This window comes from Taudactylus pleione, unplaced genomic scaffold, assembly GCF_031769625.1.
Source record: "Taudactylus pleione unplaced genomic scaffold, aTauple2 ptg000038l, whole genome shotgun sequence".
In the NCBI taxonomy this organism is placed as follows: domain Eukaryota; kingdom Metazoa; phylum Chordata; class Amphibia; order Anura; family Myobatrachidae; genus Taudactylus; species Taudactylus pleione.
Genome location: NW_028284440.1, coordinates 3,393,420 through 3,537,598, shown reverse-complemented (window position 1 = coordinate 3,537,598; position 144,179 = coordinate 3,393,420). Strand labels below are relative to the sequence as shown.

Sequence of the window (144,179 nt, the reverse complement as noted above, 5' to 3'; positions counted from 1 at the left end):
TTTTTAAATAGTTTAGAAACGTAAACTTGCCAGTATGCTATCTATGACACGGAGTTGCAAGGAATGGCAAAGGCCCTGGCCTATGTTCTTGACTAGCAGTTCAGCAACACATGACGATGAAAGCCCTCCTCCCGCTAGAAAAATGGAGAGAGAGTTAAGCTGGCAAAAGCACAGCAAATAACTGTGCATTCTAAGAAGATATCACAAATCCCCAAGGAGAGTCCAAGTGTGTCGGCAGTTGTGATGCCTGACCTTCCCAACACTGGATGGGAAGAGGTGGCTCCTTCCACCATTTGCATACCCTCTGCAAGTGCTGAAAGTAGCACCCACAGCCCAGTTGCTGATATTCAAATTGAAGATGTCACTGTTGAAATACAACAGGATGAGGATATTGGTGTAGCTGGCGCTGAGGAGGAAGTTGACGAGGAGGATTCTGATGGTGATGTGGTTTGTTTAAATCAGGCTCCGGGGGAGACAGTTCTTGTCCGTGGGATGAAAAAGCCCATCGTCATGCCTGGACAGAAGACCAAAAAAATCCACCTCTTCGGTCTGGAAGTATTTCTATCCAAATCCGGACAACAACTGTCTTGCCATATGTAGCTTATGTAAAAGTGTAATAAGTAGGGGTAAGGCCTTTAACCACCTAGGAACATCCTCCCTTATACGTCACCTGCAGCGCGTTCATAAAAAGTCACTGTCAAGGTCAGAAACTGTGGCTAAGACAGTAAGCAGTCCAGGGACACCTAAATCCCTTTGTCCTGTTGTGTCCAAGCATCTGCAAACCACACCAACAACTCCCTCCTCATCAATTTCCTCTTCAATCAGAATCAGAAGTAGTCTTGCAGGCCATGTCACTGGCATGACTGACTCCTCTCCTATGCGGGATTCTTACAGAGGATCCTGCATTGCTACACCTACTGCTGCCGCTGCTGCTGTTGCTGGGAGTCGTTCATCATCCCAGAGAGGAAGTTGGAACACCACTACTTCTTTTACTAAGCAATTGACCGTAAAACAGTCCTTTGCAAGGAGGATGAAGTACGACAGCAGTCATCCTGTTGCAAAGCGGATAACTGAGGCCTTGACAGCTATGTTGGCGTTACACGTGCATCCGGTATCCGCCATTAGTGCAGTGGGATTTAGACAATTGATGGAGGTAGTGTATCCCCGGTACCAAATCCCATCTAGATTCCACTTCACTAGGCAGGCAAAACCAAGAATGTACAGAGACATCAGAAAAACTGTCCTCAGTGTCCTAAAAAATGCGGTTGGACCCAATGTCCACTTAACCATGGACAAGTGGAACAGGGCAGACTAAGGACTATATGACTGTGACAGCCAACTGGGTAGATGTATAACCTTATGCCGCAACAACAGCAGCGTCACCAGTAGCAGCATCTCAGAAACGCCAGCTCGTTCCAAGGCAGGCTACACTGTGTATCACCGGTTTCAGTAAGAGGCACATCGCCAACAACCTCTTAGAGAAACTGAGGGAATCATCGCCCAGTGGCTTACCCCATTTAGACTTTCCTGGGGATTTGTGATATCTGACAACGCCACCAATATTGTGGGCATTACATCTGGGCAAATTCCAGCACGTCCCATTTTTTGCTCACACAATAAATTTGGTGGTGCAGAATTTTTTAAAAAATGACAGGGCACACTTTCACCATTCAGTAACTGCGTGCCGAAGACTGGAGCACCAGCAAACACTCTTGAACCTGCCCTGCCATCACCTGAAGCAAAGGGTTGTAACGCGGTGGAACTCAACCCTATATATGCTTCAGAGGATGGAGGAACAGCAAATGGCCATTCAAGCCTATACATCCACCTATGACATAGGCAAAGGATGGAGTGTGTACCTGACTCAAGTGCAGCGGAGAATGATTTCCATGTTGTGCAAGGTTCTCGAGCCCTTCGAACTTGCCACACGTGAAGTCAGTTCAGACACTGCCAGCTTGAGTCAGGTTATTCCCCTCATCAGGCTTTTGCAGAAGCAGCTGGAAAAAATGAAGGAGGAGCTAAGATGGAGCGATTCCGCTTGGTATGTGGGATTTGTGGATGAAGCCCTTCATTCGCTTTTCCAGGATTCAAGGGTGGTCAATCTGTTGAAATCAGACCACTACATTTTGGGCACCGTGCTCGATCATAGGTATAAAGCCTACATGGTGTCTCTCTTTCCGGCGGACACAAGCCTGCAGAGGGGCAAAGACCTGCTGGTGAAATCCCTGTCAGCTGAAGTGGAACGTGACACGGCAACAGCTCCTTCATTTTCTCCCGCAACTGGGGCTGCCAGGAAACAACTTAGATATCCTAACTAACCCGCTGGCGGTGATGCAGGGCGGGCAGGACCAAGTTTGGACATCTGGTCCAGACTGAAGGACCTGCCAACAATTTCTGACATGTCTACTGTCACTGCACATGATGCTGTCACCATTGAAAGAATGGTGGAGGATTACATCGGTGACAGCATGCAAGGAGGCATGTCAGACTGTCCCGTACCTGTACTGGCAGGAAAAAGGCAATTTGGAGGCCCCTGTACAAACTGGCTCTATTTTAAGTTGCCCCTCCTCCAGTGTGTACTCCAAAAGAGTGTTAGTGCAGCCTGGAACCTTGTCAGCGAAAGGCGTAAGGAGGTTGCTTCCACAAAATGTGGAGAAGGTGATGTTCATCAAAATGAATGATCAATTCTTCCGAGAAGACCAGCCTCCAGAAAGTACAGAGGGACATGTGGTGGTGGACTCCAGCAGGGACGAATTAATACTCTGTGAGGATGTACACAACACTGAAGAGGGTGAGGAATTGGTGGATGAGGACGACATCTTGCCTCTGGTACAGCCAGTTTGTGCAGGGACAGATTAATTGCCAGGTTGTTTTGTGGGGGCCCAAAAGAAATAAATAATTTCAGCCACAGTCGTGTGGCAGATCATGGCGCTGAAATGATTGGTGGGAGGGCCCAAGGACAATTCCATCTTGCACCTCTTTTTTTTTCTTTGAATTATGTACTCTTTGGGACCTAGTTTTTCAAACTGCCATCCTGTCTGCCACTTTCAGTGCCACGAGTTTGTGCCGCCCACTTGTGTCGCTTAGCATAGTCATCCAGCTACCTCGGTGCAACCTTTTGGTCTAAAAACAATATTGTGAGGTGTGAGGTGTTCAGAATAGACTGGAAATGAGTGGAAATTAATGTTATTGCGTAGGAACACAAAAAAAATTCTGTGATTTCAGCTGTTTTTATCCCAAAAAATACAGATCCAAAACCAAAACCCGGAAGGGTGGTTTTGACAAAACCAATCCAGATCCAAAACACGAAGAATGATCCAGATCCAAAACACGAAAAGTGGCCGGTGCACACTCTTAGTTTTCAATCTAGCAGGTGAATCCTTGTGATAGTTGGAGAAATTGATGCGTGTTCACATATGTTACTGCTATTTGGAATTCAAATGCCAAAGTTGAAGTTAAAACCTCTTAAGAATACGTTCACAAAAGCAATGCCTCAAATATCTGGAAACTCTTCACATGCTCATTGACTACTGTGAAGTCCATAGTGGGCCAACTTTTTGAAGCCTGAGAAATGTTGGAGTGAATTGATATCACACAAATCATCCTGCACTACTGTCAAAATACCCAGTTACCTATCTTCTTCCTCTTGCTCTGAACAGGGCTTGGACAACACAGTGTCAGTCTCTAAATCCCGGTGCCTAAAACACACAAGATCAACACTATGGATGTTCTCTTTAGGTTAACACACAAATAATTGTCTGTGATCTGATTCAGGCCTAGGACAGCTCTGGTCTCAGCTGCTTGAGGTCTGAGGGGTAAATTTACTAAGGATCGTTCCCGTAAGAGTTTCCCTTGATTTTCAATCACGGAGCTTTACTAACGGCAAACACGGAAGTAAAAACATAAATATATCTGCAAAACACGGCTGGACGCCAAATAGAAGTCAATACACCATCGGCCAAACTTGCAAGTACTTTCCATAGGCTAGAATACAAGTCGGGGATTTACCAAGCATCGTGTTTGTTAAAACTGTCGTAAATGGAGCAAACTCGGGCTAAAATAGAAGTTTGAAATAAACTACTGTACCTCAGCAGCAGTTTGTTTAGCAGAAGCACTGGACAGATCAGTGTGATATGTGCAGGCTTCTGTCTGTGCTTACTGGACAAGAGGCCGGTCGGTCCTTTTGTCCAGTAGGCATCCAACCTTCAGAAAATAAAAAAGCGACTTACCCGGATCAGAACAAGCGTCATATATACAGTATCACGCTAGCTGAGTGACAGGGAACCCACGAGGTTTCCTGTACCTTAGCTGATCTTAGCCAATCAGCAGTCGGTTACTTTAACAATAGCCATTGATTGGCTTAGAGCAGACAGACTCTTAGCCAATCATGGCTAAGGTACAGGAAACCTAAAAGGATGCCTACAGGAATAGAGGACTGTCCAGTGCCCAGGGAGTAGGTAAATATGTAGTGTGAGTGCTGGTGAGTGAATGTATAATAAAGTATTCCAACATTCGGTGTGTGTGTTTTTTATTTTTCACAGTGGGGGTACTGGTGCCAGCAGCCCGCTGGCACATGTAGCACTATAAGTGCCGCAGGGCAGGCTGTCTGGAACTTGTGAAAAACAATATTAACACTTAATATCTACCATTACCTCTGCACCCAATATCCAGGAGTGTAGGAAAGAGCCGAGGGATGGGTTAACACTTTTTGGGGGTCCCCACTTTCCGAGCATTGCCAGCCCTGGGCTGATCATGCTGTGTGTCCCCCTGCTGTGCCATTACCACCCCAGATGGTTCAGCCTGGCACTGGTTAGAGGAAAATAGGGGAAACCCTATGTCGTTCTTTTCCCTGATTTTCCTCTACAAGAGAGGAGGAGGGGGGCACGCTATTTTTCCATAAAATTAACTCTTATTACCTTATTACTGTAGAACACATTGAAGCCTACAGAGATTACACTGATCTGTGCAGCGCTTCTGCTAAACACAAAGCTCACAGGCAGGTCTATTTTCACTCCAAATGCGACTGAACACGCACACTGATACGACTGCATACACCCAGAGCCATAACTAGACTTTTTGGTGCCCCCCTCATTTTTCAAAGGGACATGATGCACCCAAAAAAAGGGGCAGGCCTCATGGGGAATGGCCAGGGAAGAGATAGGAGAGGTCAGGAAATGCTGGGGATGAAATAAGAGGAAGCTACAAGTGAGAATGATAATAAACAGAAATTTGACAGGCCCAAACAGTGCCCCCTGCCCAGTGGTGCACGGCCGCACAACCCTAGCTACGGCCCTGCATACACCATCAACAAACAATGCAGTGGACCATGATTCTTAATAAATTTGAGTGTTGCTTGCAACAAACCCACTTGTGTCCATGTGATGCCCAGCATGTTTAATACTGGGACAGACATGATTCTTAGTACATTTACCCCTAAGAGCTTCTGCTCAGTGATCAGGGTGTCACTCCAGAGCTTAGGATGGCCCACTCCCAGTCAGTGGAGTTACTGTACTTTCAGCCAGTTGTTCACTACACCTTTTGCTTTCTTCCGCAAATGCCTGTAAGATAGTGGCTGTCACATCCACTGGTGTAGTAACTATGGAGAGAAGCCATCCCCTGCTTCACTTAGTTTAAGTTTAACATGTTTATGACTGTACACCATCTGCTACAATATTTTTGGCCCATTTACGGTCGTATGCTTAATGTTAGCATTGTGACCTTACTATTTTATTGACACCTACTCTGCACTAGGTGCAGTAGGATTTGTGATTGATAGTTCTATATTATATTGATGTTCTGTTTGTTACACCTTTGCCAACTTGGTGTATTTAGCAGCCATTATTTAGGGAGTCTACCTACAATAGCCTATTGTTTGCATCAGCAGCTTTTAGTAAACCTATACTACCATGCACATAAGACCTGGAGGCAACTGAGTAACAGTGAGCCGACACCACTATACGGGAAAAAGGACAGCTATAGAAGACTGTACACAAGTTCTATGGGTTTACAAGGGGGTCTTTAACAACAAAAAAATGTATTTCAATGTATGAAAATATTTTCTTATCAATAGAACTTAGCTAATATGTAGTTACTTATTCTATAGTTGCTTTTGGTTATATAATTTGTTCACTCATAATAAATAAGCATTCATCAATCTTTGACTAAATTCAATTACAACCACTCACACACATTACAATTAAATATCTAAATAGACTTTCATAGCAATGTCCATGCTGTGTACTTACTAGTTTTTGCTCTTTTAAAGGAACTCCAATCGGATAACCAATAGAAACTTTTCAAGCAGACACTATTCTGAACTAGCTAGTCTAAATTCCAAAGTTTGACACCCAATGCAACAATTTTGAAAACAACAAAATGAAAAAAAGTAATGCATGTGATCATACATGCTACGTTATAGTTGTTTTGGCCCCCAAACCATTGAAATGCTCAATAGTGACTCAATAAAATTCAATGGAATCATTTTTAAGTTTCTTTGTTGAATATACAGTAATTGGAAGATAACCACTATCATTTGTGTGCTCAGGACCTGATTATTTGACGAATGCAATGACTATTTTTACACAGATCGATCAATTGTCTGCTAATGCGTAGGCACGCCATGAACGCTGCACTGCACGCGTGCAGCGACTACATTGCATTTCAAAACGCAGACAATACCCACCCGCAAAGTGACAGCTAGTCAGCGTTTGGGGTGGCAATGGAGGGTGGTTAGAAAAAGGCAGGCGCATCTGACCGTATAAATGCGGTTTTGTGGGTGTGCTTAAATTAGTCAGTGCAATCTCCTGTGCAGCATGAGAGCTCTCTGCATGTCAGGAGAGCAGCAGTTTTTGCGGCTGGTCAGACCTGACTTACATGTTACATGACTGCCTGCTGTACATCTGTGTCACTGATGTTTACACTGTTGCACGTGGTCATACAGATATGAGAAGGCAGCAGTGGGCGTCCCTATGCTTGGCTATGCTTTGGAAGGCATTAGCATATTTTAGCAACTGCGATCTGTGAGAATATGCAGTTGCATTACGTTACTGTCCGCCTCTGAATCAGGCCCTCAGTCTTATTCAGAAAGCACTAACAGGCTATCAGTGATGCATAACGTAATCCATTTGGTTATCCATTTAGCACATGGGCGTGTGTTGCCGAATTGGACAACAATACAATTGCTTGTTCCTGAATTGACTAATCTATAAAGTGCTTGTTTTCTATTCTATTTTTTTTTATTCAAATAGTAAAAGTAAAGATCTTAAAACTGCAATATAAACAGATAACCAGGAAATGCTGAAGAGTTTGTTGTAAATATATCTGCAAAACAGTACTTGAGTGAAAAGAAAAATAATATTATATATGGAAGTGTCATATGTACATTTACTTTCTATACACTATGTTTTAGGGTCTGTAAATAATTAGAGTTATGGTAGAATTACCTTGATAACTCTTTTTCTTCGAGGTCCATAGGGTCCACAGGGATACCATGGGTAATGTGGTTGGAAAGATCCAGGCACCAAACAGTTAAAACTTTCAGCTCCCAGGATGCACTGGGTCCTCCACCATATATACTCCACCCCTAGCCACAGGCATTCAGTTGTGTAACCAAGCCTTAAGGCAGGAGAAGGAAAGAGGAGAAGGAAGAACAATCGTACACCAGAAATACTCTCAAGACAAGATGAGGGAATCTGTGACCGAAATAAAAAATAACCCAATGAAGCCAGGTGCTTCAGGGTGGGTGCACTGTGTACCCTATGTACCTTGAAGAAAAAGAGTTATCAAGGTAAGTCTGCCATAACTCTTTTCTTCTTCAGGGTCCATAGCGATCCAGAGGGATACCATGGGGATGTCCTAAAGCAGTTCCCCTAGGATGGGGGACGCTCCTGAGCAGAAAGAAGATCTCGTCACCCAAAGGAAGCACCCAGAGAGGCAAAAGTATCAAAGCCATAAAACCTAAGAAAAGTGTGGACAGAATACCACGCGGCTGCCTTGCACCACGACTAAATGCCCACGATGGCCTTACAGACCGAGTAGAAAGTGTGGTCATAGCCTGTGTGTACACCTGAGATATAGTCATATGTAACCATTGAGCCAGGATCTGCTTGTTAGCTGGCCATCCTCGTTTGTGAAAATCATACAATACAAAAAGAGCATCTGACTTTCTAACAGAGTTTGTGCGCTCCACATAGATACGAAGAGCACGAACTACATCCAGGGAGGCTTTACATACAGAAAGGTCTGGAGCCTGAAAAGCTGGAACTACAATTTCTTAATTCACATGAAAATGGGACACTACCTTAGGAAGGTAACCCTCCATTGTATGAAGAACAGCTCTATCCTGTTGAAAAATAAGAAATGGGGAGCAACAAGAGAGCGCTGACAAATCAGAGACTCTGCGTGCAGAAGAGATAGCGAGGAGAAAAAATGTCTTCGATGTCAACCATTTCAAGTCTACAGAGTCTAGAGGTTCAAATGGAGGAGCTTGTAGCCCCTTAAAAACCAAAAGACAGATCCCACGGTGCAACCGGTCGGACAAAGGAACGCTGAACTCGCAGATCTCAATGAAAAAAAAAAATTCTAATATTTGGCAAAAAAGCAATATTTCTTTGGAACCAGACAGAGTGCAGAAACCTATACTCTTAATCCAGCCTGCACAAAAGCCAGAACTCGGGAAACCCTAAACACTTTAGGGTCATACTTCTCACGGGAACACCACTGACCAAAGGAATTCCAAACTCTGTAATAGATGCGAGCAGAGGAAGGCTTTCGTGCTCTAAGCATCGTCTGAATCACAGAGCTGGAAAAACTCTTGGCTCTTAAGATGGAAGATTCAAGAGCCACGCCATCAAAGTCAGACGAGGCAAGTCCGGATGTCAGCAGGGACCTTGCATTAGCAGATCCTGCCGCAGAGGTAGAGGATACGGACTGTAAATGGACAGATTCTATATGTCAGAGAACCAATGATGTCTGGGCCAAGCCAGAGCCACCGGTACTACTGTTCTGCCTTCATGCCTGAATTTCCTGAGAAGTCTTGGGAGGAGGGAAATCGGGGGAAAGAGATACACCAGCTTGGTCCCATCTTACTGCCAGTGCATCCACAACTGCTGCTAATGGGTCTCTGGACCTGGACCCGTACCTGGGGACCTTGTGGTTGTGACATGATGCCATGAGATCTATTTCTCGTAGACCCCACTTGTTTACCAGGAGCTGAAACACTCCCAGATGGAGAGCCCACTCTCTGGCGTGTATGTCCCGATGACTTAGGAAGTCTACTTCCCAATTCAGAACTCCCGGTATGAATAATGCAGAGATAGCCGGAATATGATGTTCTGCCTAAATCAGAATTCTTGTCACTTCCTTCATTGCTGCAAGACTTCACGTGCCTCCTTGATGATTGAGATAGGCTACTGTAGTCGCGTTGTCGGACTGGATCTGTACCGGTCTGTCCTGGAGCAGGACCTGTGCCATGAACAGTGATCTGTATACTGCTCGCAGTTCCAGAATTTTTATTGGCAGATGACTTTCCTGATTTGTCCATCTTCCCTGAAAGGTCGATGACCTGTCACTGCCCCTCATCCTCAAAGGCTGGCTTCTGTGGTGAGAAGCACCCAATTTGGAATCCAGAATGGACACCCTTTTTTCAGATGGTCCTTTTTCAGCCACCACAGGAGGGCGAGGCGAACCTCCGGAGTAAGAAGGATCCTCTGGGATCTTAATTGATGATGCCTTCTGTTCCACCTGGAGATAATCAATCTTTGCAGAGGCCTGGAATGGAGCATAACCCACCATGTCAAAGGTGGATACCATTGCTCTCAGGACCTACATTGCTGATAGAATGGATACCCTTTGCTTGCGTAACAGCTTGTGTATCCGCAATTATAGGGCTGTAATCTTGTCCTCTGGCTGAAACACCCTTTGTGCCTGAGAATCCAGAAATGCTCCCAGATGTACCATTTGCTGTGGTGGAAGAAGAGATGATTTTTTTCCAATTGATGATCCAGCCGTGCCTTTGTAGACAGGCTATTGTCAATTGAATTTGGTGTTGCAAAACAACTGTGCCAATATCAGAAGGTCGTCCAGATATGGAAGTATTCTGATACCCTGACAGGTTAGGTAAGCCATCATGACTGCCATAATTTTGGTAAAGACCCGAGGGGCTGTCGACAGACCAAAAGGCAGTGCCTGAAATTGGTAGTGTTGCTGCAGGACAACAAACCATAGAAATCTTTGGTGGGTTGACATAATGGGAACATGTAGATACGTATCCTGAATGTCCAGGGAAACCATAAAATCCACAGGCTCTATTGCCAAAATAATTGACCGGAAAATTTCCATACAGAACTTGGGAATATGGATAAACCTGTTGAGGATTTTGAGGTTCAGGATAGGGCAAAAAGCCCCATTTGTTTTCTGAACCAAAAACAGATTGGCATAATAACCCCTTCCCTGTTGTGACACAGGGACCGGGATTATTATCCCTGCCTGCAGTAAAAATTGAATAGCCTCCTGAAGGGCCAAGGCCTTGACCGCATCTGATGGGGGATCTGTGCAACAAAAAATTATGAGGAGGATGCCTCCTGAATGTGAGGGCGTACGCCTGAGACCCCCCTTTTCAGACTTATGCATCTGTTTGACGCCAATAATCCGCAAATTGAAGAAGTTGGCCTCCCACCCTGGAATCCACCAGGAGGAGGCGCGCCCCATCAGGCCGAAGTCTTGTCGCCCTGTTTAGAAACTGGACATTTAGTTGGCCCAGACATCCTAGTTTTAGCCTTGTTGTCTTGCAAAAAACTAGCTGATTTGGAGAGAGTATTCCTTTGCTCTTCCCTGAAGTCGCACAAGGCCGAAAGAAAAACTGCTTAGGTTTTACTGTAGGCGTAGATGGCAATCCTGCTGATTTTGAAGCTGCCAAAGTAGAAATTATCTGGTCTAACTCTGCTCCAAAAAGTGTCCCCTGTTACAAAAGGGTGCATCTTGATCCTGCCACACCAAACGAACAACTGAAGGCCTATGGCTAGGGGTGGGGTATATATGGAGGAGGACCCAGTGCATCCTGGGAGCTGAAAGCTTTAACTGTTTGGTGCCTGGATCTCTCCAACTACATTACTCATGGTTTCCCTGTGGTTCCCTATGGACCCTGAAGAGGAAATTCTAAAATAACACTGATACCTGTCTTTCAATCGAAAGTACAAACTAGGTAAGTAAAGTCACAACAATGTTATATTCAAAACTAATAATGCATTTCACTATTCAACTTTCCATTTACCATGAGACCTTCATTTGTTCATTCTTGTGTTGTAAAAGATGGCCAGGATGTAAAAAATAATTTGTAGGGTTAGATTGGGGGTAAGCAAAGTTCACCAGTAAATCCAGCTGTAACAAAAATATGCAAATAGGGCGAATCGTTCAGTGAATGAACGGTTAAGGGAATTCTCATATTTAAGGGGATGGTGTATTTAAAAAATACAACAAAAACTATTTTGAGACATGTGCCATCATTATTACTATGTATACTTTTAAAATACATTTTTGGTTTAAAGATTAAAGGTTTGGTTAGAATTTTACAACCAAACTGGAAAGGTGTAGAAATTAACAGTGAATGAAAGCACAGTGCTAGCAAATGAACAGTCAAGTCCAGTAAATTAATGTCATCAATTAAACATACTCAATAGATCTAATCTAAGATTATATGCATTACATTAGGATTAGTGTATTAAATCTGAAAATGTTCATTCACTGACTGATTTACCCTAATATGCTGCAAAAAGTAAGCATAATTTATACACAACAGAAAAGATACACATTTTTGTTAATGTTTTGAAAAACAGAGTGATGCACTATTAATTATGCCAAACATGCTATCACTGCCTATCATTTGACCCCTATGTAATATTAGTGATCAGTTTTACCATTTTGCCTGTAAGTAGAGACTACAAACTGGGATACTGTTTTAATATGGCACTCATATGAACATGCTACATGGGAGCTATTCAGCACTATTGAATTGATACACATATATTTTCTCTTCTTTGTCATCAGTTTTATGATGTTATGGGAAAGATATAGAAAAATGCTCACTATGCTCATTTAATATCATTCTTTTCCATAATTGTATCCATCATATCCAACTGATTCACAACAGCTTTAAATGTCACACGTCAAGAGATCTAAAAATGTCATTAAGTCAAACTCCTTGTAGTCTATTCTTCACAACACAAAGAAGCAGCCACAGTGATTGCATTCAGAGAGCCCTATTCCATGGAATAATCAGAAACACACCCACAATCAGCTCTATTAATTGTGAGCATGTGACAAGGTTGAGAACAAAAGTAGAGATTAACCTGGAACATCTTGTACCATAATTTCCTGACAATAAAGTGATTGCATAAATCAATTTATTTACATGTAATAATACATTGGTACACTAACACTCTGTCAATGTATGGAAAGCATTTTAGCATGTTTTTGTAGATACCGTGGCCTTTGTCAATGTTAGCTATATCTATACTGTTCTCTACTGCTAGGTTTGGCCAGTGTCAAACCACCATTTGCACATTTTTTTTCATCCAAAAAACACACAACCATCTGAAATCCACCTCAGAGACATAACTTTCCCCTAGAAATGGGGTTTAACTAAGGGCCTTATTCAAAGATGTACAGAATGACAATATTTACGCAGTTGAGCAATTATGTGCTGATTGCGTCACAGTCGCACTGCGCACATGCCAAGGTACCTTGGTGATGTTACACGCAGTGAGTTCTTCGTAAAGTGATTGATGGTCAGGAACCCTTTGGGGCGATTATGGGGAGTGGCAGCAAAATCGCAGGCGTGTTGCAACTGTTTTTGGGGCGTGTCTCAGCCTACAACTGCGATACCGTACACGGGAACAGAGATACTGACATGATGTTTTCTAAGTCCATTCTGCGCGACCATAGAGTTACTTAGTTGGTCGATCAAAGGATCTGCAACCACCACTGCCAGGGGCGTTTCAAGAGAGGAAGGGGCCCATGTGCTGTCCCTCTCCGGCGGCAGGCTGCACACTGAGCACAGCACTGGTAGACTCTGGGGACTACCGTGTGTTTAAAGTCTACAGTGCATGCACAGCCATTTTCCAGGCAATTTTGACAGCACAGATACCGGCGCCGATGTGGGACTCTGGTGGCGGAGTGGTAAGTATTAAAAAAATATGGGTGCAGGGAGTGCGGTGTGGACCCCCTGAACCCGCACACCCTGCATCCATTATAGAAACGCCCCTGACCGCTGCATGTTTGTACGTACTTGCTTGGATCTGCAAAGTCGACAGTGGCCGTGTCAATACGTTTCCAGGCGGCTGCTGCATTAGCAGACTTTCGCACAGCAACTGTGTTCAGTATCGCAGCTGTGAATGCTTTAAGTTGGGTACACACGTAAAGATTTTCTGTCCAACCATCAAACTAGTTGATTGGTTGGAATGAAAATCTGGTAATATATGAGAGTAACTGATGATCAGCGATTTGCCCCTAAATGCCAGAAAACAGATGAAAATGGTCGTCAGACAAGTCTGTTAAATGTTTGATCTAAACAATTTGTTCAAACAACAGTTTTTGTCCATTTTCCGGCGTTTGGGAGCAAATTGCTTATTGTCATTTGCTTTCATACCTTATCAGATTTTCATTCCAACCAATCAACTAGTGCTTGCAATGGAAGCATACAGTTATAAGGGGCAGATTCAATAAAGTGAGGTCCTGTTGTGGCCTTGTGCTATGTGCTTCTGAGCACAATTATGGTATAAAGAGCATTGATATTTTTGCTTACACCTCTATAAAAGGTGAGAACAAAGAAAAAACAACTAGTACTAGCAACATCATACAGAAACCTCTCGCTTAATTGAATCAGCCACTAAAAAGTCAATAAAGCCCATACTTGCCTACCCTCCTGAAATGGCTGAGAGGCTCCCGAAAATCAGGTGGCAATCCCTGCTACCCGGAAAAGTGTGCAAATTGCATTAATTCAGGCCATCCTGGCTCCACCCCGTTTTAGAATGCTGATGATCACGACATTGTATAGAGGGGCGGAGCTATGATTATTGCATCATCACACCCCCAGGCCAGCCCATCTCCGCCGTACCCCTACACTGCCGACCTGGCTGCCCCCTCCTGGAGGGGCAGCCAAAACATCAGCAAGTATGTTAAAGACCGTTTGCTATTATAGCTACTGTATGTCTCAGCACACTCTGGGCCTGATTCAGAGATGGACGTACATTCGCAAGTACAATTTCAGAAGCAGCAGACTTTACAAAATATGCTAATGACTCAGCTGATGTATTCTGCACAGAGACATCCTCCTCCATCGGCTCACAACTGCCGCGTACTTACAAGAGAAGAAACCTCAGTCACACATCAAACATCTGCACAATGTGGGTAACTAGCATAACAAATTTAGGCCCTCATTCAGACCCACTCGCGAGCGGCTGTCCACTCGCAAGTGGGTCGATGGTCTGCACTGCGCATGCGCACGACGGAGGGAGCTCCTTCGTGCGCATGCGCGAGACGCGACGAGCGAAGGACTTTCCTTCGCTCAGAGTGTCTCATCAAAGGGGGCGTGCTGTCGATGTTGACTGACAGCACGCCCCCTTTGGTGGGCGTGCCAGGGGCATGCCTGCCAGATGGAGGCGTTCCCAAAGGAACACCTACTGTCTGAAGCCGGCCCCACTGACATCACTAGTGATGTCAGAGGGAGTGATTTTGGCTCTGATAGAGCCAAAATCACTCCTGGCCTTGCGGTTGAAAAACTCAACCGCAGGCTTTTGCTCGCAGTTTCAATGGTCAAGACCATCGCGACCATCATCCTGCACGCTCGTATATGCTGTGGGTGGTGACCCACAGCTATACGAGCGTCCAGGAGGACGCTCCATATTAATGGAGGTGGGCCCTGATTCAGAGCGAGCGCTCTGGTCAGAGCGTCCGGCTCTGAATCAGGGCCCTATTGCCACACATACCACTCCCCAGCACACAATCTCTCGGGTGAGAAACTTTGGGAACAGACCAATTGTAGCAAAGTACTTTTTTTTTGTTTTTTTTCAGGGACCTCCAACACCTTCAAAGACCATCCTGGTTCTTCTCCCTTCATGTTCCTTGGTACTTTATACTTTATCTGTCTTATTTAAACGTAAACTTTATCCACTTAGTGTAACAGTTATCACTATAGTAACATTCTTTCACTCAAGTTTCAAACAGTTTAGAGTATTTTCCCATCTTGGCAAATGTTGTGTGCAACTAATTCAGGCACGAATGTTGGTCTCTGCTCCATTCCTTCTAGAAAACTAAGGACCGTATTAAATTAACGGTGAAAACTGACATTTTTCTCCAAAACACAGGCGAAAAAAAAACGGTGAAAAGTTTTCTCCATCCCAGGCCACGAAAATTCCCTATTTTTGGCTAACCCCCCCCCATGATGAATTACTGAAAGTTACATGCTTTGGCGTCGGATTTTTCGGGGGCGGTATGGATGCGTCAAGTGTTTTAGACATCGTACACGGTCGCAGCAGGAGGTTTTTTACAACATGAAAATATACTTGCACCCATTTTAACGCACCACCAATTTAAGTGGAACAGTAATTTCCTGGAAAAAAAAAATTGCTTTCTATCTTTTTTCAACTATTTTTTTTGCCCAAAACTTGCGCGGTCGTTTTTCGCCAAAGTACGCAACTTACAAATTATTTTTCCGGTAATTTATCATTAGGGGGGTTGAAAGAAATCCACACATATATAGCCAAAAATAGGGATTTTGCATTTTGGGATGGAGAAAACTTTTCTCCAGTTTTTTTTTTTTTTTTTGCCTGTTGCGGTTTGTGCCTGTTTTCAGTTTTTGCTGAAAAAGCAGTTTTCGCCACTAATTGAATACGGCCCTAGGTTTTTAAACAGAATAATTGCATACACAACTTTAACTAGGGTGGATCAGATCATAGAGTGATTGAACAGTTAATAGATTTATCCTGTTTAAAGGTGCATACACACGTAACGATTTTTTGAACGATTTAACTACAACGACGTCGTTATCGTTCAATCGTTGAAAAAATAGTTACGTTTCTGAGTTATAACAAAGAACGATTATCGTTCATGCGCATTCCCGTTGGTAGTTTGTAGTTCATTGTGACTGACCAACTGAACGATTTTCATTAAGGGAAGTTACAAAAATTGTAGTTCAAAAAATTGTTCATTACATTTTCAAAAATCTGACAGATAATCTGACAGAAAATAGTTCATAAAATCGTTGGTAACAAAATTGTTATGTGTGTATGCAGCTTAAAAAGGATGGTGTATGTAGAAGATACAACAAAAAAATATTGAGACATGTACCATCATCACTACAATGTCTACTTTTAAAATAAACGTTTGCTTTAAAGATTAAATAGTTAGAATTTTACAACTAAAAAACAGATGTGCAGAAATTACTACAGCCATGGCCAAAAGTTTTGAGAATGACACAAGTATTGGTTTTCATAAAGATTGCTTCTTCAGTGTTTTTAGACCTTTTTGTCAGATGTTAGTATGGTATACTGAAGTAATATTACAAGCATTTCATAAGTGTCAAAGGCTTTTATTGACAATTACATTAAGTGTATGCAAAGAGTCAATATTTGCAGTGTTGACCTTTCTTTTTCAAGACCTCTGCAATTCGTCCTGGCATATTGTCAATCAACTTCTGGGTCACATACTGACTGATGGCCGCCCATTCTTGCCTAATCAATGCTTGGCGTTTGTCAGAATTTATGGGGTTTTGTTTGTCCACCCACCTCTTGAGGATTGACCACAAGTTCTCAATGGGATTAAGGTCTGGGGAGTTTCCTGGCCATGGACCCAAAATTTCGATGTTTTGTTCCCCGAGCCACTTAGTTATCACTTTTGCCTTATGGCAAGGTGCTCCATCATGCTGGAAAAGGCATTGTTTGTCACCAAACTGTACTTGGATGATTGGGAGAAGAAGCTCTTGGAGGATGTTTTGGTACCATTCTTTATTCATGGCTGTGTTCTTAGGCAAAATTGTGAGTGAGCCCAATCCCGTGGCTGAGAAGCAACCCCACACATGAATGGTCTCGGGACGCTTTACTGTTGGCATAAACTTAATGAAATGGTCTATAAAAGCCTTTGACACTTATGAAATGCTTGTAATTTTATGTACTTCTCAAAACTTTTGACTATAACTGTAGTGAATGAGCACGCAAAGCCAGCAAATTTATACAAGTCTGTGAATGAACAATATGACTTACATTAATTAAACAGTCAACAGATCTAATATTAAGATTATATGAATTAAATGTAAACTTTAATGCATTAAATCTGAAAATGTTAATTCACTGGCTGATTCACTCTATGGGCTCGATTCAATTGAACACAAATTAAATGGCGCCGGGAGGAAGCCCCCAGAGCTATTCAATTCAGTGCTCTAAGGATTTCTTCTCACACCCCTCCAGGAGTGCGAGCAGAAATCCGACAAAAGTACAGACGCAATGCTGTTTTCTGCCCTTAGCCCCGCAGAAACAGCATTGGGCCGTGAATGCCTGTTCTCGCGACTAAACACTGTTTAAGGTGCGAGGGACGGGAGAATGGGCATTCTCCGATTTGACAGTGCGCCAAATTGAATAGCTCCGGGAGCTCCCTCCCGACGCTATTTAACCACTTTGACAATTTGTTTTTTTCCAAAAACCGCTCCGAAATTGTCGTTTTTTTTTTTATGATTGAATTAGGTCAAGAACATCTTTTTAAATCTTTTCCAGCAGGATTTTATAAAAAAAATAAAAAGTTTACACACCGTATACCATAAAAATAGCAATTTTTATGGTAAACTGTAGTGATGGCCATTGACAGCTGTACCATCGGTGGCCAGTGGGTTCAACCATCGATATAAACTATCGATAGTTTGAGAGCGCAGAGACTGATGTTTCCTTAACATCAATTGGGGTTGCCATAGTTGGTGCAGCAACGGTGTCCGTCAGCGATGGAAAAATAACACTTGTCAGACTATCATGGTTTGCAAACCATCGATGGTCATCTGTAGTGTGTGTGTGTGTGTGTGTGTGTGTATATGTATTTTATTATATATATATATTATATACACACATACATATATACGGACAAGTGTGTAGGTGTATGTATATATATATATATATATAAATATATATATACACACAATTATGTGTGTGTGTATATATATATATATATATATATACACACATACAGTATAGAGATATACATATACAGTATATACATAAAACACTGGACGATGACAGAGGTGGAGCTTGAATGGGAGGGAGGGGGTATGAGTGCCGCCGACTATAGACAGTTGTCTGTCACACAACTGCAGCAGGGCCGGGGACACAGATCAGAGAGGGCTGGCTGAGCCGATGCAGCGGCGGGAGGAGCGGGTAGACAGGGTACACAGACCAGCGACCACCTGTGTGAAAGGGATGGCCAATCTGAGACACCGCCGGGGGCACGGCTGGGGACACGCATGGATTAGCCGCCCAGATGAGGGCTGGCCGAGCAGACGAAGTGCCGGGAGGATGGTCGGGGACACAGATCAGCGGCCACCCAGATGAGAGCGGTGGCCACTTGCCAAGCAGCTGCAGTGTCAGGAGGGCAGCCAGGGGACACAGGGTAGCTGCTGGGATGAGAGGGGTGGCCAAGCCGCCACAGCAGCGGGAGGAGCCAGCTGGGAAGACGGCGGGACACAGATCAGCCAAGCAGCATCGGGAGGACGGCAGGGGACACAGGTTAACTGCCGGGCTGAGAGGGGTGGCCAAGCCACTGGGAGACAGATTAGCCAAGCAGCTGCAGCGTCGGGAGGATGGCAGAGGATACAGGGTAGCTGCCGGGCTGAGAGGGGTGGCCAAGCCATGGAGCCAGCTGGGAAGATGGCCGGGACACAGATCAGCCGCCGGATGAGGAGTGAACGGGCTGCCGCAGCACCGGGTGGCTGGGGGTTGACCACACAAAAGGTAAAAGCAGGCAGGTCCGCCATATGGGGAAGATGCAGCGCTGGCTACCCGATCACTGCTGGCCACAGTGATCGGGACACAGCAGCAGCCGCTGCTTCTATGGATCCCTTGCAGCCGTGCAGGGGGGGGTGCCGCGGGTCCCGATCACTGTGGCCAGCAGTGATTGGGACATAGTGGAGGGGCAGCCACGGGTGCAGAGGGACCGGGTGGTCCCTCTGATGTAGGCAGCTGTGGGAAGATTAGCTTCCCGCAGCCGCCTAGTGGGCACTTCTGACTGGTCGTATCAGATACGTCCATGTCAGAGAAAGCCCAGCCTGGTGTGGTCGTATCTGATACGACCGTGGCAAGCAAGTGGTTAATTAGCGTTCAATTGAATCGAGCCCTATGACAGCATCTCCTCAAGAAAGAAAACCAAGTTATGTATTCATGACCTTGGCATTTCCCAAAGATTCTTAGATTGGGATTCTTTTTTCAGCAGTCAGCCATAAACGGTCATCAAGCTTTGGTGATGGTATCCCATTTAATTCACTGTTTATGGTCACATGCCAAACACTTTTATTTGCAGTTTCTAGAGAACAATAATCTGTACTGTTACCCTGGAGTTACCCTCTTGTCTTGAGATCACTAGTATGGATTTTTAAGATCTCCATCTAATAACAGTTGCTTATTTAGTCTTTCCACTTTAGCATCCCATGTATTTTAGGTGGGAGATGTATCAAGCCTTGGAGAGAGATAACTTGAAAATCAAAAAACTATCTTCATAGAAATCAAGTACTGTTATACAGTAAGAACTTTACATAACTGATGAGTTGTGGCACCACAATGACCAGCTTTTGCTACAGCAGGTTCCTCTGTAATTTTGGAAAAATTTCCAACTTTGCAGAGGTTCAGTACTCTTCATTATTTAGATATGCACATTATGGTGGGAATTAAACTAACCACAGCATATACCCCACAGCTAAACACTCATGCTGCATGGGTAAAAGTTAATCAGCCTTTTCCCTGAATGGTAAATATTGAGTTAACGTGTGCCAACACATAGATCTCTACATAAAATACAGAATCAATGGGTTTCCCTGCATGTTAAAATGCAGACCGCGTGTTCAAATGAATGGTAAGAATCCATTCAAGCACTGTTGAAGCAAGAGCCAGGAACTCAGGGATTTCAATAGGTTGATCAAAAGGTACTGTAAACCAGGGTCCAACCTTGGACACTAGTTTGCAGTACCTTTGATCATCCTGTTGAAAACCATAAGTGCCACCTTGCTGACTTTCGTTATTTCAGTGTATATGGTAGGCATCGGGGTTGCTGCAATATCCTCTACATGACTGCCGGATTCTGGACCTATATATATATATATATTGTAGATTTGAAAAACTGTTGGAAAAGAGTGTATGCAAATGAAAGTATATATATATATATATATAGATTTCAGTGTTCGTCTGTGATAAGCTCTTCTCTTTTTTTTCCTCCCATGCTAAAGTAAGGTAGGATGATGTAGAGCACAGGTTTTCAAACACGGTCCTTAGGACCCCAGACAGTGCATGTCTTCCAGGTCTCCTCCCATAATCACTGGCGAAATAATTATCTCCACCTGTGTTAGTGAGTAATAACTACACCTGTGCACCTGCTGAGTGACCAGGAAAACGTGACCTGTGTGGGGTCCTGAGGACCGAGTTTGAGAACCACTGATGTAGAGCATGCAAGTTAAAACCTTTCGTTCGTTTTTTTGCTAATGAGGTACTTTAGCTTTTTGCTAATGAGGTACTCTAGCTTTTAAACATGCCAAGTTAAAATGTTGTATCAACAAAACAGATATAGAGCTAAAGATATTATACCTGTCTTTAGTCACTCTATAGGTAATTTCACAGGACTACAAAAAGCTAGCATTTTAAAACATTAAAAAAAAATGTAGTGTTTTCCTCACCATATAATGTATGTAGATTCTGGTTTTCTCACATTCTCCAGCTCCACATAAGAAATTTGCAACTATACATGTTAAGGATCTGGTACACATACATCTTACTTCCATGCGTATTAAACAGCCCTTCCAGTCTCGCCATGCAATTTAACAATTAGAGATACCATATGAATATCAAACCTTAGCACATCAATAATCGCATTTGAACAACAAGCTGTTTTAACATATGCACACACACAACGGCATCAGTACTTATCAGAATTAGGCATTCACAGGAGTGCTTTCAGCTTCTATCAAATTAAATAAAATAAATGTATTACCAATATTTCCTTATTTTAAGAAATTCATCGCTCTACCACAGCTGGGTCTTACAGTATTCATATTCTGCACCAAGTTACACATAACAAACCTACTGTTTTCGAGGCAATTAGTCAAAAAGGCTATTTTGTCAATGTTCTTCAACCCTCATTTTTTAATTGTGTCATGGTGCATAAACTAAGGTTGTTATTTAGTTACTACAACTTTATAAAAAGGTTTTACATTACTAAAAATAAATATTACAACAAGTTGCTTTTAAAATTGACGGGTATATTGTGCAAATATTGTTAAAATGCAATGAATAGAGGTGGTAAATAAAAGCCCTGTTCAATTATTTATTAAAACTTAACTATATAGATGGCTGCTCCTAAACCAGAACTTGTTAGTAGCCTAAAAACTATATGGACTATCAGAGACTATACCCTATAACCTGCATTTGGTCTGTATCATATTTGTTATTTTGGAGTTTGCGTTCAGGAGAGCACTTGCGTCCACTGCTGAATGATACCCTTAGTTATTTGATATTTAGTTGATAAAATGTCAAAGATATTACAATTTGTAATTAGTAATACGCAAAAGACATAGAAAGAAATAACTCAGCATAAGGTCATAAAATATTTCAAAGGGGAGATGCAACATGTTTCTGTTCAAAACAGAATTTTGGTACTTACCGATAAATCCCTTTCTCTGATTCCATAGGGGACACTGGAGGCTTCAAGACAGTGGGGTATAGATGGTGCTAAGTTCCCTCATGTGCTTCTCCTTTACTTACTCCTACTTTAATCTACAACAGCACCTAACCCTTGGTTGCTGACGCCATGCTGCTTATTTAAGTGTTATGCAGCAATGTATAAATTGTGTATTTGTCCTGCATTGTTTGTACTGTTTTATGTGCTCATTTGTCTATTTACTTGTCTTGTGTGCTCATTTGTTTATGTACTTTGTAAGGCGCTGCGGAACCTTTGTGGCGCCATATAAATAAAGGAGGATAATAATAATAATAATAATGTGGTTGCTGGCACTTTAAATTTTTTGAAGTGTGACTAGCTCCTCCTCCTCTATACCCCCCTACAAGCCCAGTCATAGGAAACTGTGCCCGAGGGGAGCTGAGAAAAAGACAAACAGAAGAGGAGGAGGCGAGGCAAGTACACAGAACATAGAAAAAGGTTGAAATAACAGTAACACAACCAGAGACATCAAATCGTTCTCTAACAGTCATAACATATCATGACCACAACCGTGGCAGGAAGGAACAGCGCAGGGAGGGCGTCCAGTGTCCCATATGAAATCGGAGAAAGGGATTTATCAGTAAGTACCAAAATCCTGTTTTTTCCTTCATCCACTAGGGGGCACTGGAGGCTTCAAGACAGTGAGCTCCCAACACGGGCGGGAGAGCGCTGAGAACCCTGCAAACAGACCGGCCAAACTGCGCAGCAGAGGCTGGAAATGTGTCAAAACTATAATAACGAACAAAGGTATGCCGGCCAGACCAAGTAGCCGCTCTGCAAAGTGCCTCCATGGAAAACCCGCAAACAGCCGCCCATGAGGAACCCACAGAGCGAGTGGATTGTGCTGTAATAGAAGGTGGAGGCTCCTTAGATGAGGCCATTTACGACCCGATGTCAGACGAATCCAGTGGGCCAGCAACTGTTTGGAAGCTAGCCAACCAGGACGAGCAGCATCATACAAAACAAATAGAGTGTCTGTTTTACATATGGCTGCAGTCCTCTCCACCTATATACGAAGAGCCCTAACACACATCCAAAGCTCTTGAAGAAAGTGAATCCTGTGGAAGAACCGGAACAACAAAAGGTTGGTTGATGTGGAAAGCCGAAACCACCTTTGGAAGAAAGTCCATTCTTGTACGGAGTTCTGCTCTATCCTCGTGAATTACCAAGTATGGAGGACGACAGGATAGAGCTCCTAGTTCAGTCACCCTCCTAGCTGAGGCCAGTGCTAGAAGTGTTACCTTCCACAAAAGGTATTTTAACTCCGACTTCAAAGGTTCGAACAGAGGAGATTGTAAAAAGGAAAAGTACAAATTCCAAATCCCATGGAGCAGTAGGAGGAATAAAGGGAGGTTGTAACCGAATCACACCTTGCAGATAAGTCTGTACCTCCGGTATCAAGGCCAGTTTCTTCTGAAAGAAAACAGTCAGAGCTGAAATTTTAAAAACTTTCAGAGAACCCAACCACAGACCGGCTGAGAAACCTGCTTGCAGAAAAAGCAGAAGTCTGACTAGGTTGAATTCTGTAGGAGGAGCCCCTCTACGTTCACACCATGAAACATAAGTCTTCCAAACACGGTGGTAACATTTAGAAGTAACTTCCTTCCTAGCTCTAAGCATAGTAGGGATTGCCTTGGATCCCTTTGTTTCAGGATGGCCCTATCAACAGCCATGCCAACAAAAGTAGCCACTGTAAGTCTGGATAGACTAAAGGACCATGTAGTAAGACATCTACTCTCAGAGGATTGGGCCACGGATCGTCGATCAGCAGAAGTTGAATGTTGGAATACCAAGCTCTGCTAGGCCAATCCGGAGCTACCAATAGAACCTAGGCCTTCTCACTTCTGATGCGTTGTAGAATGCGAGGGAGAAGAGGAAATGGAGGGAACAGATAGACTAATTGGAACTGCCACGGAGTTGACAGTGTGTCCACTGCCTCCGGGTCCCTTGTCCGAGAGCAGTAGAGAGGCAGTTGATGATTTTCTCTGGATGCCATGATGTCAACCTGTGGAAGACCCCACCAATGGACCAGTTGTTGAAAAACCTGCGGATGTAGTGCCCATTCTCCTGGATGCGCGTCCTGCCGGCTGAGGTAGTCTGCCTCTCAATTTTCTAAGCCTGGAATGAAGATTGCCATTGCGAACCTTTCCGCCCAGGTTAATATCCGGCTTACTTCTTTCATAGCCGATCGACATCTGGTGCCGCCTTGTCTGTTTATGTACGCCACTCTCTTGGCATTGTCCGACTGAGCCTGGACTGCTCGGCCCTGCAACAGGTGATCTGCTGTCTGAATCGCGTAGAACACTGCCTGCAAATTCAATATGTTTATCAGCAGACTCTCTTCCTGTGCTTTCCAGCTGCCTTGGAAGTGATGTTCCTGAATCACAGCCCCCCGTCCTCTCAGACTCGCGTCTGTGGTGAGAAGAGAGTCCAATCCCACACTCCGAATCCCTTTGCTTCCAGTAGGTGTACTGAGTTCAACCACCAGAGAAGGGATATCCGAGTTCTGGGACTTAACCTTACTCGGTGGTGAAGGAAAAGAGGAGATCCTGTCCACTAAGAGAGGTCTAGCTGAAACGTTCTTTAGTGAAAGCGTTCGTAAGGAATGGCGATGAATGCCGCAACCATCTTTCCCAGGAGGCGAATGCAAACATTCACCGATACAAGACGATGTCGAAGGACTGTCCTCACCATCCCCTGAATGGAAGTTGCTTTTTCCAGAGGGAGGGACACTCACTGACATAAGGTGTCCATGATCATTCCCAGAAACTGTAGCCTCTGTGTAGGTTGCAGATGAGACTTGGGAAACTTCAGGATCCACCCATGACGAATGAGAAGGCTGTGAGTCACTGATGTTCTGCAGTAATTGGTCCCTGGAATGGGCCTTCAGCAGAATATAATCCAGGTAAGGAATAAATGTGATCCCCTCTTTCCGAAGGATACTCATCATCACAGCCATGACCTTTGTGAATATCCTGGGGGCTGATAAGCCGAAGGGTAAGGCCTGAAACTGCAAATGTGAGTTCCGAACTGCGAATCTCAGAAACGCCTAGTGAGGCGGCCAGATAGGGATGTGAAGATATGCGTCCTATCTAGAGATACCATAAATTTGCCTTCCTCTAGGCTCGCAATCACCAACTGAAGGGACTCCATCTTGAACTTGAAAACCCTTAGGTAGGGATTGAGATCCTTCAAGTTCAGAATAGGTCTGACCGAACCGTCCGGCTTCAGAACCACAAAGAGACTGGAGTAAAAACTTTGTCCGGTCTGATGTCCGGGAACCTGGACCACCACTCTGGCGGACAGAAGCTTGTCTATAGCTTGCTGTAAAACAACATGCCTGTCGTTGGAAACTGGCAAAACTGTTATAAAAAACTTGAGGTTGAAAATGAAAATCGAGCATGTATCCACGAGTGATGAGATCACGAACCCAGGCGTCCGTACAAGATTCCGTCCATATTTCTCTGAAGTTCCGAAGATGCGCTCCCACTCTGGGGTCCCCCAGGTGAGAGGGAAGCCCGTCATGCACTAGGTTTGGTAGTGGACTTAACCTCCTGTTGAGTAGAGGTTGTTGCAGCTCTGCCCCAACCTCTGGAACCATGGAAAGTTTATAGTCCTCCTCTGAAGCGACCACATGAACGTCCTGGAGCACGAACGGACCGAAAAAAGGGTCCTGAGTAAGTTCTTCTAGGGGGAGGAGCGGTAGAAAGAAGACAAGTGGATTACCTGCTGTAGCTTGAGAAATCCACTTATCTAGTTCCGCTCCAAATAATACACTGCCCGTGAATGGAAGTGCTTCCACAGCTTTCTTGGATTCTACATCCGCCTGCCATTGTTTAAGTCACAGCACCCTACGTGCCGAAATCGCCAGAGCTGAAGTTCTGGATGCGATATTGCAAACGTCTTTGGACGCCTCACCCAGGTAAGTTGCAACTTCACCTATATACTCTGCTAACGGATTAAGATCTTCCACCGGCAGTTGATCTCTCATTCCGTCAGCCAATTGTTTTGCCCAAAGCTCAATAGATTTGTTAGTCCAGCAGCTTACAATCGCAGGATGCAGTGTCACTCCTGCAGCTGTGTAAATGGACTTGTTTTCCAATCTCCTGTCAGATGTATCTTTCAAAGACGTGGCCCCAGGAACTGGTAGCGTAGACTTCTTAGACAGCCGCGATACCGATGGATCTACTGTAGGGGGAGTCTCACAAGATTTTCTGCTATATGTCAGAAAAGGATACTAATCGCCTGGACATCTGAAATTTTTTTATCTGGATGTTCCCAAGCTGATATCAGAAGAGAATCCAGCTCTTTTGAGACATGAAAAGCAATAGCCTGTCTATGTTTCTTTAGAAAGAAAGACTGTCGAGCAGGACCTGTGTCCTCCTCCTGTATCTGCAATACCTGGCAGATTGCAGAAATTAAAGCCTCTATCCCCTCGGATACTGGCTCAGACTCCTCCTGGAGTTCTTTAGGCGAATCTGGAGCATATTCACCTTCTTCTAAAACTGGCATATCCTCCTCCTCCGATTGGAGGACTGAGGGCAACAGTCTCTTTTTTGAGACCTGAAGGGAGGATCCTGTAGTGGTAAGTGAAAGAGTCATGGCTTTTGAAATCCCCTCCATGGATCTTGCCACGGACCTCGCCCATGCTGGTTCTTCTAGAGCTGCTGACCTGGAAGCCTCTCTTTTCGAGAAGCCTCCAGTTCAGCAGAGAGACAGGACATAACTGATGTAACCTGCGCCGTCCAAAGCGGTGGTTCTGACATCCCTGCAGATTGTTGCTCACAATTGCAATTGTCACACAATCGGGAGGTAGATGACTGCCCGTGTAAACTTATCTGCACACTTTTTGCAGGTAAATAACTTTTGAGACGCCTTAGATCTGCCAGTCATGCTACATACAGACCCCACACAAACAACATGAAAGTGTAGTAAATATAGGTCAAAAGGAGGAAACAGATAGAGAGTCAGGAGAGAGTCACACTTGCTCTAATAGCGCTCCTAGCAGTGCCAGAAAATGCTAGGCATAGAAGGAATTAACCACTAATTGAGTAGTTCCTAACCTGCCTTAAATGCTCTCCTGACCAGCCTAAACCCCACTGTATTACTTACAGTCAAGGTAGGCTATCAGTTTCATGCAGCAGCATGTAGATAAGCAGCAGACGCTGTCCCTCCGGGTAATGGCACCAGTACTTTCAGAGAAGCGCTGGGGCCGCTGGAAGGAGCAGGACTTCTGAGCTAAGCTCCACCCCCCGCTATGGCGCTTCATTCATACTATGAGTACACTACACACTGGGCTGCCCCGCTAATCGGGGCAGCTTGATACGTAAAATACTGCCCATTGAAGTGTTAACCTGGCTACCCCGCTAGTCGGGGGAGCCAGCTATAGTCACGGAGCTGCTGGCTGCGGTATTGACTGATGGAGGAATGCTATGCACACTGCAAGCAGCGGCATGAAGGAAGTGGTGACGGAGGTCTCAATAGTCGGGGACCCCAAGCGAAGTGCGTGCACTTGCGAGCGGGTCCCCACCGGCAGCTCCATCTATGCAGACAGGCAGTGAAGCTACTGCCTACCTGTCCTCTTGAATCTTCTCTACTTCAGCGTTTCAAATTAATTATAAAACCCTGAGGAGGAGTGTGAAACACAACAACTCCCACTGGGCACAAACTAAGACTGGGCTTGTAGGGGGGTATAGAGGGGGAGGAGCTATTCACACTTCAAAAAACTTAAAAGTGCCAGCTCCCACTTAGCACAGTCTATACCCCACTGTCTTGAAGCCTCCAGTGTCCCCTAGTGGATGAAAGAGAAATAAAACTTAGTCAGAGGAAAGCACATTTACCACTTGTGCAAAAGACGAAGACTTAATAACTTAGTTGGTAAAGGAGTTAATGATTTAAATACTATCTTTAATCCATTGCAAAAAAGCATAAACTTTCTACAAAGGAGTGTTGACAGCCAATGGTCGCGTTGTAGGAGCTATGGGGGGATAAATTCAGAGTGAGTTTGTTGAGCTCCAGAGATGAGTGCCAGGAGGTATTTGTTTGATTGCCCGCAGGAAATGCAGTTTACCGTGACAAATGCGTGGGACTGCCCCGAGACACTACTTCTCACAGATTTCCGAGGCAATAGTTAGCACAGATTTCAGGAGGGTGCAGAAATACTCTAGTTGTGGAAATACAGCGCTGGCAATTGAATAGCTCCGGGCACTCATCCCAGGAATTTAAAACTTGTGATGAATTGAATTTCCCACACTTGCATAAGATTTTGTGTGTAAAGGACATGGAACTTAAAAAGCTGCAAAGAATATTGAATGCAAGGAATGTATAAAAACAGAACATTTTCTTTAATACAGTGGTGTCGTTTCTAAAAATAAGTACAAAGTATTGCAGTCCTCTTCATATGCTTTGTTAATATATACAATTTATATTTTAATCTCTTAGAAATTATTTAGTCACGGTATTAATAGATGAGGGCACATATCTAGTGAAAACATTTTCAGCATGTGTTACAAGAGCTAGTCTCACAATCTTAAAGCTACATGCTAAAGTCAGAGGTCTGTAACAACAGCAGCCAACACAGATGTAATATGTGGCATCAGCTTGCTCCACTTGCAAAGTAATACCTGAGAGACTAATTTCCAGCAATACCATTATGTTCTAGTTATTATGTAGCTGTGCTGTGAAATGCCATGGTTCTGTTTCTGTATGTAGAGTCTGAGAATATAGGATATCTATATACCAGAGTATCTATCTGTTTATTCTGGGGAGAAAAAAATTAAATTGCTAAATTTAGTCATGTCAATATATTTCATAAAAAACAACTCACATTTAAAATGGAATAATGGCTGTTACCCCGACCTCAAAACATATCAGGAAAGATTATTAACAGTTATAAGATGGGTATCCGGTCAGAATGTCCACGTTTATAAGGTCGACAAGAAACATGTCACAAATATCAACATTTAACATGTCGACATTAAAATATTGAAAGTACATTTTTGTGTTATTTTTAGGGTTAACATTAAGTTAAAATATACAAACATGTCGACATTTCAGTGTCGACGATAAATTGCGACATTATGAACCTGTCGACCTTATGTCCATGTCGACCTTTCATACCACACACATAAGATGACCTATACCCCTTTCACACAGTAAATCAAATTACCGGGTAAAGCACTTTTACCCGGTAATTTACTGAACACCACAGGGTTTTTTTATGTGTGAAATAGTCAACCCGGGACGTAATTCCCAGGTCTCCTACCCTGGGTGTTAGCAGGGTCTCCGATCCGGGACTTATGACTCTTTCACACAGAAAAAAACCCTGTGTTCTTCAGCAAATCACCGGGTAAAAGTGCTTTACCCGGTAATTTGATTTTCTGTGTGAAAGGGGCATAAGACTAGAAATGGCAAACCCACCCGGCATTTAAATGCAGGGTAAAAGTCAAGCTGTTTCACACACACTGTGTGAAAGGGGCACTAATCATTTCAATTTTTTTATTTAGTTGGGATTAATAGGTACTTTACCTTGTTTGCTGTACAAATTGCTCTAATTGGTTACAAATGTAATTGGATAAATGGATTAATTAGGGTTAGCAGCCATTGAAAGTGATGACCGTTCTCTATCACAGATGCCCAGTGCTTACCATTTTCGTTTTCAGCTCCACTGATTGTATCATTAATATAAACTTTGAATGGAACCCTTCTCTTGATTACAGAAATGATTTCACAATCTCAAATCAAAGTCAACACTGCGGTGAGGAGAGCTTTTCTACTTTATTACAAAGAGAAGAAGCCTTTATGTGGTCAGAAAATACAAGATTGATCTTTTTTTTTTCTTCCTATGAAACGCTGCTGTTCAAACAGCCAGAGTGAATTGTCTCAGTTCACTTCCTTAAGTCCCATCACGTTCACTTGGGTATGGATGTCCTTGGCTGCTGAAAATCTGGCCCTTTAGTGCACAGGGCGACAATGGAGTCCCCTGACCAGCAGTTCCAGAATGTCCCATTTTCATATATTGCATCCATGCACACCTCCTAAAAATGAGGTCAGCAGGGCAAACATTTCCAAAATAGGTGTCATATATATAATATATACACATTCGTACATACATACCTTTATTCATGTGATGTCCAAAAATTTAAAAAAAATGTACACATTTATTACAAAATCGTAACAAAGACTGGACAGTGTTTTGCTCATTCTGGAAAGATGAAGCTCAGTAACACGCAACTCTGGAAATTGTCCAAAGGCTGCGGCAATATCTTTCTCCTAAACAGTGAATTATTCTTTATGTCTGCCCATTCCCTACCACAGGGACCTGCAGAACCTTGCACTGCAATGGGACACAGACTCCTCTGGCTGTGAAGGGGCTAAACATGGCAGAAAATTGCCTTTCAAAAATAGAAGGGGAATAAAACGAAGGAAGGTGACCTTGCCTATCTTTCCAAATGAAATACGAGAAGGATCTTCACATAAAAATGCACAAAACATGTGTTTCTTTTATTACCAATAGTGCTACAATGAACAATGCAAACTTTGCTGTCTAATCTTGGTTTTTTTTTTTCTCTCTCTCTCTCCCTTTGTACAATTTGGAAACTGAGTGGTAAACTTTGTCAGTGTACTGTACTTGTGTGTGTTTCTGTGTACAGACCTTGGTCTGTCTGCTGGCATAAGATGAAAAAAAATAATAAAATAAAATAATAATAACCAAAGAGGAAAAAAAAAAAAACCAGACCCTGCTCAAACTAAAGAGAAACAAATAACAATTCTAGTTGTTGGGCAGCACATAATTAGTAAGGCAGGACCTCAAATGATGATCCCTTTGCATGAGACAATTGCCAGATCCTCAAGGAATTAAAACCAGAATGACTGAGCCTCATCAGTTCTGCGGTTTTGTTGAGTATTGTGCTGAGACAGCCATACCCCATGAACAGGGAAGTCTTTAGAAGGCTTGCTGAGCAGGATTGTAATTGAAGGTGGATGGCAGATGAGGCCTTTCTTCTAGCTTGTCATATTCCAAATGGAACTCCTGTCCGGAAACAAAAAAATATTTTTGATTTTAGAAAGTATGGTTCAGGAACAGCTGTTGATCGCTGTATATCAAAACAAAGCACCATCCAAGCGATCCAATATTTTGAGTCAATGAGCATCTACATTTAACATAGAATACAGCTTTACTCTTAAAAGAATATAACACTAAAAGTCACAATAATATTTTGACAGGCATCCAATATTTGTCAATACTACTAGCCATAGAAAAATACTTAGCAGTATTTATGGTAGGAACAGGACATGTATGCATGAATAGAAATGATCTGGTTTGTACGAAGCTGTGAACATCCACATGTCCCCATTAAGGGCAATCATTTGGATACCATCAGAACTCATAATGCATTCCTTGAAGCCTGTGCGATTGCTTGATTTCTTAGATTCTGCAGCAAATTCCTAATGTAGATATTTCTTCATTGCAGGTCATTCTGTCTGTCATACAGGCAGTCCTTCCATTAGTTGACAACACATTGAACAGTTTAGTTATGATTATCATACTGCTACAGCAAAGGTTAGAAGCTGCAGCTGACAAGAGATCTCTAGACATGGGTACAGTAAAGTGTCCACAGACATGTACTTTCACCACAGCACACACTCCATATCTGGAAACACAACCGAACAGATATAGTAGTAGTGAAGCTCGGAACTAGTTTAACCTAATCCTAAATTATACCTATCCCCCCGGGGTGTGTTACATTTTGTACGTTATGGTACGTTTTGTTGACGTATCAAATGGGAGAACAGAGCGTGGAGAGAAGGGTGTTACCGAACGCCATCACAGGAAACAAACAGCAGCTCCATGCAAGAGAAGAGGAGGCTGCGAGTCTGCAATGCCTGCAGCCAGCCTCCAGGGTCATGCTGACACTGTAACGTGGCATTTTACAAGCAGATATAACCGTGGTCGCACACAGAATATAGGCATGCTGACACTGTAACGTGGCATTTTACAAGCAGATATAACCGTGGTCGCACACAGAATATAGGCATGCTGACACTGTAACGTGGCATTTTACAAGCAGATATAACCGTGGTCGCACACAGAATATAGGCATGCTGACACTGTAACGTGGCATTTTACAAGCAGATATAACCGTGGTCGCACACAGAATATAGGCATGCTGACACTGTAACGTGGCATTTTACAAGCAGATATAACCGTGGTCGCACACAGAATATAGGCATGCTGACACTGTAACGTGGCATTTTACAAGCAGATATAACCGCGGTCACACACAGAATATAGGCATGCTGACACTGTAACGTGGCATTTTACAAGCAGATATAACCGCGGTCGCACACAGAATATAGGCATGCTGACACTGTAACGTGGCATTTTACAAGCAGATATAACCGCGGTCGCACACAGAATATAGGCATGCTGACACTGTAACGTGGCATTTTACAAGCAGATATAACCGTGGTCGCACACAGAATATAGGCATGCTGACACTGTAACGTGGCATTTTACAAGCAGATATAACCGTGGTCGCACACAGAATATAGGCATGCTGACACTGTAACGTGGCATTTTACAAGCAGATATAACCGTGGTCGCACACAGAATATAGGCATGCTGACACTGTAACGTGGCATTTTACAAGCAGATATAACCGTGGTCGCACACAGAATATAGGCATGCTGACACTGTAACGTGGCATTTTACAAGCAGATATAACCGCGGTCGCACACAGAATATAGGCATGCTGACACTGTAACGTGGCATTTTACAAGCAGATATAACCGCGGTCGCACACAGAATATAGGCATGCTGACACTGTAACGTGGCATTTTACAAGCAGATATAACCGCGGTCGCACACAGAATATAGGCATGCTGACACTGTAACGTGGCATTTTACAAGCAGATATAACCGCGGTCACACACAGAATATAGGCATGCTGACACTGTAACGTGGCATTTTACAAGCAGATATAACCGCGGTCGCACACAGAATATAGGCATGCTGACACTGTAACGTGGCATTTTACAAGCAGATATAACCGCGGTCACACACAGAATATAGGCATACTGCATATCATTTTAATCAGCATAAGCTGCTTCTGCATCCTAGTCACAATCCTTTGCAAATAAGATGCATTTTAAGAGAAAAAGTTGCACAAAATGACTCTTGGCACTACTGACCCGCACGACGCTCACACATTATGCGTAATGCGACTTGTAGCGCACGGAGGATAGATGTATGTGGACACATCTGTATGTGCTAGACATAGCTATAGGAATAAGAAAGGAAGGAGATATGGGGACTATATACTGAAAAACACAGCACCAGGGTAAAGTAGAGTTAAATAATTACTTGGTTATAGAAGCTTGGCAAAATAGTCAAGAAATATTACAACAATTAAAGTTTCCACTAGACTAATACAGAAGAGAAAACATAAAACTAGTGTGTGTGTACGTTAAGGTAAGCCTGTACACCACACTACTCATTCAGCTGCACTGTTTGTAAATAATGTATTTAAACTAATTGGTCAGATGTACTGGGGAAGCTGTCTGAATGCTTATTTAATTTCTTTCTGAATAATGTTATTCATGGTGAAATTGAAGTAAAATGTTTTTCTTATTAAATGATTTATATTCTAGTCTATCAAATCAGGCTCTTCCATAATTAGGATTATTTGATTTGAACAACTAATTGAGGAAGCTGTATCAAGATAATTCAAAATAACAGACAATCAAAAAGTTAAAGCAGTTAGGTATTTCTGACATAGTGAAAGGTTCACGTTAATAATTCAAATCCAAATTACAGAGAAATCCAAGTTGGCCACTCTGCTCTTTCAGAACAGGAAAATAGGAAACATTTACAATATTAGAAAATGTACAAAGCCGGTAGCAGATGGACAAGCCCATTGTGCATTCTGATCGTATTACATTTGGCCACACATGCTAGGCAAAGTTGAACAGAGCTGGTTTTATCATTGGGCAAATTCTTACACACATATGGCAACTGCAGTCATTCATGGAACAGATTCACAAACCAAGACAGTCATAGATGAATATACTTGGTCATGTTGATCATCCAGCACTCGCAAAACACGATTAAAATTAACACACTGCATAATATAATAAAACATTTAAGATCTGTTAATCATAATTAACAGTAAGAAATTTGAAGGGGGCAATATAAACGAAGCGTGATGGCACGAAAAGTCCTGATTTAGAATGGCAGGTATGCGTCTGATTCATTACATTACCGGCGCCAGAATACAGACGTCGGTCAGTATCCTGGCGCCGGCATCCAGACCGCTGGGATGCCAAAGGTAAGTAATGGGGTAGGGTGGAGGGTTAGGTTTAGGCACTAGGGGGCAGGGTTAGGTCTAGGGTGCGGGGAGGGAGAGGTTAGGTTGAGACACTAGGGGGGAGGTTAGGGTTAGGCACCAAAGGAGGGGGGGTTCGTGTTAGGGTAGGGAGAGGGTTAGCATACAGACCAACAAGTGTCGGTATGTTAACCCTGTCGGGATTCTAACTGCCAGATTCCCGACTGTCGGTATTTCATACATATTCCAAATGGCACATTGCTGCCATCAACAGCATAAGTTTTGCCTCGCACCACATAGATGTGTGCAGGAATACTTGTGATGTACAGTACAGCCTACTCTAAATAGCCAATGTGTGCACAGCCAAGCATCACAGTGTTGCTTCGTGGCATAGTTGAAATAATTATTTTTCATTAATTAGAAAACAAAACATACAGTAAGAATTTCCAAGCATACAGACGTTATAGCAGCACCCAAGAATATATAAGCAAAACATTGGACTATTCTGAAGTGCCCTTCTATGAGTCCTGATCTGAATCCTATCATCTAACATCTGTGGAAAGAGATAAAATATGCAGTCTGGAAAAGGCACCCATGAAACCTGATACAGTATTGAATATGAGGCCCTGGAAGTCAGTACACCAAGCTGAATGGGAGCTCTATTTCAATTACATTATGTGCAACTCGGAGATAATAATATATTCCTACAAACAAAAAGTATGGTGGTCGCTCACATCAACTTAATGACATTGCACAGGTGCTCGTAAAGGGTGGGGTTTACACTGAGTTACAGAAAAAAAAGGGGATTTTCCCTCCAGCACACTGCAGCAAAAACAAAAATACTTGAATCCTACATGATAATAGAAATTCAGAGGTATTGGTTTACATACATTTGCAAATATATGAATAAGCGCTGGGCCAAACGTCACGTACGCAGGTTTTTTTTCTTTTTTTTTTTCTTTACACAACTATACTTTACACTTCACTTTCACCCTTTTTTCCATTATTCGTGTGATGCCCTGCGGATGGTCCTTGACTGGATTCTTTTGGGGTTCCCTGCGTCTCGGACGTGAACCCCATAATGTTAGGGACGCTGGTATAGAGGAGCCTTGACGTTTGGCCCAGCGCTTATTCATATATTTGCAAATGTATGTAAACCAATACCTCTGAATTTCTATGATCATGTAGGATTCAAGTATTTTTGTTTTTGCTGCAGTGTGCTGGAGGGAAAATCCCCTTTTTTTCTGTAAAATAATATATTCCTGTTTAATTACTATTCTGCTTTTATTATAACATTGGCGTATCATAATAAAATGAAAGGGGCACACAGATTACAGGACACATAGGAGACACATGGAAAGCAGGATAGGAGATGACAATCTAGATTAGGCTTCCATTTCCCACCTTAACAAATAAGATTATTCCAATTTATTTTAGATTTTTTTACTCCAAACTACTTGAGCGTTTTTTGTTTTTTTTTGTACAACCACCTAACTTTATTCCATTCTCTCATCTTCCACCCAGACACTGCAACCTCCTTCTACCTGGCATTCTCCTCACCCATCTTTCCATCAATCTTTCTCTAGCACTTCACCGCTCTGCCAATACCCATTATCCTCCAGATTCCAACTCTAATTACTCACTCTATCCTAAAAAGATCTCAAGAGCAACACCAATTCATACATCTCTTCACTGGAAATAGTCTCCCACACACTATCTTAGACTTAGATCTGCCTCTAATCTGCACCTTGCTTCCTCTCTAATAACCACCTCTCACTCCTGACCTCACTTGTGCCACTACCAACCTGAAAATCTTCAGAAAGCCCCCACCTTACTAAAGCCTAGCCTACTTGCACTACCCACTCTGAGTACAGACTCACTTCTGTCCCAATCCCACTCTGAACCACATATGTCACAACTCTGCCTTTTGCCCGCTAAACTGTAAGTTCTCTCACTAGCAGGGCCCTCACTGCTCTTTCGTTTCACATCTTCATTGTTTTCATACCACCTAGGTCCCTTTTTATATGTAAGCTTCAATTTCCTCACAGTCTAATGCTGCAGAGCACCATATAGTACCTTAATTTAACATTTCAATAATAACATACATTATAATCGGTAATTAATCACAAAAAATATACACATAAAACCCCAATTCTATTCACGTGAGCGAACTTTGGCTAAAATATATGCTTCCAGCTTTAACATTCATCAAAATATTGTGGTGGACCACTTCAGTCAAAGACTGCACAACATCTGAGAGAAGCAATAGTTTCAGTGGCGCAACTACCGCCGCCGCAGCCACAGTGATGGCTTGTGGGGCGAGGTGGCTGCAGATTCCATGTGGACTAGCCGTCCGCATGAAATCTGCAGAAAACAGCCCTCCCAAAATGGCCGCCGCCTAGGAGGAGACATATGCTAGAGGTCCTACTGGACCTCTAGCATCTGTTAGTCACCCAGGCAGGGCGGTAGTGTGGACGGCACATAAGTGCCGTCCGCACTACACTACTAGCAACAAACACACATCTGCTGGCGCCGTCAGCTGTATGTTTGTTTTAGAAGCCGATGAGACTCTCATCGGCTGCTGCGCCCACTGCGGGAGCCGGGCTTCCGGCTCCTGCAGTGAGTGATGGGAGAGACATCATGTCGTCTCTCCCATCATGCAGAGTGGGCCGGCCCGGGAGGACGCTGCACAAAGGAGCATGCCGGAGCGGGGGATCAAGGTAAGCTGAGTTTTCTTTGTGTGTGTGTGTGTCTGGCCGGGGCGGCACTGCTGGTGGGACTACCACTAAGTGCACTGCTGGGGGGGAGAGGATGGACTGCTACTAAGGGCAGTGGGGGGGGGGGACTACTACTACTACTAAGGGCACTGCTGGGGTGGAGGACTACTAATAAGGGCACTGCTGGGGGGGACGGGACTACTACTAAGGGCACTGCTGGGGGGGACGGGACTACTACTAAGGGCACTACTGGGGGTACTACTAGGAGCACTACACACTGGTGGGACCACTACTGGGGGACACTGCATAGAGGGGGACTACTACTGGGGGCACTGCCGGGGGAGGACTACTACTGGGGGCACTGCCGGGGGGGGACTACTACTGGGGGGCATTGTTGGGGGGGGGACTACAACTGGGGTCACTGCTGGGGGGGACTACTACTGAGGGCACTACTACTGGGTGCACTCCTGGGGGGGCTACTGAGCGCACTGTTGGGGGGGGGGGGAAGACTACTACTGGAGGCATTTCTGGGGGGACGGACCACTACTGGGGGGACCACAACTGAGGGCACTGCATAGGTGGGATTACTGCTGGGGGCAGTGCATAGGTGGGGCGACTACTACTGGGGGAATTGCTGGGGGATGACTACTATTGGAGGCTCTGTTGGGGGGGGGGGACTACTACAGGGGGCACTGCTGGGGGGTTAGGACTGTGGGCACTGCTGGGGGGTTAGGTCTGGGGGCACTATATAAGGGGGACTACTACTGGGGGCACTATATAAGGGGGACTACTACTGGGGGCATTATGTAAGGAGCACTGCATAGGGGGACCACTACTGGGGGCACTGTATAAGACCCCTGACAATGAGCAGGTAATTTTAAAGTAATTAGAAGCCTTACTGTGGGGCATAAAATGGTGTCAGAGAGCAAATATGTAAGTGGCACTTTGGTAATAGGCATTACAGTGTGTGGATTAATGTTTAATGGTGTGTGTAATAATGTGTACGGGGCATTACAGTGTGCGGCATAATGTGTAATGGGCATTACTACAAGGAAGAAAAATACTGTAAACTGTCTAGGGGGGTGGGCGCACATTTTTAACTTTTGCACTCGGAGCCAAGTTGCGTATAAATGGCCCTGTAATGATTTTACCAAAATGCCATGGAGGGGGAGGGGGGGGACACAAAATTTTGTTACGCCACTGATTAGTTTCATATTTAAAATAAATTTACATAAATAGACATGCAGCCTTGTGCTTGAGAATCAACATGTCCAAACAAATGTTTTCAGAAAGCCGGAGGTTTACAGAGCAGATTTGTATAATTTGCTGATTTATTTTCCAGTTACAAACCAATAACTACCATGAAACGATAGCGTGTTGCTGCAAGAGATGGATACCCTCAGAGGTGAGGTCTGCATTAATATGGTGTTTGATGTCAATTACTTTCAAGACATCACATCTTGATAAATTTAGTGATGCAAATCTCTATATTTAGGATATTGGCACTGGGACTAGCTATTCCTACACCAAAGAGTCTGGCTAGCAGATAAAAAAAGGTGTTATTATTTCCTCCACTATTATCAGTGTCTATTTACCAAATACTATACCCACCAACAGATTAAACTACAGCAGGGAAGTGATTTGTGTCTTGAAACTCATCTTAGTCTCTGCATACTGTACATTACCTAATCCTCTGGTGGAAGTGAAGTCACTAGTTGCAGATGTTGTTGCAGGGATGTTTTTTTTGTTTTTTGTTTTTTTTTTATTAAATGCTGCTTCTATTTTATTTTATGTTCCTGCAAAAATATCTATCAAACACCATATTTCACTACTAACTTGTCTCATCTTATTAAACCGATAACGTGATTGCTGAATGAATTGTGCTGCACATTTAATTTGCAGTAAATGTTTAGCTCAACTTTTCCTGCTCACTTCTGTATGTCAAAAGAAATACCCTCAGAAAGTAACATTAGATAGATAAGTGCAACAACTGATTTTATTCTAGCACACAGACTAATAATTCAACCTAACTCAACCCCTTTAAAGGGAAGAGTTGTTACATTTTACAATGTGGGCTAAATGTATTCATAATAATGCTTTCTAGATGTACTGTAAATGGTTTTCTTTTTGAATGACAGCTGAAGTGTTCACCCTTCTATGTGTAATTCTCATGACAGTGTGCACCAATGTGTGTCCCCAACATCTATTGTGTAATTGTTCTTGTATTGCATGCTTCAAAGATCATCAAATATAGCCATTGAAATAAATGGGCATTGAAAAATTATAAAGAAGTATTAAATACATTTCGTCTACAGTGAAAGAGACTTAATACGATCTATAAAGACAGCTACGGAAACTTATGTCCATAACGTTACACCTACAGCCATATACAGAAGCACTATGGTCAGGAGATATTCAATTATATAAGGTTACTCTCCACCAGTATCATGCTGTAAGGAATACACTACAGTAAACTACAAACTCAAGGTAAATATGCAAATATTTATACTGAAGTAACTCACTGCACTGAATGATTTCAGACAAAACAATAAAACAGAGTTGATTCTACAAAAATGGTCATTAGAACATTCATAACCACTAATCTTTATGGCTACACTTCAACTGCAATATAGGAAAACCTCAGCAGGAGCGTCATAAGCACACACACAAATATTGGCTGTGACCATGAAATAAGATAACCTCATGATTAAAAATTGTGTGATTAATGTAATTCTTTCCATCACCGATCCTATCTTATGTATCTCTGCTTTCGTTGGTGGTTGCTTGGGCGCAACTTTTTTTCTAATGCTGGGTACACACTATCATGATGGATCCGCCAGCAGACCAATCTGCCTTCCGAGCGGCTGATTGGTGTTTGTGGATATCTTACCAATCAGACGCTCGATGTAACTGGCCTGACATCACAACTAGCAGGCATTCAATTTGCCTGCCCAGTTGTGATCGGTGTTGGCGGTTCCTGCAGCCAGTGCATGTGTGGCTGGTGGGCCGCCCGTACACACATGCACAGATCTATCTTTCAGGTATATCGGCATCGGCTGTGTTGCAGGGCCGACCTGATAGGTCTGTGTACAACGCAATATATAATTTGACGATCAAAGGAACGATATACAAGTGTGTGTACCCAGCTTTAGGCTAGGACGTCTTCAGATCTTGAAACAATTGTGTGAAAGAAACCACTGAAAGCAGGGACATCTATACTTTTGTTCTAAATCTGCCCATTTATTAAATTTTTGTCTCTAAAAATTAAATTTATGTAACTCAGTATGAAAAAAATATTTTGGAATCTAAAATTCAGTTTTATTCACTGGGAAACATAAATCCCAAATTCTGCAAATGGATGTCTTATGCTATAGGCCGGGTAAAAGGGAAAAAAAGGGAAGATGGGGGACTGCACAGAAGGATAAATAGCTACTTAAATGCGTATTGGCTGATATCTCCTGATAGTAGATAGTACAGGTTGAGTCTCCCATATCCAAATATTCCGAAATAAAGAATTTTTTTGGCATGACGGAGATAATCAAACCTTTGATTTTTGATGGTTCAATGTACACAAACTTTGTCTAAAGGCACAAATTATTAAAAATAATGTATAAAATGACCTACAGGCTGAGTGTATAGGGTGTATAAAACATAAATAAATTTCATGTATGTACACAAACTTCGTTTGAGCAAAAAAAATTATTGAAAGTATTGTATAAAATTACCTGTAGGCTGTGTGTATAAGGTGTATATAACACATAAATGCATTCTGTGTGTATATTTGGGTCCCATTCCCAAGATACTTCATTACTAAACGCAAATATTCCAAAGTACGGAATATTCCGTTATCCAAAATACCCCTGGTCCCAAGCATTTTGGATATGGGAGACTCAACCTGTAATAACAAATGAGGTGCACCCTAGAGTAATCATAGAGAAAGTACTCTATATCCGGGGCACACTCATGTAGCAAGACATTAATTAAATAAAAAGTAACTTTTATTAGTTTCAGAGGTAAAAAATGTCAACGGTCAAAGATAAGGGGAAAAAAATTTTTAGGAGAGAAAAATTGGAAAACACCCTAACCACAGATTTTATAATTAGCGTTCCCGCTAGGCTGTTTTAGCGGGGCGCTGCATCCTGCCCTCCTTCTGGACGGCAAAAAGCGCCCTGCCCTCACCGCGCAGCGCCCCGCTAAGACAGTCTGCGGGTGACATCTTCACCCGCTGGTCGCAGTGTCCCGCGGGTAGGGAAATGTGCGGTGACCCGGTCACAGCCGGTGAATAGACGCTGGGCGCATGCGTAAGGCATCTATTCTGTCAGCAGCGCTTGGGGGCTACCCGGCGTGTCCGGAAGTGCCGGACACGCCCCCAAGAATAACGAAAAGGGACGCGTCTTAAAGACACGCCCCCTTTTCAATGACCACGCCCCCTTCGGCGAGCACGGAAGTGCCCTCTCTAGCTCCCCTGCCTGCCGCCGGAGCTAGAGTGAACACTAATAATATATGGGCAAAAGTCAGTTTTCAAAAAAAAAAAAAAACATACATAAGAGATAGTGGATATCTCTGATTATTAATAAATGTAAAAATGGGATTTTGGTACCTACCGGTAAATCACCAGCCCTCAGTTTAGAAAATTAAGACCGAGAGGAGGTGGAGAACAAGCGGAGTGAAAGGAGAGAACAACACACAATAACTGAATCATACAACATACAGAACAAAACCGAACAGGCAGGCTAAGAGCGCAGAGGTGGGCGTCCAGTGTCCCCTGTGGAATCAGAGAAAAGGATTTACCGCTAGGTACCAAAATCCCATTTTCTCTTTCATCCACTAGGGGACACTGTAGATGCTTACGCTGGGGACGTCCCAAAGTTATCCCCACGGGCGGGAGTGCTCTGTGGCGCCTGCAGAACAAGGCGGCCAAAACGAGACGCCGAAGAGGCAAATGTATCAAATTTGTAAAACTTGACAAACGTGTGAACTGAAGACCAAGTGGCCGCATGACATAATTGTGACGTAGATGCTCCTCTACCAGCCGCCCATGACGCACCCACAGAACGTGTGGAATGAGCCGAAATAGACTAAGGAGGCCGACGGTTAGCACTAACATAAGCTTGATGAATAGTCAGCCGGATCCAACGTGCTAAAGTCTGCTTAGACGCTGGCCAACCCCTCCGAACCGCATCATAGAGGACAAAAAGCGACTCCGACTTACGAAGGGAAGCAGTCCTGTCAACATAGATGCGGAGAGCTCTAACCACATCCAAGGTAGAAGAAAAAGAGTCTTCCACCAACGATGGTACCACAATAGGCTGATTGATATGGAAAGCCGACACGACCTTAGGAAGAAAGGCGGCTATCGGAGTTCCGCTCTATCCGCATGAAACACTAGGTAAGGAGATTTATAGGAAAGAGCCCCCAATTCCGAAACCCTTCGAGCCGAAGCGAGAGCCAGGAGGATTACCGTCTTCCAAGATAGGTACTTAAGATCAACCTCCTCCAAAGGTTCAAACATGGGCGACTGAAGGAACAGAAGAACTAGATTAAGATCCCATGGATCAATTGGATGTACAAAAGGAGGTTGCACGCGCAAGACCACTTGAAGAAACGCCTGCACCTCAGGAATGAGGGCCAATTTCCTTTGAAAAAAATGGAAAGGGCAGAAACCTGCACCTTTAAGGTTCCCAGACGAAGGCCAGAATCCAGACCCGCCTGAAGGAAAAGCAGAAACCGGGATAAGCGAAAGGTCCTAGACAGAAGATCCCGACTGGAACACCATGAGATATAAGCACGCCAGATGCGATGATAATGCGCAGCTGAAACTGGCTTCCTGGCGCGTAACATGGTGGGAATAACCACGTCTGGGATACCTCTACGTCTTAGGATATCGGTTTCAAGAGCCACCCCGTTAAAAGTAGCTGCGCTAAGTTGGGGTGTATGAAAGGACCCTGCTGTAGAAGATCCGGGCGCAGAGGAAGGGGCCACGGATCGTCTGATAATAGGGACCGAAGGTCCGAGAACCAACTTCTCCGAGGCCAGTTCGGGGCCACAAGAATTACCGAGGCTGACTCCTGTTTTATTCTTTTTAGAAGACGAGGAAGAAGGGGAATCGGAGGGAAAAGGTAAACGAGTCGTAGGTCCACGGACTCGTCAGAGCGTCTACTGCTTCCGCCTGCGGATCTCGAGTTCTTGACACGTATACTGGAAGCTGACAAGTCAATCGTGACGCCATGAGATCCACTTGAGGACATCCCCATCGACGTATCAGTGCGTTGAACACGTCTGGATGAAGCTTCCCTTCCCCGGGATGGACATCCTGTCGACTTAGGTAATCTGCTTCCCAGTTGTCCACACCCGGAATGAATACCGCTGACAGGATTATTGACTGATTCTCGGCCCACCGGAGGATCCGAGTTACCACTCGCATAGCCATGCGACTCCGAGTCCCTCCCTGTCGGTTGATGTAAGCGACAGCCGTTGCGTTGTCGGACTGAACTCTTACCGGACGAGCCTTTAGCAACTCTGTTGCCTCTATCAGAGCATTGTAAATCGCTCTGAGTTCCAACACATTTATGGGCCACTTCTGTTCTAGAGGGGACCATCGACCCTGAAAGTGAGAATCGAGGACTACTGCGCCCCATCCTCGAAGGCTGGCATCCGTGGTTATGATGATCCAGTCCCACATTCCGAACCGTTTTCCCGCTAACAGATTGCTGGATTGTGTCCACCAAAGAAGGGCTACTCTAGTAACCGGGCTCAGACGGATCTGTCGATGTAGGAACAGATGAGACCCTGACCCCTGTGCTAGCAGGTCCAGCTGAAACACCCTGGAGTGGAACCGGCCAAACTGTAGTGCCTCGAAAGCTGCTACCATCTTCCCCAAGAGACGCAGACAAAGAAGCAGGGACACCTTCCTTGTTCTGAGGACCTGCTGCACTAACAACCGGATATCCCGGGTCTTGTCTATTGGAAGAAAAACCCTATATGAGGCCGTATCCAAGATCATGCCCAGAAACAGAAGTTTCTGGGACGGATTGAGATTTGATTTCTTGAAGTTGATTATCCAACCGTGTTGGATTAGGGTCTGGTATGTCAGTAAGGCCTGATTTGATAGCAGAGATACCGATGGAGCCTTGAGTAACAAGTCGTCCAAATAAGGGATTATGGGCCTCATTCAGACCCACTCAAGCGGCTGTCCGCTCGCAAGTGGGTCGATGGTGTGCACTGCGCATGCGCACGACGGAGGAAGCTCCGTAGTGCGCATGCGCCAGACGCGACGAGCGAAGGACTTTCCTTCGCTCGTTGTGTCTGATCAAAGGGGGCGTGCTGTCGATGTTGATTGACAGCACACCCCCTTTGGTGGGTGTGCCGGGGGCGTGCCTGCCAGACGGAGGCGTTCCCAAGGGAACGCCTACCGTCAGAAGCCGGCCCCACTGACATCACTAGTGATGTCAGTGGGAGTGATTTTGGCTCTGATAGAGCCAAAATCACTCCTGGGCTTGTGGTCGAAAACCCCGGCCACAGGCTTCTGGTCGCACTGGCGATGGTCGCGATGGTCAAGACCATCGCGACCATCATCCTGCACGCTCGTATGTGCTGTGGGTGGTGACCCACAGCTATACGAGCGTCCAGGAGGACACTCCATTTTTATGGAGGACGGCCCTCATTCAGAGCGAGCGCTCTGCTCAGAGCGTCCGGCTCTGAATGAGGGCCTATGTTCACTCCTGATGACCGAAGGAGAGCGATCATGACTGACATGAGTTTGGTGAAGACGCGGGGAGCCGAGGATAACCCGAACGGCAATGCCCGAAACTGATAATGATCCTTCAATATGGCGAAACGCAGAAAAGCCTGGTGAGGTTCCCAAATGGGAACATGGAGATAGGCATCCTTGATATCCAGGGATAATAGGAACTCCCCTGGTTCCAAGCTTGCTATGACTGACTGCAGAGACTCCAATTTGAAGCGATAAATCTTGAGATACAGGTTCAAAGACTTGAGGTTTAAGATGGGCCTGACCGAGCCATCTGGTTTTGGTACTACAAACAGGTTTGAGTAAAACTCCAAACCTCTCTGATGCTCCGGAACCGGAACTAGTACAGATGATACTACTAGAGACTGGATAGCCTCCTGTAAAACCTTGGCCTTGCTTGCAGGCATTGGCAGACTTGTGGTGAAGAACAGAGGTGGAGGGGGGACCTCGAAGTCTATTCGGTACCTCAGGGAAATTAGTCTGTGGATCCACGGTTCTGTAGAGGTATGGTTCCAAACCTGTTGAAAGTTTTGCAGGCGGTCTCCCACTGCAGGAGGTCCCAGGTGGGACGTTAGACCGTCATGCCACCTGCTTTTCCGCTGGTTTAGGCTCTGGTCTACGTGCAACAGGGTGTGGACGACCTCTACCTCTGCCACCTCTATGTTGCGTGGGAGCACCTCTGGCTCTACCACGAAAGGAATGTGGCGCACGAAAGGAATGAAACGAAGGTCCATTGTAAGATCTTCTGGGAGCTGGAGCAACCGACGGGAGGAAGGAAGACTTACCCCCCGTGGCCTGGGATATCCATTTGTCGAGTTCCGGGCCAAACAGCATATCGCCAGTGAAAGGTAAACCCTCCACCGCACGCTTGGATTCTGCGTCCGCTTGCCAAGTGCGCAACCAAAGGGCTCTGCGGCCCGAAATAGCAGAAGCAGATATGCGAGCACTAATCTGACTGATATCTTTCGAAGCTTCTCCCAGGTAAACTGCAGACTCACGGATGTGTTCTGCTAGTAGACGTAACTCTGCTCTGGAGGTACCAGAGTCCAAACCGGCAATCAACTGGTCAGCCCAGCCGACCACTGCCTTGTTAACCCAAGCGGTAACAAGGGTGGGTCTAAGTTGAGCACCCGCTGCAGTATAAATTGATTTTAGCGTTGTCTCCAACTTACGATCCGAAGGATCCTTTAGTACTGTAACTCCCGATACTGGGAGTGCTGTTTTCTTAGAGAGACAGGAGACGGACGCATCTACTGGAGGGGGTGTTTCCCACTTTTCCATCATGGATGATGGAAAAGGATAGCTAGACGGAAATCGGCGCGAAATTTGGAACAGTTTATCCGGTTGCTTCCAGGCCGCTGAGAGCTGCTGTTGAAGTTGCTGTGAGAACGGAAAAACCGCAGAGCTCTTTGGTTGTTCATGAAATAATTCACACTCCTGGGATGCAGGTATTACATCCTCAGGTAGATTCAGAACTTTTCTGACCGCCAAAATTAGAGATACCACCCCGGGAGAAGTGTACTCTAATTCTTGAGTGGAAGCGTCCTGTAACGCTTCCTCCAATTCCCCCTTTTCTGTTTCCTCCTTAGCGAGGAATTCTTCGTCCGACTCTTCTGATTGGAGAACAGTCGCCAGAGTACGCTTTTGTGTCGGCCTTTGGTAGGAGGTGCAGTGTGCAGGCACCACGGTACCCATAACCTGTACCAGGGTGTCTAGAGACTTGGTTAGCCCCGCCACCCAGGTAGGTTGAGACTTACGTGCCTCAGCTAACTCAGACGTTAAATCCGTCATTACTCCTACCATGTCAGCGGCCCATGGGGGAGCAGGCGAGGCAGTAATAGCAATAGGTGGATCTAGTGCTATACAAGCATCACATAACGTGGACCCAGCAGCATGCGGCTTGGATAGTTTGTTGTTACACTTAGAACAGACAAACATCTTTTGAGCCGCTTTTGTTCTGTTTGACATGGATACACACAGTCACCCAGACACAGAGGGACAGAAGTGAAAATAGAAATAAAACAGAAGGCTGGTTTGGGACACAGAGGAAGAGGCACTCCCCACTCTTTCCCACAGATTAGATTCCCTGCCAAACACCCCAGTGTTACTCTCCACTACAGGTCGTATGCAGTATATACAGAAGGCTGATTCTCCTGACTACATCCCTGACAAGAGGTTTGTCAGGGATGTAGTCAGGAGAATCAGCCTTCTGTATATACTGCATACGACCTGTAGTGGAGAGATGCAGTCTTTAAAACAGGTTAAACACGGCAGCCACGCTGTGCACACAGCCGCTGCCGCGTTATCTAGACAGGGAGCCGCTGTATTGAGAGAGGAAGCCCACGCTGTTAGGCTCCGCCCCCTTTCTTTATGCCCTAAGGGCTTGAAAATGGCTGCCCCCGCTGCCGGATCATCTCCCCCCCTGTGTAAGCCCCGCTGAGTGGGAGCCGCTAGCCACGCTCATCAGCGGGGAGATAGATGTAATTAATGAGCAGCACTATCGCGCTCTCTGAAGCCAGCGCTGGCCGCAGGACAGGAGACGGGGGATGTGCATGTGATTCATACTCACTGCGCTCCCTCTCCGGACGGCTCCTCTGAACAGCACTCTCATGAAGGCAGCTCTGTGTGTGTGCTGTGTGCGGCATTAAGGAGCTGTCAGATGCTTTTGGTTAAGCACTGTACACTCCTTCCTGTAACCCAGGAGGTTAACAGGGTGCCAGTAACCCAGACCCCAACTTTAGAGAGGTGGCGAAGGGTACTTAAAAAAAATATGTAAAAGATGCTTAAAATAACAAAGAAAAACTAAAATTAAAATATATGAAATAAAATAAATAAATTATGTGCTTGCTGGAGCACAGCAGGTTGTGACCAGCTCCAAGGGCACATTTTCTAAACTGAGGGCTGGTGGGGCATAGACGGGGAGGAGCTTCACACTTCTAAATTTTACAGTGCCGGCTCCAGCTATCCACGCCTCTATACCCCTAGCGTAAGCACCTCCAGTGTCCCCCCTAGTGGATGAAAGAGAAATAAATACTGGTACAAAGTGTTCTTGTGGTGACAAAGACGGTATGTGTATATGTGAGTGAAAATATTAGTGAGAATAGGCGAAAAAATACAAAAGGACATGTGACAAGGTAAAGACAAAATATGATAAAAACCACACCGTCTACTCATTGTCAAAATGTAAAAATAATTTATATAATTGATCAACACCGCAGAGAAAAAGATATCCACAGAGCATTTATCGGTAAGCTGCAAAATAATATATTTCTTATAGCAGCTATAATTCTGTAATTGGGGATAATATGCTTCCCAGGGTAGGGTAATTCACTAGATCATCTTCATAATCAGAATTGCATAGAAACATATATATTTCATCCACCAAATATATTATGATATCATACAGATGTGTAGCTTTTTTCCAATTTCCCAAGTTTATTGGGTTAATTCCTAGGTAATACACCCTCCAAGGTAAGATAGAAAACCAGGTCTGTGCATTTACAGTGACAGGTGATCTGCTTTTCACTGTTTTGCCTATTGGCATAAGAGCAAGGAATGAGAGTCACGGTCACTTAGTTCAGGAGAATATCATCAGCATCTGCTGTTAGACTACTGATTGTAATGATAACCCTGATGCCAGACTGCAGCACAGGGTAACATACATGTGTTCATCTAATGAGAGTGCCAGAAAATTAGAAAAAAATGAATTAGAGGAGAGAAAAGGAGGAATAGGGAGACAAAACATTAAATAATTTAGATCATATTCATGACCAACATTAAAAGTAACAATGTAATCTTCACATATGGAGCATCATCTGACGCTACAGAGATATACATTTCTGTATCATGATTGTAATGTGATACACATAGTCCCTAAATAATGTATTCTCCAGAGTGAGATAGAAGATAAAGTCTGTGCAGTTGCAGTGACAAGTGATCTGCTTTCCCCCGTTTAGCACAGTAGGGATAAGAGCAGGGAATGAGAATCACAGTTACCTAGCTCCGGAGAATGTAGTATATCATCAGCCTCTACTGTTAGGACTACTAACTGCAATGAAAACCCTAATGAATTGATGCAGCGCAGGGTGACATATTTTCGTTTAATGAGTGCCGGGAAATAAAGAAATAGAATAAAGGAGGGAAAGAGTATGCGTGTGTGCGCACAAGGGAACCCTGTGGATGTCTCATGAAAGATCGGTTAACTGAATCACATGGCTGTGATAAAGCCAGATTAAGGTGCAAATTAAGTAATCATACACAATTTACATCCAGCAAGTGAATAATATACTGTACCTTTGCGACTTTCCTCCAGTTAAGACAGTCAAAAAAGTAATATGTCCCCCTCTCATAGGTGTTTGTTTTCATGGTTGGTTCCATTCCGGGTGCCCTGGTTATCCATACCCGCTCTTCTTTGTGGTACCTCCAGTCTCTGTTAAAACTAAAATTAGATGGTAACATAAGACTTGCAAATTTATATTCTTCTGCTGTTGCTTAAATGATCTGAAGGGAACGGTATATAAACGTACACCATCCAAAAAGTAATACGGAATCTTTATTTGGGAACATAACAGTAACAGGGACTGCATCCCCCTAACTGGGTAAAACATTGGAACAGTCTCAAGTTTGATTAGGCTGCTAAATCAGCCCAGAAAAGGAATAATAGAAATGTTCCATCAGAAATATAATAATATATTCTATCATTCCCTCCATGTTTCAAAACTAAAACTTCTTGCTAAACAAAATACACAATTTTGTGCAGATTTATATCCTTAACATTAGTACGGCAGGTTGTTCTATTGCCTCACAACAAAGCAATGACTTCTACAAATTACCACAATTGCCCAGGTCGTGCCGTTTAGGATCACAGCATTCATCAATAGCAGTGGTTCCCAAACGTTCTTGAATTATGGTGCCCTAGAGAATCAGCATTTTTTCACGGAACCTCTAGCGTTCCCGCTACGCTGTTTTAGCGGGGTGCGGCACCCTGCCCTCCTTCTGGAGGGCAAAAAGTACCCTGCCCTCCTTCTGGAGGGCAAAAAGCGCCCTGCCCTCACAGCCTGCGGGTGCCGTCTTCACCCGCAAGTCGCAGTGTCCCACAGGTGGGGAAATGTGCGGTGACCGCATGCTCCCAGCATCTATTCTCCCTGTCGGCAGCGCTTGGAGGCTGCCCGGCGTGACTTTAAGTGCCGGGCACGCCCCCAAGAGTGACGAAAAGGGGACGTGTCTTATAGACATGCCCCCTTTTCAATGGCCACACTCCCTTTTCGGGCGCGCGCACGGAAGTGCCCTCTCTAGCTCCAGCGCCCTGGCTACCGCCGGATCTAGAGTGAACACTAAACCTCTACGCCAAAAATCTCTTATTGAGAAATTCAGCAAAGATTATTACATTCAATTGTTCTTATAGATTCAGTTATGTGGTAGTGGCCACGGTTGGGTTTCTGTTTGTTCACATATTATATGATTAACAGCCACCAGCACTGATTTTTCCGATCACATTGACCATAAATAATTTGATTTGGTCCTGGACCACCAACCCACTGCAAAGCATAAAATCACTAATTGATGGAAACGGTCAATGGTCTTTATTAGTGTACAACTTGTATATTATCATTAAGTAATAATAAGCAGAAAGAGGAAAAGGTTTATACATACAGCTCTACTGCGGCTAAAAGCTGTAAAACATCCCCGCCATTCATGTAATAGAGATAGAAAAGTAGATCTTCTCCATATCGGCCAAGTTTTATTGCAGCCAACTAAAAAAAAACACATATAAAAAGGTGTGAAAAAATCATAGTACAAGACAAATATTTAGACAAATTATGCTTTACAAAAACTAGAGATGTGTGGGTTCAGTATTACTTGGTTTTTTCCGCCAAAATTATCGCAAGTTTGGATTTATTTTATTGGCTATCCAAAACACGTGATAGCAGATAGCCAATAAAATGCCGTTTTTGAGATCCGAACATATCCGAGTAAAACTGAACCCGCACATCTCTAACAAAAACATGGATGAGGTTTTTTTATTTTTAACCTTCTACTTTATTACACTGTTCCGTTAACTACTTGTTCACCATATTTTTATTATACAAAAAAGCATATACCATTTGCAATGAGTTCAGTCATTTCATAAGTCCCTCATAGATTCCATACAGCTAATGGGACATATTGCACATTATTGCTCCTTAAAAAACAAACAGTCTTACAGCAAGAGACTATTCTGGAAACAAAGAATTCATTAACCCAATGACACTGTTCCCATTTATTATTTGTATTGCAATACAGATAAAGATTTACACTGGATAAGGTTTTGTACTGGTTTTACACTGGCTTACAGAACATATGGTTCAGCAATACAAGATGTGCCAGGGATCACCTTCATTTGCATTAAGAAATTCACAACTATAAAGTTGTTAGAAGAAATTACAGCTCTGAAGCTATCGCTTAGTAGCAGCATCTGGACAGAACCACAGGAACATTTCATATCCTTCATCCATCTGAAAACTGAATCATTGCCCAACTATACAGCCACACTTTAAGGTCAAGCCACATGGGAACAAAATGACATTATTATTTATTTAAGTATACAGACCCCATTGTCGGTAGGACAGACAGGGAGCCCAGGACACTCACCTTATCCCTAATGTGAATGTTCGTTAAGTACTCAGAAGGAACATGGAAATCTAGAAAGAAAACAACAAAGATAACTTTAGACATTATTTAAACCCTTAACTGCTGGGTCAGCTCTCGTCCCAGCACTCAAATTTCCTTTTACTATTTTTGCTATTAGTATTAAATACATTTATAAAAAGTAATATAGAAAGCACATAAAATACTCTCTGACTATGTACAAGTAATTTTTTTTTTTTTATGCAAAAGAGGAAAAATGACATACCAATGTCTTGTGGTCGACAAGGTGAGGATGCCCACGGTGATGCAAATTTTGGATACAGATTTCTGGGTGTAAAATTGAAGAAAATATTTTAGGCAGAAATAAAAATGCTGACAATGTCAACAGTGATTTTGGCATAAAAGTCTGACAATGCCCATAGTCTATGCCAGGGGCGGGCAATAAACCCCCATCCTCAGCTGTTGTAGAACTACACATCCCATTATGCCCTGCCACCGTTTTGCTATTTGACTATGCTAACATGGTTGCAGGGCATGCTAGCATGTGTAGTTCAATAGCAGCTTATTACCCTCTCCTGGTCTATGCCATAATAATACCTTAAATCTGGTGTTAATTAATAGACATTACAAAGGAAGACTAAATGCAGCTTTACTGAAAGTATCATATCAATTTGATGCACAAGCCAACAGCCTATGTATCCATTGCTAAACCAAACATAACTAAGGAAAGGTAACACGTACATAACAAGTACTGAAAGCACATTAACCTCTATATATGATAGCACCATGAACAAATTATCACTGAAAGTGACCTACCTACGCCTCTAATACAAACTATTTGGTTCCAGCTAAATCTAATAATCTAAAAATACTTAATCTGGCAATCATGTTATAGTTTGGCAAGAGTTTAAATACAAAATCTTCCTCTTTTCCCACATACTGGCACAGCCATCTGTGACTGCATATTAGACTGCTGGCATTTACTATCTACCAATGACCATGATAATGAATATTGTAAGTGTTGTCCCCCCATTCCCCGGGGAATACTGCTCTAATAGGTACTATCAACACAACTTGCACAAAAATTACACATTCAAATTAGGAATATAAAATAGAGCATTTCAGGCTTACAAAAAAAAATAAAAACGTCTTCCCACTGATCCCCATATTAATGTTGGGGCGATGATGTAGTGGGCGATTAGGTGAGCAAAATTATCCTGTTGAATGTGAAAAATCTATATACCAAATGGCACAGTTTTAGGTGATTCAATAACATGTAGCTACATCATCACCAGGGACAATTATGTACTATTACCGGGACTGCTACTGAAAACAAGGCAATACCTTCTCCTGCATATAATAATTTCTGTTTTATAACCTGTACTTTATGTAACAATGTTGATGCTAACTTTCTCAGGATTGACTAAGGTTTGCTGGTAAACATTACAAAACAAAGAAAGAGATTGTCTATAACATATTGGTACACCTATATAGACCATCTTTTTTTCAAAATAGGTTTATCGTATATGATCTATGGTAACGGGGGGCTCATTATTAAATATGAACAGACAGGATGCTGATGTGAAACATACTGATAGCATAGGTCTCTCTTCTATATTTTCTTGTGTTATAATATCTAGTGCAGGTGGTCACTATTTAGCTGTCCTACTCTGTTAAACAATAATGTAGCATTGTTTAGCAAAGTAATGTTGTGGACCGACATCTTTATAGGCTGGTCTGCGCTCGGCCTGTAGCCATTTACATATACTGCACTGCTTAGTGTGCGCCTCCACCCCCTCAGATCTCCCTCTCCTCATGACTCCCTAAATGTCTCCAGGCAGAACTCTCCGCCTCACAGGTTTGTCCCATATTATTGTCTGCATATCTGCTCCATCCTGTGTGTGTCGGTCACCATCTTTGTATTAGTCTGTCTTCAACCTGTATGTGAAGCAAGGAGTCTACCTCCGACTCCCTTTTATGTATTTTCTCTCACTGTCCCCCATCCAATGGGTCTCCCTCCTCTTTCTCCCACCTTCTCCCCCCTAATCTTCCACTTCTCTCTGCCTTTCTTCTCTCTTCTTCTGCTCAGTGTGGCAAAACCAATGCTGGTGGATGCCACTCTGAACAGCAACCATGTCCAAAACCATATAACCCAACCTATGAATGACAGGTAAGCACAATATTCTTATTTTAATAATTGCAGATTAACTGGCAACTTTTGGCTCATGGGTGCTGTGAAAAAACTGTTGAGACTGGCGCGCAGCTATCCCAGAGTAACTGACCTACCGCATACACAACAAGTATCATATTGCATTTAAAACCAAAGGAAAGCTCTTTATTTATATTAATATCGAACCACATTGATTTGTAACAGAATGAATTACAATCTGTTCAACAAGAAAACCAGAATATTTTTGCATTTGCAAGACGACACGAAATATGTAATTCATGATGACTTAATATATAATCCTACTGCTACATTTTATTTAAAGTTACTTGGAAAGAACATATAAAAACATGTAAGAAGACTAACTTGCTGAAAAGGAAATCTTTTATAACTACTAATGTCTCTTGGATTCTAAAAAGCACATTTAATTAAAGACGACAATGCCTGCGAGCACCAACAGGATTATTATACTTTTGAATATATCTGAACACATTTTCCCTTCACATTTGCATAAAAACAACACAGAGTTGCAGACACAATAACACACTTACTCTGGAGAGTTGAGATTGAGGCCTAGTGTTGTCAAGTCACTTCCTAATGCAAGATGTACCATCCCTGGATCTGTCTCAGCTGCCCTGATGAATGTTAACAAACCAATCATGCCAAACTGATCTGTCACCATGCCTTGAGGAATGTTGGTAACTCGGCCTGGACAAAAGACAGGAACAAATGGAAATGACAATAATGATTATAAGCATCTAATGCCATGTGTTGCACATTATTTCTGACAGGAGCTGAACACTCTAGATATCATGGACAAGGCTACAAGTGAGGAAGTGTGTATAAATCCTAGACCACCTGTAAAATTCAAAACAAAGAGCAAAATGCACAGCATGAAATCCTCATTAACATCTAGCTACACTACCCCTATTAGTGGCACATACAATAGCTCAGTGGTTCTCAAAATCTGTCCTCAGGACCCTAAACCGTTCATGTTTACCAGGTCACCCACCAGGTGCAAAGGTGTATTCATTATTCACTGACACATTTTACAATATCCACAGGTGGAGCCAATTATTTCACTTGTGCTCCTGTGAGGAGACCTGGAAAACATGCACTGTTTGGGGTCCTAAGGATCGAGTTTGAGAACCTATGCAATAGCTCATACACAATTTGTCTGACCAGTAAACATTACTGCCACAGTCTAATGGCAATATCCAACAGCAAATTGTAGCTCTAATTTTTAGTTTATGGCAGGTATCCAATCAGCAGCAAAAAAATTTTGGACGCAAAAAAAACAATTTTTGACAATCTGTGGGAGATTTTTTCTTTTTGTGGTACCCAAATAAACCCCATTTGTTACATTCAAAAATGTTCTGTTTTTCTCACGAAAACAGAGTATAGTTTGCGGACCTATGTATTTTCACTGCCACGATCGGGAGAAAAATGGCTTCTTATCACATATTTGGTTTCGCCTGCATGAGGCAGGCAAAACAAAATCCCTGATAAGTACCGACATCGGACTAATTGGATAGCCTGGGACAGGTAATTAGCCGTGGTAATTTACTGTGGCTAATTGGATATCGGCCTAAGAGTACCTATACTTAAAATAGGATGAAGCCATTTTCTTGAATTAACCAATTTAAGTGAGAAGCAACATAAGTGCCTCAGTGATGTCACTAGTTATGCTACTGAATATTGGTCCAGTCTTTAAAATGGCTTCTGCTGAAAAATGAATGGATAACGCATTGTAGTGATATTGTGATGCTATCAAAATTCCTGATGTACTTCACTGCAACCCTTCAACACAAACTTGCTGGCATGGACTCATGTTTTAGATGGCTAACTACATTTTTCCTATGGGAGTATTTGGATTACTCTCAGCAGTTTCTACATTTTTCCTATGGGAGTATTTGGTTTACTCCAGTGTTTGGATTACTCTCAGCGTTTTCTCACATAGCACAGCAGGTAAAGTAACCACCAAGGCAAACAGAAATAACACCTAGCTTTGTGCTGAATGGTCTGTGTGTCAATTTTGATCCAAAGCTGAAAAGGCAGGTAAAAATGAATTAAGTAAAAATTTTAGATGCCAGCAAAAAGAGTGCTTTTATAGAGAGACTCTTATGTTAGTTGTGACTGGTTAGACAGTTGCTCCAATCAGAAAGTAGTGAATTTATTTTTTCTCCATTTTCAAAGTATCGCATTTGGTGACCATGTAATTTTTGCAGTGAAATGGACCAAATCATGTTAAAGATTGCATCCATGTTATAGATATTACCCTTTCCTGACATGGGACACTTATCCTTGTTTGTTTAAATAAAAATAGCCTGTACTGCCAAGACCACGTATTGCAAAACTCCGTTAATAGATGAAGAAAAAAAAATAAAAATTGGAAGCAAATCTACTAATTGAACGTTTGATTGGGATAGAAAAGAAAACTTTCTGCATTATGATGTTAATACAGGAATAAACTAATGTATAAACTACTTTAATAATATCTATATAAACAGCGAGTTCTGGCGTAATCACGCCAATAATCATTAGGAAAATTTGTATGTTAAAAAGGAAGCCCCATTAATGTAAATTCTTATCGATGGCAGAAGTCACTATATCGGTGACCTGTATAAAGGCACAGCAGAAATTTTTTATAATGTCACAAAACTTCTTAGTGACTTTAAATATCCAAATCATTTACGGCAGGCAAGGCATTGTCTTTTAGAGAACTAGAATCATAAAAGTACTTCTATAATGCAGAAAAAGCCTGAAAATAAATGCATAAAACAACTTACCATCCTGTAAGACCTGTATCCCTTTTTTCTGCTGGTTATTATTTTGCGTTGTGGAACTTTTGTCTCCTGGAAATTTGGGCCCATCCGTACTTGAGGCAGTCTTTCCCGATGTATTTAAATTCTGTATGTAAATAAATAGGTTACTCGGTTTTGCTTTCATATACACTGAAAAATAAAAAAACTGAAATCTCTGAGAAGGCCATGGGGTCAATCCAACTGATTGCGAAGGGTGTGAATTGGCATTGCCACGGTGTGAAAACGCCAGCAAAGGCTCCTTGCACCACTCACAGCCTGCTCCGAGCCCGAACTCGCACAATTCTGCTCCGAGCCCTATGGGTCTGCAAGCAGTTTTATGCAATTTTGGGCTGCCGTCAAGTGCGGTCGTTGTCACGATGACTCGAACCCGAGAGTACATCTCGTGTAATTGGATTGAGCCCCATGACTTTCCATACTTTTATTAAGGCCACCAATACACTTCTATAGTGTTATTATATCACTTTGCCTTTGTTTGGGGTACAGGCAGATTTCCCCATTTTCACCTATACTTTTCACCGGTAAAAGCAGGCAGAATTATTGAGCGAATGCCGCTCCGCAACTTCTGGGACTTAATTGCATGAGAAACCGTTGAGGAATTTGCACAGGAAGGGTATAAAAACTTGTGTGGAAAATTACTGCATTTTCACGGTTAATTGAATTCCCCCCTGTGTCTTGTCACTATGCTTTTGAGGGGAGCGGTGAAATAGCAAATAACCAAATTTTATTCTGTTTTTAAAGCATTATTGGATACTTATTGGATTAATAAAAAACATTAGATGTCCATTAAAAAAAAAATCCATCCTTCATTGCTTTTCTGAACAGCATTGTTTTAGCCATTTACTGCTGTCAGATAATATGAAATAATGAATATGCAAGTTACCAGTTACAAACATGGATCTTAAAGTTTATGAAAGACTATAAAAGTAAGAGATGCAGCGTATTTTTCATCATGTTAGTGAAGAATGCAATGATTGGTAGGAATAGATGGATATAACTGGACTATTTTGGGATAAAGCTGAGTACACACTGAGAGGATGTCGGCACAAGATGTAGTTTTCGGCAGAATCGGAACATATCGGCCGCATTGCTCAGTGTGTACGGCCAATATGCGTGTTCCCGTGGCCGGTTGCGATATCGTCCGGTCAGCCGTGCTGCGCGTCCAACCGATAATCGCAAACGGCCCCGTTGCAGATAATGAAGGATGGAACGAGGCATTGTTCCATCATTCATTACCTCGTTCTGATGTGTACCCAGGATCCAATATGTCGGCCTCTCGTGCCGACATATCGGGCTGGGTACACATCGCTCAGTGTGTAGCCAGCTTAAGAGTTGGCACAAAAGATCCTTTGCACCAAATGTGTACTGAAAAAAAAGAAGCAGCAATTTGCACACATTGTTACATTGTGACCTTCTGTTGAAAATGTTATTCCAAATATGGAGATCTTGAATTCATCACATATATTCCTCAAATAAGTCTCCGTAAAACACGCCGAATTTAGTCTTGAAAATAATTAGCCCTTTAAATTTAGCAGCTGAAATCACTGAGGACATGGCGGCTTTGATAAAACACTATATAGTAAACTTAGAACAAACATTTCTCGTCAATTGTAATGTGACATACCTAATTAAGAAACCAATAATTTATGGTCCTCAAATCAGGGACATCTTTGAATACTTTACTTCTACTGTGCTAATAACCTGAAGCCATACATCCAATGCATACAGTAGAATAGGAAGGGTTACATTCCTTATCGATACACATCAGCCAATTGTACAAGAATGTTTTCTAATTGCGCTACGTACAGATTTGCTGTCGTCATTGCTCGATGTTGGATCTTTGTAGCTGGAACCTGGTAATGCAGGGAAGTCCTCATTGTGTATTGAGAAGTCCTGGGACTGCTCACTTGCTGGTTTTGTCACCATACCGACTGTACAAGGAGAATAAAACATTCAAATTGGTCACCCCATAAAATAATTATATTACGTTTATGTCTGATCTGTGCAACCCCATTAACAGCAGAGTATGGACTACATTAGCTTATGCCACAACAATGGATTCTCTGCTGTAAGGGCTGCAGCCCAAGGCGGGTTTCTGCTGAATGAGGGTATTTATACTCCAACACAATGTATACATGTCGTGATTCGTGAAGAACATCTTAGCTCCAGTTCTGTATTTAAAATTAAAGGAAATTAAAAGCTATAGTATGATATGAATTGTCATGATACGGAACATTATTTTTATTTTGGGTGTCAAATTTTGAAGACTACATAATAATGATAAATGGATCCAATTCATATGTCAGCATTCACTATGGTTACTCTTACACTGTGGAAACACGTATTAAGCATTCAGTTATTGAAGGCTAATTTAAGCAAATACTGCAAATACAAATCTCAATGCTTTAAGAGTAGTTCCATATTTAAGCAGTTATTTAAAAATTATTTGAGAATAACAAAGCTGAGATATAGTTCATTTATCTTTATATAATTAGGTAAAAGGAGAAGTGTGCCATGCCAGTGGAGAAGTTGCCCAGTGCAACCACTCTTTTCACTGTTTCATACATCTACCCCTATATTATCATATGATTTTAGGTGGTGTTTTAAGATAGTCTAACATAAAAAGACAGAGTAGATTTAGGACAGGATGATGCTGGCTGATCAGGAGCAACAATCTTAAAATAAAAAAAAAATAAAAAAGTGCAAACACATTATCAGAACATTTATTACTAACACATACTGAGATGATCACAAAACCGATGTATTACTCCACATGGCCAAACATTACACAGTACTTGAAGTGCTTAAACTTAATCCATCACTGCTAGATTTGCGTCTGTAACCCTAGAACCTCTATATCTACTGGCCGATTGCGGTGGACGTCCGCCACTGCCTACTCCATTTGCCGGGCGCCCGCTTAGACTTTGTACCAGTGGGCGACCGGCAGCTCCTCGATTCCCTGTAGCGGTAGCCGGAGGCTAAAGTTCACTCCTGAGCTCCGCCTTCCGGCTCCCACAGTGGGTGAAGGGAGAGACGTTGTGACGTCTCTCCCATAGTGCTGAGCGGGAAGAGCAGGAAGGACGGCGGCGGGCTCCAGGTAAGTATAGTGTGTAGGGGCACTGAATAAGGGGCACTACTACGGGGTGCACTGAATAAGGGGCACTACTACTGGGGGCGCTGCTTAAGGGGCACTACTACTGGGGGGATGTAGTTAAATTGCCAACCATTGTGATGCCGGCTGCCGAAACCCCTGCGCCGGAATCCCAAACCATGGACGGGACACCGGTGCCGAAATCCTGACATGAAGGAAGATGGCGACGTCGGGATCCTGGCAGCCGACATCCCGTTGGTAAGTACAGCGGGCGCCCTTAGCTGCTAACCATGGGGGTGGGGAATAGGGGTAGGTTTAGACACCCCTGGGGGTTTAACGTTTGGCTGCGGGAGGAGAGAGGTTAGGGTTAGGCTGTGGACAGGAGGGGGTTAGGCATCACCAGGGGGGGAAGGTTAGGATTAGTCACTAGGGGGGAGGGTTAGGGTGTGGGGTATGGAGGGTTTGGGTGCAGAACAGAAGAGTTAGGGGGTGAAGAAGGGTAGGTTAGAGTACTTACGTGTCCCATGTCGGGATTCATAGCATTGGGATGCCGCTGTCGGTCTCTTGACAGCCGGCATCCCGAGTGCCGGGCTCCCATCCTTAATCCCTACTAGAGGCACTGCATAAGGGGCAAAACTACTGGGGGCACTGCATAAGTGGCACTACTACAGTAGACATGTATAAGGGGAACTACTGCTGTGGACATTATGTGTATAAAGGGCACTACTATGTGTCATAATGTGAATAAGGGGCAATACTATATGGTGTAATGTGAATTAGATTGTGCTACGGTGTGGTGTCATTTGAATTGGGAATACTATGGTAATTTTGCCAGGACAGACCCCAAGTCCCTTGCTGCAAGGTCACGCCCCCATTTCGGGCTCGGTAGATCACGAAAGGTTTTTAGTTTTGTAAGTAGATTACAGAGTCCAGAAGTCCAGCCACCCCTGCTCTATATGTTTAACTTGAAGCATGCAATGCATGATTAAGGCTTTCTACAACATCCTCTGCACATAAGGGGTATCACTAGAAACACAGCATTAGAGAAGACAAAGCCGAGACCCACATTTATAAATACTGTTGGCAATAGCTCATTACATCAATGACTCTTCAATCCAGATCCTATTACATATCACAAGCTACAACCTGCAATTGAGTGCATATAGTTAGACACTTTCCAGGTATTGTCATACCATAAGGAGCCCTTCCAGCCAATGGGTTTATTAATGGTGTAGGGTTTCCACTTCCTTCCCTCCTATTTCTATCTGCTAGTGCTGGGAAATCTGAAAGGTCCAAACCCGTCACATTTTCACTTCCGTCTGGAATACAAGAGGATACAGCACACTGTTACTAATGAAGAAAAAACAAGGCAAAGTAGAATGGAAAAAAGAATAGTGAAAGGTTATTGGTATGAGAAGGATGCTAACCAGAACATGAAAGACAGCTAGAGATCACCAAGAGCTACACACATTTCAAGGACAATAGCAAATGTTCCTTTATTTTTCAGTTTATATTTCCTAAAAGCAAGACGGACTAATTGCATTTACAGTAAACAATTCCTTCCTAGGATTATGACTAATTCTTGTGACAAGTTTACAAAGCAAATAAAGAAACTTTACAGGGCCAACACAAGCTGATCAAAAAAAAAAGGGAAAAAAAAAAAGATATCATTCACAAATGCATATATAAAAATGACCATAAAAATACCATGATAGGAGCTGACCAACCACGCATACTGCACCACAATCAATAAATAATGAACAGAGCACGAATCTAAAACTGCACTACCACCTGGAGAATTACTACTCCGTCCATTTCAGGATGCACTTGTACCCTAGGCCAGGAGGCTAGTCTGACAGATATTTTGGAGGGGTAGAAGTCTTAGCACGAGGACCATTGAGTAGCCACAATCACTGACATTACAACTTCTCACTGATCCTCCTGCTCACACCCTTTTCTGCCGCTACCATCTAAAATGGTGAACATTTTTTCTTCACCACATTGAATTATGTAGTGAAGAAAAAATGTTCACCATTTTAGATGGTAACGTAGCTGTTAAATGAGCATAACCACCACTGTTTATTTGTAAGGTTCAACAAGCACTGCCAGACAGTCGAAATAGTAAATCATGCAAAATTCAAATCAGACATAAAAATGGGACAAGTACATATACAGTGCCTTGCAAAAGTATTCACCCCTTGTCTTTTTACCATTTTTGTTACATTACAACCTTTAATTTTTATTTTTTTTATCTGAATTTTATGAAATGGATCTGCACAAAATAGTCTAATTTGGTGAAATGAGAAAAATTATATATAAAAAAGAATCTTTATAAATAAAATTCTGAAAATTGGCATGTGCATATGTAATCACCCCCTTTGCTATGAAGCCCCTCAAAAGTTCTGTTGCAACCAATTACATTCAGAAGCCACATAATTAGTGAAATGAAGGCCACCTGTGTGAAATCTAAGTGTCACATGATCTGTCAGTATAAACAACACACCTTTTCTGAAAGGCCTCAGAGGTTGCAACACCACTAAGCAAGAGGCATCACACCAAGACGACCAAGGAGCTCTCCAAACAAGTCAGGGACAAAGTTGTTGAGAAGTACAATTCTGGGCTGGGTTATAAAAAAATATCCAAATCTTTGATGATCCCCCGGAGCACCATCAAATCCATCATCATCAAATGGAAAGAACATGGTACCACAACAAACCTGCCAAAAGAGGGCCGCCCACCAAAACTCACAGACCGGGCAAGGAGGTCATTAATCAGAGAGGCAGCACAGAGACCAAAGGTAACCCTGAAGGAGCTGCAGAGTTCCACAGCAGAGACTGGTGTATCTGTGCATGTGACCACAATAAGCCATACACTACATAGAGCTGGGCTTTATGGAAGAGTGGCCAGAAAAAAGCCATTACTTAGTGATAAAAATAAGAAGACACAATTTGAGTTTGCCAAAAAGCATGTGGGCGGCTTCTCAAATGTATGGAGGAAGATGCTCTGGTCAGATGAGACTAAAATTTTACTTTTCGGCTATCCAACACCCAAATCCCATCACCCCAAGAACACCATCCCCACAGTGAAACATGGTGGTGGTAGCATCATGCTGTGGGGATGTTTTTCAGCAGCAGGGACTAGGAAACTGATTCGAGTCGAGGGAAAGATGGATGGTGCTAAATACAGGGATATTCTTGAGCAAAACCTGTTTCAGTCTGCCTGTGATTTGAGACTGGGACGGAGGTTCACCTTCCAGCAGGACAATGACCCAAAGCATACTGCTAAAGCAACACTCGAGTGGTTTAAAAGGAAACATTTGAATGTGTTGGAATGGCCTAGTCAAAGCCCAGATCTCAATCCAATTGAGAAACTGTGGTCAGACTTGGAGATTGCTGTTCACAAGCGGAAACCATCCAACATGAAGGAGCTGGAGCAGTTTTGCCTTGAGGAATGGGCAAAAATCCCAGGGGCAAGATGTGGCAACCTCAGAGACTTATCCAATGCGACTTGCAGCTGTAATTGCCGCAAATGGTGGCTGGACAAAGTACTGACTTTAGGGGGGTGAATAGTTATGCACGCTGAAGTTTTCTGTTATGTTGTTCTAACTGTTGTTTGATTCACAATATAAAAAAAATACAAAAACCACAACTTCACAGTTGTAGGCATGTTCTGTGACTGAAATGATGCACACCTTCAAACAATCCATTTTAATTCCAGGTTGTGAGGCAACAAAACCTGGAAAATGCAAAGGGGTGTGAATACTTTTGCAAGGTACTGTAAATATATACATACACACACCTTATGTGGAAAATGTAATCTTATCAATATGTAGCCAATCCGAGCATTAGAATGTGTGAGGGTCATGGCATTGTAATGGACACGGAATGTAATGCGGTGACATGTTTGGCAGTGTTGTGTTATGAAGCTGTTGGCTAAACTATGAATACAGTAATCCAGTAGTTCCCAAATGGTGTGCCTTGCTGTCACGGTGCACTTATAGGGCCTGGCTAATTTGAATGCTGGGCTGTGCATTGCCTGTAGCTTTAGAGAGAGACCATGTACCGGCATTTACACAGACTGCACATCATAGTGTGTAGCTTGGCATTGCTGTCCCTCATATACTTTCTCTTTTTTTCCAGGTAGCAGCGGAGAGCAACAAGCAGACCATTGCAGTTAACATGAAGATGAGAAAAACAGTGCGTCGGTCAAAACCCAAAAACAACTTCTGTCTCATCTGAGCTGTGAATTCATACAACTACCCCAGTCCTATAACTGAGCATCTGTGCTCTTCTCATTTATTATTTATTTATTAACAGTTTCTTATATAGCGCAGCAAATTCCGTTGCGCTTTACAAATTGAATCAACATTATACTGGGTTGTAAAAGACATACATAAGGGTAAGAGGGCCTTGCTCACAAGCTTACAATCTATAGATAAGTACATTAATCAGTAGTGCAGGAAACCTAATGACAGAATTGGTCCTGTAAGTATTACATTACAATTATTGTGATTATAATTATGCAGTGATTTAGGATCTGGTGAATAAACAAATTGCATTTCTTTTATTTGAATGTTGCAATGCTCATCTTTTGTGCTATGGTTTTTAATATGCCCATATTATGTAGATATTGGTTGTTTGTACCCAACTACTTGAGAAAAGTAATAGGCATTTCTTTTGGCCTAGGGGTATGGGCCTATGAGACTATGGGCGGTATCCAATTAGCCCCAAACATTGTTCGGGTGCTAATGGATCCCCCGGGGCTAACAAATTAGCCCCGAAGTCCGCCTGACGCCGACACCTGTCGGGGCTTTTTTTCCGGGACCTGATGTGTCCTGAGAAAAATCCACAAAAAGTGCAGTTTTTTCGCCGCTGAAATGGCAAAAACACATAGGTCCATGAACTTATCATGGATCCTGTGTGTTTTTGGGAGAAATATCCTATTATTTCGCCCGATCTCAGCTAATTGGATACCCCCCTATGGGTGCTGTGAACATAGAAAGTTTGGGAACCACTGCAGTAATCCATGATATATGCTGATGTGCCAAACTACTCCATATATGTAATAAAACCATTAAATGTTAAAAAAATGCTGTTAGATGTGTTTATTCATACTAAACAATTAATGAAACAAAAGAAAGACAGTAAAACGTAATAGAAAATGCAAAATTTACCTTTAGCTCAAGCAAGAGCAGTAAATAAATCTAAATAAGTTGACATTCAATCAAACACTGTCCCAAAATCTGTGTGGGGAAGCTAGAACTACAAACAATACCGAACTAAATCTGATTGGTTGATGACCACAATCTGTAGAAATGTTTGGTCCCTGGACAGCCCCCCTGATAGGACTCATGCAACCAGTTTTGAGGTGTCAATGCAGTTTTGTTTCTAAATCAACATCTCAAATTATCATAGTAAAAAATAGAAATAAGGAGGCAAGGGCACGACTGACAGGGCATTACGTGCAGCCCAGTTCCTTAATGGAACAATTAACCATTGCAATAAGCAAAATCATCACTGCAATACACAGGCCAAGTTTATTTTCTTGATTTAAAAGTTAAGTTCTGCAGTGCAGTTTACAGCACAACAAGATCAATGTCTTTCACATAACAATATGGACAGTAGAGCTTGGACATACAGTAACTCTTGTCTGGACATATAAATTGTCAACTGCTTTACTAACCAATGATGCAATTAAATGATATTCATTAGGAACCAATTGATTTTTATCTAGCATTTCAATTACAATGCAGGGCAATTTATGACTATAATTAAACCATTTGCTATCTAAAACAAATAATACATTAAGAGCCATATCCAATTAGCCCCGAACACTGGGCCTGATTCAGACCCGGTCGCTATGAGCGTACGCTCGCATGATGCGTATGCAAATATTTGAAAGTGACGCGGCGGGGAGCGATCGCTCGCCAAAGCATAAGCACGCCCATCGTACCTGTGCGAGCGTCACTTTGTGTATGCAGACTCCCCTTAGCGTATGCAGAGACGCCCACTGCCCAACGTCATCTCCTGGAAGTTTATGAAAACATTGGTACATCGACCACTATCGGATGTGAACGCAGTGCTTGTGGTAGCTTTTGACGTGTACTATGACACTGCCAGCACTCAGAATGCCGGCTCCAAAATCCCGTTACCAGTCAGAATCCCGTTCACCGGCATCCCAACGGTAAGTCGTGGGGTTAGGGGGAGGGTTAAGGCTGCGGGGTGGGTGTGGGGGGTTTAGGTTGTGGGGAAGGAGAGTTAGGTTTAGGGGTGGGGTAAGGATACTTACCTGCAGATGTCGGTATCCTAAATCCTAACGCTGTCGGGATGCCAGTGTCGGAATTCTGACCGCCGGCACCCCCTACCCAACCCGTATATAATGATATTCAAAAAGTCTTTATGAATGACAGGAGACCCAACCTTACAATCATGAAATTGTGACAGATTAGTTTATCAAAATGTAAGAGAAATTCTTACCTGTTCCATTAAAAATGTTACTCGATAAGGAATTATTCAAACCAAATGCTTGATTTCTATTCATACCAAACCCAGACATGCTGTGTGGATAGAGAAGATATATATTTTAAATCCATTAACAGAATTAACATTACAATAAATTGAATAAAGTGAAATAAGCAGCACTAAATAGAGGCTAAGCCAGTGTTTCCCAAACCCAGTCATCATGGCCTACAGACATTAGGGTTATCCCTGCTTCAGCACAAGAGGGTAAATCAAACTATTTTGATTTACGAAGTAAAAATTAAGCCACCTGTGCTCATGCATGGATATCCTCAGTACAGCCGATTGTTGAATTCTGCGCATGCATCGCAGTGCGCGAACAGTATACTGCGATCGGGACTGCGATCTCAGTGACTACATAGACCCATCGCAGAGAGAATGACAGGAAGTTTTGTTTGTGGGTGGTGACGGGGGTGGTTGGCGAAATGTAGGCATGCCAGGGTGTTTGAGCGCCGTTGCCTGGGCGTGCATAAATTAGCCACTGCGATGCCGTACGTAGCCTGAGGACTCATAGCGTGCACGGACGTTAGCAATTCCTGAGTAAGGTCAGAGCTTGTGCAGGCGTGAGGCTGCGATGGTACTGATGGTTTCACAGTCTTGCTTATGTTGTGCTGCCACGGCATCACGATTACAGAGGATTAGCATATCTTCGCAGTGAGACGGCGTGCGTAATTGCTATTGCAATTACTATCTGTGCTGAATCGGGCCCTTAGACTGTGAGAGTGGAGACCGGGTTTGGGAGAAACTGAGCTGGGCCAAACACAAAATAAGTCCATATGAAGTAACTCACAGAACCACTTTATAAAACGAATGAATTGTTTTGTGTTATAAATTTATTAGTCTCTTACATTGCATTTTAGGAATCCTGGCCTACTCCTATTTACAACTCAACTTTTATTTATTGATGTTTGTGGACATTTGATTCTCTGGATGGTCAAGCAGAACAAGCCCAAAAAGATCAGTGCAGGCCGATCAGAAGATATCTTGAACGACAGCATGGATGTGGCCACTGAACGATATATTGTGTATTCACACAATATATTGTTTAGTGTGTATGGCCAAACGACATATTGTTCCATTGGTCGTGCCATCCAGGATTGTGTAGTGTGTACCCAGCTTAAGCTGCACTGCACTATTTTATAGTAGATTGGGCTGTAAGATCATTTAAATTCAATATATCCTGCCCACACATGACACCTGTCCTGTAATTTTTTCTTAATCACCTCCAATAGGGGATAGACATTAATATCCAAAAATCTAGGAGAGTTGATAAAAACTCTAGCAAAATTCCTGAGCTCCAATGATATTTCTAAGGTATATTCAAGGGTTCGGATTTTTCCCTCCAAAGTCCAGGAATGATGATGTTTGTCCATGCAAGATGATGTTTTGCCTCTTTCTGAGCTCCGTTTTTTTGGAGGGAAAAATCCGAAATCGGCGTGCAAACTCGAACCTATCCGAGCCTGCACATCCCTAGTTATAAGTAATCTTTGTGCAGCACTGAATACAGTGTAGTACACTTCTGACAGTTAGTAAGAAAACCACAGTATGTGATACATGACTGTATAACATAGGCCTCAGCAATTGCCTAGGAATACCTAAAAATAATAAAATATTATATCAGTATATATTCAAAGTTTTTCAACCACTGGTTATAATGTCAATTAAATCATCAAATCTTAAATTAAATTACTGTTTGCTAGATCTTCTATAGGTAATGCAAAGAGGAAATTGGACACCCCTGGAGAAAGAGGCAGACAGAAGACCATTATCTGCAATATTTGTTCCCTGTATATTTTAATGGGCTGTAGTCAGGATCCCGGCGGTGATCATCCTTATAGTCACAATACCGGCATCAGAATCCCGACAGTCAAAATAGGGAACGGTTAGGGTTAGGCTGCCGAAAGGGACGGTTAGGGTTAGAATACTCACTAAAATTTGTCGGGATTCCCCTGCCAGTTCTGTGACCACCAGGATGGTCACCGCTGGGATATCGTACCCAACCTATTTTAACCTAGTAAAATTGGGACAGGAGCTGAATATAATCAGATATGAACACAAAAAAATCCACTTATAGGAATCAAAAGCTTTTGTGGGTTTAAAACGTGCCATCAAGGTCTCCCATCACAGCATGCATACTCACAAATATCTCATTCTAATAGAAGTGGGCTTCCCAAGCATGATTCCAGTTCAGTTACCATGGATAATGAGGTTAAAAAACTGAAGCTGTAGAAACAAATTTGGCCAGGATTTTATAATCATTGCTCCATTAATATACACAGCATCAGACACTGTGCTTGTAAGGTTGTTATATTTATGTCCACTGACTTAACTGATAATCAATTTGGGCCCGTGGCTTTACCAGGTGTTAATTCACTAATGGCATCAGGAATATCTGCCAAGGTTATGCTCACTTCAAGAAAGCAGTCATGTTAGTGCTGGGAAATGTAAATCAAGTTGTTAGCGGTTAATACACATATTTCGTAATTATATAGCAACATTTACTTATATAGCCAAGACAAAATTATCTTGGATATGTATATCAATTAACTAATGGCCTTTATAGCGAAGTGCAGTTTTCTCAATTGATACTTTTTGACTAGGGCCCGTATTCAATTTGAGGCGAAAAGTCCAGACTTTTCGCCTAATTCGCCTGTTTTCCAGGCGGAAAAGTATCGCGCGCATGCCCGCTATTCGCCGTATTCAATTCCAAAGTAGGCGAAATCGGAAACAGGGGAAACATGGATCGGCGACAAGATACGGGAATTTTCGGGAAATAATTGTAGGACCCTCCTAAAGATGTCCAGACCTGGGGGATCACTATGGGTACCCCCGTTTTTGCCTGCAGAAGAAAGTCAGCTTTTTAAATAGATGCGGCAGGTGGTTATTTTTCCAGACATTGAAGAAGTGATGCAGAAGAGCACTTAAGTTTTTTTTTTTTTTTTGTTTTTTTTTTAAAGTGGTCCCATCAAATTTGGGGTACATGAAAATGGGGGTAAGCATATTTTTAAGACCCTAAAGATAATTTTTTAAATTCTTCAAAAATACCCCTGCCGCTACTCTGCGCAATGAAAAAAAACACCTGCCACATACTTGGGGACCCCACTAGAATTAATTTAGTTAGTTTGGCATTTTTTTTCACTTTTTTTTTTTTTTCACCCCAAAATTTAAAATAATTTTTTTGGGGTGTCCAGATTTTTATTTTTTTGGCACATTTCATTTTAAGGGGGCATTCCCATTTACGAAAAAAAAAAGGGAATTTGCGGCAAATATGCCTGGGACCCCCCTAAAGATGTCCAGACATGGGGGATCACTATGAGTACCCCCATTTTTGCCTGCTGAAGGAAGTCAGGGTTTGTAATAGCCGCACAAGGTGCAATTTTGCGGCTATGAAGACGTGGTAAATAATAGCACTAGATTATTTTTTGGGGGAAAATAAACTATTCCTATCAAATTTGGGGTACATGAAAATGGGGGTAAGCATTTTTTTAAGTTCCTAAAGTTAATCTTACAAATCTGCAAAATTGCACCTGCCGCTTGTCCCTGCAATGAAGAAAACACCTGCCGCATACATGAGGAACCAACCTGAATTAATTTAGATAGTTTGGCACTTTGTTCCCCCTTTTTTTTTTCTTTTTTTAACCCCCAAGTTAAACATTTTTTTTGGGGTGTCCCGAATATTTTTAAACTTTTTTTGACGCAGTTTACCTTTAGGGGACTGGCTTAAGGCTGCACGGGGGTTCCCGTAATGTTGTACCCCAAAACCGCAATTATGCACTTTTTTCCGACTGCTATTCATAGGCGAAACTTTTTCGCCTATTACATTGCATTGACTTTCCGCCTAGGTGAATAGTCTTCCAAATAGAATACGGAGGAAACTCAAAACAGGCGAAAAGGACGTCATTGGCAAAAACGTTTTGCGGAAACTGCCTTTTCGCCTCAAATTGAATACGGCTCTATGTATGTTCCCCATGGTATTTAGCAATTAGTCAAAGCATATCTACTACTGTTCTTTTGGAGCATCCTATAAGTGTTATTGTGCATAATGTTTGCATTATGATCTCCTCAAACTACACTGATATGTAACATGTCCGCACCTAATAAATAAAATTTTATGTCAAATATATTCTAAAATTTTAGTACGGTTCACCTACTATAATGGATCTTTACCCTATATTATAAAGCTGGACTGTCCAAGTGCTCTAGATAACCTCTCATGCGTAGGAACACAAGGTTTTCCATCAGCAATGCCTATTGAGCTTTGCTGCAATTGAGCTGAACTCAGGAATTTGTCATACCCCAGTGTAGCCAAGAAATAAATTGTACAGGCGAGTTCCGCTTATTACTAAGGCTCAGCCATGCTTCTCCTGTACAGTTACGTATTCTGTGGTATAATTTTACACCAGGCACTGAACTACAGTGCCTACTGATGTGAAAGAAGCTTATGGACAAACCTACCTAGCGAAAAATGTAGGCATGGACAAACCCAAATTGATATTGGTGAAGATAGTTCTCTGTCCTCAAAGGTTGGAGCCGTGCAATATTGACCCTCTATACATTTATAGAGAGCAACAAAGGCACTTACCTGTTCACAGTAAAAGGCTGCCGGGATGGTGGTTGCTTTGGCATACATATTATGCTGGGTGAGCTTCTATTTGGACTGCCTAACCCTGAACTGCTCATATTGTTCGTTCTGCTGGGAATTCCAATGCTCTGTCCAACCTGGGAGTGGTTCATCATGTTCCTGGGATTCATCGGCAAGATACCCCTGAAATAGCACAGGCAGATTATTGAGAGCCCATGCTGTTATATGTAAAGTTATAGGTTTTGGTCACCATGTGGTCTAGAACCTAATCTCTTACATTATTAAATATAAGCAGAGTCACACGAAGATTCCTCCCCCAATCACAGTTATTCATCTAGTATTCAAAATATTACACATCATCACCAAAATTTTCAATTAAATAATACTTGTCTGTTGCAAAGTTGCTGAAATTTCACCTTTAGTACAGTGAACTAAAAAAATACAAATGGATAGCAAAAGGATTATTACATTTGCCCAGTACCTGCTTGGAGATGGTGGCGTATGAAGTGACATTGTTGGTACCCCTGTTGTCGGTGTTACATGATTTGGTAACTGAGTGCCTTGTGATAAGCTGCGGTTTAACTGAGGAGTATTGTTGCTCATCCCCCTCATTGGAAGGCCTAGTGCACCTGCAAAAGTGTAGAGATTATGGCACATAAACAATGAACTGTGAAACACATATGAGCAGCACGCTGATCTGATAATAGTCAGTGTATTACTTATCAGTAATAACTGTAACAAATAGTTTCAAAAGTCTGATTAAGAAAATTGCAGAAAGTATAAATCCTAACAAGTGCAATTCGTCTGTTAAGGCATTAACATATAAAACAAAAACTCTTACTTTGTTGCCCGTATAAACTAGCCCCAAATTGGGAAAGCTGACCCGATGCGGATGGTGATGGAGATGCCAGCATCTAAATAAAAAACAAAGGTAATTACTGAACAAACACTACATATATAGTACATTCACGCACCAACATTTGGAATCCAATTCATTAGGTCCAATCTGTAAATTGAAAAATAATGTAAGACCACTATTTAAATGACTAAGGCTAAACATAATGTGTGAATTGACAGTCTATATTTAAAGTGTGTCCAACAAGCTCTCTTAAGGTGCCCACACACATAGTGATATATTACCCAAACTGGCTGATTCCGACGCATTGGAACGATCACGATGCGATGCGCGTCCTCACTGGTCGCACATTGCATCTTCAGATCTGCCGTGTAGTAGGGCAGATCTGACAATCTAGGACACGATGCACTGTGAAAGTCTGACTGCAGGAGAGATCGTTTGAAGACTGGACACCAAATTGTGTGCAGATCATGTGGAGATCGTGTGCAGAGCTGCCGGGGAGAGTGTCAAGGGAAATCGTACATAAATTGTACACATCGGCTGATCGTATGCACATCGGTATGTGTGTGGGCACCTTAACATTAAGCATGCTGACAGGTTTGGAGGGATGAGTAGACCTACTGTGACAGACAGCTTGACAGACAAATTGTGTGGATTGGTTTATTCATACACAGGGGCAATGATGTCACAAGGGCTCACATCATTGCAATTTTAGCATTTTACTCTGTAGTAGATCCCAATATGGGAGTGGCTTCAGTTGGCTGTAGTGTAGGAAAATAGGAAATATACAGACAACGTATGGCGCAATTATAGCAAAATCTCAAGTTTCAGAAGAGATTACAGACCTGCCTGCATCGCCATACCCCAAAATTGTACTTTTGTATATGCCAATAAAGAATTAAAAGCCTTAACTTTCTAACATGGTATTTTAAAATATGCACACATTGATTTAAAAAAAAAAGAAGATTTGGTTGGAGAGACTTACATCTTTCTCCGACCGATGCGGAAACATTGAGGACTGGCTATAATACATATTCTCGTCATGGTAGTCACTGTCGACCCCTTCTACGAACTTCTTTCTTGAAGCACCAAACATGCTGTATGTCACCTAAAAAAAATTATACATTGACTTTGTAAAACAGAGTCACATCACATATTTACATAATGATCACTACAAAACAGTTGGTGGGTCTTCGCCGAAGAATCATCCAATATATTGTCTAGTACCCAGATTAAGGGTCCTGAAATATGCAGCTAAAGATCAGGGGAGCCTCCAACCAACCTCTTTCAAGTATTGTATAGGAAGGATGTTTTGATCTGGTGCTTTTCTGAGCATTTTTGGAAAATAGAGGCAGTGCTCTGGAATAGGGGCACACTCTTCAGGAATCTACCAGATTTGGTTAAAAATTATCGTTTATTAAGTAATATTCTAAAAACATTTGGCAGTAAAATAACATGGAACTCCAAAACATATAAATACGTAGTAAGCCAGTGGTTTCCAACTGTGCGCCGTGGCACTGGGGTGCCTCGGGACACTTGCAGGGGTGCCCCAGGTTGGTTGTCCAGCACCAAATCAATTATTTATGGTCAATGTAATGTAAATATGTGGACAAACATAAGTGCAAACCTGTCCCCCACTACATAACTGAGCCTAAGGATGACATATAAGCACAATTTACTTCACTTTACTACATTTTTTCTGAATTTCTCAATAACAAACTTTTGGCTTAGGGGTGCCTTGGAAACAATGCTGATACTCTAGGGCGCAGTGATTCAAAAAAGTGTGGGAACCACTGTAGTAAGCAATGTTTACATAGGGGATTCACAATTGGCCCTCACGTCAGCATAAAATGGACAAAAAAAACAAGGTAAACAATAAAAATATTAAAGGTGTAAAGTCAATTGATAGAGCATCTGTGAGAGAATAGATTGGATAAAGAAGGTGACCACACCCAAATTAAGGTGATGGGTATAAGGTGAAAATATGAAAAAGGATTTAGGTAATAATAAACAAAAATGTGTTGATTAAAATACACTCCGCGAACCAACCATAAACTTAAATGTCTACGCATGAATGCACACGATAATAGTAAACTCTGTTTAGGGAACTGTAAATCAAGTGTGAATGTATTATATAGTGTACCTTGTAAATGTGTAATTCTCCATGTCTAACTAGTAATGGGTTATTAGTAATAGTTATTAGTAATACCAGATCGAACAATCATATATAATGTATCACACAAATTGATACACACTCACAATCCTATAATAGCTTGGATGCAATATATGGTGTGTAACAAAAGTTGCAATATCCTCAGTGTAATTTAATTGACATTGGTAACCAGAGTATGAGTCGTCGTAGAGAACATAACATATATAGATTAATAAACAGTTGTACAATGGAGTTACATATCATCCCCACTTGTTGGATTCAATAACAACCATCAGCATTTGAGCATTGCGGGGTTAATATACAAATGATGCCCACAAGTAAGGAGAAGGGCTGAGAAAATGAGAGCCTGTGCAATAAAGCGCTCATGAGCAGGGACCTCTTCCCTCATGTGCTTCTCTACATTTTCTTCTACGCTCTACTCCCCATTAGGGCACCTAACACGGGACTGCCAACTCCCGGTAGCTTATTGTGAGTGCTTTAATCACTATTTCAGCAATGTATATAAGTCGTGACCTTGTCCTGCACTGTAATGTACTGTAAGTTACTTGTTTCCTGTTCACCTATTAGTTCTATGTACTATGTAAGGCACTGCGGAACACTTGTGGCGCCATATATAAAAAGAATAATAATAATAATAATAATAATAAAGTGGGCTGTAATCTACTGTCCACAGTTTGCCAGCAGGCATTAGACTGGAGATGAGAGTTGCAGCACCACAAACACAGTAGAAAATAGGTCAGTAAAGCATCTGCTCTCAGGGCTCTCCCTATGGTTGCGTCCTGTTACACAATGCAGCACAGGACAGTCCCAAAGGGGAGTTACTAGTGAGAGTGCTAATTAGTAGAGAGAAAGACAGAGGCCCTGATTCAGAGCCGCTCGCTATTTGCGGTCTTTCGTTCTAAAACAAGGTGTGGCTATTCAAATTAACCGTTCGCTAATTGCGGTCTGTTCACGCCTCTAAGTCTGAACGAGCGAGCAAAACTTGCGGTTGTATTTTTGAAAAACACGCCCCCTGGCCGCTCGCATCCTACGTCATGTCCGCTATTTATTAGATTAATCGAGCACATCGAACAGCGTATGAACTGCTCGCTATTCTTGTGGCAGGTTTTTTCAACCGCTATTTTGCGATCAGTTCGGGGTAAAAAAAAAACCAAGTGACGTGGTCTAGTGTTCCCTCTAGCTCCGGCGGGAGGCAGGGCGCCGGAGCTAGAGAGGGCATGCCCGTGCGCACGCCAAAGGCGCGCGCGACCGAGAAGGGGGCGGGGTCATTGGAAAAGGGGGCGTGTCTATAAGACGCGTCCCCTTTTCGTCACTCTTGGGGGCGTGCCCGGCACTTACGGACACGCCGGGCAGCCCCCAAGCACTGCAGACAGTGAGAATAGATGCCGGGCGCATGCGCCCGGCGTCTATTCTCCGGCGGTGACCTATTCTCCGGGTCACTGCATGTTTCTCCACCCGCGGGACACTTCGTCCCGCGGGTGAGAACGGCTCCCGCAGGCTGTTAGGGCAGGGCGCTTTTTGCCCTCCTCCTGGAGGGCAGGGTGCTTTCTGCCCTCCAGAAGGAGGGCAGGGCGCCGCGCCCCGCTAAAACAGCCTAGCGGGAACGCTAGTGGTCAATGACGCTGCTGTATTAATTATGCACTCCCTTAAAATGCCCGTTTTGACCTTTAAGCACGCCTGCGATCTAATTCCACACCCCCGTTTTCAAGCACCTTCACCTGTTACCACCCACATACGCCTCCTTCTGTCACTCAAAATAGCAGGCATTCGCTATATAGCGAACAAACGATTTTCGGCCGCACTGACTGGTTAGCGCATGCATATTACAATCCGTACGCATGCGCAGATGTGCAAACATCGGTCAGAACGAACAAGCGGCCGCTTACGAGCGGCTCTGAATCAGGCCCAGTGTCTGCAAATAAAATTTCCAGTGGAATAGGGTTATCGGTGTTGGGGGTAGCCTGTGCGCACAAGGATACCCCCAAGAAGATAAGACGCGAATTTCGCCAGAGCTTGATCACGCCGACTATGATTTTCTGAGCATGCAAGGTAAATTATCTCTGGTGGTCATCCAGGTCAAAATATGATGATCAGAACAGAAACAACACAGTTCCAAAATGAAGTAGTTAACCAGGTTACCACTACAGAGGTATGCAAGTAGATTGTGTATCCGAGAGACACAGTACCAAATGAGAGTATTTCATTCATGTTAAAACAAATCAAGTCTACCTCTACAGCAGCTCTGGATAAATAGATAATGAAATACACAAAGGGGATGATTCAATTGTTTTAAGTGCATAAGCACCACGACAGGGGCAACTCAACTCAGTGCGATGGAAGTGATGTGCTGTTCTGGAACGGTACATCGGGTCCATACACACTGAAGTTTTCCCTCACACTCCTAAGAGGAAATGGAAAATTTGCAATATCGTTAGTTTCAAAAATGGCTTATATGACCACAGCTGAGCACATGCTGGCGGCACTTCTTGGTCAAACACACTTTTTGCCACATATGGGGGGGGTGGCAGTATCTATTTATACAGGAGAAGTTTGTTGACCTCTCACTCCATTCATAAATTCACACTGGCAGTTTCACCATTTACTATCCTGAAGTTCCACAACTAACATGACAGATATTCACTGAATGCTTGTAGTTGGGTTTGTTAAAACTGAAGTCCAATGCAGTATCTGCATCTCGAACATCCTGGGTTTTTCCTCTTTTCTTAGTAACAATTCCATATAGAAGCATTAGACTTTGTATTTATTATTGTTATTTAAAGCACTCATTATATCCATAGTTGTTCTCAAGGACTTCTAGATGTGTCCTCATAAACTATATCTGCAGCCCTTATTGGCGCACCAGGTCCCGTGCAACTCAGCTAGCGCGGAATGTCTTTTTCACACAAAAATGTGTCTTCGTCTCAACCGGATGCGACAAATGGCTGCTCAAGACTGTGCTGATTAATGTTATATGTGACACTTGTATATCGGAGTCTGAATTTGTATACAGTATGCAGTGCTACAATGCAGCAGACGCTGATTATTTCCACACCAAGTTCCATTGTGCTTCGTATACAGACTCAGTAGCACACAGATATAGAAGTGTTGCATATCAGATGAATCAGTGCAGTCTTGTGAAGCTGCTTGTTGCATCAGATTGCAACTAAGACCAGTGGCGTAACTATAAATTTTGCTCCCCCATGCCAAAAAAGTTTCAGGCGTCCCCAGCCCAAAGATCAAACACACCCAAAGACGACGTTTAAGGTGTGTGGTTACATGATACAGCAACGTGCCTTACACATTATGACACACAAAGTAATGCCACTTATAACACAGTGTGCCACACCGGAATGCCCCTTACAACACATTATGCCACACAGCAATGCCCCTTACACATGCCACACAATAATGCCATGTACAACACATAATGACATACAGTAAAGCCCTTATAACAAATTTATGCCATGCTGTAATGCCCCCATTATGCCACACTGTTATGCCACATACAACACATTATGCCACACAGTAATGACCCTAATAGCACATTGTGCACACAGTAATGCCAAACACACATTATGCCAAACAGTAATGCCCATTACATCCCACCCTGACAGATCTACTTCACCAACCCTCCTCTCTGCTCCTGCCAGTCTGTCACCTCAGCTCAAGACAGGTTGCACAGTTTTTATGTCCGTGTAGAACCAGATTATTGGGAACATAGTTTATAACCTGTAAACTGTGTGTATCAAGTTAGTGCCCCTTATACAGTGCCCCCTGTAGTTGTGCCCAAAATGCAATGCCCCCTATACTAGTGCCCCTTATGCAATGCCCCCTGTAGTAGTGCCCATTAAAGTAGTGCCCCCTGTAGTTGTGCCCCCTATACTAGTGCCCCTATTGCAATGCCCCCAGTAATAGTGCCCCTTATGCAATGTCCCCTGTAATAGTGCCCATTATGCAGGGCCCCCTGTAATTGTGCCCATTATGCAGGGCCCCCTGTAATTGTGCCCATTATGCAGGGCCCCCTGTAATTGTGCCCATTATGCAGGGCCCCCTGTAATTGTGCCCATTATGCAGGGCCCCCTGTAATTGTGCCCATTAAAGTAGTGCCCCTTCTAGTAGTGCCCCCTGTAGTTGTGCCCCTTTTAGTAGTGCCCCCTGTAGTTGAACCCAGTAGTTGCCCCCCTGTGAGCCCCCTGTGGTTGCCCCCTGTAGTTGCACCCAGTTGATCCCAATAGTGACCCCCTATAGTTGCTCCCAGTAGTGAGCCCCCTGTAGTTGCACCTAGTTGATCCCAATAGTGAGCCCCCTGTAGTTGCCCCAAGTAGTGAGCCCCCTGTAGTTGCCCCCAGTAGAGCCCCCTGTAGTTAGCCCCCTGTAGTTTCCTCCAGTAGTGAGTCCCCTGTAGTGAGCCCCCTGTAGTTGCCCCCAGTAGTAAGCCCCCTGTAGTTGCACCTAGTTGATCCCAATAGTGAGCCCCCTGTAGTTGATCCCAATAGTGAGCCCCCTGTAGTTGCCCCCAGTAGTGAGCCCCCTGTAGTTGCCCCCAGTAGTGAGCCCCCTGTAGTTGCCCCCAGTAGTGAGCCCCCTGTAGTTGCCCCCAGTAGTGAGTCCCCTGTAATGAGCCCCCTGTAGTTGCACCTAGTTGATCCCAATAGTGAGCCCCCTGTAGTTGCCCCAGTAGTTCCCCCCCGCACACAAAAAAACCCCCAAACACTTACCTTTGTCCCCGCTCCAGTGCTGCTGCCGACCATACCCCAGCGTCCGCTCCTCGGCACTATGAGAGTGACGTCATGCCGCCGGGGGTTTGCATAGGAGCCGGGCGCCCGTTGGTAACACACTCAGCGGGCGCCCGGCAGATGGAGGGTGTAGGGGGTGTGACCGCACCCCCTGCACCCTCCGTAGTTACGGGAGTTCCGCCACTGAGTGGCGTAACTACTGTCCCCATCGCCCCCAAGCTACCCAGCGCCTCCAAGCCACCGCGGGGGCTGTGGGGGCAGTATGTACGCCACTGACTAAGACATATTTTTAAGGCGAAAAAGACGCTCTGCTCAAGCAGAATCGCACAGGAGCTGATGGCTCACTCGTGCCAGGAATGCCCTGCATGGCATATTGAGGCCAGGTATATGAGGACACATCTAAATATGAGATATTATTTCACGAAGACTGAGATTACTGGCCCTTTATTACCTATGTTTCCTTTATTTTGGAGACCGAGGACATTCTTCCTTTCACACATCAGGGTACATTTTGCCGTTTTAAAAATCGAGCAGGGCGCAGCGCCCTGCTAAAACTACCTAGCGGGAAGACTATGGGCCAAATGTAATAGGGTGAAAGTTTAGAAAATGTGAGAGCTTTCTCACACTTTTTAAAGTAGGCCAATGTAATAGGGTCCCAGTTTTCAGATTCAAAAAACTCTCCCAATTTAAACTCTCATCCAGATGTTTTCCCATTTTGAAAATACAGCTCGTAATAGTGCGAGAGTTTACTACTAAACGCTCACCCCATTACATTTGGCCCTATCTGTGATATCCTTCCTACAGTGCAATTATTTCAGCATTATAAAAAGGGGTGTTAAGTTTAGACACCCCGGGGGTGTTAGCGTTAGGCTGTGGGAGGGGGGAGGTTAAGGTTAGGCTCCGGGCAGGGAGGGTAGGTTCAGGGGTTTAGGGTTAGGCACTAGGAGGGGAGGGTTAGTGTTAGGTATTAAGGGGGGAGGGTTAGGTTTAGGCACTTTTGGGGGGGTTAGGCTGCAGGGTAGGGAGAGTTATTATTTGGGTGCAGGAAAGGAGGGTTAGGGGGTAAATAGGACAGGGGAACAGTACTCATCGTTCTCCTGTCAGGATTTGAACTTTCGGGATGCCAAATCAGTGTACTGACAACCAGCATCCCGTCCATTGGTATTTCATACAGTTTCCTTATCAAAATGCTACTGCAATGGAGAGATCCATACAAGGAAAATGTATAATTCTTTTCCTCATCATAAAAGCAAAACTGTGTGCAGCATACCTTTTTCTATTCCATAGTTTATTATTTATGACAATACTTTGCATGTTTTTCATTTATTTAGCTAGTTTTAAAATCTCATTCAACTACACTTCCACAACTCTCAAAATGATTTAGTATTAGTTGAACATTATAATTCAGCTCTGTGTCATAACTCCCATTTTACCTTGTGCCACAAATATTTAGAGCATGGAATATTAGGAAATGAGACTAACGCCAAGGACTGACATCACATCAAAAAGAAAGCTGTTCTAAGGGACTAATGTCTCTATTTAGCTGGAATCTCTAAGATCAACTCTGCATGATGTGGTCATTACTTTTTGACTGCAGGAACCAATAGCCAGTGCTCTGGACCATAAGGCCAAGATACAGCGGCTGGGTAGTAGGGCTGCGGAGTCGGTAAGCCAAACCTTCGACTCTGACTGCTCCATTAGTAAAATAGAGGTCGTCAGTTGAAGGTTTGGTTTACCGAATCAACAGCCCTGCTGCTTACCCCTTTCATCCCCAACGTCTCCTAACACTCCTCATCCACTTGTAAACACTGCAGGCTTCCTCTCTTCCCATGCTCTGCAGAACGTAAGATCTGCTTTTAGCAAACTAGCATCTATTAGCAACTTATTACAAAATCTCACAACCTCCGTGACATAAGAACCTGACGTCACATTCCCATCCAGCCATATACCATATGTGGAAACAGACAAGGAGATGAAGTATGCATTGTTTTCTCCATACTGCATCTTCAGAGTCATACCCCTAAAAACACTCCCTCGCTTCATCTTCCTCTTGCCCACACCATCCATCCATCTATTCACTCTGCTCCGCCATGTTGTATCTGCCATTAAATAAATTGTTCAGCATAGTTTATTTCCTATTCTTTGACCTACCTACACTCAGACTAGGTGATTTCAACATTCCCACTGACAATCCCCCTGGGTCTCGGCTGCCACAAAAAGTTGCTTCACTTCCTTCCTCTGGTCTCTCCCAGTGAACTCCTCCCGCACACTGTGATGGACAGTTACACTTTACCTCACGCTTGCACCAAAACTACTCCTCTGTCCTGTAACCAGCCTGTCCTCTACAGATCTAGCTGCCTCTTTCCATACCAACCCACAGATAATGCAGGTCAAGCCATAAAATACAGTCTTTAAAGATGCAAACCTCAATTTCACCTATTCTCCTCTCAGATTTTCCCTAAAAGTGCTCTCACTCGACACCACCACAATTGCCCCCTCTCTTGGCGTCGCACTAGATTGTCTCCTACTGTATTTTTCACATTCATTCTCTCAGACATCGCCTGCTCAAGACACCATTTTCTTAGCAAAAATACAACCACAACTAGTCATCAATTTCCATTCTCCAAACTTGACTACAGGAACCTTTTTGCAATGTTTTCCCCATTGTCCAGCTCTGCAAAGCAATGTGTTTCACTACATAGTAACGTCGACATTCCTAAAATATTTGAAAAAGCAAAAATACATTGCCAAGTAATGGGTAGAAAAAATGGGCAGCACTTCTCCACACAAGCATACTATATATAACATCTTAATAAAAATGAATAACTTTCTAGAAAAATTGACAGGGTATAATTATGTTGCACATAATTTGTAAATGCTGTTTGGTACGTGGTATATACAGTATGAAATAGTAACTCACCTAGCACATCACAGAGTGCACAGTCTCTCATTCAGAGGTTCCAGATGTGAATGACATGTGCTTATCTACATGCACTGAATGATGGAAAAAAAATCAATGCTAATGAGAACTGAATTAGATAGAACACATTTGGAAACATTTATAAAAACTAAATTAAATACATAAGTGTTTATATCAACCGTCTGTTTCTGTAGTGTTCACAAATAATAAAGTAGTGTATCCACTGGCCGATTAAACAGTGCGATTGAACGGTTACGACATCGTAATCGTTCATTAATCGGGCATGAAAATGTCGAAAACGACCAGCGATGCAAACTCCTACTGGTCATTACTGACATCAATAATCGCCCGAACATGCCGGTCAATCTGACGATAACGACAGTTTGGGTATGCTTTGGGATGAGGGAGGGTGCCTGCACTGAACGACATATCGTTCAGTGTGGGCACCTACGTGTTGAGGAACGACTGAACGATAATCGTTCAAACATTCCTCAGTCAGCAAGTGGATACGCACCTTAATACCCAACATTAATGGTGGGTACACACAGTACAATAAATATGCACGATATGAACAACAATGATATCGACCATATCATTAAGAACGTTCATTTTTTGGTGCCTACCAACCCTCAACTGACCAGCGATGTGCGTGCACTTATGGACGATAATGATATTGACAATCGCCCGTGCATGCAGGCCAACCTGGTCGATATCGACCAGGTTACATAGGGACCCGCGATTGGAGGGTTGGTGGTGTGCTGCATGAACCATAACGATCATCCAGCACACCGGGCAGGTGGAGGATGATCAGTCAGCGATATTGTTATCGCTGACTGATCATACCGTGTGTACGCGCCATTACTTGGTTTCTCAAAATAATGTAACTTTTAGTTTTCATTACTTTTCCCATTGATTTCTAAGGTACCATTCACACATTTGTGGTAACAGTATAGTGCCTGAAGCTTAGATTTTCCAATGCCACGGTCCTCTAATCAGCTAAAACACTTCCAATTCAAAGTTCTGTTCTAGGATTTAAACATGTATGAAAATCAACTGTATCAGCAACACACACATTGCATATACATACAGTCAGGTGCATAAATATTGGGACATTGACAGAATTTTCATATTTGGGCCTCTATTCACCACCACAATGGCTTTGAAATGAAACACACAAGATGTGCTTTAACGGCAGACTTTCAGATTTAATATGAGGGTAATTACATCCAAATCAGGTGAACGGTGTAGGAATTACAACGGTTTCTATATGTGTCTCCCAACCTTGACAAAGGTCCATGCACAGGACCGAAACGTCGGATTTTGAAATGTTGTAACATTTTTACTGAGATGCAATAAAGAGATGTTTTTAAGAAGACTGGTGAGTGCTACCCCCCCCCCCTTTTTCTACTTATATATATATTTCCTAATATTTGAGAAGTGAAGATGGTCAACTCATAAAAAAAATGAGCATACCAAAATGCAAGTTATTTTATGTGAAAGATTACTACTTATACCATTCAATTATAAATAAGATTAAAAAAAAAAAAAGCTTAAATCAGAACTAAATTATTATTAACTTAAAATATCACTAAGGGGTCCATTCATCATCACTTAATGGCCCGTTACACATGCGGAAACACTGGTTTCCCTGAAGATGAATGGCTCGTTACCTAAACTATGCGGAAACGCTAGTTTAAGCATAGTTTAGGTAACGAGCCATTCATCTTCAGGGTTTTAAATAGGACCACCGCATATACAGCAAACTCCAAAAACTAATGGGTCACATCCACTAGACGATCTACTCCCTGTTCAATCTCTAAATGATTTTCCGTTGATTTTTTTTTCCCTTGAAATTTTATCTTTCAGTCTGAACGATTTACAAACGATTTGCAAACTATCTTTAATAGATCAAGTGAAACTGACCTGCATGTTCAGTCGACTGACGAGACGATCAAACGACCAGCGGGAGCGCGCATCGTTGATCGTTAACGACCAAACACTGCACGATTTATAAACGATTTTTAAACGATTGAACGATAACGACAACGTTATCGTTCAATCGCCTGCTAAAATCGTGTAGTGGATGCCCCCCTTTAGTCGGTCTTCGAAAACAAACATCATCTTCAGATGCCGCTTGTTGTCGTAGCCACGCTCCTTCCTTTGGGAAGGAGTTCCGGGGCTCTGAGCGGATCCCTTCGCCGCCTCCTCCCTGGCGGCTTTGCGCATGCAGAAGCCGGCCGGGTGTGGGGGGGGGGGGGTCACACGTGCAGTAGCCGGCCACGAGGGAGGTAAATAGCAGTGTTACTAATCAATGCTGAAATGCTCCGGTGAGAAGCATCCCCTGCAGCGAGGTGGATACTTAATTAAAGGAGGCCGTTTAGCCCCTGATTATGAATAAACTCCTAAATATTTTAACATGCTGTCTGCAACTGTATGCTAAAATACATAAAGATTTTAAGTTAACTGTAATGTTAAACTTCTTGGCTGCGGTGAAGGCATGGAAACTTTTACATTTATATTTGCGCTTGTCGTAAGACGTATGTTTATATTAAATCAACTTCTGGTATTAGTGGGATTTTTATACAACTTCTGTACTCCATAATAATATGTATAAATTGTAATAGAAACTATTCATCTGCTGTATCCAGGCAAAACACTGGAACATGAGCTGTAAAAGTCTATAGATCATACAAAACGGGTGAAAAACTTCTTAAGATATTATTGCTTTGCCCTTCACAATCCTGACATGGTTTGTATCCAGTGCCAACATGGTAAGTGAATCAATTTAATTTGCAATTCTCATTTATGATTATATAGTGAAATGCCAACCATAAAACTGAAGAAAAAATAAAGCTGAAATTCATTAACCCATCCCATGCAGAGGACTCCTTGTTGCCAACATACAATCCCCCCCCAAATAAAATCCCACATACACAGGCTACTCTCAGATTGATCCAATTAGGCACTGCACCCAATGATTTGTTTGAACGCCAAGGAGCAGATTCAGTAAAGTGCGAGGCTTCAACATGGGCTGCGCTCTAATCAGCAATTATGGTAGATCTATGTTATGCTTACAACTCATAAGACAGCAAACAGAAATCTTTGATGAAAGCCTGATTTTAAGTTATAGTCATTGACTGTGACTATACTAATTGAATAGGTTTCAGCACTTATGTCACAATCACTCAAGCAAATTTAATGCCCAATGGATGAAAGATGCCAGCGTTCCGACAGTTGTGCCGACCATAGAGGCGAGCAGGAAAATCTGTGATGCTAGGCTGCCAAAATGCCAAGTGATCTGCCCAGAAGAACATAGTTTGGAATTGAATTGCCCCCTTATCCAAAACCGGATCCAGAGGGTGAGACACCAAAACCCAGGCAATTTGTTATTATATACTATATATAACCGTGGTAGGCAAAATCAAGTGGAAATCGAAAGTCAGGCAAATGACAAAGTCTTAAATGTGTCTAAAAAATAAGGGGAGGGGGAATACGTAGAAATTGTAAGAAAATTAGTTAAACATTAGGATCCAACAGTATATTTGTTCATTTTTGTTATATAAAATTAACTCTAAAATGAACTAGAAGTGACAAGTGATAATTTTTATTTATAATGCACACTTCTGCTCCTTAGTCTCCTGGCTCTACAGGGCTTCAGTCTGAGGCCCTGCAGGTAAAACAGTTTCTCCAGTCCCTGCCAGTCCAATCTTTGTTTCATCTGCTGACCATCTCCATTTTCTAAAGAATAGAAAGCAAACATCAGGAAACAAGACACTTGCATTGCAGAAGTCCTCTCATGGTTAATCAGCTAGTAAATGAAAGGAGCTCTGCATACCCCAAGACCGACTTCCCCCTACCCTCCTCTGTACAGTAGATAGGATGAAGGATGGGCAGTCTATACTGTCATCTGTGCAAGGGTGCTCCGATGCCTATTGAACTGAATATTGGTGCATAATATACATTTCTTCATTATGGCTTCTGACTAAAATCCTGACAATCAGTGGAATATAGTTGGGATTTTAGGAACAGGGATTTACATACAAAACAAACAATTGATAAGTCATGCGCTTCAAAATGTTGCAGCAATAAATCTGATGGTCACCATAAACATCACAAACAATTCAACATATAAAAAGGCAATGGTTTAGCGCAACCTGTGTGTGGGTATTTGAACACACCAAAATGGTGTATAACAGTGGTGTCAAACTTGGGCCATCCAGCTGCAGTGGAACTATACATCCCAGAATGCCCTGCCACAGTTTTAGCATGCCCTAAGAGCAAAACTGTGGCAGTGCATGCTGGGATGTGTAGTTCCATTGCAGCTGGATGGCCCGCGTTTGACACCACTGGTGTATAACGTAACACTACCTTCTAACCCCTTATAGGTCTTTCTACTAGTATACAGAATGGCAGAATCTCAAATCCATTTCATCCTTCATTAAATAGTACGGTAATGTCAATTGCTCAAAGTATCAACAAATTCCTCTTCACTTCTCCTGATAGCTACAGTTTGTTTCTGGTTTTCTCCTATTATCTCGTAGTGATAGGTTATCTACCAAAACACATATATGGAGGGAAAACAAGCACTCTCTAATAGTGAAACACCATTTAATATGGAAAAGTGGATAAAACATGAAAAACCACCCAAAGATAAGGCAGCGTACCAGCTTATAAGGTACATATAACACACCAACAACAGTTCAATATAATGAATGGAAGGAAAGGTCCCGGGATCGGAAGTCCATCATAAATGTCCAGGTCTGGATGAGCTGTCCTTCTCATGCTCTCCACCAACGCATTTCAGCTCAATAGAGCTTTTTTCAAGGTGTAATGGGCTAGGTCAACCAAGGATCTCTCTAAAACCTGAACTGTTGGGGTGCCTTAGGGACCGCACTTGGGAACATCTGGGCTAGGTGGTTGTAAATCTATTAAACCCCCATTGGCCCTCTATTGGTGGACTTCTTTGGGATAGTGACCTTTACAATAAACATCAAATATCCGGCTTCTGATGAAAATATGCAAACAACTTAAACTTTGTAAATCTCAGGTAATGAACCATCTTATGGTGGTATATTAGTCTAAACTTAATATACAGTACTTTGAGAAAAACACTAATTGCGTTCAAAGCTGGTTGTAGAAGTCACGCCATTTCTGGTTTCCATAGCTAGAAATGTAAATATTTTCAATTGATGTCTTAATCATCCTGTGTTCAACAGTGATCTGCACACTGTGTGCAAGACAAAACTTTTAAAAGCTAATTCCACCTTTAAAAAAATGCCTCTAATAAAGCAAAACACTGGACAATCAAAATGAAAAAAATCCTTTTTACGAAGTGAAAATCCAGTTGTCATGAGCAATAAGCCTGGCAAACCACACAGCAAGTCTTTTTGTGGCTAATCCCAGTGCAAATATCAAACCATAAATTAAAGTGTTCCATTTTCAAATTTGTTGTTCAAAAGTGTAAACTACATCATTCGTCCTTGGATATTGTCCTACAGAAATTTAATTTATTGTGTACTCGCTATGTGTAAACATTATCCATCTAGGCCACAGGTTCTCAAACCCGGTCCCTCAGGACCCCAAACAGTACATGTTTTCCAGATCTCCTCACAGAAATCACAAGTGAGATAATTAGCTCCACTTGTGCATCTTTTAAAAAGTGTCAGTGAGTAATGAATACACCAGTGCACCTGCTGGGTTACCTGGAAAACATGACCAGTGTGGGGTCCTGATCCAGGCAACTTGCAGTTTTGTAGAAAAATCACAACGAAGTTGTGTAACGAAAATCTAATAAAAAGAAATCAAGGAAGGCACTCACTTATTGACCGACAGCCAAAGTAACACTTCAATTAATGGCTCAATGTTGTCGATATTTGATATATGGACATATTCTGTAATGTACCGATGTGTCCTTCCGCGAGTGAGCCGTCAGGTCCCGTGTGACTCTGCTTGCGCAGAGCTTCTTTTTCACCCGGGAAATTTGCCTTTGTAAATTTGTCTTAATGAGATGCACCTAAGACACACTAGGAGACTGCACGGATTAATTTGATATGTGACACTATATCTGTTTGCAAAAGAGTCTGTACACAAAGCACAACGGAACGTGGAGGTGAAAATAGCTGTGGCAGATTCAGACTCAGAAACACACAGATAAACAAATGTTGCATATCAAATTTATCAGTGCAGTCGCATTGCGACTAAGGTGCATTTTCAGGAGAAAAATACGCCGAAGAGACATACTGTACGCGGAAGCAGAGTCGCATGGGACCTGGCACACAGAGAGAGCAGTTGTTTGGCTTGGCTGCAGCAATAGTGTACAAGGATACATCTAAAGTTCTACTGCAATATAACAACTGCTTTCCACAGCTTACATACCTGATAATGTTTTACATACTGGAACACTGTGTGACTTGATCCCCAGACGTGCTGTGCGCATGGTGCAAAGGCCCACTGCTACAAAAGCCTAAAGATTTGTGAACAGCACGCACGGCAGCACAGGAATTAACTCTGGGTGCTTCATACCAGTTGTAGAAAAGAATTCAATTATGTTTTGCAACGTATTTATTAAGTAATAATAATAAAAAAAATATGAGATATGGTAAGAACTTACCCTTGTTATCTATATTTCTACGAAGTCCATAGGGTTCCACAGGATACCTTGGGGTTTACCTTGGGGTATAGGTGTGACGTCAGTCGCAGGGCACCTCAGTTAGTTACCAAGCCATAGGCCGGAGGAGGAGAAGGAAGAGAGAGAACAAAGATCTGGACACATACAAGAATCACATTCTCACCAGAGGGAGACGGAAAACCGGTGACCAGAGCAAAGCCCATCTGCAGCACAGGTGCGACAGGGCGGGAGTCCTGTGGAACCCTATGGACTTCGTAGAAATAGAGATAACAAGGGTAAGTTCTTACCATATCTCATTTTCTACTTCAGGGTCCATAGGGTATCCACAGGATACCTTGGGGATGTCCCAAAGAAGTATCCTTTAAGGGTGGGGACGCTCCTGTGCAGAAAGGAGAATCCGCCGCCCGAAGGAAGCATCCTGAGAGGCGAAGGTGTCAAACCTGTAATACCTCACAAAGGTATGGACAGAGGACCACGTAGCAGCCTTGCAGATCTGGACTGCAGAGGCACCACGTCGAGCTGCCCACGAAGGACCCACAGACCTAGCGGAATGAGCCTTCAGAGAAGGAGGAACCGGTAGGCCTTCATGAAGATAAGCTTCAGAAATAGCCATACGGATCCAGGCTGCCAAAGTTTGCTTTGAAGCAGGCCAACCCTTTTTACGGAAGCCATAGAGGACAAACAAAGCGTCCGACTTCCTAAACGAAGAAGTGCGGTCAACATAAGTCCTTAGGGCCCGCACAACATCCAAAGAGGCCTCACCCACGGAAAGACCCGGTGAGTTAAAGGCCGGAACAACGATTTCCTCGTTAACATGAAACTGGGAAACAACTTTGGGAAGAAACTCGGGCCGAGTGCGGAGTACTGCGCTGTTCCCATGAAAAACCAAGAAAGGGGGTCTACAAGAAAGAGCCCCTAACTCAGAAACACGTCTGGCCGAAGCAATAGCCAGAAGGAAAACAGTCTTAGCTGTTAGCCATTTAAGATCCACTGATCCCAGTGGTTCAAATGGCGGTCCTTGGAGAGCCCTCAGGACCACAGCCAAATCCCAAGGCACCACAGGTGGAACAAACGGCGGCTGAATGCGGACAACACCTTGCATAAAGGTGCGCACATCCGGGATTGTAGCAATCCTACGGTGAAACCAGACAGACAGGGCCGAAACCTGTACCTTCAAAGAAGCAAGGTGAAGCCCATGATCTAGTCCCGCTTGCAGGAAGGCGAGAATCCGAGACAGACAAAACTCCCGCGGTGCATAACCTCTCGGTCGACACCACTGGAAGAACGTGTGCCACATGCGATGGTATATCCTCGCGGAAGACGGTTTCCGAGCTCGCAACATTGTACGCACCACAGAGCTGGAAAACCCACGGGACCTCAGCATGGCCGTCTCAACAGCCACGCCATCAAAGACAGCCGAGTCAGGTCCGGGTGACGACAAGGACCCCGAGACAGGAGGTCCGGCCGTAGCGGCAACCGCAGAGGACTGTCCACGGACAGACCCTGAAGGTCTGAGAACCAGTGCCGTCTGGGCCACGCGGGAGCTATCAACAGGAGCGTCCCTCCTTCCTGTTTGAATTTCCGGATTACCCGTGGAAGAAGGGAGACCGGAGGGAACAGGTAGGCGAACCGGAACGTCCACCGGACGGACAGAGCATCCACCAGAGACGCCCCTTCGTCTCTTGTGCGAGACCCGTACACCGGCAACTTGTTGTTGTGCCGAGACGCCATGAGGTCGATCTCTGGAAGACCCCATCTGCCCACCAGTAGTTGAAAAACGTCCGGGTTCAGGGACCATTCCCCCGGATGAACGTCCTGGCGACTTAGAAAGTCCGCCTCCCGATTGAGCACTCCCGGGATGAAGACCACTGATATGGCCGGAAGATTGCGCTCCGCCCAAACCAGGATCCGAGACACCTCTACGAGAGCCGCCCGGCTTCGGGTTCCTCCTTGCCTGTTTATGTAGGCCACGGTGGTAGCGTTCTCCGACTGGACCTGTACCGGGTGACCCTGGAGAAACAGATGTGCCTGCTGGAGAGCATTGAAGACCGCACGGAGTTCCAAGATATTGATTGGAAGCTCCGCTTTTGTCGGCGTCCACCTGCCCTGGAACAAATGTGGACCCGAAACTGCTCCCCAGCCCCGAAGACTGCCGTCCGTTGTCAACAGGACCCAATTTGGAACCCAGAACGGACTTCCCTCGCTGAGGTGGGTCGTCTGTAACCACCAAGCAAGGGACAGGCGAACCTCCGGGGTGAACACAATCGTCTGGGACTTCAGAGACTGAGGCAGCCCGTTCCACTTTGACAGGATCAGGTGCTGCAGAGGTCTGGAGTGAAACTGGGCATATTCCACCATGTCGAACACCGACACCATGGAGCCCAGTAACCTCATCGCCGAGTGTAGAGACACCCGGCGGCTGTGCAGACAACTGCGCACCATTGACTGTAAAGTAGAGATCTTTTCCTCCGTCACGAAGATCTTTTGCTGTCCCGAGTCCAATAAGGCTCCAAGATGCAGAATCCTCCGAGACGGGATTAGAGTGGACTTCTGCCAGTTGATTAGCCAGCCGTGCCGTTGCAGCAGGGCAATGGTCAGGTCCAAGTGGCGTAACAGGAGCTCTGGAGATCCCGCCACCAATAACAGGTCGTCCAAGTACGGTAACATGCAGACTCCCTGCAGCCGCAGAGAAGCCGCCATGACCGCCATCACCTTGGTGAAAACACGTGGTGCTGTCGCCAGGCCAAAAGGTAACGCCCGAAACTGGAAGTGGTCGCTGCGGATTGCAAACCTGAGGAACTGTTGATGGCGCAAAAGAATAGGGACATGCAGGTAAGCATCCTGTATGTCCAATAACACCATGTAGTCCCCAGGTTCCAGTGCCAGAATGATGGACCGTAGGGTCTCCATCCGAAACTTCGGTACCCGCAAAGACTTGTTGAGTGCTTTGAGGTTGAGAATCGGACGATACGACCCATTGGGTTTCTGTACCAAAAAAAGATTTGAATAGAAACCCTGGCCCCTCTGGGAGAATGGAACAGGCACTATAACTCCAGCCTGGAGCATAGTGTGCAATACCTTCTGCAGCTCCGTAGCCATGTTCCGGTCTGATGGTAGACCCGTGGTGAAGAATCGAGCCGGGGGTCTGTGCCGGAAGGAGAGGGCGTACCCGTGGGAGACCACCTCCAGAACCCAAGTGTCTGTCGTAGTGACCGACCAACACTGGGCGAACTGCAGCAGGAGGCCTCCCACCCTGGGATCCCCCAAAGGGAGGCCCGGACCGTCAGGCCGCAGGCTTGTCATCTGGCTTGGGGGCCGGACGTCTGGTACTCCATGCCTGCTTCCGAGGCTTGACCGATTTCCTAGGGCCAGCCTGACGAGGAAACGACTGTGGTTTGGGCATGCCCTGGGCCCTAGATGACCGAAAGGACGATGGTCCAGAACCAGAAGGAGCAGCGGCCGACGGGAGACAAGCCGATTTGGCTGCCGCCAGCGTGGCCACAATCTTATCCAGATCCGGACCGAAGAGAACTTCTCCGGTAAACGGCAACGCTTCCAGACCCTTCTTGGAATCTGCGTCCGCCTTCCAGGATCGCAGCCACAAGGTGCGACGAGCAGCTACCGCTGCTGAAGAAATTCTAGACACCAGAGTACTAATGTCTAGAGCCGCCTCGTTGATGTAGGTGGCCGAATCACGGAGATTGCCAATCAACTCCGCCTGTTCGGCCGGACAGTCGGAATCAAAAGAAGCCTCTAATGAATCCGCCCAGCGCTCCATCGCTCTGGCAACCCAGCTAATGGCCATAGCCGGCCGTGCTGCCCCCCCTGCAAGGGAATAAGCGGACTTCAGGCAGATTTCCACCTTGTGGTCCGTAGCACCCTTAAGGGAGGACATGGATGGCATTGGCAATGTGGCACTACGGACAAGACGGGTCACGTGAGAATCCACCTGTGGAGGGGATTCCCATTTAGCAAAATAATTATCCGCGAACGGATAAGCCACTGCCAGGCGTCGCTGCGGCTGGTATCTTTTGCCAGGCTGTTTCCACACCTCCTCTAAATGGTCCACCAACTGACCCGAAAGAGGAAAGACTGTGGCATCGCCCTTCACGTCTTTGAAAAAGGCATACTTAGACTTAGCCGCTGGGGGAACTTCGTTCTCAATCACCAAGGCTGTGCGGACTGCCCGAATAAGTCCAGGAATATATACTTTGGACTTAGCATCAGCGTCCTTAGTATGGAGAGGTTCCTGATCGTAAGGATCCAGAATCTCCCCATCATCAGACGTCCCTTCGTCATCCTCATAAGGAGCGGACAGAGACGCCACCGGCCGTTTATGAGGCCGAATCACAGACTCCCCTTGCAACACATCCGACAAGTGCTGTACAGAACTCGTCAGGGAGTTAACCCACGCTGGCTCCTGAGAAACCGGGAGCGGGGAAATAGGGAGACTGTGGGGTACCACCAATTGTCGTGGGAAACCCTGCATGGGTGACGACACCACCGACGGCTGGGACAAACCCATCGGAGTAAACGCGGGCTGCGGAGCTAACTGGCCCACTAAAGCTGTAAGCGCCTGAGCGAAACTAGCCCAGGGCGGCTCCTGTACCGGTGCTGTGACCGTAAGAGGCTGCGCCATGGACAAACACTGCCGGCAAAGGCCCTCCGCGCTACCCTCCCCCTCCGCTAACAGTACTTTACACGTGGTACACTGTAGCCGGAGGGGAAAATCACTTTCAGACATGATGGCACCACGTATGTGACCCCTCTCACCAATTATATATTAAATAGGCGAGAGACCACCCTGCAGCACCGCATCGCAAGGGCTTAGCAGAAAGAACAGGGACAGTAATAAAGCTGACAGTCTTGAGAAGAAAAGTTACAGGCAGCAGCGCTAGCACAGTCACATACAATGCAAAGAAAATCAATTCCTGCACTAACAGCGCTGATCACTCAACTACACAGACACAGGGCCTGGTAGGACACAGCGCTGCATACACAGACCTGACCACAGCGGAGGAGAGGTATGCGGGAGGACCCATACCACGATGCTTCCAATGCAGGCTTCCAGCAGCGTTCACCATGCTTCTGAAAAGATGGCCGCCGAGGAGCAGAGAGAAGGCTGGCCTGGGGGAGGAGCGCTGACACAGGGCCAGTCAGCACAGTGCAGAGAGGGCTGTGTGCAGCGGGGGAGGCGCCGGCTGTGAGACAGGGAAGGCGCGCTCCCCTGGCAAGCATTTAACCCCTGGGACGCCGCAGCGCTACCGCTCTGCTGCGGTCCGCTGTCCCAGGGGGTAGTGGAAGCGCAGGTTGGTCGCCTGGCTCCACGCTGCAGCCAGTCCCCAGGGAGCCCCCTGCCTGGGGACTTAGGACCATGTGATCAGCGGGGACCCACCGCGGGACCCCGCTGCTTACCTCTGTCCCCCTTGAATCCGGCCATGGTCCGGAACATCTGGGGTCACCGCTAGCTGTGACCCCAGATGCCCACCAGCATCCCCGGATCAGTACCGGCGGGGAGTAGGGAAGACAGCATGGACGTCAGGACTGACTGTCCATGCTGTTCATCCAGATGTGCAGCCACAGCTGCATGAAGAAAAAACTTCAGGGGCTCTTCTAGCCCCCACTCCAACAGGTGCACCCGACTCCGGCCGGGCACCAAACTAAACTGAGGTGCCTTGGCTCGGGGGCGGGGTATAGGAGGGGGACCTAGTGCATCCTGGGAGGCTGAAAGCTTAACTCTTTGGTGCCCTGCAACTGACGTCACACCTATACCCCAAGGTATCCTGTGGATACCCTATGGACCCTGAAGTAGAAAAAAAAAGTTAGAGTTAATGTATGGTGAAGAAGTGCCGAAAGGGCTAAATTCTGGAGCTGGGTGTACAAGTGTCAAGATGCTGTTTTACATTTAAAATGGCTTATACATGTATTTCAGAAAAAAATAAGCCTAGTGGTCTAGTGGGTATCTGGTTTTCACTTAACCTACAGCCAGGTGCATAAATATTGGGACATTGACAGAATTTTCATATTTTGGCCTCTATTCACCACCACAATGGCTTTGAAATGAAACAAACAAGATGTGCTTTAACTGCAGACTTTCAGATTTAATTTGAGGGTAATTACATCCAAATCAGGTGAACGGTGTAGGAATTACAACGGTTTCTATATGTGCCTCCCACTTTTTAAGGGGCCAAAAGTAATGGGACAAACTAAACAATCCTAAATCACTTTTTAATACTTTGTTGCAAATCCTTTGCAGGCCTCTACTGCAAATGTCTTCAGTTCCTGCTTGTTCTTGGGGCATTTTCCCTTCAGTTTTGTCTTCATCAAGTGAAATGCATGCTCAATCGGATTCAGGTCAGGGGATTGACTTGGTCATTGCATAACATTCCACTTTTTAGCCTTAAAAAACTCTTTGGTTGCTTTTGTAGTATGCTGCGGGTCATTGTCCATCTGTACTGTGAAGCGCCGTCCAATGAGTTCTGAAGCATTTGACTGAATATGAGCATATAATATTGCCCAAAACACTTCAGAATTCATTCTGCTGCTTTTTTCAGCAGTCACATCATCAATAAATACAAGGGAACCAGTTCCATTGGCAGCCATACATGCAAACACCATGACACTACCACCACCATGCTTCACCGATGAGGTGGTATGTTTTGGATCATGAGCAGTTTCTTTACTTCTCCATACTCTTCTCTTCCCATCACTCTGGTACAAGTTGATCTTTGTCTCATCTGTCCATAGGATGTTGTTCCAGAACTGTAATGGATTTTTTAGATGTTGTTTGGCAAACTCTAATCTGGTCTTCCTGTTTTTGAGGCTCACCAATGGTTTACATCTTGTGGTGAACCCTCTATATTCACTCTTGTGAAGTCTTCTCTTGATTGTTGACTTTGACACATATACACCTACCTCCTGGAGAGTGTTCTTGATTTGGCCAACTGTTGTGAAGGGGTTTTTATTCACCAGGGAAATAATTCTTCTGTCATCCACCACAGTTGTTTTCCTGGGTCTTCTTGGTCTTTTGGTGTTGCTGAGCTCTCCGATGCATTCTTTCTTTTTAAGAATGTTCCAAACAGTTGATTTGACCACACCTAATGTTTTTGCCATCTCTCTGATGGGTTTGTTTTGATTTTTCAGCATAATGATGGCTTGCTTCACTGATCGTGACAGCTCTTTGGATCTCATATTGAGAGTAGACAGCAACTGATTCAAAATGCAAATGTCACACCTAGAATCAACTCCAGACCTTTTACCTGCTTAATTGATAATGAAATAACGAGGGAATAGCCCACACCTGTCCATGAAATAGCTTTTGAGTTGATAGTCCCATTACTTTTGGCCCCTTAAAAAGTGGGAGGCACATATAGAAACCACTGTAATTCCTACACCATTCACCTGATTTGGATGTAATTACCCTCAAATTAAATCTGAAAGTCTGCAGTTAAAACACATCTTGTTTGTTTCATTTCAAAGCCATTGTGGTGGTGAATAGAGGCCAAAATATTAAAATTCTGTCAGCATCCCAATATTTATGCACCTGACTGTACATCCATTGAAATGTGCAGTACAGCTATAATCACAGGATTGAAAAGGGATATGTTTTGTGATGCATTTTGAGAACATCTGCAACAGATCATGTGTACTCTGCCATGTGGATCTGACAAAACACATTTCAAATGAATGTCTATGGGGGTAAGATAGGCGGCGATATTCAATTGTTTTTGGGTGTCCATGTTGCACCCAAATAAACTGAGTTTAGCCGTGTAAAATGGCTGAACTTGTCTAAAATCCTGGTTAGCACGCCCAAAAAGCAGTTTGGGTGCCCAAAACCAGGACTTTGACCATTTCTGCTCGCCACATCAGGAAGGTGCGAGCATTCGCGCCCAATTGGAGCAAGAACTGTTCTGTTGGGCACCCATTTGTAACAGTCACAGGCGCAAACAATTGAATCGTCTCTTATGGGTCTGATTAAGAGTAGGCTGTCATTTTTTAGCCTGAATGAAAATGCAAATTTATGGCCGCACAACTGCAGCTTTAAATGTGTATCTCACCATACACAATATGGGAGTCTCCTAAGTCCGCAATCCTTGGAAAACCTAGCACATCAGCTCCCTGTAAGCAGCACGTCAGTAAAAGAAGCATCCTTAGGATCTCAAATACATAGCCAGACATATCCAATCCTTTCATATTTTTTTTGTTGCTATATTTTAATGTAAATACAAATATATAAACGAAGAGAATCAACAAAGTAGTTATTTACCATATGATGGAATCATGCGTTATATAAAAACGAACATAACATCATAGCATCACTTCTATCATCCTAATGGATGAAGGAAAAATAAAGTTACCACATATATCCTAGGATAGAGATTAAGATGAGAGAGGTCTGTAATTTTCATCATAGCTACACTTTAACTGTGAGAGATGGAATCAGAACAAATAATTCCGGAAATCACATTGTATGATTTTTAAACAATTTATTTGTATATTCTTTCGGAAAAAAAATATTTGGACAATCAAAAAGTTAAACTCAATACTTTGTAAAGTAACCTCGGTTGGCAATTACAGAGGTCAAACGTTTCCTGTAGTTCTTGACCAGGTTTGCACACACTGCAGCAGGTATTTTGGCCCACTCTTCAATGCAGATCTTCTCTATATGTGTCATGTTTTGGGGCTGTCGCCGGGCCACACGGACTTTCAACTCCCTCCACAGATTTTCTATTGGGTTGAGGTCTGGAGACTAGCTAGGCCAATCCAGGACCTTGAAATGCTTCTTATGGAGCCACTCCTTAGTTGCCCGGGCGGTGTGTTTGGGGTCATTGTCATGCTGGAAGACCCAGCCATGTTGCATCTTCAATGCTCTTACTGAGGGAAGGAGGTTTTTCCCCAAAATGTCACGATACATGTCCCCATTCATCCTCTCCGTAATACGGATCAGTCGTCCTGTCCCCTTTGCAGAAAAGTATCCCCCAAGCATGATGTTTCCACCCCCATGCTTCACAGTGGGTATGGTGTTTTTGGGATGCCACTCATCATTCTTCTCCCTCCAAACACAGCATGTGGAGTTTATACCAAAAAGTTCTATTTTGGTCTCATCTGACCACATGACATTCTCCCAATCCTCCTCTGGATCATCCAGATGGTCACGGGCAAACTTTAGACGGGCCTGGATATGTGCTGGCTTAGGTAGGGGGACCTTTCGGGCGTTGCAGGATTTGAATCCATGATGACGTAGTGTGTTACTAATGGTAACCTTTGTGACTGTGGTCCCAGCTCTCTTGAGGTCATTGACTGGGTCCCCCCGTGTAGTTCTGGTATGATCCCTCACCGTTCTCAAGATCATTGGTACCTCACGAGGTGAGATCTTGCATGGAACCCCTGGTCGAGGGAGATTGTCAGTGATCTTGTATTTCTTCCATTTTTTAATAATTGCGCCAACAGTTGATCTCTTCTCACCAAGCTGCTTGCCTATTGTCGAGAAGCTCATCCCAGCCTTGTGCAGGTCTACAATTTTGTCCCTGGTGTCCTTGGCCATGGTGAGAGGTTGTAGTCTGACTGTTTGAGGGCATGGACAGGTGTCTCTTATACAGTTAACCAGTTCAAACAGGTGCCATTAATACAGGTAACGAGTGGAGGATAGATGAGCTTCCTAAAGAAGAAGTAACAGGTCTGTGAAAGCCAGAATACTTGCTGATTGGTAGGCGTCCAAATATTTATTTTCCACAAGTATATACAAATAAATTGTTTAAAAATCATACAATGTGATTTCCGGAATTTTTTGTTCCGATTCTGTCTCTCACAGTTAAAGTGTACCTATGATGGAAATTACAGACCTCTCTCATCTTTTTAAAGTGCAACAACTTGCAGAATCGGTGGTTGTCCAAATACTTTTTTGCCCCACTGTATGTATAATTAATTTATATATATATATATATATATATATATATATATACACACATGCACACACATATACATACATACATACATACATATACACACACACAGCGTATAGAAGGCGGCGGCACTCGTCAATAATATAATCAAAAAGAAGGGTCACAGACCATCACTGATGATTCAACGTTTCAATCTTAATAGATTTTCATCAGGAATAATTTACATTACAAATAGCAATTACAAATGAATCACTCCCTCTGAGTCCAGAGAAAACAAAAGAGCAAGGGCCATAGTGGAGTAATGGATAAGGCAAATTATTAATCTAGTGTTATGTTAGGCCAGCCTTCCTGGAATAAAACCTACTTGATCAGTGTTAAATAATAAAGGTTAACAAAATTCAGAAAGGTCACAAGTGTTTTTCAATAAATCATCTTATTAATGTTTAATAATGAGATAGGTCTATGACTAGAGAAGTTTAGTCTTTTCATTCCTTTGGGAGTACCATGAGCTTGGAGAACGGGTGGCTTTGCATAATTTTATTCTCCAGTAATGTTTTTGGGATCATGTGTTATTTTCCCTGACAAGGTTTTCATAGCCAAAAGTATGCGGGCACCTGAACATTACGCCCAGATGAGCTTTTTGAACATCTCATTCCAAATTCATGTGTATTACTATAGAGTTGGTGCTTCCTTTGCTGCTATAACAACCTCCGCTCCTATGGGAAGGCTTTCCACTAAATTTTGAAACATGGCTGCGAGGATTCAAAATCTATCAGCCATAAGAACATTAGTAAGGTTGAACACCAGTTAAGCCTGGCTAGCCGTTCACGTTATAATTCATTTCAACTTCCGCTCCTATGGGAAGGCTTTCCACTACATTTTGGAACATGGCTGTCAGGATTTGGAATTCATTCAGCCACAATATCATTAGTTAGGTTGAGCACAGTTAAGCCTGGCTAGCAGTTCACATTCCAATTCATTACAAAGGTGTTCAATGGGGTTGAAGTAAGGACTTTGTGCAGGTCAGTAACAGTCTTCTACACCAAACCATTTATTGATGGATCTCATTTAGGAAAGGGCCTTCCCCAAACTGTAGCCCAAAACTGGATGCAGCATTTTCTAGAATGTCACTGTATGCTGTAGCACTTAGGATTTCCACTCAAAAGAACTTAAAGGCCCAGGTGTCAAAAAAAAAAAAAAAAAAAAAACAGCCCCAAACCATTATTTGTCCTCCACCAAACTTTTGAGAAGCCAGTATGAATTACGACTTACATCTGTCAAATGCAGTTTCATGAGTGCAAGACAATGAAGCATGATTTGTCACTCCAGAGGGACATGATAGGTTTCTGATAGGGGGATGAAACTGTCAATCACGTTGACAGTTGCATCTGACCTTCTGGACATTGCAGCAATCATAGAGAGGAGTCAGAACAGACATGTGGGATGTGGACCGAGTAGGGATTACTCATTCCTGCTGGCCAACTATGGGATAGGTTATTCTATTTAAGATCAAATAGGAAGTCGGGTTCGCCCTGACAAACTGATAGCAGCAAAAAGTGCATCTGCGTTTTCCTGCTGCATACAATTATCTGTGTTGTTATTGTTGCTAGTCAGCTAGAAAAGTGGGGTTAGCCCTACGACACTAGCAGAGTCAGACTATGCCCTAAAGAATGAATGAATGCAAGTCAACATTTACACTGAATATCTACCAAACCCTGACTATTATCCCACAACCTGTCACAAACTTTTATAACAACTAATCTCCTTTTATTATTGCTACTCAAAACTTCTGAATGTTACTATCATTCTAGGGCAGTGATTCCCAACCTGGGTCCTCAAGGCACATTAACTGTGCAGGTTTTGAGGATATCTATCCATTCTTGAGCAAAGATGGTTAAATGAAAAACATAACTGAGCTACTAATGAAGTCATGTGCTCAGGTATGGCCATCCTTAAAACCTGGATTGTTAGCGTGCCATGAGGACTGAGGTTGGGATACACTGTTCTAGGGAGTGTGAAGAAACACTGTAATCACAAATATAACTCCTGAAACAAAGATTATTTGGTGGCAATATCTATAAGAAATATTTATATATTACTATTAGAATGCATTGATTTCTACTGGCTACTGGGGAATGACCATTTTTACTAAACTTCGCCATTACAGTCCATGTTTTAAGGATATCCATGCTTGAGCCCAGATGGTTAAAACACATTAACTGAAGTACTAATTAAGTCCCCGATGCTCAAGCATGGATATACAGTCAGGTGCATAAATATTGGGACATTGACAGAATTTTCATATTTTGGCCTCTATTCACCACCACAATGGCTTTGAAATTAAACAAACAAGATGTGCTTTAACTGCAGACTTTCAGATTTAATTTGTGGGTAATTACATCCAAATCAGGTGAACGGTGTAGGAATTACAACGGTTTCTATATGTGCCTCCCACTTTTTAAGGGGCCAAAAGTAATGGGACAAACTAAACAATCCTAAATCAAACTTTCACTTTTTAATACTTTGTTGCAAATCCTTTGCAGGCAATTACAGCCTGAAGTCTGGAACGCATAGACATCACCAGACGCTGGGTTTCATCCCTGGTGATGCTCTGCCAGGCCTCTACTGCAAATGTCTTCAGTTCCTGCTTGTTCTTGGGGCATTTTCTCTTTAGTTTTGTCTTCATCAAGTGAAATGCATGCTCAATTGGATTCAGGTCAGGGGATTGAGTTGGCCATTGCATAACATTCCACTTTTTTGCCTTAAAAAACTCTTTGGTTGCTTTTGCAGTATGCTTCGGGTCACTGTTCATCTGCACTGTGAAGCGCTGTCCAATGAGTTCTGAAGCATTTGACTGAATATGAGCATATAATATTGCCCGAAACACATCAGAATTCATTCTGCTGCTTTTGTCAGCAGTCACATCATCAATAAATACAGGGGAACCAGTTCCATTGGCAGCCATACATGCCCACGCCATGACACTACCACCACCATGCTTCACTGATGAGGTGGTATGTTTTGGATCATGAGCAGTTCCTTTCCTTCTCCATACTCTTCTCTTCCCATCACTCTGGTACAAGTTGATTTTTGTCTCATCTGTCCATAGGATGTTGTTCCAGAACTGTAACGGCTTTTTTAGATGTTGTTTGGCAAACTCTAATCTGGTCTTCCTATCTTTGAGGCTCACCAATGGTTTACATCTTATGGTGGACCCTCTATATTCACTCTTGTGAAGTCTTCTCTTGATTGTTGACTTTGACACATATACACCTACCTCCTGGAGAGTGTTCTTGATTTGGCCAACTGTTGTGAAGGGGTTTTTCTTCACCAGGGAAATAATTCTTCTGTAATCCACCACAGTTGTTTTCTGTGGTCTTCTGGGTCTTTTGGTGTTGCTGATCTCTCTGGTGCATTCTTTCTTTTTAAGAATGTTCCAAACAGTTGATTTAGCCAACCTAATGTTTTTGCTATCTCTCTGATGGGTTTGTTTTGATTTTTCAGCGTAATGATGGCTTGCTTCACTGATAGTGACAGCTCTTTGGATCTCATACTGAGAGTCGACAGCAACTGATTCCAAATGCAAATGTCACACCTAGAATCAACTCCAGACCTTTTACCTGCTTAATTGATAATGAAATAACGAGGGAGTAGCCCATACCTGTCCATGAAATAGCTTTTGAGTTGATAGTCCCATTAATTTTGGCCCCTTAAAAAGTGGGAGGCACATATAGAAACCGTTGTAAATCCTACACCATTCACCTGATTTGGATGTAATTACACTCAAATTAAATCTGAAAGTCTGCAGTTAAAGCACATCTTGTTTGTTTCATTTCAAAGCCATTGTGGTGGTGAATAGAGGCCAAAATATGAGAATTCTGTTAATGTCCCAATATTTATGCACCTGACTGTACTTAAAACGTGGACTGTAATGGCAGAGTTTGGGAACCGCTGCCATAAATGCTAACTGCCATCAAGGTTCCCCCAGAAATAATAGCCGCAAAGTAATACTATTACTATTTAGTTATAAACAGATATTTATACAGTGCCAGCATATTACAATGCATTTTACACATGGGCACAAAAAGTGCTGCAGATCATACCCCAAGATAAAGCAGTCAAGTACTGATCTCAATCAGCACAGACGGTGTAATGGTTAGCATTACTGCCTCACAGCACTGAGGTCATGGGTTCGATTCCCACTACGGCTCTAACTGTGCTTGCGTGGGTTTCCTCCGGGTGCTCCGGTTTCTTCCTACACTCCAAAAATAAACTGGTAGGTTAATTGTCTCCCCACAAAATTGACCCTAGTGTGTATGTGTTAGAGCATGTGATAGGGAACATAGAGTGTAAGCTCCACTGGGGCAGGGACTGATGTGAATGGTAAGGTATTCTCTGTAAAGCGCTGCGGAATATGTGTGCGCTATATAAATAACTGGTAATAAATAAATAATCATCTCATATCACATTACTGAGTGGATAATATACAAACTTTAATTGATACCCCCTTAATATGATAACCTCAATTATGTAGGTGTAATTCAATTAGCCGCAGTAAGTTACTGCGGAAAATTGATCCACCGAGGGCTATTCAATTAGCCCCATAGCCGGCAGTCATCAGGGATTTTTTTTCACCTACCTGAGGCAGGTGAAAAAGAATCCCGGAAAAACAGCCCCGTTTTCGCAAACGCGGCTACGAAAACACATTGGTTCCATGAGAGGCGAATAAAACCGGATCTAATTGAACTGCCCACAGGCTAAAAAAAAATGGGATTTTGGTACCTACCGGTAAATCCTTTTCTCTGATTCCACAGGGGACACTGGAGGTGCTTACGCTAGGGGCAGAGAGACGTGGATAGCTGCAGCCCCATCAGCCCTCAGTTTAGAAAATGAAGACCGAGAGGAGATGGAGAACAAGCAGAGTAAAAGGAAGAGAACACACAATAAACAAAACATACAACATACGGTACAACCGAACAGGCAGGCTAAGAGCGCAGAGGTGGGCGCCCAGTGTCCCCTGTGGAATCAGAGAAAAGGATTTACCGGTAGGTACCAAAATCCCATTTTCTCTTTCATCCACTAGGGGACACTGGAGGTGCTTACGCTGGGGACGTTTCAAAGTTTTCCCCACGGGCGGGAGCGCTCTGCGGCACCTGCAGAACAAGACGGCCAACACGATGCTGAATCCGCAAACGTGTCAAATTTGTAAAAATTTACAAACATGTGAACTGAAGACCAACTTGCCGCACGACAGAATTGTGACGTGGAGGCTCCCCTACCGGCCGACCATGACTCACCCACAGAACGTGTGGAATGAACTGAAATGGACGAAGGAGGCCGGCGGTCGGCACTAACATAAGCCTGATGAATAGTCTGCCGGATCCAAAGTGCCAAAGTCTGCTTAGACGCTGACCAACCCCACCGAACCTCATCAGAGAGGACAAAAAGCGACTCAGACTTACGGAGGGAAGTAGTCCTGACAACATAGATGCGGAGAGCTCTAACCACATCCAAGGTAGAACATCCAGAGTCCTCCACCAAAGACGGTACCACAATAGGCTGATTAATATGAAAAGCCGACACTACCCTGGGAAGGAAGACTGCCACCGTCCGGAGTCTCCGCCCTATCTGCATGAAACACCAGGTAAGGTGGCCTATAGGACAGAGCACTCAATTCCCAAACTCTACGAGCCAAAGCTAGAGCCAGGAGGAGGACAGTCTTTCAAGACAAGTACTTAATATCCACCTCTTCCAAAGGTTCAAACATGGACGACTGAAGAAACAGAAGCACTAAGTTCAAGTCCCAGAAAACTACCGGAGGTACAAAAGGAGGCTGTAAGCGCAAGACCCCTTGAAGAAACGTATGCACCTCAGGAATGAGGGCCAAGTTCCGTTGCAAGAAAATGGAAAAGGCAGAAACCTGCACCTTTAAAGTGCCAAGACGAAGTCCAGAATTCAAACCCGTCTGAAGATAAAAACAGAAAACCGGGACAACCGAAAAATCCAAGATGGAAGATCCCGACTGAAACACCACGAGATATAAGAACGCCAGAAGCAATGATAATGCACAGCCGAAACTGGTTTCCTGGCGCATAGCATGGTGGGAATAACTGGCTGGGATTCCTCTGCATTTAGGATATCGGTTTTAAGAGCCACCCCATTAAGCGCAGTTGCGCTAAGCTGGGGTGTACGAAAGGACCCTGCTATAGAAGATCTGGGCGCAGAGGAAAGGCCCATGGGACCGGACCAGGTCTGACAATAGGGACCGAAGTTTCGAGAACCAACTTCTCCCTGGCCAGTTTGGAGCCACGAGAATGACAGAGGCTGACTTGTGTTTTAACCTCTTTAGCAGTCGAGGAAGAAATGGAATCAGAGGAAAAAGGTAAACGAAGTCGTAGGTCCACGGAACTGTCAGAGCGTCTACTGCCTCTGCCTGCGGATGTCGAGTTCTTGACACGTAAACCGGGAGCGGATGATTCAATCATGACACCATGAGGACCACCTGAAGACATCCCCATCGACGTATCAGCGCGTTGAACACACCTGAATGAAGCTTCCATTCCCCAGGATGCATATCCTGGCGGCTTAGGTAATCTGTACCCAGCTGACTTCTCGCATGACCATGCGACTCAGAGGCCTTCCTTGGCGGTTGCTGTATGCGACGGCCGTCGCGATTGAATTCTTATTTCTTCTATCAGAGCACTGTAAATCGCTCTGAGTTCCCACACCTTTATGTGCCACCTTTGTTCTAGATGGGACCATTGACCCTGAAAGTGATAATCAAGGACTACTGCTCCTCATCTTTGAAGGCTGGCATCCATTGTTACGATGATCCAGTTCAACACTCCGAATCTTCGGCCCGCTAAAAGATTGGTGGATTGTGTCCACCAGAGAAGGGCTACTCTGGTAGCTGAGCTCAGACGGATCTGTCGATATAGAAGCAGATAAGATCCTGATCCCTGTGTTAGTAGGTCCAGGTGAAACAACCTTGAGTGGAACCGCCCGAACAGTAGTGCCTCGAAAGCAGCTACTATCTTCCCCAGGAGACGCCTACAAAGAAGTAGGGAAACCTTCTTTGGTCTGAGGACCAGCTAAACAAACAACCGGATATCCCGGGCTTTATTGGAAGAAAGATCCTCTGTGATGCCGTATCTAAGATCATACTCTGATATGTCAGTGAGGCTGATTTCGCCATGAGTAACAGGTCGTCCAAATAAGGGATTATGTTCACTCCCTTTGACCGAAGTAGAGCAATCATGACTGACATGATTTGGGTGAAGATGCTGTGAGCCGAGGAAAACCCGAACGGCAATACCCGAACTGATAATGATCTTTCAATATGGCGAAACGCAGAAAGGCTTGGTGTGGTTCCCAGATGGGAATGTGGAGATAGGCATCCTTAATATCCAGGGATAATAGGAACTGTCCTGTTTCCAAGCTCGCAATAACAGACTGCAGACACTCCATTTTGAATAGATACATCTTCAGATACAGGTTCAATGACTTGAGGTTCAAGATGGACCTGACCGAACCATCCGGCTTGGGTACTACAAACAGGTCTGAGTAAAAAACCCCATACCTCATTCTGGAACCGGAACTCCCACAGATACTACTAGAGACTGGATAGCCTCCTGTAGAATCGTGGCCTTGTCTGCAGGTATTAGCAGACCTGTTGAAAAAAAAAAATTATTATTATTTTTTTTTTTTGCAGGCGGGCTCCCACTGTAGGTGGTCCCAGGAGGGACGTTAGACCGTCATGCCACCTGTTTTTTAGCTGGTTTAGGCTCCTGTCTACATGCAACCATGTGTGGGCGACTTCTACCTCCTCTTGCTTGTAAGGGAGCACCTCTGGCTCTACCACGAAAGGAATGTGGCATACAAAAGGAATGAAACAAAGGTCCAGTGTAAGGTCTTCTGGGAGCCGGTGCAGTAGACGGGAGAAAGGAAGACTTACCCCCCTGTGGCTTGAGATATCCATTTGTCTAATTCCGGGCCAAACAGCCTGTCGCCATTGAATGGTAAACCCTCTACCGCACGCTTGGATTCTGCGTCCACTTGCCAGGTGCGCAACGGCTCTGCGGCCCGAAATACCAGAAGCAGATATGCAAGCACTAATCTGACTGATATCTTTTGACGCTTCTCCCAGGCAAACTGCAGACTCACGGATATGTTCTGCTAGTAGGCGTACCTGTAAACTGGTCAGCCCAGCAAACCACCGCTTTGTTAACCCAAGTAGTAAGGGTGGGCCTAAGTTGAGCACCTGCTGCAGTATAAATAGATCTTTACGATCCGAAAGATTTTTTAGTACTGTAGCTCCCGGCTACTGGGAGTGCTTCTTAGAGAGACGGGAGACGGACGCATCTACTGGAGGGGGGAGTTTCCCACTTCTCCATCATGGATGATGGAAAAGGGTAGCTAGACGGAAACCGGCACGGAACTTGGAACCGTTTATCCGGTTGTTTCCAGGCCACTGAGAACTGCTGTTGAAGCTGCAGTGAGAACGGAAAAACCGCCGAGCGCTTTCACACTCCTGGGATGCAGGAATTACATCCTCAGGTAAGTTAAGGATTTTTCTGGCCGCCAAAATTAGAGATTTCACCACAGGAGAGGTGGACTCCAACTCTTGAGGGGTATCGTTATGTAATGATTCCTCCAGTTCCCCTTCCTCAGTATCCTCCGTAGCGAGGAATTCTTCGTCAGACTCTTCTAACTGAAGAATAGCCGATAAAGGACGCTTTTGTGTCGGTCCCTCTAAGGAAGTGGAGGGTGCGGACACAGCTTTACCCCTTACCTGTACCAGGGTGTCAATAGACTTGGTTAGCCCAGCAACCCAGGGGGGCTGAGACTTGCGTGTCTCAGCTAACTCAGACGTTAAATCCGTCATTACTCCTACCATGTCAGCAGCCCATGTAGGTGCAAGCGAGGCAGTACTAGCCATAGGTGGATCAATTGCTATACAAGCATCACATAACGTGGACCCAGCGGCATGCGGCTTAGATAGTTTGTTGTTACCCTTATAACCGACAAACATCCTTTGTGACGCCTTTTCTATTTGGCATGGATACACACAGTCACCACACACAGAGGGACAGAGTACAAACAGAAGTAATGAAAACAGAAGGCTGGCTTGGGACACAGAGGAGGAGATACACCCCACTCCCTTCCCACAGATCAGATTCCCTGCACTTACAACCCCAGTGTATTATGTAGCCAGAAATGGGGAGCAAGAGAATCCAGCCTTCTGAATGCTGCACTCTTCCTGTATAAAGGAGAGATGCAGGCATTTAACAGTTAAAGATCGGCAGCCACACTGTTTTCTACAGCCGCTTGCCGCGTATAGAGAGAGCATCTGCAGATTTAGGCTCCGCCCCCTTCTTCATGCCCCAAAGGGCCACCATTATGGCTGTTATGAGCCATTACCTCCCCCTCCGCGCTACACCGCGTGTATCAGCGGGGGGAGGGGAGAAGCAGGGAGCCGCATGTAGCGCTGTTTCAACTGTGCTATAGTAATTAAACACAGCGCCGACCTGTGCCAGCGCTGGACAACGGGGAGAGGGGAGAAGCAGCAGGGAGCCGCTTGTAGTGCTGATTCACTGTGCTATGTATAAATAAACACAGCGCTGACATGTGCTAGCGCTGGACAGTGGGAGAGGGGAGAGGCAGGGAGCCGCTTGTAGCGCTGTTACCACCGCGCTATGCATAATTAAACAGCGCTGACATGTGCTCGCGCTGGACAGCAGGGAGAGGGGAGAAGCAGGGAGCTGCGTGTAGTGATTACACACAACCTCCCTAACACAGCAGGAGCAGGAGCCGGGGGATGTGCAGTTTCTTACTCACTGCGTGTCCCCTGTAGTCTCTCTCTGGCAGGTCAGCACAGTCTTCTCTTCTTCTGTGTGAAGACATGCTGTGGCGGTAAGGAGCTGTCAGGAGCTCTTTGGAAATGAGCCCTGTGCACTCCTTCCTGATGTTTGTTAAAACATCAGGGCGCCAGGTACCCGGACCCCACCTTTCAGATAGGTGGCGAAGGGTACCTATAGGAATGTACAAGATGCTTTAAAATAAAATAAAATTAAATAAAATAAATGTATTGCTGGAGCACAGCATGATGTGACCAGCTCCTAGAGGCACATTTTCTAAACTGAGGGCTGATGGGGCATAGAGGGGGAGGAGCTTCACACTTCTAAATTATTTAAAGTGCCAGCTCCAGCTATCCACGTCTCTATGCCCCTAGCGTAAGCACCTCCAGTGTCCCTAGTGGATGAAAGAGAAATGCTGTAAGTACAGTTTTAGTCGCCAGATAAATTATCAGGGCTATTTGAATTCCCCCTTAAACCTCCTAAAGATGTGAGATTTACACAAGAGAGGAGTGTATTGGTTGAGTATAATACAATTATGAAGCAATACCATACAAAAACTGTAACACTCTAAAATGACAAACTGCAATTAACAGTTATTATAGATTTCCTGTATGAAGCAAAGTATTCACCATTTAAAACACAAGCATCATTACAATGAATGTTTTTTTTAATAATTTTGCTGTCTTTCATTAACAAAATTGTTATAATGAAGTTTAATAAAAGTTAAGTTCTGGCAAATGCATCACCATAAGACAACTCTATTTCTTATTACCTGTGCCAATATACAGTTGTCAGTGACAACACCCCCTGTCTATAGATAGAATGAGAACATAACCTATTTACAACAAGACTAACATATAGCGGTCATGGAATTAGGCACAAAGTGAACACCAGTGCTCTCCTTCAGGTTACCATGCAAACAGACAGGCAGAGAGAAGAACCTGAACCTGTTTAATGGCTCAGTGAAAGAGCTAAAGCCCCTGTAGAAGATCAGGGACAACAAATTGAAGCTTACTGTGGGCAAGAGAAAGGTCAATGGCCCTTTAAAAATTGAGAGACTTGTTTGCCAGACAAATTTAATCCAACTCAGCATGGGACTAAACGGTGTGGTTGTGTATGGAGAGTCCGCTATTCTCCTGTGGGTCCTCTTCTGTGCCCTCATCACACACATTCCCTAATGTGAGACTCTATTGTCCACGATTAACTTCATGACAATGAAGATCTGTCTCATTTTCCTATCTTGGTGCTCTACCGCTGCAGCCCCTCTCTGACAATTACTTCTTACCTCTTCACTCAAACAATCACCCCTTCGCACTCCTGCATCCAGGATTTCTCCCGTGCTGCCACTAACCTATGGAATGCGCTTCCTCACTCCATTAGAATTTCCTCCAGCTTCCCAGACTTTAAATGTGCCCTTAAAAGTCACTTCTTCATTCTAGCTTACTATCCCCTCCTCTTTAATGCCAGCCTCTGCCTTGTCCCCTTGATTGAGTTCACAGATATCTCCTATAGATTGTAAGCTCCCCTTTGTCTTCTTTACAAAAGTATACCAATGGCACACTGTAATTATGTATCTGTGAATTTATATACAGTATGTATTAGTCAGTACTTGTTGTCCATTTTCCACTTTTTTTTTTCCTCACAGATGCAGGGATGGTTCTCACTGAACCATCCCTGCATCTGTATTTATTTTATTAAAGACAGATGCATGCATCATGGATCTCCCTCACACGTGCATGCATCAGTCTTTTTATTAACAAATGACACCGCTCGGATGCACGATGCTTCGCATGCTCAAATACACAGCTCAATCAGTATACGATTACGACGGATAATATGGGCTGCAGACTATTAATATTAAAAGCAGCAGGAGCGCACATCGGATCGTATCCTACATTAAAAACTACACAATTTCCACACGATTCATCGTACCACACGTCGAAAATCAGGCAATTGGCCCGAAATTGCACTAGTGTATGGCCAGCATTAGTAGCGAGAGTTGTAAAGTCAGACAATTTTAATGTACAAAATTCTTCAGCACTTCCACATCAGAATAACAACACTAAAGCTGGGTACACACCAGTGTTCTCCCCAGGCTGTTTTCTGTGGACGCATTGCCCGGCAGAAACAGCCTACTGCCTGGCCCTTTCCCACGCCGCCCCCTGCCCCATGCTGTGGAACGCTGCCCTCCGAAGCGACCGGAGGCTAAAGAAGCCTCCGATCGCTTCAGAGGCAAGCGTTCCCAGTGATGCACTGTGTGGGTGACGTCATGACGTCATCCGCGACGTGAGGAGCCTGCCCCGCGCTCCTGCTGGATCTAGTTAGATCCAGTCAGAGCGAGGCAACGGCAGTGGTAGCGGGAGTGCGAGCGACTATCAAGTTAAGGTAAGTTCTGGGGCTGGAACCGGGACCAGTCTGGGGGCACTGCCTAAGGAGCACTATTTATGCCTGGGGGTACTGCATAAGGGATCAGCCTGGGGGCACTGCATAAGGGGCCAGCCTGGGGGCACTGCATAAGGGACAGTATTTAAGCCTGGGGGCACTGCATAAGGGGCCAGCCTGGGGGCACTGCATAAGGGACACTATTTAAGTCTGGGGGCAGTACATAGGGGCACTACTTCAGCCTGGGGGCACTGCATAAGGGCAAAGCAAAACTACAGGGGTCACTGTATAAAGGGCACAAATACAGGGAGCACTGTATATGGGGATAACTACAGGGGGCACTGAGCGCCAGTGGAGGAGCAGCCAAGACCTGTCCGGCTGGAATGGTAAGGGAGATAGCCCTTTTCCCGATGCGCACAAAATTGCGAAGGCCCCCACCCGGCTACTTCTTGATGCCACCCGGCTGGAAAAAAATTCTGGGGAGAACACTGCACACGTAAAGATTTTCTGTCCAACCATCCAACTAGTTGATTGGTTGGACTGAAAATCTGGTAAGGTATGGGAGTAACTGATGATCAGCAATTTGCTCCTAAATGCCGGAAAACAGATGAAAATGGTCGTCAGACAAGTTGGTTAAATGTTTGATCTAACCGATTTGTTCAAACAACAGTTTTTGTCCATTTTCCGGTGTTTGGGAGCAAATTGCTGACTCATTTGCTTTTATACCTTACCAGATTTTCATTCTAACCAATCAACTACTTGGATGGTTGGACAGAAAATCTTTAGGTGTGTACCCAGCTTTACAGTTGACCAGGACTCATTGGAAAGCTGGCATCCTATGGCAGTGCCACAATGAAAGTCACTGAGCCCTTCATTACCCATTTTATTGCCAATGATTGGCTATGGAGATTTTATGGCTGTATATTTGATTTTATGCACCTGTTGGTATGGCTGAAATGGCCGAGAACTCAAATTAGAAGGGTGTCCAAATACTCTGTTGTAAAATCTTTGCTCTGGACCTGCTAGTTCAAATTTTCTCAGTTTTATTCCCTTTTTCATAAAACTGAAAAGTTTTGCTACGGCTCAAAGCTACTCTTTTTTTTTTTTGCTTTGCTCGCAACACTGAATTTGCCCGTTTGTTTCCCAGCTAAGAATTTAAACAAAAAATTATGTTACCACAAATCATAAGCATTCTATCCATGCCATATTAACATGGAGAGAAACAATAAGGCAGCATTGAATAAAAAGTCTTATCAGTGGCCAGGGGACCCTTCTCCCTTCCCACATGTACAAAATTGTCACCGCAGCACCTAAAGAGTGCAGTGATGCGGAACAGTTTATATCCCGGGCTGCAGCTCAGTGGTGTTTCAAGCCTGATGCTGCGCACAGTGTGTGTATATGGATAAAATATTTGTAAATATCTATTTGAGATAAACTTTATTCCTGGCAGTACAGCAGTGGCTCTGAAGTTCAACAGCGGCATGTAGCTGCCGGCTCAGAGAGCCTCCACTAACAGCTACATTCAGATGGTTAGTGAGCTGCTGGGGAACATAAAATGATGCCTCCTGTTTTTGAGTTAATCCACGAAGTGCAGAGTTTGTTAGGTATTCCAGCCTACTGACCTCCATACCAGAGTACTGTTGTACTAGTATCTGGTCACTCTTCCTCTGGAGTCAATACTCCGGCAGTAGGTGGCTAGGTCCCGCAGCAGAGCAGTGGAGAAATTTTAAGCAGGAGACGTAAAAAAAAAAAAAAAAAAGTTAGATCTCCCACATAGGGGGGAATTCAACTCAACGTGAATTGAATAGCGCCAGGAGGGAGTACCCAGAGCGTTTCAAATCAGCATGCTGTTATGTCGGAAAATGCCGGTTCTCACAACTTAACATGGGTGTTTAGGCACGAGAACCGGCAATCTCTGACTAAAGTGCCGAGCGCGCATTAGGAAAACAGCTGCGCGCCCGGCACTTTTGTTGGATTTCTCCTCGCATCACCAGGGGGGTGAGAGAAGAAATCTTTAACCAGCCCAAACACCGCCTTGAATTGAATAGCTTCAGGAGCTCACTCCCGCAGCTATTCAACATCGCATTGAATTGAATTCCCCCCAGTGTCCGGTAGATGCCTGGGAGACAAATGGGCTGGACTTACTCCCATAAGCAACCTTGTGCAAAATAACCCCTGTCCACTACAATGTGAAAAATGTGTGAAAACACTCCATGTGGATGCATGTACACAGTGCATTCATCCAGAAGGACTGGTTTAAGAGACTGGATTACCCCTTGCTCTAGTGTGTGCTTAACCTGAATAAAAGGAGACTCTGCAAGCTCAGAAATAGATCAACATCTGAACTTCTGAAGATCATGTATGCTGTGTATTCCCAATACCTTCAATTGAGAATATTGTCTACTTTATATGATATTTTACTGTAGCTAATAATCATCTACTTCAATCCTGTGACTACCACATAAGTGCCAAATGCTATTCCATTTTCTGGTTGTCCAGAGATTGAGCCCAGTGTCTCCAAACTCTCTCTCTGCTGGCTACCAAAAGCAGAGCTGGTCCACTGTATGCAACCAGTGGAGAATTAGAAATCACCATCTAAAAGGTGCTGCAGCAGCATAACCCCACACACACATCACCAGAAGTAAGGTGTTCCAAGTGAGGGAGCTTGATGGTGGTAGCAACCAAACCTCTTTTGACTCAGAAAGAGGAATCATGAACAGGGTTTACCGATGTCAAGGTAATCCCTATAAATCACAGGTAGCACAACAAGTCCACTAATGGTGCTCAAATAAACTGCACCCGCCTCAATCTTTATCAGCTGGTGTAGTAAGGCCATCCATTCACAGCATCAAATACAAGATGATGGATAGGATAGGGCTTTGCAATTTTTGTTAAGTCCAACTAGAACCACTTAAGTCGGAGAATGCCGGTTACCGCACCTTAAGATGGGTATCTGGTCGCGGTAACCGGCACTCTCTAACTATAGTGACAGAAAACAGCATTAACGGGTGGCACTTAAATTGGATTTCTGCTTGCCCCTCATGAGGGCAAGAGCAGAAATCCTGTAGTCCGACTTAACAGCGCGGTCAATTGAATAGCTCTGGGAACTCCTTCCCGGGGCTGTTCAGCATCGCGCTGAATTGAATCACCCCCAAAGTAATTGAGATATCAAAATAAAATGTCAAATGGTTTTGATTAAGGACATATATATTAATATGGGTACATGGAAAAGTTGTTTCGTTCACCAAATATGACAAGATATCTCCCTTCTGGATTACAAATTACATTTAAAGGGATAAATGTAAGAGGTCTGCAATCAATATAGAAACCTTAAGTTTAGGATCACAAATATGAAAGATATAAGGGAATTTAGGTTCCAGATGTCCAAAAATGTGTTTCTTGAAGAAACACAATATCACTATAATTTTAATAGGGAAGAAGGAAAAGGTAGTGAGGGAAGAGCCACATTAGTTTTCTGTTCTAGCAATCGGACCCGTAGAAGAGATAGGTAAAAAAGCCGGTTGTGGTTATAAAGACAGAGTTGTAGATAATACTAAGATACTGAGACCAGATATTAATGATACAGTGCAATAATAAATAGACAATTTACAAATAGTTTAGTTTAATAAAACAGTTGCCACGTCTATGTTGTGAAAATGCATCAACAGATTCAACTTAGGGAGATAAGGTTATTAATTAAAATAGCACAAAAGGTTGAACTGGAAAAGGAGGGTGCAATACAACCAAATTATACACACACTCTATAGGATTTATGTAAAAATAATACACCATACAGATGCAAGCTAATCTAACTGTACATTAATCATGTAATAATCCACAAATGTACTAGGCGGCCTACTGGATTTGCACAACTATTGTTACTTATCCAAGTGTAAACATTCAGCAATTTTCATGGAAACTTTTCTTCTATGTTATCAACTGTAACAAGTTTCATTTTACACCTCATTGAAAAATAACATACAGTTTGCAATTCTCTTAAAAAATAAAAACAAAAACATGCACAAAAATGTAACCATGAGCCACATAATAAGTCGCACCAATAGGCTGCACTTCACAAGGCCTTGAAGACAAATAATAATAGGCTAGTAGTGGTTTGTTGTACATGTATTGAGAATAATCAAAAAATATTCCGTAAAAATGAAACAAATATTTTCAGCTAAAACATATAGGGCCTGATTCAGAGCCGCACGCAATGTTTATGCTCACAGAGTTGAGTGATTTTTTTTATAATGCACTTTCACAAAAACCCCTAAAAATCCATACAGTGCATGCATTACACAGAGCCTACGCACAAAGGTGTTGTGCAAATGAGACACACAATATCAGAAATGTGTTGAAAAACTGCTGGGTGTTCCTGGGCAGGTGGCTAAACAGATACATCATCTTACCAGTGTGTCACGGGCATATCGCTGAAGTGTTCACATACGCAGACGCTTAATCAGTCGCTTTGGAGACCATGCTCAGATGGAAATTCTGCACCTGCCATAGAGCTGGTGCAGTTATCAGTGTGAGACACATGATGGCACCTAAAGACACACCAAGCGGTATTACAGCATCTACAGATGCTCACAGTGGCCTCCAGTCCTTGCACATTCATATGCACAGATCTACACCAGGTAAGGACTTTGCATTTGCATAAAATGGCAGACAGACAACCACCAAAAGATGCAGGGCCATAGTGTGGTCACATTTTGTTCTACAAATGACATTACACCAGTGGAGTTTATGATACTACAAGAATTGGTGGGCAAAAGGAGGTATATTTACTAAAGATGATTCGATTCTCTGTGGCTTTTATGGCTGGATTTAAAAGGGCGAAATATAAAGACACAAAATTAGACTTGTTTAGTGTCTTGGATTTTAGGGTTAGTTAATAGATGTGTGATACAGTGTAAATTTGGAAGATTAGACTGGTGCGGTTTAATAGTTAGATACACTATGATTTCATATAGCTTATATCATGGAGTCCCTACCTAAAATATATCAAAGTCGTACATCATTTGTAATGTGTATAATCCATGCCAAAATTAGATGGTAATGTTTATGGATTAATCTGGCTTAGTCTGAATTTTATGTGAAAAACAGCTTGTAAACACAACATGGTGTCAGCCATGTAGCCTAAAGGTGCCTACACACTAGACAACTCGCAAAACACACAACTTCATCAACGATTTCCCTTGATCTCCCCTGCACTCCCGGACATACGATACCATGCAAACAACCTATCGTGCGTGCTTAACGATTTCCAGTGCGTCGGTAACGAGATTGCCAGATCTTACTGCATGTAGGTAAGATCTAAGAATACGCCAAACAACCCGCAGGACCACGCATCGGGATTGTTTTCGTTCGTGGACACTATACGATTTGTGGTTCTGATGCATCTGAATCGCCCAAATCGTGCAAAATATCGTCTAGTGTGTAGGCACCTTTACAATAACAGCTCCTCTCTCCCCCTCCACAACACAACTTGACTAGTCTCACCATGTACATGAGCTTTTTATGGTAAAATGTTATATGAAATTACATTTTGCGTACATTCTATTTATGAATATAATTCTCCTTAAGGTATTTCATCGAGTGTATTTCCTGGATATAACTATACTGGGATATAATTTAATACCAATTATGATCAGTTATTTAATGGTCAATTAGTATATCTGTTTAATATTACATAATATTAATATAAAGCTCCCACACTTAATCAAGTGTTTTCAGCACTGTAAATAATATTTTTGAAGTTAAACACACAATATAGTTGTGAGAACAACCAAGAAGAAGTTATAGTAACATATACTATATACAGTGCATATACTATATGCGCATATGTTTGCAACATTGGTGGTAAATGAACAGCACAAATAGAAAGAGTGGAGCATCATATGAGAAGTCGGTACAATACGAGTCGCCGCCTGAGTTGAAATATAGCTACAAGCCGCCACAGGAAATACTAGGTGCCGGAGAAGAATTTTTTTTTATAGCTTACACTTTTTTTTTTTAACTATCTATTCAATATAGCCTGACAAGTTGGCTTGCCTATAACACTATTTACTTGCTTTCTCATCCATTAAAATAAATCAGAAATAATGGGCGCCCGTGGCCTTCGCACCCATCAGCAGAAATAATAGGATTTTGGTACTTACCGATAAATCCCTTTCTCCGATTCCACAGGGGACACTGGAGTCTCAATACAATGGGTATAGGAGTGGGTTAACCGGGAGCTAGCACACAAACTAAAAGTAGCTAGCTCCTCCCCCTCTATACCCCCCCCAGTCAGACAAAAAATAACTGTGCCCGAGGAGAGCTGGAAGTAAGGAGAAGGAGACAGAAAAGCTACGATAATCACAAACATGTAATAACACAACATTCACAGAAAAAAGAAAAGGTAACAGGCCAATCAGACGACCTAAATACAAACAAACTGTAGTGTCTGTAAAGACAGTAACAATGCAGAAAGAACTGCGCAGGTAGGGCGTCCAGTGTCCCCTGTGGAATCAGAGAAAGGGATTTAATCGGTAAATACCAAAATCCTATTTTCTCCTTCATCCACTAGGGGACACTGGAGTCTCAATACAATGGGGACGTCCCAGAGCTTACATCCCGGGTGGGAGCGCGCTGAAAACCCTTCAATACTGCACGGCTAAACTCAGAAGCGGAGGCCGCAAATGTATCAAAACGATAGAACTTAAGGAAAGTATGCTTTCCCGACCAAGTAGCTGCTTTGCAAAGCTGGTTCAATGAAACCCCCCGAGCAGCCGCCCATGAAAGACCTACCGAGCGCGTTGAATGCGCTGTAATGGTACTAGGTAGTTGTCTGGAAGCCACCACATAAGCCTGTCTGATAGCCAGGCGAGTCCATCTTGAAATGGTCTGTTTGGAAGCCAGCCAACCTGGACGGGCCAAATCAAACCTAATAAATAAAGCATCAGATTTACGGAGAGATGCAGTCCTGTCCACGTAAATCCTAAGAGCCCTGACGACATCCAATAATTTTGAATTAGGAGAATCGTCTTTGAAAACCGGGACCACTATCGGCTGATTTATATGAAAACCAGTCACTACCTTGGGAAGAAAAGATTTTTGAGTGCGCAGCTCCGCCCTATCTTCATGGAAAATGAGGTAGGGAGGGCGACAGGATAAAGCACTGAGTTCTGACACTCGCCTTGCTGAAGCGAGTGCCAACAGCAAAACCACCTTCCCGGTTAAGTACTTTATCTCCACCCTGTGCAATGGCTCGAAGATCTCAGACTGAAGGAAAGCTAAAACTAAGTCAAAATCCCAAGGTGCAGTGGGCGATACGAAAGGAGGCCGAATTCTGATGACTCCTTGGAGAAGGGTCTGAACATCCAGAAGGCCAATTTTCTTTCAAAGAAAATTGACAACGCAGATATCTGTACCTTCAAGGAACACAGACGAAGGCCAGCTGTTAGACCGGCCTGAAGAAAAAGGAGGAGACGTGATATCCTAAAGACTGACAGAGGGTAATTACGTCTCTCGCACCAAACATATGCCTTCCATATGCGATAGTAATGCTGAGAGGTGACATCTTTCCTGGCCCGAATCATAGTGGGAATCATGCTGGACGGGATCCCCTTGCTTCTGAGGACGGCCCTTTCAGTAGCCAAGCCGTCAAACGAAGCCGCCTTAAGTCTTGATAAACAAACGGCCCCTTCTGAAGAAAATCCTCCTGAAGGGGTAGGGGCCATGGTTCGTCTATTAACAGATTTTGTATTTGCGAGTACCACGCTCGCCTGGGCCAATCTGGTGCTACTAGCAGTACCTTGACTCTTTCTCGCTTGATTCTCTGAAGTAAGCGTGGAATGAGAGGAAACGGAGGGAAGAGGTAGATGTAATGGAAACTCCACGGAGCTGTCAGTGCGTCCGCCGCCGCAGCCCGAGGATCCTTTGTCCTGGAGTAGTAGACTGGTAACTGGTGGTTTATTCTTGACGCCATGAGATCGGCCTGAGGACAGCCCCACCTCAAAGTCAGTTGATGGAATACCTGAGGATTGAGTGACCATTCCCCCGGATGGATAGTGGTAGTCGGCCTCCCAGTTCTCTACCCCTGGTATGAATATTGCAGAAATCGCTATTGCGAATTCTTCTGCCCAAATCAAAATCCTGCTTACCTCCTTCATTGCGGCTCTGCTTTTTGTGCCGCCTTGCCTGTTGATATATGCCACCGCCGTGGCATTGTCCAACTAAACTCGGATCGCCTGACCCTTCAATATGGGATGCGCAATTTGGAGGGCATAAAACACTGCTCTCAACTCCAGAACATTTATGGACAGTCTTGCTTCCCGTTGAGTCCAGTGCCCCTGAAAATGCTTCCCCAGGGTCACTACTCCTCACAACAGACGCGAGCCTGAGAGGGTGGGGAGAATCCAATCCCACATTGCAAATCTTCTTCCTGGCAACAGGTGGGAGGAATTCAGCCACCAGAGGAGGGATGTTAGTGTTTGAGGCGCCAAAAAGACCCTCTGATGTAGAAACAGGTGGGATCCTGACCACTGGGAAAGATCCAATTGAAAAGTACGGGCGTGAAAACTTGCATATTGTATCGCCTCGAGAGCTGCTACCATCTTCCCGAGAAGACGGATACAGAGATGTACAGACACTCGGCGATGTTGTAAAACCATGCGCACCAAGTGCTGAATGGAGGCAACCTTGTCCTGTGGCAAGAATACTCTTAGTTCCTTTGTGTCTAGTATCATTCCCAGGAATAGTAGGCGTTGTGTGGGGATCAGGGAGGATTTCTTGAAATTTAGGATCCATTCGTGTTGTAAGAGAATACTATGCGTTAGATGAATGTCCCTTAACAGGCAATCCCTTGACGAGGCCTTTATCAAGAGATCGTCCAAGTATGGAACAATCACAATACCCTAACGATGCAGAAGGGCCATCATTTCTGCCATAATCTTTGTGAACACCCTTGGTGCTGACGAAAGACCGAAAGGCAGGTCCTGAAATTGAAAATGTGAGTCTAGTATTGCAAAACGAAGAAAGGCCTGATGTGGGGGCCATATAGGTATATGGAGATAAGCATCCTTTATGTCGAGGGACACTAAAAACTCGTCTCTCTCGAGACCCGCTATCACGGATTGGAGAAATTCCATTTTGAATCTTAAGACTCGCAGATAAGGGTTTAATTCCTTGAGATTGAGAATGGGCCTCATGGAGCAGTCAGGCTTGGGCACCACAAACAAACTGGAATAAAACCCCTGTCCTTTCTGGTAGGATGGAACATTCACTATTACCTGAGACAATAACAGTTTTTGTATTGCCTCCTGGATTTCTATTCGTTTTTCTGTAACCAGAGGTAAACCGGTCTGGAAAAAACGAGGAGGCTGCATCCTGAAATCCAGCTTTAGGTCATGAACAATGACGTCCCGAACCCAGGCATCCTGACAAGACTGGTTCCAAATGTCTTTGAAACGTAGGAGACGAGCACCTACTCTGGGATCCCCCAAATGAGAAGGGAGAACGTCATGCGGCAGGCTTTGCAGCTGCTTTATCCTGCTGTGAGCTGGAGGTAGCTGATGCCGCTGCTCTACCCCGGCCTCTGGTACCCCTGGAAAAAGCCGGGGCTCCTCTGTAACGCCCTCTAAATCTCCCACGGGAACGAAAAGACGGACCTGCTGAGGGTCTTTTGGTAGGAGGAGCGGCAGATGGTAGGTAAGTGGATTTTCCACCTGTAGCTTGTGAGATCCACTTATCTAATTCCGAGCCGAAAAGAACCTCCCCAGTAAAAGGGAGGGCCTCTACCGCTCTCTTAGACTCTGCATCTGCTTGCCATTAACGCAACCACAGAGCCCTTCTAGCTGATACAGCTAATGAAGATCTGGCAGATAGACTGCAAATGTCCTTAGACGCTTCCCCTAGGAATGCAGCTGATTCTGCAATCTGGTAAGCTAACTGACTGAGGTCGTTAGGTTGTGTTCCGGACCTAATGCCCTCCACTAATTGCATAGCCCAGGTCTCAATGGCTTTGTTCACTCAGCAGCAGACTTGAGCCGGACACATCAAAACCCCTGCTACAGTGTATAAGGATTTTAATGTCTGTTCCAGCTTTCTGTCCGAGGTCTCTTTTAAAGAAACAGCAGCCGGCACTGGAAGCACTGTCTTTTTAGAAAGACGGGCTACTGATGGGTCTACCACAGGAGGAGTTTCACATAAACTCCTACTGTCCTGTGGAAAGGGGTAATAAGATAGATATTTCTTGTTCATTTGAAATCTCCTATCTGGGTGTTTCCATGCTATAGAGAGAATATCATCCAGCTCTTCCGATGCTGGAAAAGTAACGGACTCCTTTAACCTTTTACCAAAAATAGACGGTTTTGCAGTTACCTCTACATCCTCCACATGTAACACTTGGCGTACTGCAGTAATTAAGCGTCTACGCCCTGTGATGCAGGTTCAAATTCTTCAGGAATCTGAACCTCCTCCTCTTGCACTTCCCCCTCCTCTGGGTCCTGAAGCTCCTCTTCCTCTGATTCATCCCAATGTAAGGGATTATGAATGAATCTCTCACTAAGGACCTGAGTAGATGCAGGGGGTGCCTGGGACATTGCTTTTGTAAGTCCCTCTACCGATCTGACAAGAGATCGAGCCCAATCTGGTTCAGCTGCTGTCTGTTTTTCCCAAAAAACATTGATTCCCCCCTAAGAAATTAAATCAGAAGCTAGTATCTCATCAAGCCTATTCATCGCATTAAAAATGTTCAATAGATTAAGTACACCATACTCTTAAAATAGTTTTTTGAATGATGTGAATTGCTTTTTTGTTTTAAATACAAAGTTTAATATATTACTATTAATATCAACACAGTGTTATATTATTAATTTAATAAAAACAAAAAACTAGAATTGAAATGTATTAGAATGTTTTGAGGAATGGCCTCAATAGGTGAAGGGCGCTAGAATAAATTTATGGAACAAAGAAGTTAATGGCCCAAAAAAGGGACTGACCTACACACCCATAACACTTTTTGGCCTTGCTTACCTCTTTCTTTACATCAGTCTACCTACCATACCCCAGTCGCTAAAACGCTTCAATAGCATGTTAAGTTCTTCTGTACACTAAGAGGGAATTTTAAAAATTTGCGCATGCTACTAATGGGCGCCTGACGGGGTAATTCAATTGTCACTCTGTGTGCAAATGCTGTGAGCGCATAGATTTCTGCTCGCTCCCTTCTGAGGTGGCGAGCAGAAATTGTCAGAAAAGTCCTGGTTTTGGGTGCGCTAACCAGGACATTAGATGACTTAAGCCACTTTACACGGCTAAACCCGGTCTATTGGGCCCGATATGCACGAAAAGGCATGGGTACACAAACAATTGAATATTTCTCCGTGATATCTCCCACAACTTTACAAGTGAATTGGGGTGCGACAAAACAATTGAAATCGCCCCCATACCTTAAAAGAAAATATTTTTTATTATATATATATATATATATATATATATATACACACACATATATACACATCACAAAATACACTTCCTCTGCGCTAGAATAGGGATTTACAATTATAACAATATAGCGTTAAAACTTGGCTGCACCTCCAGACAGATCCCCTGTCAAGAATGTATCCCAAAAATTCAATATATACAAAAAATGTCCAGAAGGCGCCACAGATGAAAAAATTGAGAATTTTAATCCTTAAAGAGTCCAATACTGGTACTTCTTTTATATATAATTGATCCCCACACTTTGGAGTTCTCCCGTTGGGGTAGTGGAATGGAGGGGATGGTATCTTCAAAGAGTAGATGGTAGGTGTGAGGAATGGAATCGGTATGATTTACCGCCAGACGCATGTCCGGCGGTTGGAATCCCGACACCAGCAGGACGGCAGCAGTGGAAATCCCGATCGTCTAAAGGTAAGTACTAACTAACCTAATTCCCTCCCCTAACCCTCCCTTTGGGGTGCCTAACCTTAACCTCCCCCCGTACCTAGCCCTAATCCCCCCTCTAAGTGCCTAAACCTAACCCCCCCTTCCCCGCTGCCTAAACCCACGTCCCCTGGGGGGGTGCCTAACCCTAAGTCCCCCCCCGGGAGCCCTAAACCTAACCCTCACCTCCCCTGCGGCTGCCTTCGATCGTGATGCCGGGCGCCGGTCTCCCGGCGTCGGTAAAATGACAGGCATCTAGATATTCAGACGCCTGTCATTTAACCCTCGCCAGGATAAAGCAGTCGGGAAGCCGGCGGTCGGGATTAGATCTGCCGGCTTCCAGACCTCATACTGTGATGAATATAGCGATATGGCACATAGTGCGAATTATAGTTTTCACGTCATAACAGATTGGTAATTAAAAGCCATAGAATAACTGGTTTTCTAAATGTGAGAAGATCGGACTGTCCTTATTAGGTCATGTATCCTTTGAGTCTGGTTACAGGTTAAGGAAAGGCAGGAAAGATGGAAAGCTAACCATTTGACATGCAAATGGAACCTTGCGCTGTATGTTCCTGAAAGGGCCTATTTTCACATTTCGGAGCCACAGCTTAATTGTCATATGACTCGCATGATAATTATTCTTGGAAGTGTACAAGGCAGGAAGCCTGTTGGTTAGAGTCTTGACCTGTCCCTGTTAATTTCATTACCTGGGCAAGTTCCCACTAGCCTGTTAATTAAGGAAGGAAATACTAAACAGATTCGTCTAGCTCAGAGCCCGTCTGTGTATCCACTCAATTATGGTAAAATTGCCCTATGTGTAGTGCTCAGCCCTTTGTGTTTGCATCTATAGACAGTCAGCACCATAGGGGGTAAAACAAATAGTAACCAGGCTGACATTCAGGTGTGTTGAGAGATGGCCAGATCAAACGTAGTCATATTTGGATGGTTTATGAGATAAAATTGATGTATCAGTGATAACTGGAAACTTGGAAGATTATATACATATAACGGGACTCCAGATCCAGGTTGTGTGCGATTCCCAGATCACTGAGACATACAGTTTTGAAGATATGAGATATCTCAAGAATGCACTATGACAACCACATCATAGCTACACTTTGATAATAGATAAAATAAGGACCAGTACGATGAACACCCCCATATTGTAGGCAATACATCCGCAGTGGGAGTTATTAGGCTTATTCTGTTCTACAGGGATTTAAACTTAGCTGGGAGGTTCCTGTCCTCCAATTATCTAATCCACAAGTCAGAGCGGACGGGTATGACATCACCCTAGGTGTGATGCTCTTCTGATAAAAGGGATTGAAGTCCTGTGTTCTTTGTTCAAACTGGGGGATCAATTTCACATTGAAGTTTAACCTGCATTCCGTGCATTCCTTCTGGGCATAACGCTGCATATTTTCTTTAAGTTTCTACCTCTACCATTTTTATTTAATATTGCTATACCTGTATGTAACTTTGTAACCACTCTTTTCTCTGTAACATTATTTTTAAGCATTGTACTCCTTTTTCTGTAAATAAAGTGTTCTTTATTAGTTTATTTCATATATGCTCCGAAACCTAGTCTTTGAAGAGATTAGAGGTCCGCCAGGGTGACGCTACCCCTATTGTTAAGTACGGGAAGCAGAGGGTTGGTCTCAGTGAACCGTGTGGTCGTCTGAGACGCTGTGTCTGCGCAATTGTGGAAAGGTTATGCGATAACTGTGATAATTGCTAGAAGCAGGAAGCAAAAGATTAACTGCATGGAAATCTTGTTGCCGAGCCTGTGCAATTATTGAGGTAATAGAGGACCGGTGGCCTCTTTAAATCGTTTAATATGGTGGTGGCAGTTTGGTAAGTAAGGTATTTGTATTACGGCTCTCTGTCTATAGCAGAGGTGCATCCCCCCACATCAGTGATACTGGGTACAGGTCCCTGACAGTAGGTCTTTAGACAGTCAGGTCCTATAATGAGACCCTTGCACCAGAAGCACCCAGAGAGTAGTACAACAGCTTTTAGTGTAAATTATTGCAAATTTATTTTGCTTAAAACGTAAAAGACAATGACATATACATAAAAAGCTTACTTCAATTAATAATAGAACATTGGTGGTATATTGTCAACACTAATCCTTTGTCTAGCCCTATTATTGGGGTAAAGGGTCTTGGCAGACCAATATGGCGGTTCCATATAAAATTACCCTACGCGTTTCGTCCATAGGACTTCATTAGAGGTATAGCTTTAAAAGTAAAATGAAAGATGGGTGTCTTACAAATGCACAATTACATTTTTATACAATAATCATATTTAAAACAGTAATCATATTTAAAACAAACATATACATACCAAGCCATAATAGGCTATTTATATGAAATAGAATTTCTTTTGATCAGAGCTTGGTTGGTGGTAATAACAATGTAGTTCAACCAGGGGATCGACGATGTCTAGTGTGTACCGACCTCGTTGGTCGCTGATGCCAACAGCGACGGAACAGACGGCGGGGGTCATGCTGCATTCGGGAATGCGCATAGTCTGTGACATATCGGGTACACACTAGATGATGTACCCGATATGTCGCTCTGATCCGACGGATCGGGCAACATATAGTCTACTGTGTGCCTGGCATAAGACGCACGAAGAGATTGCACTGATTAATTTGATATGCGACACTTGTTTATTTGTGTGGCCGACAAGTATAAAAGAGCGACACAAAAATGGATGACACGTTTTTAGGGTTTCTTTTTTAGTGTTAGCGGTTAGGTTGAGGGTTAGGCACTTGGGGAAGGGCTAGGCTGCCGGAGGAGACAGTTAGGGTAAGGCCGCCGGAAGCAACGGTTAGGATTAGGTATTAGGGGGAGGGTTAGAGTAGGTTTAGGCACTAGGAGGGTTAAACACCAAGGGGTGGGTTAGTGTTAAATTACAAAAAAAAAAAAAAAATGTGTCGGTCATTTGTGTTTTGACCTTTTGGTGTCTAACTTTACCTGTCGAGCTTTTATACCACACCTAGCGTTCCCGCTAGGCTGTTTTAGCGGGGCGCGGCGCCCTGCCCTCCTTCTGGAGGAGGGCAAAAAGCGCCCTGCCCTCACAGCCTGCGGGAGCCGTTCTCACCCGCGGGACGCAGTGTCCCGCGGGTGGAGAAACATGTGGTGACCCGGTCACCGCCGGAGAATAGACGCCGGGCGCATGCCTCCCGCCGGAGCTAGAAGGAACACTACACACCCTAGTGTCCGGAGCTATTGACTGACTGCCCTGAGGCACTAATGAGCGTGGATTTCTACTCCATCAGGAGAGTGCAAGTAGCAATCCACTAGTTCTGGGATACGGTGTGATCAACTGAATAACTCCATAGTGTTATAAAAAGTCAAAATGACCTGCACATAAAGCTTTAGGCCCGTATTCAATTTGAAGCTTTAAGTCCGGTTCCGTGTTAAGTTACCGCTGATGACGTAATTATCCCGTGTTTTGGTTTTCCTCTGTATTCATATTTGAAAGACTTTCCGCCTAGGCGGAAAGTCAATGCAATGTAATAGGCGGTAAAGTATCGCCTATGAATGACAGGAGGAAAAAAGGGCAGAATTGGGGTTTTGGGGTACAACGTTTCGGAAACCCCCCTGCAGCCTTCAGACAGCCCCCCAAAAGGTAATCTGTATAAAAAAAAAAACAACTTAAGGACACCCCAAAAATGTACTTTGAAAAAGGGGGTGAAAAAAAAATGTTGGGGTACAAACTTAAAAACTAGCGAACTTGACTCTGGGGGGGTCCCCAAGTATGCCCCAACTGTTTTTTTGATTGCAGGTGCTTGCGACACGTGGATTTTTTCATGATTCTTCAACTTCACTTTAGCAACTTTTAAATATGCTGACCCCCATTTTCAAGTACCCCAAATTTGCTGGGAAAAGTTATTTTCTGGAAAAATTACTCCTAAATACTATTCTGCATCAGGTATAGAAAAACGATATTTAGCAGCTATTGAGCCCGTTTAAAAACACCAAATACCTTCAGCAAGCCAAATCGGGGGGGGTACCATAGTGAACCCCCATGCCAGAGCATCATTTGGGGGGTGACAGGCTGATTTCCCCAAAAATGACAGTACTTTCCGCTTGTTACAGTATCGCCGGGTGCAATTTACGCGTACTTTCACATTGAATACGGGGTAAAGCGTGCACGCGCACGATACTTTAACGCCTACAAAACAGGCGAAGTTGGCGTTAAGTCCGGGCCGCGTTAAGTTAACTCGGCTCAAATTGAATACGGGCTATAATTGTAATTAGTTATCCATGCTCAGTTCATTCTAATGGGCTTCATAAATATCAATCAGTTCATCATAAGCAAGTATTTGTGCACATAGATTTTAGAAGATCCAGCATTGCTGTACTAAAATTTTAAACAAACTGTTGAGGCTTCACGTGTGCTGGGAAAATTAGTACAATACGTAAAATCAAATGCACTATTGCACAGAAATTGGCTCTCTCAGTTGCTGAGGCCCCAGAAACCTCCACAAGGTTGTCCATAAAACTGCAACCTGAAACCGCTGGTCCCAATTAACATAACTTAGAACTTTGCACAGGAAGAGGGTAAATGTATCCGGTGGTAAATTAGGAGGAAAAATATATCAAAAGATACTTGTTATACTGTATAGGCTGAAACATTCAGGAGTTCAGTCACACAATGCCATATTTATTCAATACTTTGGTGAGCTGCCTTGCCAAAGCAGAGCTAGATATAATTATCATATATGTCAGTGTGTCAGTACACACAGAACACCAAGTGCCACATTTATAACTGGAGCATTACCAGACAAATGAAAGCTAAAGCAAACACTTGACCATCTACACATTGTGCAGGTGGTAGTTACTCTATAACAATCCTGTCGGTGGACATCACTAGCACACGCATGCTCTAATAGATAGTGAGCAAACAGATGTGGCTTGTACAACAAGAAAAATATCTGTTCTGCCATGGGTTTCAGCAGATGTAAGCACTTTACATAATTATGCTAATCTTATAACTATGGAACATCAATTATATTATAAACTCCACCATGGCATTACAACAAATTTTGGCAATAGTGTCTAACATATCAGTTTGCAGTGGATGTTAGTAAGAAAATAGGGAAAATATACTGAGGACTCAGATGCATCATAAATGTCTCCCCTGGTTAAAAGAAAATATAAAAGTTTAATCATTCAAAATGGTCGCTCATTAGTCAGTATCAAGATGGAAGATTCCTCATCAGTGTTCATAGTCGATAACCCTATATGGTTTGTTTTTAAAATAGCGATTAAGCAAAATTGCAGACTTTGCCTTTAATTAACCAGTCATTTTAAATAATGCATTCAAAATTGCTGAAAATCTGTGATTTTTATAAAGTTCTACTAGATAACTAAACCCATAAGACACCAAACAAGCATGTGGATATAAACAGGACTAACCATGTACAATATATATTTTATGCTGTCCATGATTAAATATAGTATCTACAATACATACATTGGGAGGGGGGGGGGATTAGAGCAATTAAATTGTTGCTCCGTTGCTCGCGTATAGCCGCAGGTAAACAAAGTTCTGCTGGCAGCCTCCTGAGGTGACGAGCAGAACTGTGCGAGAAGTTAGCACTTTGGGAGCTTGGGCATCAAAGCAGTATTTTAGACGGTTTAGGCAATCTGCGCGGCTAAACCCGGTGCTGACGGGCGCCCGCACAGAGAGAAAATTGCTCCACTGTACATCCATTAGTTAAGGTGCCCAATAAAAGATTTGAATAGCCCTCCCATAGTATGATTTTGAAAGAAGAAGAAAAACTTCTATACTAAACTCCTTAAAAATTTGATTAAAATGACGTTTCTTGTCATGTGCTCGGGAGAATTAAAAGAGTACAATTCAAATTAATGGTCAAAGCTGTACTTCTAATAAATTCTGTTTGGAGAGCATGTAAAAAGTGATTCCTGCAAACATATGCTATGCAAAATCATTAGAATGGGCCTGGTTAAAGAAAATAAACCACCTCGCCTTTAAAGGATTAAAATAGTAAAAAGACTGCCAGTTTACAAACTGCATTTGCTGAACGTAGCATACATGCAGGGGCCACCTTATGACATAGCTTCTAAGCAGGTGACCATTATAAAAAAAAAATGATCTGCTCATCTTTTAAAGTAATTCTTTCACCCACCATAGTTCTATGTTCAGTGAACATTATTGCTCACAACAGTAGACTTTTTGGAACTGAACAAAACACCCATCCCTTGCTGCACAGACAAGAGCAACTGATAATCATGAATGTCGGGACAGTCTGGTAGAACCCGGAAAGGAGGGACATATGCTATATCAAATGAGCTCTGTCACTGTACATTATACATTTAACTGTCAAGTCTAATGGGTAGATTTATCAAATTTTATGTTAAAGCCCAAAAAGTTAGCATTCCTTTTCATCGATTTTGAATGCGTATCCCTCCCTGCAAAAAAAAAAAAGATGTGTAAATGTAATGCATAACCTACAGATGTGTCCACATACATCTATCCTCCCTGCGCTACAAGTCGCGCTACACATAACGTGAGTGCCGTGTGACTTGGTAGTGCCGAGCGTCTTTTTGTGCAACTTTTTACCTTCTACTGCGTCTTATTCGCACAGCTGTGCGAATAGAACGCACAAGCAGATTTTGCTTATTAAAATGATATGCAGCATGCTTATGTTCTGTGTGCAACTGCAGGTTATGTGCATGCGAAACATTACGTTACAGTGTAAGTGGCTGTGAGACTGTAACGTAGCATTTCGCATGCAGACATAACTGTAGTCACACACAGAATATAGGCGCATATTTTAATCAGCAGAAGCTGCTTGTGCATTCTATTCACACCGTTGTGCAAACAGGCCGCACTTGAAGGTAAAAAGTTGCAAGAAAAGACGCCCATGCTAGAGTCACGCCACGTCATAGCGCGACTAGAAGGGCTGTATAATGTGCAAGGGGGCTAGATGTATGTGGACACATCTGTACAGTGGGCTAATGCTATCTGGCATTAGCTAAAGGGCCAAGCTCTAAAAAGTGAAGGTATTCAGAGCTTGGTAAACAGAATGCAATGGGGTCTGCTTTTGCAATAACAGGGGGAATGAAGCAGATATTTCTGCTATTTGCTGCAATACCCCCTTTTTAAATAGACCCTTAACTGAAATGACCACTTATGGTATGTGTAATCCGATCCAGCACAACATCACAGAGTATAACAAAAAAGTCTGGTAGCTATTCATGGCAGTGTAAAATGGAAAAAAAGGGTGAGAAAAAAAAACCACTACACTGGAAAAGGAAAAAAAAAAAAAAAAAAAAACTTTATAATGTATTATATCTTCATAAACAAATGAAAACACTGCAATAAATGAATTTATCTTCTGTATCATACCACTGAAATATGCTTTCAAATCTAGGCCCGTATTCAATTGCCGGCAAAAAGTCTGCTAAGTTTCACCTGCCGGACTTTTCGCCTACATTGCGTGTTTTTGGAGAAAACACTTTTCGTGCGGGCGGCCGCTTTTCACCCTATTCAATTCCAAAAGGAAGCGAAAACGCGTCCCGGCGAAACTCAAAACAGGCAAAAGGTGCTGTCAGATTTGGGAAAATCAGCCTGACACCCCCCCCAAAAGATGCACTGACATGGGGAATCACTATGGATACCCCCGGCATAGCCCAGCTGAAGGTATTTGTTGTGCTTAAATGCTCTCAATAGCTGCTATTTAGCGTCTTTGCACAAGTGGTGAAGAATAGCATTTAGCAGGGGGGTTTTTTGCAAAAAATAAGTAGTCCCAGCAAATTTGGGGTACATGAAAATGGGTGCAAGCATGGCTAAAAATCGCTAAAGTGAAGTTTTTAAAAAACGCACCTTCAGCAAACACCTGCAATCCAAAAAACAACTGGGGCATACTTGGGGGACCCCCTAGAGTCTATTTCGCTAGTTTTTAAGTTTGTCCCCCAACTTTGAACTTTTTCACCCCCAAAACTAAAGTACTTTTTTGGGGTGATCTGAGGTTTTTTTAAACTTTTTTTTGATGCAGTTTACCTTTGGGGGACTGTGCCAAGGCTGCATGGGTGTTCCCGCAACTTTGCACCCCAAACCCTGCACTTTTTTCCGCCTGCATTCAGAGGTGAATCTTTTCCGCTGGTTACAAGGCGCAGACATTTCACACCGGCGAAAAATCTTTGGAATTGAATACGGGGATAAGTTCTCCCCCAGCAAAATGACTTCATTGGCGGAAACATTTAGCAGAAAACGGCTTATCACGGCTAATTGAATACGGCCCCTAGTTTTTCCAACGGGAGATATCTTGTTGAATTCGGCATATTTTAATTTACATACATTACAAAACATGGTTCCATTTGTAAGTAAAAATATATGTGGGTACTTTCTACCTTTGTGTAATCTTATTTAATGAAATACAAACAATTTTTCTAAAATACAACCCTAGGATAGACGCAGCCAACTCCCTTTTCTTCATCTAGCCTGCATATTTATTTTATAGCATCCAGCCTTGAAGCATTTAAATTAAAAGTAGTTTATTTTAGGAGACAAAAAAAGAAAAAATGTATGCAGATTTTCATATCACAATTGGACAATCTTTGTCAGAGATAAAAGTTCACCAATATTAACAGAGCTGTTAACACACAGCTGTAAGCACTAAAACTAAATACAGCTCAATAAAATATTCATATGGGGGGAATTTAATTGTTTCTCATGTCTGTAGCTCCCATCTAAAGTGCCCGGGAGCTACTCAGTAGTTTTGGGCACCACTCACTTATCGCAAATATTTGCTTGCACCATCGTGAGGTGCAAGCCGAAATCCGCCCAAAGTCGAGCGTCTTAACTGGCACTTTGCACAATAGTAAGCTATATGCAGCTAACTACGTGCATTTTGGGTTCAAGAACATGGCTGTCATGACCAGCATTGAGCTGAATTTGCAAACAATTGAAAAGCTTCAGTCAAGGTAGCTAAAGGTGCCCAAAAATAAATTGCTCCCCATAAAGTTCTGAAAACGAGTGAGAGTAAAAAAAAAAAAAAAAAGTTATACGTTGCTGCAGTTAATGAATTTCTCATATACATAAACATGACCGCCAAGTGTTTCCTCCTACAGCAGTAACCATGAGGAGCTCTGCCCAACAATAAAGTGGGAGGGGAATGCCAAAGGTAGCGTAAGGAAGACATGGGTCATTTTTACATGTTTTCAGCATATTTTTGGCATGGGGTTGAGATCTACAAAGTAACTATTTGATCCAGCAAACCCCAAGTCACAAGCATTCCTGATAACAGATCTTAACACCTTTAAATACCTAGCAAGACTTCACCAATGGAATAAATCAACTTGATGCCTCAAATTCCTAAACATTTTACATGCTGAAAGTCACACAAGTAAAAATGTCTATGGTTTCTAGAGTCAGACATATTTACATGCATTTTAAGGGGGAATTCAATTGTTTGCGCCGATTGCTGTCACTGATGGGTGCCCGACGGAGCAATCAAATTGCCGCTTCGTTTGGGCACGAAAGCCGCCGGCACCAGCATTTCTGCTCACCGCCTACTGAGGTGGTGAGCAGAAATGTGTGATAAGTCTGTGGTTTGGGCGCCCTAACCAGGACTTTAGATGGGTTTAGCCGTTTTATGCAGAAAAACTATTTACTTCCACCCCATGGAATTAGTAAGTATCCTATTTAAAAATTTTAGACTTTACTATTAACACTAGAAAAAAAATATGCATTATTAGCACACCCATTCAATACAGAGAGAGCGCAATTATGCCTTTTAAACTATTAATTCACTTAATATTGGAAGAATTAAATAATTCTAAAGAAAGGAACTTTCTTTTCATGCAAGTAAAAAATTGTCTCACAAGTTAGACCTGCAACTGCAAAAATATTACTATTTAAAAAAATAAATAAAAAACTACACAAGGTAAACTTTTATCACCACATGGTAAAAACAAATTGGTAAGTGTAGGGGCTCAGGCACACCACTGGCTCAATTCAATTAGCCGTGTAAAGTTGCATGTTAACAATAAAAAAAAAATATATATATATATATAATTTTTTTATTATTGGCTTTTGTCTTGACAAAGGTGTCGCCGAGCTCCGAAACGTAGACTTAGTGCATCTGTGAATATGATTTGAAATATAGGGATAAATGTAATAGGGTGAGAGATTAGAAAATGTGAGAGTTTAGCAGTAAACTCTCAGTTTGGTCGAGTTTTATCTTCAAAATGGGAAACTATCTGGATGAGAATTTAAATCGTGAGAGTTGTTTGAGTCTAAAAACATGCGAGTTTGCCTGTTCTCGGACTCTATTACATTGGACAAGTTTTACTGCTACACATTTTCTAAACTCTTACCCTATTACATTTGGCCCATAGTACCTATTGTATTTACAAGACCCGGAGTGCCGTTACTGTCTTCTATGGACATTGTATGTGGGTGTTTCACACCACACCTGGTTCAGGAAACCTGGGCATATTGAAACTATGGTTATGCGAGTGCCGTTATTTTGTGTAGTGTATATATATTTATTATACACACAAACACAGTAGAATGTATATAATTAAAATAATAATTGATATTTCTGCCAATCACAACAGCCTGCACACTTCAATGATAAAAATCAAGTCACAAGCATCATGCATTAACTCTGCTGTGTGCTAGATCAAGCGCATGAAAGAGTGAGGCAATCACCCCCCCCCCCCACCCTCAAAGTGTAAAATAGAATAACAAGTGCCAATGAGGACAGTGTAGGAGGCTGTAAGCAGCTATAAGCATACTATGGGAGGCTGTTATCAGCTATCACTGGGTTGAATTTTACAACTTTTTCTTAATGACTGAAAAATCATAACCAGCATGTGTATTTCAGCAAATAAAAGTGTTTAGTAAAGTTTGGGGTGTATTTAAGGTCTTTATTGTGTTTTTTAAGTGTGTATATGAAACTATTCAAATACACTTTAAACTCACATATGCAAGCTAAAAAAAAGAACCTTATCCAGCAGCACAGCATACAGCATATCAACAAACATGGCCCACATCATTAAGCCAATTTCTCTGCTATTCCGGACAAATTAAATGAAAAACAAAGCGTCTTTATTTCCCATATTTTACTATTTAAAGCCCTTTAAATAAATTATTTTTCATAAGGAGAGGTGCACCAGAAGTACTTTACTTTATCCTGACATGTTTACATTAAAGTTTGGGGCTCGATTCAATTGCCCGCGATGTAAATAACGCCGGGAGATAGCTCCCAGAGCTATTCAATTCTGCGCTGTGTTTAGTCAGAGAATGCCCGTTCTTGTGACTAAACACCCTGTTTAAGGCGCGAGAATGGGCATTCCTCTACCTAACTTCCCGGTGCGATGCTGTTTTCCAAGCGTGAAGGGCAGAAAACAGCCTCGCGCCGGGACTTTTGTCAGATTTCTGCTCGCATCCCCGGAGGGGTGAGAGACGGAATCCTTAGTCGGGGTTAGCTGCGCGGTGTATTGAATAGCTCCGGGAGCTGGTTCCCGGCACTATTTATTTCGCGCAGAATAGAATCGAGCCCATGTACTTTAAGTTATCACCAACTCTGGAGGGAAAGAAGGAAAAATGGACGAAAATCATTCCCGAACCGTAGAAACTTACCTCAACAGAAGCTGCTATTGCAGCTTCCAAGTCTACCAAGTACTAGCCTGCATGGGTTGAAATAATTCTGCAAGCAGAATTTTTTCACTATTCAATTAGCCATGCGCGTTAATTTGCATTACCGATTCATAGGAGATAACGCGTCTTTTTGTTCAAAGCCCATGAGCAAGTGAAAAGTTTGAAGAAATCTCTATATTAGGGAAAGAATTACAGTACTGGATTCAGGACCCTTAGGACACTCCCCTAATTATTAGACATTTTGAAGTTAGTTTAATTAGCATAATTTGGGCTCGATTCTATTCTGTGTGAAGTGAACAGCGCCGGGAATCAGCTCTCGGAGCTATTCAATACACCGCGTTGCTAAGCCAGACTAAGGATTTCTTCTCGCACCCCTCCGGGGATGTGAGCAGAAATCCGACAAATGTCCCGGCACGAGGCTGTTTTCTGCCCATCACGCCTGGAAAACAGCATCGTGCCGAGAAGTTAGGTCGGGGAATGCCCGTTCTCACGCCTTAAACATGGTGTTTAGTCGCAGAATTTAATAGCTCCAGGAGCTATCTCCCGGCGCTATTTACATCGCGGGCAATTGAATCGAGCCCTTGGCTAATAATGACATCATTTTTACAGTGATTCTCCAAAATGCTAAATAATGGGTTAAAAGAGGTTAGCCCGGTATATGTGGGTGATGTATTGATGGGACAGGTGTTTTTAAGCTTGCAGCTGGGAGTTACTGGTGTTTAACAATTTTTTAAAAGTGGCTTACAAATCACCAAAAAATTAACTTGCAGACATTTTTATGCACCCAATGTATCTAGAGCATTTAATTTGCTGATAAAACACTTCCATCCTATCATTTTTTGAGTTATTAAAAAATACAAAAATCAGTCATTTGACATCTTTGAAGAGCCCCAGATACTTTGCTTTAGGCCACTAATATACATATATACTGTTATCCAAAGGTACTTTGCACTTTTTTTGAGGTACAAGCTAATATCCCCATACTTAACGCGGCTAGCATCATAGGAAATGACTGTGCGATCTGTGGGGTAAGCCTGTTGCAATTGAATTCCATGATTAGCGTGAGCACGTATACTTGCGGTAAGAGAAATTACTGCATGGTATACATGTTAAGTCAAGCAGTTTACTGCGACTACCTAAATCTGGCCCATTATGTCTTCATGATAAGTGTCATTAAATTTGCTGAAATAAGTACCCCATCCATGTTTGTTTGTTAAGTGATTGCATACGTGCAATTGGTGTTTATAATTAATAATATTGTTAGATTTCTTTACATGAGTGTTGGCCATTAATCATAAATTTGCCTCAGTCATTTTTATTATGTCCATTTCTAAAGTAGATGTGTTTGTAGCTTGTAAATGTAGCTATTATTACCGCATTCAGACACAAGCAGAAACCCAGGAATTTGCCAGGGCACAGCAAGTCCACCCGGGTCCTGCTTATGTCTGAAAGGGTCTGAACCAGGTTGACAGTCCCAGGACCGTGACAGTGTCAGTGCCCTGGGCTTATGTCTGGAAGGCATGACCCGAGTCATGCATAAATGGACTTATTTGGCGGGCACAGTAGTGCTTGGAGATGACATCTTCAAGCATCCACTGCTAGCCAGAAAATCTGGATGGAGAGTGATGACATGAGAATAACCCAGGTCTATCTCCCAGGTTTAAAGGGGGTCAGTACTGAAATCCCGGCATCAACCTGTGTCCAGGGTCCGAGCCAGGGTTTATGTCTGAAAGGGGTATAATTAAATATTATTTATCCTCTGTCACAGAAGATGGTTTGTAATATAAAACTGAAACCAGAATATATGTGCTTGTAAAGGAAAAAAAATAATAAAAAAAAAAAAATGGACACAATATAAATGATACTTAGGGCACGATTAAATAAACGCGAAGTGAATAGCGCTGGGAATGAGCTCCCGGAGCTATTCAATTCATCGCGATGTTAGGTCGGGGAAGGCTCGCTATCACACCACGGGCATTCTCCGACTAAACTTCCCGACACGATGCTGTTTTCCCGGCGCTAAGGGCAGAAAACAGCATCGCGCCTGGACTTTTGTCGGATTTCTGCTCGCATCCCCGAGTTGGGCTTAACAGTGCATATGAATTGAATAGCTCCGGGAGCTGATTCCCGGTGCTATTCACTTCGCGTTGGATAGAATCGTGCCCTTAGACTGTATTTTTTTATGTTCCCTCCTCAGAGTTTGGGACTAAACAGTTATTTTAACAAGGACAGCATTCATTACAAGTAAGCTGATGTTACAATTTCACATCATGATATTGCACATGAAGAAACTACATTGGGAAGTATGCAAGGTGAGTGGTAAGAATTTGAAGTACAGAATAACTGTTGGGGCTGTGTGAAAATGCAAGTTCTAAGATGGCGTCATGTAGCTCACCTAGAGTAAACAAAATATATGCTTTGTGGTTTGCAGCAAGAAGCTGTACATCCAAGTTTTCACCGAAAACCAGGAACAAAGACATTGTACTTGTGACTTCTTTTGGGTTCTAATAATAGGAAGATACAGTATGGCCAGGTGCAAGAGAAACATCAGCGAAACTTGAGTATGGATTCCAACGGGATAACTATTTTTTAGGCCTGTCATACAAAATACAGATATAAAGAACCTAAGTAAAATATGCTTATTGCTATTGGATTCTGCAGTTTTTCTACCAGTGTTAAGATAGTTTGTCCAGCAATAATACACAGAAATAAACAGTGCTTTCCAAACTTTGAGTAAGGTATATTTCAGATTTGGTAATTGCAGTATTTAATCAAAAGGGCGATAAAGCCGTGTTTCGCTAATAGATCACTTCCCTTTTAAATTTCAGTCATAAACACGAGTGGGAGCACTGGGTTTTAGAAGCTGACATTTAGTAAATAGACGCCTTGCACTCAATCCTTTCTTCAGGCCTAGTTAACCATGTTTTGTGGGTCTCCACACAGAAATACAAATGGTTATATAAGACTTTGATATAAAAAACATGCACTGTTGACAGCAAAGAATAGGTAATAAAAACCAATGTTTCCGACGGCATACCCAAATCAATCAGACAGGATTGAAAACGAGCGTTTTATTTAATTATAAAAAGAACTTGTGAACATAGGCCATGCATGATCTATACCAGACGTTCTCAAACTCGGTCCTCAGGACCCCACACAGGTCACATTTTCCAGGTCACCCAGCAGGTGCACAGGTGTGTACTCATTACTCACTGACACATTTTAAAAAATCCACAGATGGAGTAATTATTTCACTTGTGATTCTGTGAGGAGACCTGGAAAACATGCACTGTTTGGGGTCCTGAGGACCGGGTTTGAGAACATGTGATCTATAAAAAACTGGAGCCTCTCTCTCTCTCTCTACAGGACTTAAAGCACTTTTACCGGAAAGCAGCCTCGTGGCCGCCACTTAAGTCAGATTTCTCCTTGCACCCTCAGGAGAGTGCGAGAGGAAATCATTAGTTAGACTAAACACCACGGTGAATTCAATACCTCCGGGAGTTCCCTCCCGATACTATTCAACTCCCACTGAATTGAATCGCCCCCTATGACTTCTTCTATTACAAATCCGCTGGGTACACACGTAAAGATTTTCTGTCCAACCATCCAACTAGTTGATTGGTTGGAATGAAAATCTGGTAAGGTATGAAAGAAATGACAATCAGCAATTTGCTCCCAAACGCTGGAACATGGACAAAAAATTTTGTTTGAACACGTAGTTTAGATCAAACATTTAACAAACTTGTCTTAACGACCATTTTCATCTGTTTTCTGACATTTAGGAGCAAATCGCTGATCAACAGTTACTCCCATACGTTACCAGATTTTCATTCCAACCAATCAACTAGTTGGATGGTTGGACAGAAAATCTTTACGTGTGTATGCAGCTTAAGTCATTTTCCACTAACAAAATAAACCCACCTAACCCATTACCAGTAACTCTCCATGGCATCAAACACAATATGTGGCCCTGAGGACCATTTACAATCCAGAATGATAACAGTAGGTCATTTATACTTTAATGTGATTTCCAAAGTAGACATGACTAACAGTTTTTACAACTGCTTTCAGTACATTTCTTCAAATACATTTTATTACAACTCTACAACTCTACATTTCAAAAAAGAATAGGAAGTACAAGTTAATTTAACATGAAATTATACCATTTTCCACTATTCCATGCCCAGACTATTTACATAAGAGTTTCAAAATACAATGTGAAAAAAACTAATTTGTCACAGACAAAACCTTTGTGGTATCTTAGTAAGAATTCTATTACATATACCTGTCACAAGCACATACAATAAATCATAATGCCAAATCCAGGTGACAGGATTAATATCCAGCTTGGCCCCCCACGTGTATACAGTAACTAAGCAAGTAACAAAGTCATCCCTACTCTAGCACCAACGTCATGAAAACCACAACGGTTTATGGTACTAATGACTGGCAGAGCGCTCAGTGACATAATATATACTTAACATTACCAATTTCACCACAGACAAAAGAACTGGAGGCAGGCGGGAAATGGAGGATAGCAGGTTCTTATACAAAAAAGTTGTCTATCACTCCATCCCCATTTTTACGTTTACTTTATTTTTCTACAACATACAGACGGAATATACCAAAGACAAGCTTGTTTATCTGCAGTTACTAATCGGAGCTGAATTTTCTATTATTACTAGATCCAAAACACAATCAAATATAAATCAGACTCCAAGGGGTGGAATTCAATTAGCCGTGACAAAAAATATATATATTTACGGCGGCTTCAATGATACGCAGTCATTTCATATAGTGCGGCTATGCGCACTCCCGTTTAACACTCAATCCAATTGTAAATAGTGGTCCCAAAGTCATTTTCTATGATGTTAGCCACATTATGTGTGGGGGAAAATAGAGAAATCAGCCTGTAGCCCAGAAAAAAAGCTACCTTTTATTGGATAACAGTATAGAAGTATAATAGTGGCCAAAAGCAAAGTAATTGGGGCTCTTAGTGTCAAATGGCTGATTTTTGCGTATTTTAAATAACTTTGCTAAAAAAAAAAAAAAAAAAAAAAAAAGCAGCTTGCTCTCTATATTTTTTTTAAATGAAATACTCTACATTAATTTTGGGTGCATAAAAATGCCTGTAAGATTTTTTTTTTGTCAATTTAAGGCAATTTAAAAATGTGTTAAAAAAAACCTGCAACTACCACCTAAAAGCTAAAACACACCTGTCCCATCCATACAGCACCCCATGTATACCTGTCCCACATCTATTAACCAATCATTCTGCAGTTTTCAGAATATCAACCCAAAAATTACGTGTGTCCTAATTAGTCAATTGAAAATAATTAAAAACTCCTAGGTGCCTAATTAATCAATGGGGATATGGTGGGGGTTAGGGAGTATCTTAGGGGATCTGAACCAAGTCCTGCTATTTTACCTGAAAATAGAGTTTTTCCAAAACTTTACACCTGTTCTGAGGCTGTGATGAAGAAGCCAGGTTAAATCCTATGGAAAATCTACATGGTTTAATTTGCAAGGCTAAATGAATACCAATATAGCGATATTACTGAGCGATTGAACGATAACGATATCGTTCAATCGCTCATTAATCGTGCTTGAATCGTGCCCTAAAATGTCGTAAACTACCAGCGATGCACACTCCCGCTGGTAGTTTCCGACATCAATCATCACCCGAACATGCCGGTCAATCTGCCGATAATGACAGATTGGCCATATTCGGGGATGTTGGAGGGTGCCTACACTGAACGACTAATCGTTCAGCGTAGGCACTGCAGGGGATGGGGAACAACGGTAGGATTTCGATGTTGTAATCGTACTATCTTTCCCTAGTCGCCTTAATAGGTTGTTATGGGATAATATTTATTTTAGTGAAAAGACTGAGTAGAGACAATTGACAAAACTCTTAAGGGGGGTATCCACTAGACAATTAAGTTGAACAATTGAACGATAACGATCGTTTAATCATTTGCAAAAGTGTCTAAAATGACCAGCGATGCGCGCGCCCGCTGGTCGTTTAGACATCTATCATCTTTCCAACATGCTGGTCAACCTGACGATATCGTCAAGTTTAGCATGTTTCCAGATGACTGATGACCCTGCACTGAACGACTGCTCGTTCAGTGCAGGCTCATCACACTACTGACAAACGACTGAATGATTACAATGTCGTAATCGTGCAGTCGTTTTCAGATCTTGTAGTGGATACCCGCCTTTACAAACTACATGAGCATATTGGACTGGGCTGTAACACACACTTGAACCCTGCAGGATGCCAAATCAAATTAGTGCAGATCTATTTTCAAATGTTATTTATTAAAGCCGGGTCCATACTATACAATTAATCGAGCCGATAATTGGCTGATTGGTACGATAATTGTATAGTGTGTATCCAAGCACCATTAGCCAATATACGGCTTCAACGCTCTTGCCATGGAGAGATCGGAAGGTCGGGATCGGATGTGCAGCATACGCTATATCGTTGCCGACCTGGTTGAAAAGATCTAAAGAAAGTAGACACTGAGCTAGAAATTGCTCGGTGTGTACAGGTGCACATCAATCCGATAATCTCTTTGTCGGATCAGAACGTTTATCAGATCAGCAGAATTTATCCGCTAGTCTGTACCCAGCAGACTAGTTAAATCACATTTAATAGGCTTGAAGAACACACGTCAAATTCCTGATGTTGATGCTCATGCTTGTTGTGGTTAAGCTTAACTGATGTAAATTGCTAAAAAGACCTCTCTGCCCCGACACCAAACATTAAAATGTTAGGGATGTAAATGACCATCCTTGCCATCCCTTGAATATCTGAACAACACTGTTCACTAAAAATAGAAACATTCTGAAGTTGCTTTAATTATATGAAATTCCAGCCACTGCCCCTATTTACATATAAGGATCAATAAGTAAACTACAATTATTACATATTCCCCTCATCCCTCTCTTTGTAGATACTTAAATAAAAAAAAAATTAATAATTCCACAAGAATATTCTTTACTCTCGGTATATACAGATTAGTACAGCCCAGTTTGATATGTCATTTTATTGTGCATGAGCTACAGTGTTTAAAGAATGCTTGTTAATTGCAGATATTAGATGGTGGCACTAACATGGCTTGACAGGTGGGAACATCCAATGTACTGTTAACCTCTCTCCTAACCATGTCTGACAGGTGGGAACATCCAGTGTACCGGCTTTCCTCTCTCCTGCCTATATCTGACAGGTGGGCGCATCCAGTGTACCATTATCCTCTCTCCCGCCTACATTTGACACATTCAGTGTGTACTCTGCTGACCATATCTGACAGCTGGGTACATCCAGTGTACCAGTTATCCTCTCTCCTGTCTATATCTGATGGGTGGGCAAATCCTGTGTACCATTATCTTCTCTCTTGCCTATATCTGACAGGTGGGCACATCACGTGTACCAGTTATCCTCTCTCCTGCCTATATCTGACAAGTGGGTACATCCAGTGTACAGTTATCCTCTCTCTTGCCTATATCTCACATGTGTGCACATAGAAACATAGAATTTGACGGCAGATAAGAACCACTTGGCTCATGTAGTCTGCCCTTTTTTTACATCCTGTGTACCAGTTATCCTCTCTCCTGTCTATATCTGATCGGTGGGCACATCCAGTGTACCATTAGCCTCTATCCTGCCTATATCTGACAGGTGGGCACATCCCGTGTACCCGTTATCCTCTATCTGAAAGGTGGGCACATCCAGTGTACCAGTTATCCTCTATCCTGCCTATATCTGACAGGTTGGCACATCCCGTGTACCAGATATCCTCTCTCCTGTCTATATCTGATGGGTGGGCAAATCCCGTGTACCATTATCTTCTCTCTTGCCTATATCTGACAGGTGGGCACATCATGTGTACCAGTTATCCTCTCTCCTGCCTATATCTGACAAGTGGGTACATCCAGTGTACAGTTATCCTCTCTCTTGCCTATATCTCACATGTGTGCACATAGAAACATAGAATTTGACGGCAGATAAGAACCACTTGGCTCATGTAGTCTGCCCTTTTTTTACATCCTATGTACCAGTTATCCTCTCTCCTGTCTATATCTGATCGGTGGGCACATCCAGTGTACCAATAGCCTCTATCCAGCCTATATCTGACAGGTGGACACATCCCATGTACCCGTTATCCTCTATCTGAAAGGTGGGCACATCCAGTGTACCAGTTATCCTCTATCCTGCCTATATCTGACAGGTTGGCACATCCCGTGTACCCGTTATCCTCTCTTGTGTGTCAGTGAGTGTAGGTAGCATCACTGGTCAGCACAGTGAGTGCCTGAACTATACAACAATGTAATGATGGTGGAATAACTCTCTCACACTCATCATATTACAGACATATTTAAACCCCCCCACACACAAGTCAAAGCCTCAGAAGATTCTGGATGAAGGTTTATGAACTGGGAGATGTGCAGAGTATGAGGGAGTGAGGGGAGCTGTAGTTGTGGTGCCCTGACATCCCCGTACACCCAGCGTCACAGCAGAGGAGCCGGCAGCCTGGCAGTGACAGGTAAGCCTGTAGATGGCTGCACAGCAAGATGAGCTATCCCCCTGCCCGTGGTGACACTTACACGGGCGGCCTAGCTGTCCCCATATAGTGCGGGCTGAGGAGGGGGATCATCCTGTCCTAACGGGACCCCACTGACAGCTATCACTAAGCGTCCAGGTGTCTCCCCGGCTGTCTATGCTATGGAGGCCCGGCCTCAGCCTGCGGTCTCTACTACTGCTCTACCCGTAGCCGCCTTCAGGCATCCTATCTCCTCCGGCACCGCGGCCTTTCCCTCCCCACACATTCCCCGGATCTCCAAGGCGACCGCCGGAGCATTACAGCCGCCTCTTCCCGCATCCCCACTCTCCCACCTCCGGCCGGAGTCAGACAAAAGCTGCCGCGGCCGTCCGGGCCTCTCTCCCCCGGGTCCCTTTATCCCCGGCCGCCCGGCTCCTGCTCTTCGCCTACACTTTCCCCAGTAGGGCAGCGGGACTGGGCACACCGGGAGGGGGCCGGGGGTGACGGCTAATGCGAATAATAACACTTACCGCATGAATTTTCTTGTCTCGCAGAACCAAGATGGCTGTGTTTCCAACCCGGGGGATGCTGGGTGGGTGACCTTTCCCCTTTGACCCTCCGCCGTGACCTGTCTCTCCCTCCCTGACAACGGCAGCTGGTAACCAGGAAGCGGCGGCGGCGGCTCAGGCCTGGTGCTAGAGGGGCGGCCTTCTCTCCGGTACTCAGGGATCGCCCTCCCTCCTGTATGAGTGCGGCGGGGGGAGGAGGAGGAGGAAGCTGCTGTTTTGGCGGCCTCACTCACATCCCAGGCCGGGGGGAGGAAGCCTGTCCCGGCGCGTTGGGTGTAATGTGCCGCACTCAGTTCGGCACCCCATGTGTAACCTAGTCCCTTATCTCTCAGGTAGTTGGACCAGCTACTGTGGGAGTGCATCACCTCAGTGGTCACTTATTATACATCTGTCATCAATATTCTCCTTTGTAGCCAACAATATATATATATAGTTAGAGCTGCTGTATAAACCGATTTGGTGAAATAACATTTCCATACCTTACCACAACTTAAAATATTTAATTGCTTGTGTTGTCTGCAGTTCCAATATTCATTTTCATTCCTCCCCTCCTGAATAAACTTCTAGTTAGGAAGCAGTGGGTGCAACGATAAAATCCTTCCCAGTGGGCAAAATACAATAATGCATGATGTATTTCAAAATAAAATGGTTCTATGTAAGCTCTTGTAACATTGCACAATCTGAAGGTCTCAAACCAGAAACAAAATACATTTTAAAAGTCACTGACACCGAAAAGTATTTTTTTTGCTTTAAATGTGATATGCAGATTTTGCAAAGCATTAGTATCTGTATTATTCCTATGTATAAATAGCACAATGCACGATATTTCACAGAAACCTCCAGCAAAGTGCTAATTAGTGCTGAAGATCACAGTCCCTATTGTTATCAATGGGGACTACGATCTGACCCCTATGTACAGTACTAAACTCCAAAAAGCAAAGCTTTTCAGAGTTTAGCCACTGTAGTTTACAGCATCTTCAGATGGTGTAAACTACTGTAAGCCTATGGGGGCTCCAGGGTCAGGAGAGAGATCTTGCGATCTGTCCCCCGCAGTTCCCGGCCAGTTCCTGAGGCTGACGCTGTGCACATGCGCAGTGTCAGCTTCCCCGGGGAAGTCTTTTACTTCTGTAAAAGACTTCTCCTAAATGCCGTGGATATAACTTGCGGGGACAGCAGTTACCGCAACCGCTGTCCCTGCGAGATCCCGTTGTACATAGCCGGAATATTTTTATTAAAAATGAAAATATCCCCTGTAATAGTGGTGCCAGTACTCCTAAATCTTTATCCAGCATAGTTAAAGAAACAACTTTTTATAACCCGAGCAGCAATGACCTGAGTTCTCATCTACAGCTTCTCTTCAGGATCCAATGTGTCACAATGATCCTTCAAGAGCATATCCCTATTCATGAGATGAACCCTGTGATCGGTTTTGGTATATTATGTTGACGGTGATAATGTAGACAGAAAACATGTTGATATGTTCATAAAATGTCAACATGC

At 43.4% G+C, this 144,179-nt stretch overlaps 1 protein-coding gene across 4 annotated transcripts; it reads right to left on the bottom strand.

The window, feature by feature from the left end:
* Positions 1–28,271: 28,271 nt before the first annotated feature.
* CNOT2 (CCR4-NOT transcription complex subunit 2) lies at positions 28,272–143,244 on the bottom strand. 4 transcript variants are annotated; one of them, XM_088452523.1, is made up of 16 exons: positions 142,641–142,655; positions 81,234–81,307; positions 72,390–72,512; positions 71,390–71,462; positions 71,030–71,177; positions 70,549–70,731; positions 65,925–66,004; positions 60,642–60,767; positions 58,164–58,288; positions 56,325–56,445; positions 54,087–54,243; positions 51,634–51,695; positions 51,372–51,421; positions 50,394–50,494; positions 49,035–49,179; positions 28,272–30,979 (listed from the first exon to the last, which is right to left on the bottom strand). In XM_088452523.1, the coding sequence occupies exons 3-16, from the start codon at positions 72,498–72,500 to the stop codon at positions 30,893–30,895; spliced, it is 1,569 nt and encodes a 522-aa protein (XP_088308649.1). In that variant the 5' UTR covers positions 72,501–72,512; positions 81,234–81,307; positions 142,641–142,655; the 3' UTR covers positions 28,272–30,892. The 4 variants fall into 4 exon arrangements, with proteins under 4 accessions (XP_088308649.1, XP_088308650.1, XP_088308651.1 ...); XM_088452524.1 differs by lacking the exons at positions 81,234–81,307; positions 142,641–142,655 and adding an exon at positions 143,164–143,244; XM_088452525.1 differs by lacking the exons at positions 81,234–81,307; positions 142,641–142,655 and adding an exon at positions 143,159–143,239.
* Between the last annotated feature and the right edge of the window lie 935 nt (positions 143,245–144,179).

Coding starts and splice junctions, on each gene's coding strand:
- CNOT2 (XM_088452524.1), bottom strand. CDS start 72,500: ATGTTTGGTGCTTCAAGAAAGAAGTTCGTAGAAGGGGTCGACAGTGAC. Junction 71,178..71,389: donor TAGTTTATACGGGCAACAAA/GTAAGAGTTTTT, acceptor ACACTTTTGCAG/GTGCACTAGGCCTTCCAATG. Junction 66,005..70,548: donor CAGCCTTTTACTGTGAACAG/GTAAGTGCCTTT, acceptor CTATCCACACAG/CATGTCTGGGTTTGGTATGA.